The sequence below is a fragment of the Pinus tabuliformis genome, chromosome 4_1, assembly GCF_031772625.1.
Source record: "Pinus tabuliformis cultivar Carrire ecotype Pingquan chromosome 4_1, CPIR1, whole genome shotgun sequence".
Taxonomy (NCBI): Eukaryota; Viridiplantae; Streptophyta; class Pinopsida; order Pinales; family Pinaceae; genus Pinus; species Pinus tabuliformis.
Window position 1 is genome coordinate 502,737,757 of NC_142303.1, and position 144,179 is coordinate 502,881,935.

Below are 144,179 nucleotides of genomic sequence, written 5' to 3' on the forward strand. Positions count from 1 at the left end.
CTAAACTCTTGTAGCATATCTTGTATCTCCTCAGGAAAATCAGTAATCTCAGTGTGGATTAACACTGCTCTTGGCCTTCGCACAATTGCAAACTTTATTTCATCATCTCCAATCTACTGTAGGAACTCTTTTCCTCCTAACAATAACGCTTTTGTTCCATTGTTTTCTGTTGTATCCTCCTCTTTCATGGGTACCAGCATATGCTTGATCCCATCTTTCGCAAACTTATAATAGTTTGTCTTCCCATCGTGGACTACTTTCCTGTCATACTGCCATGGTCTACCCAGCAGTATATGGCACACATCCATCAGCATAATATCACAAGCTACCTTATCCTTATACCTACCAATATGAAACTCCACTTCTCATTGCTCATCAACCAACAGTTGATGTCCTTTTTGTAACCAAGACACTCGTTATGGGGTTGGGTGCTTCAATCTTTTTAAACCCAGTTTCTCTACCATTTCAGTGGCTACCAGGTTGTCAGTGCTTCCGCTATCAATAATCAATTTACAGCATTTCCCATGTGATTTACACACAATTCGGAATAGTGCTTTCCGTTGTGTCTGGTCAGCTAATTCTTTAGCTAGTTTCAACAATACCTTGTTCAACACCAAGGCCTCTCCTGTCTCAGGCATGTTCTCCACTTCTTGAGGTGGTGCCTCAGCTTCCTCCGGTTGAGCAACATATGCTCCTCTTTGTCCTGCTTGATCACTTTCAGGACATTCAAAAAATCGGTGTCCTCACTTGTGACACTTGTAACACTGATAGGCATTTCCTCTGTCTCTGTCATTACCTCTTCCTCACTGGTAAGGCCTTCCTCCTCTAGTGTTACCTTCTTTATCAGTTGGTCCTGCAGTTTTTGAACTGCTGCCTTCTTCATTGTTGTTGGCAGTTCTGCCTCTGCCAAAAGACTGTCCTCTTCCTCGGCCAGATCCACATCCTCTTCTAGCATTCTACTTCCTAGTGATCTTCTCTTCTGCTTTTAAAGCACTTTGATAGGATTCCTCTATGGACTTGGGGGAGAGAATACTAATCTCATTCAGTATCTCCATTCATAATCCGTTCACAAACATCGTTGTCTTTTCTGGGGTATCTTCGACATAACCCGCTCACAAATTCGATTTGTAGAATTCTTCTGTAGATTCCTTCATAGTCATTGCCCTTTGTTTCGGTTTTTGTACCTGTCTATATAGAGCAATCTAATAGTATTTGGGTAAAAACTTACTTTTCATCTTGGCGATCACCCTGTTCCATTTTTTAATTGGTGGCTTATTTGACCTTCTCCTTTTTGCCTGCACACTGTCCCACCATAGTGCTGCATGTCCCTTTAGTTTGGTGGCTGCAAACCTGACCTTCTTATCCTCACTAATTTCTTCACATTCGAAGTATTTATCCAACTCGCTAATCCAGTCCAACAATACTTCTGTAGATAAACTGCCATCATAGTTCGAAAGCTCTGGCTTCGGTTTGCTACTTGCTAACAAAATAGACCTCAATAATTTTATCTCTGTCCCTTCCTCATCAGATCCATCCATCGTCGCTACAACTTCTTCTTCACTTTCGTCACCACCTTTTGGATCCCTACGCCTCCCTGCTTCTACTGCTGCCAATCTGGCACTTAGGATCCTGATTTCTTCGTGCAATCCTTCGTCGGCTACTCTCTGAATAGCTCTACCTCGACCTCTTCTTCCTACTTCCATATTTTTTCTTCCTTAAGGAAAGAACTTGCTCTGATACCAAAATTTGGTGACAATCCCCAAGACGCCGAGGTGGCAAGCCTATGTGGCGGTTGGCCTGCGTTCAACTTTTCCCGTGCTCGTATTTGCTTGGCGTTTTAGGTAAGGTTTTAATGGGCAATTAATTCTCCTTCATCCCAAGGTGGTATCGGTTTGTGTGACACTGCTCTATGGCGTGGTCTGTTGTGGTTGAGTTGGTTATGTTTCTGCCGTTTTGGTTCTGCTCCCCTGCGTTCTTACTTGGTTCATTCCGCAAGGAAAGGATGGTGCTCTGCCTCTCGCTGTCTTCTTGGTCCTTCTTCGGTTTTGGTCCTCTGTCATTTGTTAACTGTGTGATGGTGTTTCGTTGGATCTGGTGGTTGCTTCTTGCATGGTTTTTCAAGCAGGTTTTAGGCTCTGTGGTCATCCTGGGTATGCCTTAGCTTCTCTGTATTTGTTCATGGATATTTTATTTTACCAGGTTGACGGCACTGTTTTTAACTGTTTCAGTGGTTGCATTGTTTTACCAGGCCCTCTGCCCAACTCTCCCGGCAATGACTTGACGGCTTCTACTCGAGGTAATTCCTCTGCTCTAGTTTCAATTCTCTGTTTCCTTTTACTTTCGCTGACAGCTTTGCTCCTTGTGAGAAGACGGTGGTCTTGTGGCTCTGTGGTCGTGGTTTATGCTCTGTTGGGTCTCGGTATTTGCTAGCCCTCTGGCTGTTAGTTGCGCTCTGTTGTGTCTCGGCTTTCCTTGGCTCTGGCGCTGTTGGCTATGCTTTGTTAGTCTCAGTTTTGTGGCTCGTCTATGGAGCCCGGCCTCCTCTTCAGGTATCCGCTATGGGTATTCATCCTACCCTCTCTCTATCTTTATCATGGCTTTATGGTTATGAGGCCTCACTGATTCTCTGTTTGTCTGTGCAGGTACTCGGCCCTTGTCACAGTGGTTGCAAGGGTTTGGTCTTTGGGGAAAATGCTGGGATCTTTGTCCTTCTGGTCTAGCTTTATGCAAACCAGATAGGGTCCTTCCTGTTTTCGCTATGTGGTCATATATATTTTGTTGGTAGCAGTTAGGTTATGCCTTTGTCTGTTCTCGATCTTAGTTGGTCTATCGATAGGTGGCCTCCTATGCACCGTGTCCTCTGTTGTAACTTTTGTTTATGAATTTGGGAAAAAGTTTATGTATCACGTCTCTGGTTGTTGGTAATGCTTTGGTCTCTGCTCAGTTTGGTTTGTTCTGGGTTGTGTGGAACCCTTCTTGGCTTGTGTCGATTGTATGAGGACTGTTATGGATGGTTTTTGAAAGCCTTGTGCCTCGGACCTGCATGGGGTTACAGAATGCTATCTTTTTGTGCTACTGTGGACTTTGACAAATGTTTATACACACACACACACACACATATATATATTGTAAATTTTCACTGTTAAATCAATAGCATGCTTTTGTGAAATACCTGGATGGTTTCTTCTGTTGTGTTTGGCTCCTTCAGTTTGATGCTCAATTTGATTAACAGTCATTCAATTCTTTCATTAATTTCTATGCACAGTACATAATTCTTGTCATTTATGGAAAACAATAATAGATACCTGTAAGCTTCAATTTACTTTTTAAAAATATATTTTAGAGCTATGCTCTCTGATCTCTTTTTTTCTGGATGGCAGCAACCCCACCTTTGTCTTTGGGTTGCCTATTTAAGTTATTGGTAGCCTCTGTTGAGGAACTACCTTCAGTTACAATGTAGTTACATTCCAGTTTCTGGCAGTTTGTTTCCTAACTTATTTAAAACTAATTTCTAATCTAGCTACTATTCAAATTAAAGGAAAACATTGGCCGTGAAAGCCTTCTTTTAAACATAAACTAAAAGTGAATTTAATTTTAACAGCTTGTCCAGCTATCGCCTTCCTAATTGGATGCTCCTGCATGAGTACTTATCATTACCAACAGTCACATAATGGTTAGTCAAATAATGGTTGAAACAATGTTCAAAAGTTTGCAAAACAATTCATTTCTATTACCAACATTCACATAATGGTCGGAAAAACATTTTTCTTCGAGCAACGATGCCTTGCCATGCCTTTTCTTGTTTACAATATGGTGCAATGGAGAGCCCAATAATTGGTTTATAAAATGCATTGTATGGAGAGCCAAACAATTTTTTTTTTATATGGGTTTTTAATATAGAGAGCCCAACGATTGTATGGAGATGTAGCTTATGAATAGAGTATTGTATCAGTATCATTATGAATCATTCATTCAGTGACTGGAGTGACTGGAGCAGTGTTATATTACATTATTGGAGTAGCTTTATATTATTATATTGGAGCAGTTTTATTATATTATTGGAGAGAACCTTGCAGAGAGTGTTATTTCTCATCCTTAATACTACATTTATTTATATTAAATATATGGAGTCGCAATGTTAATTTTCCAGCATATATTCATTATAATTGCAACATACCTTTTCCAACATACATTCATTATAATTGCAACATTTGAATGGACTTTCTTGTGAGGCAGCGTTATTCTTTTTAATGAATGAAGTAGCGAAAGCATATTTAATGTGTGAAGCAGTGATAGAATATCTAATGTTTGAGGCAGTGTTCACATATTTAAGGAGGAAACATTAGCATAATGGTTGGCGCACATTTAATGTTATCTTCTTTCAACAACGTTATCTTTGCGTACATGGTTATATTCCTTCTGGAGAAGCGTTAAAATTCCTTTGGAAGCAGTGGTGACAAATGATTTATGTAGTGTTGATTGATGAAGAACAACTATTTAATTGAATTTCCTAAAAGTTCATCATGGCTTTGCCTATTATTTTATTGGAGCAGCCCATTATTTTTTATTGGAGCAGTGTATTATTTTATTGGAGCAACATATTATTTTTTATTGGAGCAACCTTCCTTATCGCGTACAACAACATTATGCTTTGGTTATACTTGGAGCAACATATTATTTGAGAGCGTTGCCATGTTATTTGAGAGCTACAATTTTTTGGAGAGTGTTACATGTTGTTCAGAGAGCGTTAATTCTTATATAGAGCTTTCAATAATATTGTTTGCAGCTTTCAAAACAATATGGAGAGCATTCAATAATATTGTTTGCAACGGTCAAAACAATATGGAAAGCAATTATTATAGGGAGTACTCAATAATATTGTTTGAAACGTTCAATTATTATGGAGAGCATTCAATAATATTGTATGCAGTGTATGACATCACTCAAGACAAATATTGTCGGTGAAACATATGCAGTGTTGACAATGTTGTGATGTTAATGCCATTAATACATAGTATATATTCAAGCAATTAATATATATGTGCTCTCAATTCCAACTTTAAAGAGATAATATATTTCCAATATTCAAATTGTGTCCAACTTTAAAGAGCTAATACTTTGCCAGCGTTAAAGAGCAAATATATGTGCTCTCAACTCCAACATTAAAGAGCTAATATATTTCCAACATTAGATTCATTGCGAGTGTTAAAGAGCTATTACATTGCTCTCAATTCCAGTGTTAAGGAGCTAATACATTGCCAGCGTTTAAGAACTAATACATTGTTCTCAATTCCAGCATTAAAGAGCTAACATTATTTATTATGGTGGACAGCATTCATTGCATTCATAGGATTATTGTGTTGGAAAGTAGCATTGGAGAGTGTTTATTATTCTTTATTGTGTTGCAGAGCAGCCTTGGAAATTGTTCATATGAGAGTGTTTAATATGAGAGCAGCCTTGGGGAACTTGACCATGGTAAATGGAAAATGCATTAAACAATTCAATGAATCAAATTTCTTCGAGCTTCTGCCATTCGATATTAGAAAGATAAAATATTTAAGTTTCATGCATGACAATTCCAAGGAGAATGTGATTTTCAGTTCATACAAGATCCCTTCAAAATTGAAAGTGTTCAAAATTTGTAAAGGGAATGGATGCAAGGTGGAGAAACTTACATTACTACCGAAAGAATTAGGGAGTTTTAAAACAATAAAGAAGATAATTTTTTTTTATATGACATTACATGCCTTCTTGAGATTTTAGGTAAGTTGTATGCTTTAGAGAGATTAAGCCTACAATGTTGTGGAGACCTAAAGGAGTTGCAACCCCTTGACATTGATGTCAAAGGGGGAGGTAAGCATAAGGATGGAGACTAATTTATCAATTCTCAAGGCAAAAGGGGGAGGATCAACTTGTTTTTCCATTAATGCAAAAGGGGGAGATTGATTACATTATTATTATTGATGGTAAAGGAGTAGCGCAAGGGCGGGGAAAACAAAGAAGCAACAAAGGAATAGGAGCATTAAGGTATGGTGCAGGGATATTTGACAACAAAAGATGAAGGTGACAACAAAGGAGAAGCAACAAGCATGTATGGTTATGATCAAGACAAAGCACCAACTTATGCTTGATGACACCAGAACAAATGAGCAACAAATACCTAGATGGCTTGGCAAAACATTGATGCTCGCATGTGTTGTGTATAAGGCAGATTTGAAGACTAGTTTGTTGGAGAAAATTGTTGTGATGTAAAGGAAAGACTCCATGACATCAAAGGCAAGGAAAAACTCCATGACAACAAAGGTAGGACTCCATGAGAGACAAGGAAAGGCAAAGATGTGATGCTTTAAAGGAAAATGTTGTTATTGATCATGAGGAATGAATGTCCAATTATATAATCATATGGTATTCCTATAACTTTACTTGATGTTGTCATTATGTTGAAGCATTTAATAATTACATGAGGATGAAAAATTATATTCTTATGGTGCATTTATTTTTGTTTTCTAATATACAAAATATGAATAGTTTGGAAACAAATGAGTGAAAGACAAAGAGTCAAGCCTATTCACTTCATATTATTATGTGGGATACAAACAACCAGAAAATTATCTTTATAAAATATGTGATTTTGGAAAACAAGAGGAGGTTAGAGGTTTGGAGAATGTGTGAGAGTTGATTGAGGTGTTATGCATTAGTTACTTGGCACATATGAAGTTTATGTGAAGCAAATTTGAAGGGAAGAAGAGGCAGAAATGAAGATGGAGATATGAAAAATTTATGACCAAGTAAACCAGCACATTGTTGTTTCTTGTTTGTATTAGGGGATTGTAGTCTCCTTTCAAATTGTGGCTTGATAAATAACCATTTGGAGCTAGTTGAGGTAGGAGCCTCTTGTGGGTTGTAGCCTGTAGAAAATATATGGGAGTTGGAGCTTCCTTGCATGTTATAGTTTGCATAAAAATTGAGGTAGCATCCTCTTGTAGGTTGGGGCCTACAAAAAATTGGATGTAATGAATAGGAGCTTGCATTTGTATCACACAAATAATAAAATCGTGGTTTTCTCCCTTTATGGGTTTCCACTTATATCTGGTGTCAATATGTGTTGTTATTATGTGTTAATGTGATGTTGGTTTGCTAATTACTTGTTGTTCACATATTCAATATGTTGGTCATTATTTGTTAAGTTGCTCATGTAATGTTGAGTTAATGAGATTAATAAAAAAAATTAAACGTCCATGAATGAACTAAATTGATTCACCCCTCTTTAAAATTTAGATATGTTAAACTCATTTAACTATTAACCACATAAAAAAAAATCTTTTAATAACTTTTTATTTAACTCCCTATCATAATCATCCCATCCTTTCTTAATTATATTATTAATAAATAAATTAATAAATTGTGTATATATTGATATAGATATTATTTTTTACAACAAATTAACATTATCTTCAAAATTTAGATTTGTTAAACACTCTTAACCATTAACCACATAAAAATTACTAATTAAAAAAATTCTTATTATTTGTGTGTAAGTTAAATTAAATATATTATTCAACTTTTACCGATTATCCTTAGACTTAATCTATCTCTCTAACCTTGATATTATAATAAATAAATATTCTATTTATATTCATATAAATTGAAAATCAATATAAAAATCCAATTTTAGATCATTACATCTTTAACCTTATTAAGTCTTTATTTTTCCTTTACTTTAATACAAAAAATTATTCCTTATCTTTTATTCATTCACAATTTATTTTATTATTTTTTCATCTTTGTGACCGCTATTCTTATCTTTGTTCTCTTATTACTTATAGTGCCAATTAGCTCTCATGCTTACCATACATGACTTTTTTGGTCCCTAATGGCGTGTCTACCCAAAACATCGGACAAGAAAACTACTACACGATAATAATTATTATTATCATTTTTGACCATTGAGATTCATCCTCACTTTAGCATGGAGATTGTTAATCTATCAATAAGCTTTGCTATAATACGATGGGCTAATACCGTGTCTTATATGACATTTTTTTTTAATTAATGAATTTCATTAAAAGGGAAAAAAAGACTATCTAATTTGGAAATAAATATCAAGATTTAATTGTCCTCAATGAGCAACTCAATCGAGTCAATACTAGCAAGACCAAAATAATTATTTTCTCTAATAAAAGGAAGCAAAGCCAACATACTTTCTTCTTTGAAGGCAACGTTCTTGAAGAAATAAATTAGTACAAGTACCTCTAGATTGATTTCAACAACACACTTAATTGAGAGGACTACAGAAAGAAGAGAATTTTAGGAGGGTTGAGAGCATTATATGCTCTTCAAAACAGATGTAGAGAGATAGAGTTATGGGATTGAAAAACAATTGAAGTGCTTTTTGGACTCCTAGTTTGTCCAATGATGCTATATGGGTGTGAATTGTGGGCTAGCGGCACCCCCGTCTCAAAATGGAAACAAATTAAGAAAATCCAAAAAATGCTTGATCATGAGCAAGTCCAAAATAAAAATTTTGGTACCATATGAGATAATGTTGAGTGAAATAGGAATAACTCCCATCAAAGCAATTGCTATGGTGCGGCTCATAAGATATCTAAAATGGAAGATCATTTGATGAGCCGCACCATAGCAATTGCTTTGATGGGAGTTGCTCCTGTTTCACTGAATCACATCATATTTCTATGGTGCGACTCATCATATTTAACGCAATTGCATGGACACTAAGATGGAAGATTTGAAGATAGATTTGAATAAGTTGCTACAAGAAATTATTACTAATGGTGAAAGGGTAGTAGAGTAACCTCGTGATGAGAACAAAATAAATGTTAATCATGATTTCATATACTTTAATGTTGGATTGAAGACCCACACATGTTCCAAAGATTGATATGAGGAAGTTTGACGGCAAGGATCCCGTAACATGGATACTACAGATAGAGCAATATTTCGATATCCATAATGTGCAAAACACACAAAAGGTACGCAACAACTTTATATTTGGAACCAAATCAGTTTGTATGGTATCGATGGATTTTCTCTTGTAAACAAATTGTCACTTGGACAATTTTTACAAAATAAATAATAGCACATTATGAGGATACAAAAAGAAACACTTTTTGTAGCCAATTGATAAACCTCAAACAGAAGGTTTCAATGATAGAGCATATTTACGACTTCAAAAAATTGAATATAAGGATAAAAGATAATCCATAGGAGCATAGGATTGATGTGTTCATAGGGACTTTAAAGAATAACATCCAACATGAGGTTCACCTTTGGGAACCTGACTCATTGGAGAAAGAATTCTGGTTGGCAAGAAAAATGGAAAGCAAAATTATGGAAACAAGGAAGCCTACCCCTCACAACTATAAGGATGGCAGTGTTGTTTTCCCTAGCCTTCCACAACCTACAAGGTTGACACCCCAAAAATTGGAAGAAAAAATAGCAAAAGGGCTTTGTTACATTTGTGACAGAAAATACACTAAATGTCATATGTGTGCTAAGAATGAATTATTTTAAATAAATTGTGAAGAGGAGGAAGAAGATGATCAAGAAACATCAAAAGAAGAGGATATACACCAGGAACCAACCCAAAAGAAACAAGAAATGAATCCGATCATATCTTGTAAAGCACTAGCAAAAATTACCACTTCCCAAACTCTCAATATAGAGGGACATATCAAGAAGAAAAAGGTTCAAGAAGTTAAAGATCACATCGAGCATCAAGAAATGAATCTGGCCATTTCTTGTAATGCATTGGCAGGAATTACCACTCCTCAAACTCTCAAGATAGAAAGACATATCAAGAAGAAAAAGGTTCAAGCAATGAAATATCACATCGAGCATCAACAACAAGTTCTCAAACTCCTAAAGGATAACCTCACTTTGGCGTAGAATAGAATTAAACAACATGTAGATCAACTTTGCAGCGAAAGAAGTTTTGATGTAGGTGACTAGATATTTCTACGACTATAACCATACAAACAAATGTCCCTCAAGTAAGCTAAGGAGGATAATAAATTAGCGGCAAAGTATTATGGTCCATACAAGGTGTTACAAAAGATGGGTACTATGGCATACAAATTGGAGCTTCTTGCATCTTCCCGAGTGCACCCAGTTTTCCATGTTTCATGCTTAAAGAAGGTTATAGGTGAGAAGCTCATAGTTCAAACAATATTGTCGGAACTTGATGAGGAAGGAAAAATCATATTGGAACCTGAAACAATCACAGAAACAAGAACCTGATAGCTACGGCATCGATCAATTTCAGAGTATCTCATCAAGTGGAAGAATTTACCCGCTGAAGATTCCACATGGGAGGATGATAATTTTATACAGAAGCATCCAGAACTACTCACGCATTGAGGACAACACTTTTTGAAGGAGAGGGGCATGTTAGGTCCCTATACTACTAGTGTAACCCCTTATTATTATTAGTGCAACCCCATTATTATATTGTTGTGCCTATGTAGTCCCCATATTGTTATTATTGTGCCCCATAGAAGCTCACTATTGTTATTGTTGTGCCCTTACATTATTATTGTTATGTCGGCTCTGATTATATTATGACCCCTTAGACTCCTATATATACATATATATATATATAAAGGAGGTCTTGTCATTTGTATCATCCAAGAATTGTTCATTTGTGTAATGTAAAGGAGGTTGACCCCTCAAAGAGACTGATTTTTAAGTTGTTGATCTATCTTTTCTATATTTTTGTGAGTTGGTTTCATAACAATGGGAGTACGTAGATGGCCTAATGTTACTTCAATGAAGACATGAGTGAAAAAAAGAAAACATGGATGAAAGAAAACTACACATGGGTGCAAAAATAAAATATCTACCTCAAGGCATGTCCCACAAGTAGCAAGGAGCTAAATAATTTTGTTATGGAGAAGTTTCATAAAAGGGTATGGAGAAAAGAATTGGGTAGAAAGAAGAAGTACTACATTGAGGAATTCAACCCTATGTGTGATCTACAACAAAAAGAGTTCATTGGAGCTAGCATTTCGTGGAGGGCAAAGGTTCTTATTGCTCAATTAATGACCAACTCGCATCAACTTCAGTGTGAAACAAGATGGTGGAAAAGGCCGAAAGAAGCTTGGGAAGAATGGGTGTGTACATTTTGCACGTCTAGTGCAGTGGAATCGAAAAATCATTTCATTTTCGAATGTGACACATTCAAAGACATCAAAGAAAGTTATGGGAATATGTTAGCATCAGGTTGGTCCAGCTCGTCATCAATTTGAATAAGAAAATGATTGAATTGCAAAAGGTGGAAAATAGGGAACTAATGGTCTGATAGTCTATTTTTAGTCTCATGAACCTTAAAATATCATTTCATTGGTGATTGAAGTATTGTGAAATCTATGAAAATTCAAAGATCAAAGGTTCAATTACTCTTGATTATGACTTGGTTTGACACCTAGAGATTTATTATATTAGTAATAATATTTTATAGTATTCTATGGAAGTTAATCCCTATAGTCCAACTAATAATTATGGATAATTAAATTAAAAATCTGAAAAATAAAGTTATAATTTAGTTATTTTTCATAATTTGTTTTTTAATTTCAACATTGACAATAATATTTATTTTTCAATACTATTGAAAAAAATATATTTTTCAAATATTTGATTGAACCATATCTTGAACCTTTCTAAAATACAATGACATGTGGATAATTGCCTCAATTTTTTTTTCATAATGTTTGGATGCAGTTGCAATATTTATGCCATGATTTTTAAATATTTGTGCAATGATTTTTCATTTTTAATTTTCATAGAAAACATATTTACCATTAGTTACTACCCACCATAATTTAAACAATTATTTGCATACAAAATGGATAGGAACAAGATGTAAATAAATATAAAGTTATTGTCCACTACTATTTATGTGTTCGTGAATATCAGTGGGCCACCTACTCCACTAGCTCAAAGTATAATGCTCCATCTTGGTATTTTTTCTTCTACTCCACTAGCTCAAAGTATAATGCTTCATCTTGGCATTTTTTCTACAAATTTTCAGGTACTAAACTTCAGGGGTGATTTTGAGGCCCTAAATGATGTTTTTTTTGTGGCTAGTTTATTCGAAAAATTTCAAGCACAAGCCTTTTGGCATTTCATCTCCTAGGCTTGGATTTTTAGATGTTTAGGATTTCCTCATTACTTATGTTAAAAAAACCCTTTATGCCTCATTGTAACTGAGTTTGGCTAAAGCATGTAGCCATCACATATCTTTTTAAAGATAAAGCTACCACCTAGTTTGTTTCACTCTGAGTTTTTACAAATTTTCCCTTTTTGTTAAGTTCATAGATCTAGATCACTTCAACACTTTAATAAGTAAGAATAAAAATCTAAATGTATAAACTTACTAGTGGTTAGTGCCCATCAAAATTAATGCAATTTCTTACTCTTTAATAAGCAATTAATTTTTCATATATCAATTTGCACTTTTTCTAAAATCATAATTTGTAACTTGAATTGCATGGATTAACTTTTCTTACAACACTTATTAATTAAACTAAAACTCTAAAAACTCTACTGCAAAATAAACACACTTATCAACCTCATAATAATTCAAAAATTTTAAATCACCCAAATCCAAAAAAAAAGAAAGGAAGCAATCAATCAATAAAACAAAATTGTACCCTAAACAATTGTCCACATCCGTCACCAGCCATCCATGCACAGACGATCGAGTTCGTGGTGTTCAAAACGTACAGTTAAAAGAGTGAGATTCATTCCCCTTGGACGCAATTACGGCTGCCCGCCATCCGAAACAAACACAGCATTTCCAAGCCCTCTTCACCTGGTGACTGCTGTTTCTTCTCAGTCCATTCATCGAGAATCTATGTCAACAAACTGCCTCCCTCCATTAATGTGTCGTAGTCGAACAGCACCGTGGTTTCCAGCCTCATCCGCCCAAAGATCAGTTACGCCATGAACGTCAACAGAAAGCGAGTTGCTACTGAGGAGGTCAAGTTTGAGAGAAACTGCTCGAGGGCACTCATAGATGTCCAACACAATCAAGATGAAGCTCGGACTTTCCAGAAAGCGATGCCATCTTTTGGAGGAAAGCTTAGAGCCCAACCTGTAAGTCCATTCATGCGATTTATTCAATAATTTCTAAAACCCTTTGCTAAAGAGTTAGATCTCCTTCTTCAACCCTCTTGATTTGTTTTTGTAATGTCTCGGAAAACATTCTGCACTGTGCAATGGCCTATTAATACAATGTACAGTTCACTTTGAATTGTTTAAGATTTGAAAATATATATATCCCAATTTTTCTTTTAGTGCTACACTACTTTGTGATTACCATCCTTACACTGTTGTTCCGTAGAGATTCTCTTGCAGGAAATAGAGGGTAGGGTAAGTCACTGGCAATAAGGCATGAAACGTCATTTTGGGAAATCAGTAATATCGCCCACCTTCCCCTTCGATAAGCCAAACCCAACGAATTTAGGCCAGTCTTTAACCCGGAAGAAATGGGCCGGACTAAGAAAACCAACATGCAAATCCCTTAGGAATGTGATTATGCTACTTCCTTTTTTTCAGCAGAAAAAAAACAGAGCTTCTTCATATTAAAAAAAAAAAAGTTACATATGAGAATAAAGAGACCAAACAAAAAAACACCTCTGCGAACAAAGTCAAAAGATGCCAAAAGTCTTTACAGAGCAAATACAAAGTGGCTACACTGCATATAACATTCGAAAATTCAGCCTACTGAAAGCCAAAATCATGAGAAAAACCAGAGGAACAGACATCTAGTAATCAGAACTCAAAAGAGCCCTCTTGTGAGATGGATCCATCAATCAGAAGTACGAAAAACATTCTGCCAAAAAAAAAGGGAAACCCCTCTTTTAGACAGAACATCCGCTTCCATATTCTGCTCCCGATAGATATGGAGAAAAGAAATGTCGCAGAAAGAAGAACGAAGCATGAAAATACGATCCATCCAATGGAATAACAAAGGAACCTAGAGGGCATTCTGCCCCTACATCCATGCATCCACTCAATGATAGACAACAAATCACCAACCACCTTCAAGGAGTCAATAGCCAGCCAGACAGTGCTTTGGAGTAACCCCCACAATGCCACTACCTCTGCCTGACAACTTGAACCAACTCCACCATTCCAAAAGAAATGGTAAGTCCTGTTGGGGAAAATTTTAATGATTTCCCCACAACCACAGTCCCCAGCAATAGAGGCCCCATCAAAATAGCCTATTGGGAAAAAAGATCCCAAGTCCTGGAGCTGGACTGAGCACTAAGAAGGTTTAGGGAACCAAGGGCCGATCTCAAGGAAATAACCGACAACCTTGACACTGACGGAATGATAATCTGGAACCCGATCCTCAAAGATGAATGCATTTCAGGATCTCCATATCCCCCAAAATACATATAAGGGAAGAGCATGAAAGGGCCTATGACAGGAAGGCCAATACATTAAGCAGTCGAAAATGGAGGACCAATCCCCGACAAACCAGATATTTAACAAATTTGCCACGTGAACCCAAATGGCCTTCGCAAAAGAGCATTCAATAAAAAGGTGGAAAGCATCTTTTGGAGTAGAGTGAGAGAGATGACACCAGCCTCGACCTCACAATCCCCTTTTCATAAGATTCTCCCAAGTCAAAATCTTGATGTGAAGGGTACTTAATCTTTAAAGGCGCATCCCATTTCCACATGGGAATAGTCAACAAATCGAAGGGTCCAAGGGTGGGATTATGCTACTTCCTACCTAAATGGGAAACCAGAAAGAAAATTAGGAATTAGAATGGAGGAAGGGTGATAAAGGAAAAATCATGGATTTTCATCCCAAACAGGCTAAGGGCAAAGTAACATAAATGAAATAAACAAAACTTACAATTACAGTCCTATGGTGAAACTTCCTACTCTGAATAAGCAAACTAGGAGGTTGGGCCAGCATAAGGGTGATTGTCTTGAAACACATTGGATTAGGACTCCTCTTCTAAGGAGGAAGACACTCATATTTCCATCCCTCCCAACTGCAAGCACATTGCAGGGAAGAAAAGCCCATTCAAATCAGTTGTCACATCCAAAACTCCTTTGATGGCTTTGGATGTCACTGCATAGAGCAATTTGATAGGCTCCAAAGTGATACATTGGAACTGCTGAAAGGATCAAACATAAGTAAAGATGACTACTCGACTCTAGACCAACTCATGAAAGGGAGAAGGGAGCAACACAAAGCATTTGGGTGTGATCATTTAAATTGAATAGTTATTCCATACTTACAAGAACGTTATAGCCAGTATTGAAACTTGACATTGGCCTCACCCTTGAGAGGGAAAATCAACACCATAGCTAGCTTTGAAAATTGACATTGGCGTACCCAAGAGTAACATTTATCAAAATTGAAAAGTCCTTCCATGCTAGAATAATATTATAATCAATATTGAAGTTTAATATTTATTTTATTGTGAAGAAAAATTATTTTAATAGTTAAGAGCATGTGTTTTTTTTCAAAAGAAAATCTACAAAAGTAGAATATGTATGCTTTCATAGACTTTAGCAGTCAAGTTCTTTTGCAGATGTGGATCCCTTATTCCACCAAAAGAAAATCTTATACACCAATTTGATGTCTAAAACCTTAAAATTATATATATATATTATAAAAACACATTATATTGAAAGACATGCCTATTTTGAAATAGAGCTTCCATAATTTTAATTTAATTATCTATAATTGTTAAGTGGATGGTAGAGATTTAATCTCCATAGAATATTCTTAGTACTATACACAAATGAAAGGCTTAGATTTTTTCCAAAGTAGTTATGTCCTTTTTTGCCATGTTAATTAAATTCATTAATTCAAAAAATGTGTGTCATATGAAATAAGTTATGAGTTTTTGGGCTGGTGGTATTGATAAATCATCTTATTGGCCCATAGTATTGTAACAAAGTATATCTATAGATTAATAATGTTCATGATAAAGTAGGGATGAATCTCCATGATCAATAATCTTGTTACATATTTTTTTAAATGCATATATATTTTAATTTATATGTTAATTATTTTTATGATTAATAACAAGTATTGTTGTTTTAAATAAAGTGATGATTTAGTTAATTACCTGTATAGGTTCATCTTAATCCTTTAACACTCACCTAGAGGGATCAAATCTTTTGAGGTGCAAATCACTTTTACAATACAAAACTTGAAAACATGTTAAGTATTGGGATACTTGAAAATATTCCTTTGGGCACTTGAATTGTGTAATCTACAAAACTTAATCTTGTAATTCCAACAAATATTAACTAGATTTTAGACAAAATTAACCTAAAAAAATACTTGAAAATGAACTAAAATATAAAATAATAAAATTGAAATATTTTAATCATAATAATCTCTTTTCCAATTATTTTATATGATATATTTATAGATTTTTTAACTAAATATAATAAGTTGAAATTAAAATCTTTTATTTAACCTTTAACCAAAAAATATTAACTAGATTTTAAATAGAATTAACCCAAAAAAATACTTGAAAAAAAGATAAAAATATAAAATAATAAAATTAAAATGTTTTAGTCATAATTAACTTTTTCAATTGTTTTATAGGGTATATTCATGGATTTTTTTAATGATATATAGTCATCGCAACAACAATCTGGTCTTGTCTTTTGCAAAATAAATATATATATATAGTTTGCAACATTCACATTTTTGGCCAATGCGAAATCTGGTCTTGTCTTTTGCAATATATATTGCAACATTCACATTTTTAGCCAATGCGAAATTATAGGTACATGAGTACATTGCACTGAAAACTTTATGAAAACCATAGAGGCCAGTTGTGGTGAGACTAACCTGACAAAGAGATCATTAATGGAGTGCTCCTATAATCGGCATCATTAATGGAGTGCTCCCATACTTGGGTTGATTCTGCCTTCACCTATATTATAGTTGATTGAAAACCATAGCTTAGCCACAGATTGATGGGAAGAAGAAGACTGTGCCATATTGAATTGGGGTGGAATCATTAATGGTGTAGATAAAGGTGTCAATGTCTTTGGCACTAGGGTAGGGTACACGTTCTTTTCTAATCAAATTAATTTTTGGAAAAAATATATATATATTTTGGAATTTTATGTTTTTAAATAAGTTACATTACAAAAAGAATGCTATAAAAAAAACTATGGATTGTGAAAATCTCAATTAGTAATTTGATTGATTCAAAATATTTTACATAACATTATAACATCTTTTCTAGAATAAGTTCGAGCAGACTTCTCAACCTAACAAGTTAATAATATCCATGGTAAAGTGGGGTGAAAATCCATAATTAAGGATCTTGTTATATCGTAAGTTTCTTCTAAGTATAGGTTTTTATGTGCTTATTAATTAAATTTAAATATGGTTGCATAATCATTATTTTAATTTATATGATATAATGAATCTTAATTTATAGCTAGCTAGTATTTATATGTTATATATTTGAATGTGATATATATTTTATGATTCTTTTTATTTAAAAAATTGTTTATAATTTTATTAATAAAACAAAATTACAATGTAATAAATTGAATTTTATTATTTGTATTACTTTTAACTTATATTTTTAACTTTTTATTATTACTTTGAAACAACATTTAAATGTTTAAACTTATTTTCTTAAACTATAGCATCTTTCTTTTATCGGAAGCTATATCATTTTTTTGGTAAGCTTGATGTTCATTATTCATGTCCCCGCTATGGGGAGGGTAGCATAGGATTCGAACCTAAGATCTCCGGTTAGGTGAGACTTCATTCCACAGATCTCCGGTTAAGTGAGACTTCATTCCACAGCCATCGCCACTTGAGCTACCCCAAACGGACTAATTTTTTTTAAATTACTCATATAATAATAAATAAATAAAACAAAAACATAGCCGATATTAAAATATAGAATAACAATTTTGATTATATTATATTTTTTTCATAAATATGAAAAAAATCGTTATAAATTAGTAAAACAAAAAGAAATATTAACAAACTAAGTGATTTGAAAAAAGAAAGAGAATGATTTTTATTTTTCATTTCTACAATTAGATACCTAATTTCTATAGGTATCCTTTCGTAGATACCTATCCAAATGTCTTTGCTAGATACCTATTTAAACATGGTCACTGCGATTAGTTAGAAATTCCATAAGTTATCTTTGTAATATATATCTCCATCCAAAACTAGTAAAGCTCTCACTATGATTGGTTAGAAATTCCATAAGTAATCTTTGTAATATATAGTTTCATTTAAAATTAGTGAAGCCCATATGAATCGATATTGTTTTCACTAAATTATTGAGCTTGATAGAGATGATTGTGTGACTTTAATATCAATCACAGTGCTCAATGCTTTAAAATTGAATGTGTATTTTAGAAATATGGAGTATGCATCATCTTGAACGTCTTGATGGTTTACATTTTTTTCCTTAGTTTAATTCCATAAACATAATTTAGGTCTTCATTACATCCCTTATCTATAGAAAGATTGAATAGTGATTTGTGGTAATACTCTTAGTTGTTGGTTTGCAACAAAGGACATTTTGTGAAATGAAGAATGCACTAAACAAGTGTAAACAACGACCTTGCAAATTGAAATAATGGGTGTTAAACGTAATATTAGCACATGTATTTCACATGTTAGTGATTTAAATGAGATCTGTTTAAGTTGGTAGATAAAGTTAGTGATTTTACATGTAATAAATTTATCAATTTTCTAACCATTATGTTTACATAAAATTAGATAATATTCTTAGAACATTAAAAACTTCATTATCACAAATATAAGTGCTATATTTATAGTGTGATTTAGTAGATTATATGATTAACATTCCACAGACACCAAAGTATGTCAAAATTAATTGAATACTAACACAAAAAAAATTACAAATAACGAATGTACAACATTGCCATTGATTTACAAATACTAAACTATTATTATGCAGCTCCAGAAAATTGTAATCCATTATATTCCATGAGATTACTTATTTGACTCTCTTAGGCATTGTTGCACTTTTTATACACATCAATAGAATTAAAAGGAAAAAGAATGGAACAAAAAATTTACAAATAACAAATGTACAATCAATACTTAAACTATTATTGATATAACTTTAGAAAATTGTAATCTATTATATTTCATGAGATTACATATTTGGTTTTCTTTAGGGATTGTTGTATTTTTTATACACATCATTAGAATTAAGAGGAGAGAGAATGTAATGTTTTAGAAATGTTTTTATAAAATATTATAGTAAATTAATAGTAACTTATTAATTTGAATTCTTAGTAATGATTTTAGAAATTTATAATAGGTGGATTGTTTACCCAAAATATTGGATAGATTATAAATTTGATTCATAGTTCTTTCTAGAAATCTTCTCACAATGAATAATTGTGGATATTTTCACTCTCTCAACTCATAGGGAAGTTTCTTCATTGCTCTAATAGGGTTCTTAGTGCATGAATTAGTGTTAATGCCTAAGTTGTTTCTACCTCTTCTATGTTAAGTTCTATATAAGCTCCATGTTAACCTAAAACCCCTTATTAATCCTTAAATTTGTGTAATTACATTTCTTTTAATGTATAGTTATGTAGCATATAACTTTTCATGGTCTCATTTTATTATAATTGTACCATTTCTCTCTCTCTCTCTCTCTCTCTCTCTCTCTCACTCTCTCTCTCTCACACACACACACACACACACATATATACACACACACATGTGCACACATACACACACACACACACACACACACAGAAGACCTAGTCTTAACATCATAGGATCTTGTCTTGTACATTTTATTCATTGTAAATGAAGGTTTCCCCCTCAAAGTGGATTGTAATTATTAGTTTCTTATCATTTCTAATGTGAAAGGTTCATAGCATTTGCTATCAGAACATATAATCCTAGGGTTTTGCTACTTCCAATGATTCCTCATTGCATTTTTGCTATCACTTTCTTTCATGTGATGCTTCAAATGGTGAAATTTTGAGCATATTGAGGAGAGATATCAGGAAACATCTTGTTAAATTTTCATAATGTGTTTTTTTATACTTTCAGAGATATACGTTATGGAAGTTAGGGTTTATGATCATTCCTAAAATCCATTTTAGATGAGGTATTTCAGCATTTTCATTATAATCATTTTTCTATGATGTTTCCAACTATGAAATTTGGAGCATATTGAGAAAATTTCACAAGGTACATTTGGTAAAATTTTAGATTCTACTTCACTATAATTTCTAAAATACCTTCTGGAAGTTGCGGTTTATGAGTGGTCTTGAAATCAATTTCAAACAAGTGATCTTAGCACTTTTACTATAATTTGGAATTGTGGGTACACTCCAAACTATGAAAATTTCAAAGATATGAGGAAACTTAATGATATACTTCAGGTGAAATTTCATAGCCATATTTGAAGAATTGGAAAAGTGGCATCTCATACAAGTTTTCTCTTGGGAAGAGGCCAAAACTCAACAAGTTTTGGGAAAGTTCCATAACTTTTACCTGAAACATCAAATTTGCGTCACATTTATGGAAATGTAGAAAAGACACATAAAAGGATTATAGACAAAAATTTCAAAAAAAGAAGGGCTCAAAACTCAAAGATATATCAAAAAAAGGGTTTTCTATGTAGATATTCTCCAAATTAAGGTTTTAAAGGTATGTAATTTACAAGTGAGATGAATTTTGATGGGAAAAATCCATTTTTTTCTGTGACTGAAAATTGTAATGAGGAGTGGTACAATTATTATGTTCCAAGATTCCTCCAAAAAAAGTTGCTACACTAATTATACCTCCTAAAGGCTCATTCAAGACCCATGAAGAAAGTGAATACTTACAATTTAGGTTCTCCCAATTAGAGAAGAATGTTTATGAAATGCATGGTTGTATGTGGAAATCTCTCAAGAAAACCTTAAAATAGAAATGAAGGATGAAATGAAAAAGAAAAAGGAGGAAAATATGGAAGAAATTAAAAAAAAAACCTATCAAGACAAAAATACATAAATTTGTCAAGGAATAAATAAAAAAAATCCATGAATTTCATGGAAAAGCTTCCCTTGGAGAGGCTTCCTAAAAGGCATATTGGGATCCAAGTAAAATCAAGACAATAACAAGAAAAATTGTATTGGAATTCAATAACATATGGGAATTGTTTTATCACAATTGGAGAGCACATATATTGAAGCATAGAACCATGACTATGATTTTTTCCTCCAAGTTCCTCATCATCAGGGCTTCAAGTTGGCACCAACAAACTACTACATTCCAAAGATAAATATGAGGAAGTTTAATGATAATTATCCTATGACATGGATATTCGAAATGGAGCAATAGTTTGATCTACACCAAGTGGTAGCCTTAGAAAAGGTAAATATGGAGCCATGTTTTTAAAACAAGATCAATAGGTATGGTATCAATGGATTTTTGAAATGAAAAATGATTGTGTTATATCTTGGTCCATTTTTACATAGGAATCGTTAGCAAATTATAGGGATATCAAGAGAAATATGTTTTTTAGTCAATTAGTAAATATTTGAAAAAAAGTCTAGTTATAGAGAACATTCAATAATTCCAAAAGTTGAGTCTCGGGGTAAATAACATTTTAGAGGATAATTTTCTAGACCCATTTATGGGAACTTCAAATGAAAGAATCTAACATGAGGTGCATCTCTTTGAACCTAAATATCTAGAGCATGCCTTCAATCTGGCATGGAAGTTGAAGTAAAAATATGGCCACTAGAAAATCAATCACTAATACTTATAGAGAAAATCATGCTCCCTTTTTTAAACGAACAAGGCTAACACCTTAGTAAATGGATCAAAGAAGAGAAAATGGATTATGTTTCAACTATGATAGAAAATATAGTAAGGGACATAAATGTGGTGAAGAGAACTTATTCTACATAGACTATGAATATTGAGAAGATAAATAATTGGAACTATCACAATATTAAGAGCTAGAAGAGACTGATCCAACAATATCTTGTCATGCATTGGTTGATATCAGTACTCCACAAACCCTCGAGATAAAAGGATACATAAAAAATAAAAAATTAACAATGTTGAATTGATTCAGGTAGTACCCATTACTTCATCAATTACAAATTGTAAAAACTTCTTAACTTGTTTATATATACAATGTTATAATTTCAAGCATTGATTGCAAATGGAGGTACCATAAATTGTAGGGAAGTTCCATAGTATTAAGCTGAATATGGGGGAGTATTTATTGGATGGCACCGTGATTGGAATCCAAATGAGTGGTGTTTATGGTGTATTAGGGTCTAATGGTTACAATCTTTAGCAATAGCAACATTAAATTTTCAATATCTTTTCATAATATTTTCCTCAGAAGGAAAGGAAATTGAACTTAGATATACGCATGGGGAACCTTGTAAAGTGATAAGCTCTAATAGAATTACAAAATTACTAAAAATAATGTTATGTTGTAATCACACAATTGTTTTCATTATATGTTGAGACATCTATATCCTTTGCTCCAGTGGATCTCTGAAAAATTATAAACCATCGTTCCTAGGAATTTACAGATATGTCTAAGGGTCTTCCACTTACTTGAGATCATGACCATGCTATGCATTTACAACCTAGAAGTAGAAAACCTAACATTAGGCCTTATAGGAATCCATATGCATGAAAGAGTGAGATTGATCATGTAGTTCGATAAATTTTAGAGGTTGGCTTCATTCCAACTAGCCAAAGTGCTTTCTTTTCACTATCAGTGATGGTTATAACAGAGGATGTTTCATGGCATGTGTGTCCATATTATATACAACTCAAAAAAATGACAATAAAAGTAAAGTCTTCTATTTATACAAAATGCATGAAGCAATTTTCTTTACTAAGTTGAATCTCCATTGTTTCTATCATCAAATTAGAATGAGCCAAGAAGAAATTCCTAAAGTAGCATTTAGAACATGTGAAGTTCATTATAATTTTTTTATTATGTCATTTGGACTTACAAATGCACCTTCAATATTTCAAAGCTTGATTAATTCTATTTTCAAAACCACCATTAAAAAATGTGTTATTATATTTTGATGACATATTGATCTACAAAAAATCTTGGGAAGACCATGTACAACATGTTGACAAGGTCTTAACACTATTGGAAGAGAAAAAAAACTATATGAAAATCCTTCCAAGTTAAAAAATAAATAAAATAAAATAAAATAATTAACTAATTAATTAATTAATGAAATAAAAGATAATAGTAAATAAAGTGTGTCAAAGTGGATAATAACAAAATCAAAGCTATGAGGGAATGGTTAATCCCTAATACCTTGGAAAAAAACTGAAAGGATTCTTAGGATTGACAAGATATTACCACAATTGTTCCAAGATTTATGGACAAATATTAGCACCTCTAACAAAATTATTGAAGATGGATTCATTTTCTTGGACTAAAGAAGCAACCAAATATTTTGAGAAAATTAAAGATGCTATGTGTACAACTCTCATCGTAGCGAGACATGACTTCGAAAAAACCTTCATTGTGGAGTGTGGTACCTCAAGATGTGGCATTGGTTTAACTTTGATGCAAGAAGGAAGGCCCCTTGACTTTTAATGTAGAAAACTTAAAAGAAAGAACTTACTCAAACTCATAATGAGAACAAATGTTGGCCATATTACATGCATTTAAGAAATGGCGTTCGAAGTAACTTCAAAATTAAAATAGATCATGATAGTTTGAGGTAATTCTTGGGAGAAATAATATATTTAGAAGAGAAATAAGAATGGGTTACATATATGTTGGGTTATGACTTTGAAATTATCTGTAAAATGTAGAAACAAAATATTGTGGTAGATGTACTCTCAAGGAAAGAGGAAGACACAAACAATTTACTATTAGCTATTTATATTCCATGATTTGACTAGGCAGAAGAAGCAAGGATAGATTTGAAGCAATATTATAAGGTACACAAGATAATTCGAAAACTACAGGAGGATCTCGATACAATAGAAAAACTCACGTGGAAAAAATATTTGTTGTGGTATAAATATTGCTTATACTTATCTAAGAATTTTCAACTCAAAAAAAAGGTCCTTTTGGAATTACACATTTCTCGTGTAGGAGAACATTTAAGGTTCTTGAAGACATACCATAAGACCAAGAAATATTTTTTGGGGAGGGTCTTAAAGCATGTGTGCAAATGTTTTTTGGCTAAATGTGTAGTATTCCAACAAAACAAGGGAGATACAATGAAGACCGAAAGATCCTACAACCATTAGCTATACGAAGTCAAGATTGGGAAGAAGATTTAATGGATTTTATTATAGGTTTACCCAAATATGAAGGGAAGAGTGTCACTATGGTAGTGGTAGATCGAATGACAAGGTATGTCCATTTCAGTCTCTTTATGATGATTTTAAAGCAACTACAATGGTATAAATATTCATGGAAATAGTCCAAAAGCTATATCGAATACCATATATTATCGTAAGTGATAGAGATTCAATTTTCATTGGAAATTTTAGAATAAATTATCTTCTTTTTTGGGTACACAATTTTCTTATAGATCATCTAGATGTCCTCAATTTGATGGGAAAATTGAGATTGTGAATAAATGTTTAAAAGGGTATCTACATTGTTTTGCAACTATTAAACACACATAACGGGTCAAATGGTTTGTCTTAACAGAATGGTAGTAGAACACATCCTTCCATACTACATAAAAAATGTCACCATTTATGGAACTTTATGGATATCATCTTCAATCCATCACATCGGCCTTGGAAGGTACTATAAAGTCTCAAATAGTAGACAACCACATATTGCACCAAAAATAAGTTCTCAAACTATTGAAGAACAATTTGCTTATAACAAAAAATAGGATTAAACAACAACCAAGTTAGTATTACAGTGAAAGAGAATTTGAAGTTGGGCATTAAGTATTTGTGAGACTACAACCATATAAGCATATGCACTTTAAGAAACAAAAGGAGGACAATAAATTATCATCGAGGTATTATCTACCCTATAAGGTTTCTCTTAGCATCAAGGTATTATGTCCCCTATAAGGTGTTAGATAGGATTGGTTGTATGGATTACAAATTGGAATTTCCTCCATATTCACATGTTCATCTACTATTCCATGTTTCTTTCTTAAAGAAGTTAATATGTGACAATATCCCAATCCAAACCATTTTACAAGAGATTAACGAAGAATGTAAACTAATACTAGAACTAGAAACAATCCTATAAACAAGGATTGACTAGTTGAGAATTGAGCAATTAGTGCATACCTCATCAAATGGAAGAGGTGACATGGAAAGATTCGTTTTTCATGGAGGAACGCTTATAGATAATCAAAGGTTGAGGAAACAACTTGTTTAAAGGAAAGGAACATGTTAAGCCCTATATAATCACAATTTTAACCCTAAAACCCATTAGTAAGTCCTAGATATTGAGTTATTACATTTATATTGTTATGTTTTCATGTGGGATAAAACCTTTCATGGTCACATTTTATTATAATTGTACCCTTTGTCTCATATGTGTGTGTGTACACACACACGCACGTACATACATACACACATTAATGATACCTAGTCTTAGCATCATAAAATCTTGTCTAGTACATTGCATTCATTGTAAAATGAGGTTTCCACTCAAAGTGGACTGTAATTATTGCTTGCTTATCATCTCTAAGGAGCAAGGTTCATAACATTCTATGTCCCCTTCAATTATTTTGACTAATTCAACCTTTGGAGGCACCTAGGAATTGTTGGAAATATAATTAGTTTCAGTCTTCATAATTGCTGGTGTACTCGTTTCAATATATATATATATATATATATATATATATATATATATATATATATATATATATATATATATATATATATATATATATATATATTATTGTAAAGTGTGGATTTCATTCTCTTTATTGATGGTCTTCTAGGTAAAATCATGTTATTCATGCTTCTAGGGTTTGTTAGGTCATAGGATTTATTGTTACGAGTCAAGACAGTCCACATCATGTTTATAAGACCCTTTCAGGAAAAATATATCTTGTAAAAGAATTTATTTTGAGTCTAGAAGTCCTGGAAACCTTCAAAGTACAAGCCGGCCCTAGAAGCTTCAAGTCATCCTAAAGGAGGGAATTCTACCCCTTAGAAAGGCTATATGAAGGAGTAGTTTGACTTCATTTCAGATTCACTCATCATCAAGTTTGATCTCAAGATAAAAATTTTGATCTAAGGCTAGAAGAGACAAGGAAGGTGTAGCGAAGGTCTAGAAAGAAGAAAACTTGTTTTCAGGCTCTATCTCTCTCACATGTACAAAATTCTAGGGTTTCTGCAACTACAAAGAGCGTTGAAACTATAAGTCTGAATTGTAGTAGATTGAAGTGCAGGATCTAGTTGTTGGAAGAAGGAATACTCTTCCTTGATTTCGTTGACCTTAGGAGGAGTTTTCTTGCTCTAAAAAGGATCTCTTAAAGAAGTTGAATTAGAGTTTTTGCAACAACTATAGGGCCAAAGTTGTAGGTCGAATTTGCTTGATGAAATTGCAGGTTGAAGTTGTATGGTCGAAGTTGCCGCTGGAAGTTGATTGATGTAGGATTGAGTTGTGATATTAGAAGGGATGACTTGGTACATGGAAGTGGCCTTAGTCTAGGTTTTTGGTCTTTATCTCTCATTTGAAGCAGATTTGATAAGAAGAGAGGATTTTTTCTTATTTTTCTCCTTGGAGGGGTTTTTCTCTGGCTTGGAGCCGTGTCCACTGTCTTTATTATTGTTTCTCTTGACATTTGTTTGATGAAGAATATATAATAAATAAACACAAGAATAATAATAAAGTTCACAAACAAGTATTAAGGTTGAGGAAAATTGGATTTAATAGCTACCAGTTTGCATTTTCCAACATGGTAACAGAGCTAAGGTGAAAAACAAGGGAGTTGGAAGGATCATCTTGTGGACACAAGGAGGGTTTTCTAAGGGGAAAAGGAAGACCTATTGATCTAGAAGAAGGGTCTCATCAGAAGAAAAGCTTGAAGAAAACTACAATAATATTGTTGTTCTCTCTTAAGCAAAGGATCTAGTTGAAGACTCATTGAAAGACCACCATGAAGGAAGCATCGAAGGATTTTGGGATCATTACTTTTGGAAGCCATTGAAGTCTCTTTGAAGATCTTGAAAGCCTCAAGATAGTTGAGACATCATTAAAAAGGGAAGACTCTTAATCATCAAGTAAGTATCATATTATTACTCTATGTTTGAATCTAAAGGTCATATGGGTTCTTTTTGCAAGGAAAGAAATAAGCTCATTGGCTCATCAAATTTCCTAGTATGGAAGAAAATGATTGACCTGGCACTTACCAAATATGAAGTAATAGAATATGCTACTAGTGAAATTACTTAACCAAGCAAAGTCGAAACTCAAGAAATAAGTACAAGAAATGGGAATTAAGGGCACAAAGGATCATTGTTGTATCCATTAAGGATCTGCTTGTTCCATTTGTCGCAATTTTGAAAACTTCTAAGGCTATGTATGACAAGCTAGTGAATTTGTACTTTATAAGTACATTAGGATAGAAGATGTATTTTAGGAACAAGATATATAGAATTAAGAAATCAAAGGATGAGGCTATGGATTCCTTTCTAATGAAGATATCTCAAATAAGAGATCACTTGTAGGGGCTTGGGGAGACAATTTCTGATTCAAATATGACCATCTCTATACTAAATGCATTGCTACTGAAATGGAGCAGCTTTGCAACAAGCATATACTCTAAGAAAGGCTCAACTCTTCTTGATGAGTTGTGGGCTCTGTTACCCACCATCTTTTGGTGATATCCATATGGGGGAATTGTTATCCTAGATGGTCCTCAATCGATAGCCAAAAACCCATTGCAACCACCAAATAGCTCGATGTGCCACTATCTCTACCATTTGAGCCAACCATATGCTCCCTCGCTCATCTATTATGATCGTATGTTTGAAGGTGGGCCTTCCAACCCCGAAGGTATGGGTTTTCATTATGTAGTAGGATATTTTTGTTTACTTATCATGGATACTTTGGGCATAGATTAGTGGGGGGATTCGAAATAAAGAATGAGCTTGGTTTGTACTCTTGTCTCCTTTATCCAATTTGGTGGTTAACCTTGTATCCTAGTTTTGTGGGATCTCCTTTATTGGCTATTAGCTTTAGGGATTGCACTACATGGGAAATCTCAATTTTGGTTGTGTGGTCCTACTTCCCGACACCACATACATCACTTCTCTCTTCTCATTACAACCCTTTTCACACATTTCCCATCCAAGTCCACATTCATCCATTGGGTCCATAAGGAGTTAGCCTCCCCCTCCCCTTGTCCACACTTTGGTTCGGCCCTACAACAATGCTCCAAAGGTTGATGCAACTAAAAATAAAGTAAAAAAGCATAATTTGGCCACTCTCAACAAGAAATGTACCATAAAATTCAAAAGATGGTAAAGACATACAAATTTAGCATGTGGGAAAAATCCAACATGAGCTCTACGCCCATCATTATTGCCATCACCCTAGTTCCTAGGGCCTCCTATATTGGCCCCCTTACATCATTAACGAACCCATGATTGTCCCAACCCCTGGTGGGTGATGAAATACCCCACCTAAGGGGTATTCACTACTATATCTTACACATTATGCTCTCATCCCCTAGAGCCCCAAGCAGTTATAAAAGAAAAATCAATAAAATGAAAAAGGCATATGAAGAAGGGTGGAAAAAAAGGGTCGAGGTTACTCATGTACCACGATTTCTCCCTCCTACATTCATACACCAAAGTGTGGGATTCCCCTATCATATCTACCCTTGTACTGTGGCATGTGGCTTGGAACCTTCCCGTAATGTCCCACTATATTTCTTCATTATATCACATGCCACCTACCATTTGATGGATGTACCATGGACATGTCACTCCCTTAGAGGTTGAACCCACCTAATAGGGTCCTTAGGTTAACCTTATTCTTGAAATTGGAGACACTGGAACATTGTAAATCACATAGTAGTTGTTGGGTGCAACCCAACTTGTCCCAAGTTTTGGTGAATCTCCACATTTTATGGAGCGGAGTGCGCCGTACCACGAAGCTATGTACCGCGCGATGTTTTAAGGGCTGTAGGGTGGGTTGAAGTCCCTTATTTTTGTAATTTGTTTGGGAAATATTTGATTCTTTTTAGGAGGACCATGGTATTTGGATGTACCCGTTGATGTAATTAGTATATATAGGAGAAATGATGTAAGTCGAAGTCATGAATAAGATAGTAATGATACAAGCATAAGGAAATATCTCTGTAATATGTTTTGGGTATTGAAGGAAAGGCTCCGCAACTAAGTGCGTGGAGATTTAAAGTCTACATTTGAGTGCACATACACCTATAGCTGGTTGCGCAGGTCGAGGAATTGTACGTTGTTTCAAGGAATTAATATAAGAATTGCAGTTTTGATGGATATAACTTATGTATGATTATTATATCTTTTTCTTTCTATTCAGTATCTTGGATATTTTACTTATGCACGGTATTGTTTATGGTTTTTAATGGCATGACCCAGGTTCAAATTTTACTGTGCAACAACAAAACCCTCAATTACTGACCCTCTCACCAATGATCTGCAAGCAGATTGCAGTCTCACCCAAAGTGATTATGGGAGGATGCAGAACTAGGTTTCTGAAACCTTGATGGATGATGTGGTGTGGTATTTATATGTTCTTTTATCCTTAACATACATAGATTACTTCGTATGGTCAGATTATCTACTTAACCATGCCATTAACAACCATAAACAATACTACGTAGAAGTAAAATATAACCAAAATATTGAACAGAAAGCAAAAGATACATTATAATCATACAAAAGTTATGTCCATAAAAACTGCACTTCTTATATTAATTCCTTTAAACAACGTGCAATTCCTCGATTTGTGCACCCAGTTGCAGGTGTCTGCGCACTCAACTACAGACTTTAGGTCTCCGCGTACTCAGCTGTAGAGCCTTTCCTTCACGACCCAAACACGGATTATAGAGATATTTCATTATGCTCATATCATTACTACCTTATTCATGACTTTGACTTACATCTTTTCTCCTATATATACTAATTACATCAACAGGTACAAGTTATGAAAACCCAAGTTGTCGCAACACTGCAACAACACAAGTTGTGTTCCAATTTGGAGAAATGAACTTTTGGTATGACCCAAGTTCAATATCTGTGACACATCATTGATGAGCAGGGTGTGCATGTGGACCTAGCCAAGATACAAGTCATTCAAGATTGGCCAGCCCCAACCACTCTAATAGAGCTCCACAACTTTTTGGGTCTTGCCAACTTGTATTGCAGGTTCGTGATGGGATTCTCTCATATCACTTGGCCTTTGAGTCAACTCACCAAGGGAGGAGCGAAAGAAAAGTTCTTTTGGTTTGAATCCCAACAGAAGGAATTTTTCTAGTTGAAGCATCACCTCTGCTTTGCACTATTGCTCACATTACCAGACCTGTAGCAACCATTTGAGATTGAGACAGATGCCTCTGACTATGCTATTGGTGCAGTTCTTACTCAATAGGGGCATCCCTGGAATATCACAATGAGACACTTTCGGGCACAATCTGAAAGTATCCCACCTATGACAAAGAGATGTATTCCATTGTGCATTCGTGTTGACAATGGAAGCATTCATTCTAGGAAAGGAAACGGTCATCCATATAGACCACCAACCCCTATAGTTCATATAGACACAGGGGAAGTTGCAGAACGATCGCCATTAGAAATAGTCTACATACATGCAACAATTCCATTTGAACATTAAGTAGAAGAAGGGAAGCACCGACAATGTTGCAGATTGCCTCAGCCGAATGTCGGTCATGGCACTGACCAATGTGCTTGACTCTTATGGGCACAAGATTGTGGGGTGGCCACATCTTTACAAGAGAAATCTAGAATTTGGCAACACATACCAAACACTCTTGGAGGTCAACATTCCACCGTTCCTTGGTCTACACTCAGTTTTCAATGTAGACCACCTTTGGCCATAATTTCCACCATTGTTGGACACATTCGACATTGCAGAACAACTCACACCAACATAGTTAAACCCAAACTGCATCAAATAGGCCGCAACTGATTAGATCATGGACATGCAAATCAACAATGCTCACCAGTAGAAGATCCAACTTTATCAGGATGTCAAAGCTGGCCAACTCCTGTACCAAGGCAAGCGGCTCACCAGGGATCAAGTTCAGCAGAAGTTTCCCCATCTCATGGAGGCACTCAACACAATGGGGACCGTTGCTTCCTAAGGGGGGAGGACAGATCCAAGTGGATATTAGTGGCCACCCATCTATTCCACTTGGACCCCTATAGAAATTCCCACTGTAGATCAACAGATTATGCAATATACTAAAACACAATACAAGATCTACTTCTACAACACTTTGCGGAAGCTTAATCGAATTGAGAAAGATCAAGAGAACACATATAACTGAGAATGAGAAATCAATCACACATAACACAGAAGAAATAACCAGGGGAAAGCCTCACCCTAAAACCCCAATCTTTGTATTATCATACAAGTGGAAATCGTGTTCAAGTTACAAAAAGAATCAGCTCTCAAGCTATCATGCTCTCTCTGTAATCAAACAATACAGCTCACAGACTAAATATACATTGTATATGTCCTCCTCAAGCCCTCCAAGCCTCCTATTTCCTTGCACAATTTTTCTTGGGGTCTAATGATGTCACATGTGTGAATTGGCCTCATCACACTCACTAAACCTGAAAAAGTAACTGCGCAATCCTCAAGGAAAGAATTCCTTCTACATGCAACGAATATTCACAATGGAATATTCTAGCAACTGATAGTACACTGCCCCTCCGTCTGATCTCAATTGGGTCTCTATCTAAACTGACATGCATGAGTTATTTATGAGAGAATACTTAGTTATCTGAAGTGCAGTAGTTACATGCATGAAAGCATTAACTAACTAAACTTACATTAATTCAACAAATTGTTTGAATTAATCTAACTGGACTTCACTCAGTTAACTAAGTCAACTATTTACAACTCATCCTTATCTCTTTAACTGATGGATAAATTTCTCAATTAATGGAGAAACTATTGCATGTCCCCACATAGACTTCAAGTTTGATTTTCCTTAACTAATTAACTCAAGATGAATTAATTAATTATTTTACAAACTGTTGCTAAGATCAAATTCGAATTTTACTTCACTATTTTAGTTTAGGGACTGACTAAAATAGGAAGGTGTCCTGAAATGCTATTTATAGAATGCTATTTTTAGCACTTCCATTTTTCCATCCATTGTTGCTAAGATCAACACTAACTAAATTGCTATTTATAGAAGTGTTATTTTTAACATTTATTTTTGCTATTTTCAACACTCCCTCTCAACAAAAAAGGGATTATCAGTAACCCCAATCCTGTCTCTGTGGAAGTCAAATTTGCATCCTGACAATGCCTTAGTCAAAATATCTGCATCCTGTTCCTCAGTCAAAACATACAGAAGCAACATGATACTCTTGACCACACAGTCTTGAAGATGGTGATATCGGATATCTATGTGCTTGGACCTATCATGAAAAACTAGATTCTCTGAGATTTTGATACAACTCTGGATATCGCAGTATATCACTGTAGGATCCATCATCTGACCAAACAATCCCACTAGAATCTTCCGCATCCAAATGGCCTCACATGCAACCTGACTAGCAGCCATGTATTCAACCTCTGCTGAGCTAAGTGCAACTAATCTCTGTTTCCTATTGTACCAGGAAACTGCAGCTAAACCAAGGTTGAAGATTCCTCCAGAAGTGCACTTCTGGTTTGATGGACTCCCTGCCCAATCTTCATCTCTGAAGCCCTGAAGCTTTACTCCCTTTGTTCATATGTACTACAATCTGAACTGAGATGTGCCTCTGAGGTATCTCAGCACATGCTTCACTGCCTTCCAAAACAGCTTGGTAGGCTGAACCATAGCTTGACTCAGCTAGTTCACTGCAAAGCATAAGTCGAGTCGTGTGTTCACCAGATACATAAGTGAACCCACCAGCTACCGATAAACAATAGCAACTACTACCTCACCTGAAGTAGCATCCTCCTCCCTCCAGTTCCTAGCTAGAGGAGTCTGCGTGGGCTTGCACTTCTCCATGTGAAAGTGCTTGAGTATCTCATTGACATACTTGCCTTGAGACACAAATACTTCCCCATCTTTCTGCCACACCTCCATGCCTAGAAAGTAGTGCATAAGGCCCATGTCCTTCATCTTGAACTCTCTTGCAAGGTCCTCCTTGTAAGACTATTTCAGCTGATCATCACCCATCAAAATCATATCATCGAAATAAAGAAAAATGATCAATGCTTTACCTTCTACCATGATGTGGTAAAGTTTCGCATCTGCTTCACTCTTGGTGAAGCCCAAACTAGTGAAATAGCTGTCAATCCTGGTGCACCAAGCACAGGGTGCTTGTTTCAACCCATACAGAGCCCACTTGAGTTTGCACACATGTGTCTCACAATCGAAGGTCTCGAAACCTTCTGGCTACTCAATGTACACCTCCTCCTCAATCTTCCCATTGAGGAATGTTGTCTTCACATCCATCTGGTGGATCTTCCACCCCATCTGAGCTGATAGTGCCAATATCGATCTAATCAAAGTACCTTGCTACAGGAGCAAAATTCTCATCATAGTCAATCCCCTTGACCTGTGAGGAACCCTGGGAAACAAGCCTTGCCTTATGTTTCTCAACATTTCCATCACTTGTCTGCTTTACCTTGTAAAGCCATTTGGAACTCACCAATGACTTACCCTGAGGCCTTGGGACAACATTCCACACACTGTTCTGAATGATAGAGTTGTACTCCTCTACCATTGCATCAACCCAAACTAGTTGTTGCACTGCCTCCTCGAATGAAGAAGGTTCGGTATCTACACACTCCCCAACCAGGGCCATGTACCTAGTGTACCACTCGGGTGACCTCCTCTGTCTGTGCTGAGAAGATGGTTGTCCCACATTCTCCCACGCATCCAGCATCAACCTGTCATCTTCCCTTGAGCGTTTCCACCCATCTCTGGAAGTATCAGCATGAGTGGATGTCTCCACTCCTGAATCCTCTGCATGCGGCTGCTCCGCATCAATCTAAGGCTCCTCATCCTTAGGAACTGAAATTTCCTCATCTTCATGCAACTTGAGCTCCCTCTCAAGTGATAAGTGCATGGCTTTCTGCTCGTCGAACTTCAGATCCCTACGTACCACAGTCCTCTAAGAGGAAGGCAGGTACACCCGATAGTTGTGAGGTGTATCCGTGTACCCCACAAGTATTCCCAACTCAACTGTTAGGTCTAGCTTCTTCCTAGCATCTTTGGTCACATGACAATAAACTGATGATCCAAAGATTCAGAAGTGACTTACATGAGGTTGCTTCCCAGAATAGGCCTCCATAGGTGTCTTCATCCCCAATATATGGTGCAGCTTCTGTTCTGCAAGTATACTATTGTTTCGCATGCCTCAGCCCACAAATGCAGTGGTAGGCTTTGATCATGCAACATCACTCGAGCTACTCCCACAATCGATCTATTCTTCCTTTCGGCCACCCCATTCTACTGTGGGTTATGGGGTGCCATCAATTCTCATTTAATACCTTCTATAGCACAGAAGTCTTTAAACTGTTGGGAGACATACTCCCCACCATTGTCGCTACGCAAGGCTTTTATTTTCTTCCCATATTCTTTCTCTGCCAAGGCTTTAAACTCACGAAACCTCAAGAAGGTCTGATCCTTCTTTTGCATAAAGTATATCCAACATCTACAAGAAAAATCATCAATAAAAATAACATAGTATCTTTGTTTAGCGGTGGAGGCTGTAAAGAAAGGTCCACAAACATCTGAGTAAACTCGCTCCAAGATTGCTCCAACTCTACTATCTCGATCTAGAAAGGAAGATTTCACATACTTACCCAAGGTACAACCTTTGCATGTAGTCATTTTCTCAAGTTTTCCCTTGGGTAATCTGATAGAAATCTGCTGCATGATCTTTAGGGCTCCATGGTGTAAGTGGCCCAATCTTCTAAGCCATAGCTCACCAACATCTTGGCTCTGCACCATCTCAGCCTTGGAACTCAAAGCAGCATATTCGTCTACCTCCATCTTGTAGATATTCTTGACTTGAATCCCTATTCGCTTTGTCTATCCAATACCGATATGCCTTAGGAATACCTTTCCTTTGCTAAAGACTACATCATAGCCTTTATCTTCTAGCATAGCGACAGACACAAGATTCTTCTTCAGGCTTGGTACATACTTTACATCAGTCAGGGTGAGGGGAGCTCCATTATCCCTCTAAAACACAACCGTACCTTCACTTGAAACACAGTACTTTCCATCATCTCCCATCTCGATCCACATCTGGAGATCCTTCTCCTCCAAGGTACTAAAAAGATACTTGTCACCTGACATGTGGAATGAAGCTCCACTATCCAGGTATCACACACATCCCACCATGGATGAAACCATGCCTGCTATAAGCAAGAAATCCAGCTCAAACTGTGAGGCGAGTGCCTCACCATCAGATCCCTTCGAGCAACCCTTCTTGGATTTCTTTTGTGGCCAATTCGTAGCATAATGGCCCACTCCATGACAATGAAAGCATCGCACTTTCGATTTGTCAATCTTCTTCCCACCATGGGAAGAACCGGATTTGGAATGGGATGCTTTCCCTTTCCCTTTCCTCGCCTTACTCTCTAAGGCTAGATTTTCCTCATCATCTTGCTTCGATGAGGATCCATCTCTGGTGCTTCTTCTTATTTCTTCCTACATCAGATCCGACCAAAGTTGTTCTCAATCTGGCAGTTTTTCTCTTCCATTAAACGAGTCCTAGTAGCTATGCTAGCTCTTAGGAAGACCGAGGAGTGCAAGACTCACCATGTCATCATCAGCGATAGTGATCCCTACACTTCCAAGCTCATCCCGGCAAGTGGTGAGCTTGTTCAGATATGTAAAGATCGTGTCACCCTTTTCACACTTGATCTTATGAAGCTTGTCTTTTAACGCTAGCTTCCTCTGATCTTTGTTGTTCTGATATAAATCTTTCAATGTTTTCCACATTGAAAACAATGTCTCCTTCCCATGGAGGCTCGAGACAATGTGGTCTCGAACTCCCTCTAGGAGGATTCTCCTTGCTCTAGCCACACATTTCTTCCATTCTGCCAATTCATTAGCATCGGTCGGCTTGGTGACTTCTTGATCAATGAAGTCCTTTAGACCGTTATCCCCTAATATTGCCTCCATTCGATTCTTCCAGGCTATATAATTCGAGTTGCCATCAAGGGCGTACTCGAGTCTTAAACCATTGAATGCCATCGGTGAAATTGAGATGTGATAAGAACTCAATTTTTATATTCAGGAACCACAAACTTCGAACTTCTCTTTCTTGTATATTGTTCTTTGCCTTGATCACCTTTGCTCCGATACCATGTAGAAATTCCCACCGTAGATCAAAAGATTATACAATATACTAAAACACAATACAAGATCTACTTCTACAACACTTTGCGGAAGCTTAATCGAATTGAGCAAGATCAAGAGAACACATATAACTGAGAATGAGAAATCAATCACACGTAACATAGAAGAAATAACCCTGGGAAAGCCTCAGACTAAAACCCCAATCTTTGTATTATCATACAAATGGAAATCTTGTTCAAGTTACAAAAAGAATTAGCTCTGAAGCTATCCTGCTCTCTCTACAATCAAACAATACAGCTCACAGACTGAATAGACATTGTATATGTCCTCCGCAAGCCCTCTAAGCCTCCTATTTCCTTTTGCAATTTTTCTTGGGGTCCAATGATGTCACATGTGTGAATTGGCCTCATCACACTCACTAAACCTGAAGAAGTAACTGCGCAATCCTCAAGGAAAGAGTTCCTTCTGCATGCAAGGAATATTCACAATGGAATATTCTAGCAACTAATAGTGCACTGCCCCTCCATCTGATCTCAATCGGGTCTCTGTCTGAACTGACATTCATGAGTTATTTATGAGAGAATACTCAGTTATCTGAAGTGTAGTAGTTACATGCATGCAAGCATTAACTAACTGAACTTACATTAATTCAACAAACTGTTTGAATTAATCTAACTGGACTTCACTCAGTTAACTAAGTCAACTAATTACAACTCAATATTACAACTCATCCTTATCTCTTTAACTAATGGATAATTCCTCAATTAACGGAGAAACTGTTGCATGTCCCCACATAGACTTCAAGTTTGATTTTCCCTAACTAATTAACTCGAGATGAATTAATTAATTATTTTACAAACTACTGCTAAGATCAAATTCAAATTTTACTTCACTATTTTAGTTTAGGGACTGACTAAAATAGGAAGGTATCTCGAAATGATATTTATAGAATGCTTTTTTTAGCACTTCCATTTTTCCATCCATTGTTGCTAAGATCACTACTGGCTGAACTGCTATTTATAACAATGTTATTTTTAGCAATTCTATTTTTAGCATTTCTTGTTGCTATTCTATTGGTGGCCACCCGTCTATTCCACTTGGACCCCCACTGTTATTTCCTTTTAGTTTCCTTAATTGTAGCACAACTTACTATTTTTGGCATTTTTTTGGGTCCTAAACTTCCGGAGCCATTATGAGGGACTAAAAGACATTTTTAGGGAAATAGAGAAACCAGAAAAGACCCAAATAGGTTCACCAACTTGTTTTCGGCCTCCTCTTCGAGATATTCGAAATGAGGTATTACGATAACCAAATTGAGATTGTATGCCAAAGTTACGACCCCAGGAAGTTGATCTACCAATTTACCCAAATAGGGCCCGCAATTTTGGCACTTCATCTCTTAGGGTTTGGTTTTTGGATATTTAGGGTTTTCCATTGTTATAGACATTTTTGTGCCTTACAGCATTGAGCATGAAATGTCCATAATCTAAGGGATCCAAAGTCCCTAAACATGTTGTTCCTACCCCTAGAGGAACAAGGCTAACAAACCACATCAATTCACAGAAGTTCTCCACCAAAAACTGCTCAAAACAAGTCAATTCAGGATCATTTCAATGGCTACACTAGCTGTTTGCGCTGAATGTCAAAGCCAACACTAGCTACCTGCGTTGAATGTCAAATGGAACACTAGCTACCTGCGCTGAACGAGAGTGGACATGTGGCAGGCTCATTTCTCAAGGTGTCAAAACCCAGGAAGCTTCCAAAATGACACTTGCCTCAGGGAATTCGACTGGTGATGAGTAAGAGGTTCCAAATCTCCAAGTGGAAGCAAGAACCTCCAAGTGGACTCAAGAACTGACAGAGGGAGAGGACACTAGTTAGATCTCAAGCTGACTCATCCTCTCTCCAAACATCTATATATGGATCTCTCCTCCATGAGATCTAGAGGCTGGAATTTTGTTATTGCAAAGAATTGTTGTTGGTTTGAGATTGGAATCATTGGGTGCTTAATGCTTTGAAGGGGGTGAAGATAGGAATTCCATTTGTTGGGAAGGAGATGCTGGATTGGAGCCCTCTGGGTTGTATCTCTTCCTGAACCTTGTTATTCATCAATAAAGCTATCTTGGTTTCTCCTATATGCTGATATATTTCTGATGTGTGAATGCATTAGTATGTTTAGTTTATTTCTAATCCTAAACTAGTTATGAATGTGAATATCTGTCTTTGTGTAGAGTTCTTCTCTTGTCGCAAGTAGCTGTTCTCTTGTCGCAAGTAGCTGTTCTCTTGTGATCTTGCAGGAAGTTGAAGCTGGATAAGCAAGAAGGCAAGTAGCTGTGAACTCCCAAAGAGAAGAGAGACCGGATCGAGGGACAAATGGAAGACACCGGTAAGTCTATTGATCTCTCTTCTTTCACATTTCATAAAGGAAGAAACCAGAATAGCTGTACTCGTTTGTTGCTAAGGCACTGTCACACCTTAGGTGGATAGGATCGTCCTGCATAGGCATTTTTCCCCACAACAAATTGGCGACTCCACTGGGGAGATTTGTTTAGTCATTTTATTTGTGTTTCTATCATTTTTTATTTCATAGACTTGACAGCAACAATCGAACTGCATCTGCTTTTCCCGGATGCAAAGTAGACAGTTGCTGCCTTGATCCAATCACTGGACTTTTCTATGATCTGAACAATGGACTCACAAATGATTTGATGATCCTTTGTGATAGATCTTAGTACCCCTCAAAGCATCCCTTTGATTACACCTTGCTTGTTGCTTTTATTTGGCCTGAAACAGTGAATTAAATAGCAATCTGTGACCCAGAACCTGTTGGAAACGAGAGTTTTTCCTTCAGCGCAAACCCAGTGAAGGGATTCTGCATTTCAACTCAGGTCCCGTGAAGGCTACCTGCGCTGAATTTCAAAACCCCTGTGTTGAGGTTGCGCTGAACCAGTTTGGCCTTATGCAGCTGGGGTTCTCTGTTCTGTTTTTCCTTTTTTTGATCTCTGATTTTTGCAGCCTGTAACCAGCATAGGTACCAGTCTGATAACTCCTTTTCTCTGCTTAGATTCCGCCTCCTTTTGTACAAAAAGACTGTGAGTGTTTTTATGTGTTTGTGGCGTCATTTACAGTTTTCCTTTGCATGAGTGAAATAGTCATCCTGTAGCCCTTGATTCAGATCTGTTGATTGTGATCTTAGAAGAGAGTTCATTGGCTATTTGCAGATTGATTATACATTTACTCTTGCTTATTGGTTTGAGTTTGTCTCTTTTAAGTGTCGAAACAAGTATTCATTTCGAAAATCGTTAAGTGTTGTAATCTCTTCTATCTTCTCTGATTTCGAAAAAGTAAACTTGTTTGTATTGATCATTTAAAAGCAAATTCAAAGTTGTACAAAAAGCTTTCTTTGTAGGCATCAATACTAAGAAAGCGGAAAACAAACACCTGCATTGTGCATTTGCATTTGATAGTTTGCATGTTGGATTTAGGAAAAGTGCATTAGAGTGTGCTGATTGCTCTTTGAGAAAAGATGGTGTCTTTCTTTTCCCTTAGTAGCTAGGATTTTCAAAGTTGAAAATATATAAAGCTTGCTTATCATCTTTAGACTGCATTTAGGAATTTGTATCATACATCTCGTGGTGAACCTTGAAAGGCAAACTTTAAAAAGATCAACCTAAAATAAATTGAATGAACTTAACAACGCTTTGCAACATAACGCACAACATAGAGGTCTAGGCTAGAGACGTGTTCCGGCGTCGTTAAGCCTGGTGACTGTCGATCTCGTGGAAGGTGGGCGATTCCTCCTGAGGGACGATAGCGCCAGTACGGATTGTGCTCCCACGTACCGTCGCGCATATATTGGGAGACCCCTATAGGCATAAAACCTTTATCCTTAGGAAGCTGTGTCGGCCGCCCTACTGATCGCAATGCACTGAACACAGCATTCAGGAAGATTGACCGCCCGTACCCTAAAAAGTATTCTGTGGTTTTGCGAAAAGTTTGGCACACCCTCTGCCTAGAACTCAAGAGCAGTTCCTTTTGGCCTTTTTCAGACTCTATAACGGAAAAAGTCCATCCGAGCATTTGTCACTTCGGGCTCGTTAAAACATCGAAGGAGACTAGAGTCATCTTTAGCTTTTTCTCGACTCTTTAAAACTGAAAAAGAAAGTTGTGTCTAAGCGTCGTTAAAAATTTATTTTAAACGGAACAATCACCCTTTATTCCTGCGTTGATCTTTAGGTTGAAAAAATGGAGCACACCAACCAAGGAATTCCCCTTGGTGGAAATCCTAGTCCCTTCTCCTCTTGGGGAGATGTTGGTGCACCCCATATGGCCACATTGTCGCTTCCAGGACTGACAATTGGCCTCCCAGTCTGGCTCTTTTCAACCAATGTCGTTCAGAACTCCACCATTCCTGAACAGTCGAGTCAACAGTTAGACCAGACCAGAGTTGCCAACCAGCATTCTACTTCATCTAACTCTTCCTCTCCTCCTTCCTCTTCGCTTGACGGAACTGGTAAAACAAAAAACCAAGTTCCTAAGGAGAAGAAGGAAAAGAAGAAGAGAGAGAAGAAGAAGAAGGAGCCAAAGGCGACTGGGGGAAAACAAGTGTCGTCTGACAAAAATCCACACACAGCACTGACCATGCCTAAATCGCCATGTGTCATATGCAAGAGAGACCATTTCCATAGAGATTGTCCCTGCATCCCTCGGATACTAAAGGACTGATCTCCCCATTTGCACAATTCAGTAGCATCAACCTCTGATAGCCATGTTGACTGCTCACCGTCAACTAGTGAAAGTGAAGCCACAGGACAGAGAGGGAAAGCTAGATTTCCCTGCAAACTGTGTGAAGTCGACCACGCCATTCACCGTTGTCCCTTCTTAGACAAGGCTAAAATAGTTCTGGAAGATCGCCCGATTTTACGAGCGCAACTTCCTCCTGGATATCAAAAACTCTTGCGAAGTCCTTCACTAGTTGAAAACCCGGCTGACCCGCCCAGGTGGTCTGCCGAAGCACCTATCATTGAAGATGAACCGTCTGGATCCATGCCTTACGAAAGTCAAAAGGTTGAGACGGCAGTTGACCCGGTTTTGCCTTCAAAGGCTCTATCTTCGAATGATACCATCACAGAGGAGAATAAAGACGACACCGTCCAAATTCTCTTCATCAACACTGACTCTAATGAACAAGGGGGCAATGCCCCCATTCCTTTATCGCGGGAAGGAAGTTTGTCAGAGCGATATTCGGCCGTTTATTCGGTCCCACCACCAAGCAACCTGGTTGTGTCCTTCGACTGGAACCAACTAGGCAGACCCCGGTTGCCAGCAAGCATACCATTCAGAATTATCGTTCAAATATACATAATGGTAATGGCTGGCACTATCGTTGATGAGGGGGCATCTGTGAGTATCCTTTCCTCTATTGCTTGGAAAGCGCTTGGTTCGCCGGCGCTTTTGCCTGAAATGAGAAATCTATCGGGCTTTGATAAAGGAACCAGTCGACCTTTAGGGATCCTCCCCAATGTGCCTATAACATTGAAAGGGAAGACCGTTCAAATGAACGTGATGGTCGTTCAAGGACCCTTGGATTATAACCTACTCCTTGGACGAGACTATATATATTGCATGGGAGCTATAGTCTCCTCACTCTTTAGAGTAATGTGTTTTCCGCATGAAGGAAGAGTGGTCAAGCTCGTGGACCAACTTTCATTTCCCGGATCACGCATCGCAAATAGTCATGTACCATCCCTAAATGGTCTATTCACGCAAGAAGTGTCTCAACCCACGGTCTGTCCTCCTGATGAGCGCGAGTAATCCGGGAGGATATGACTGGAACCCAGGGGGCATGCATCCTGGTCTGCTTCGGCAGGGAAACTTTGGGTATAGAGTAGGTTTCCGCGGGAGAATATGACTAGTCCGTACCCCGTCCGTGGTTGGAAGAGGGGTTGTTCTAGAATAAGATTCTTTTGTCAAAGTTATGTGAGAGGGCGGGTCTCGTCACTCACCTTTGTTTATTTCGGTAGACATTGCCGAGGAAGTGTTTTGTTTGAAAGATTAACGAGACAATCTTTGGGTAACCTGAAAGAGGTAAGCCTCTCTCTTTAAAACAATTGTTTTGGAGGAAGAGAAGTAGAGGTAACCTTGAAATCGTACTTTATACCTGGGGGCATGCAAACCTTTTGGAATGCAAGCAAAGAGCGGTTATTTATCTGTTTTTTGGGTTAGCCGTTTCCTAACTTGCATAAAGAAAGGATGCGGGGCAAAGCTTTGTGAGATCAAGCTCCATAAAAAATAGAATCTCAATGAGACACTCTTATCATATGACTAGGTAATCGAGCAGTTTTAGCACAAATTTCATGCTCGTTAAAAAATAAACGCAAGATCCGAGCAGTTTTAGCACATAGTTCATGCTCGTTAAAAAATAAACATAAGATCGAGCAAATGTTTCCACCCGCGTTTAAGCTCGTTAAAAAATGAACTATCCCAGTAAATAACCATTGCGAATGTAATATCATCAGCCATTAAAGCCTTGGTCGTGTTTGCACCGTCACCTCCACTTTTCCATTGGCCGATCGATCACCTCCATATGATTGTTTACCCATTTTGAGGAACAGCTGCGAAGAGTGATTTCACCTAGCCATCCTTGTGACACTGCCGTGATTGGAAAATTCCAACATGTACCTGGAATCAGCTGCTAACCCTGTTTATCACTCGTTCCTCAAAAGATGAGTCTTCTTTAAGCTCTTTTCATCTGACTCGTAAAATATGAAAAGATTGCCGAGTTTTGGCCTTCCAGCTCGTTAAAGCGACCGGAAGAGCTATCCCTCCTCTAGATTTTAATCTTTTTGGACCTGAGGGATTATTGCACAAAAAGATCGAGCGCTTGTTTTATTCGGCTCGTTAAAACTATCGAAAACTCATCCCTTCTGTATTGTTTTATACTTTTTCGGACTTAAGGGATTAGATGACGAAAAAGGACTTTTGGAGTTAACTTTATGTACATTTTCAGACTCTATAAAAATGAAAAGGACCGAGTTATCTTTGTCATTAGACTCGTTAAAATCATTAAATAGCGACAAAATTGTCTTTAGACAAGAACGAGTTTCACTATCGCTAGGCTCGTTAAAACATAGCAATGGGCTTGCCCGAAGGGCAGGTTATAGAACAAGCATATGTTATCCTCCTCAAGCTTGACAAAAATAAAGAGGTACTGGTCAGCAATGACTGGGGAAAAATTGGGAGAAACTAAAGAAAACTTTGATGGTAGCAAGTCGCTCTTGAACATGACACTTTTCCTCCGTACCACAATCGGGTTGGGTTGTTTCATTCACCGGTCACATCACCATGGTCTCGCCATACCATCCATATTTGGGGTAATGCTACTGATCCATCGTATCAGTGTCGCCATATGTTCAAGAGAAGTCGTTCAGAAGATTCAACCGTGTCCCATCCACTGCCATACATTATCCTTCATCCTTTCATGACCGCCACCCTGAATCATATGTCACAGATCGTTTTCACCTCCATAAAAATCATTAGCTCCGTTCCGTGTCACTGATGTGGGATTCATTAAGGCCCTCCTTTGACGGATCGCTTCTTGTCGACATCAGCTCATTATCCAAGAAGTTGATCTAGGAACAACCCCTTCAGTACTTTGAATCTTGCATGCCACAATGGCAAGTTTCTCACTTCCGGCGACAGGTATACATCAATGACCTTCGACCGAAAGATTTTGCGTGGTGTTCGACGCCAAGTCCTTTATTCACACCACGTGAATTGTACTGTAGTACCTTGAGGGTCATTATCATTATCGGTGATTCCTCTCGCGCTTGTTAACGGTTTACATCATTGACCGGTAATCAAGCGATGTCTTTCCGTGTTCGACTTCAGAACATTTCTCACATGGATCGACTTGTACTTAGAGTGAAGATCGAACGAGTTTGAAGACCCCGGATCTAGTTTCATCCATCCGCGCTGCGATATATATTCAGGAAAGATAAAGACATTGACATGTACATCATTGCAGCAGATAATCATCCTACTCAAAGGATGATAATTTCATCAAAATTATCAGTCTACCATCAGACGATTGTCTGTTCTATGTACAGAAAAATGAATTTATAAAGCTGAGCATGGGAATTCCCGCCTCAGCTAGATCATGAAGGCGGTATGAAAAATAATGTATTGTATTATATCTTATTACAGGTCTCCTCTCATCATTGGATGAACTTCGGATCCCCCTGATAAAGCATTTCGCCTGATAAACAGCCTCATACTTTAGGGGGCAACTGTTATAGACATTTTTGTGTCTTACAGCATTGAGCATGAAATGTCCATAATCTAAGGGATCCAAAGTCCCTAAACATGTTGTTCCTACCCCTAGAGGAACAAGGCTAACAAACCACAGCAATTCACAGAAGTTCTCCACCAGAAACTGCTCAAAACAAGTCAATTCAGGATCATTTCAGTGGCTACACTAGTTGTTTGCGATGAATGTCAAAGCCAACACTGACTACCTACGTTGAATGTCAAATGGAACACTGGCTACCTGCGCTGAACGAGAGTGGACATGTGGCAGGCTCATTTCTCAAGGTGTCAAAACCCAGGAAGCTTCCAAAATGACACTTGCCTCAGGGAATTCGACTGGTGATGAGTAAGAGGTTCCAAATCTCCAAGTGGAAGCAAGAACCTCCAAGTGGACTCAAGAACTGACAGAGGGAGAGGACACTAGTCAGATCTCAAGCTGACTCATCCTCTCTCCAAACATCTATATATGGATCTCTCCTCCATGAGATCTAGAGGCTGGAATTTTGTTATTGCAAAGAATTGTTGTTGGTTTGAGATTGTAATCATTGGGTGCTTAATGCTTTGAAGGGGGTGAAGATAGGAATTCCATTTGCTGGGAAGGATATGCTGGATTGGAGCCCTCTAGGTTGTATCTCTTCCTGAACCTTGTTATTCATCAATAAAGCTATCTTGGTTTCTCCTATATGCTGATATATTTCTGATGTGTGAATGCATTAGTATGTTTAGTTTATTTCTAATCCTAAACTAGTTATGAATGTGAATATCTGTCTTTGTGTAGAGTTCTTCTCTTGTCGCAAGTAGCTGTTCTCTTGTGATCTTGCAGGAAGTTGAAGCTGGATAAGCAAGAAGGCAAGTAGCTGTGAACTCCCAAAGAGAAGAGAGACCGGATTGAGGGACAAATGGAAGACACCGGTAAGTCTATTGATCTCTCTTCTTTCACATTTCATAAAGGAAGAAACCAGAATAGCTGTACTCGTTTGTTGCTAAGGCACTGTCACACCTTAGGTGGATAGGATCGTCCTGCATAGGCATTTTTCCCCACAACATCCATTATTCTGAATAATAAATAGGCCTTTCAGCCTCATTATAACACAATCTAGAGGCATGTAGCTGCCACATCTCTTCTTAGAGATAAGCTACCATGGCCCAAACTAGTTTATTTCCATTTCCGTATGTAAGCATATTTCAATTCTTTGATATTAATGAAATGAAGTTTTATTTCTATTGCATCTTTGTGTTTATGTGTATATCTATATTTTTTTGCATTCCTTCATAAGTATGGATCAATAACTCCATAAATCTCAGGGATGACCACATTCCTATGAACTTCCCCACTAAATCCCTTTCTTTAAAAAGGCCAAGCTAGTTCCTTGAAACCCTGATGGAAGGGCCACTGATGGGATGATATTTGCCTTCTTCATGATTTTTTTCTATTCTTCGTTATATCTAGGTTTTTTGGAAAGTGAAGCTACAAGGGCCTGGAAGGCCCCAACTTCATTTTGTAGAGAGGAGACAACCCTATCATGAGAAACCATCTCAAGAACAGATCTAGGGTTTCATCCCCACGGTGACAATGACCTTAATCCCATCTTTCCCTAAACCCAAATCAACCGTGAATAGGTCAGTGATCCGCAGGTAGAGAGGATATATTCAATTGTAATGAAAAATTCTGCAATCATGGATCCTAGATAAATTTTTCAAATGTGAACCTCCATGAGATCCAATCAATGACAACTTCTATTGTTATAGATCCTAGTTGACTACAAAAACCTCACCTAACTCCTACAACAAAATTACCTCAGCGACAACTCTCTACGATGATAGATTCCACAATGGCTAGGTAAACCCTAGCTACCCGAGGCAGTACACAACAGAGTGATTCTCCATTTACCAATGATGAACGATTACTGAAGCATGAAGGACCAGTTGAATATTATAAATCCAATAATTAGTAAGTTTTTGAGTTCATAATATATGCCTTTCAAAGTACAAAATGAACTAAGAACGATGCATAGGGAATCCCATAATAGATGGAAATATATATAGACATTGGGGAAAGACATAGGAAAAGTCATGAAATATCTCCAAGTCTGGAAATTGGAGTAGCAATAGGTTGAGTTATAGTTCAACTAAGTTGAAAATTAGAAAGTTACACATGAAGAAATTCATGTAGAAGTTATTACTATCACCACATATTCCTAGTAAGAAATGGAGTTTGAACTAAAATGATACTCAAAAAATGGCGATAAAATTACCCTTTTTATGCCCCACCCTACAAAAAATGAAGTCTAAAAGAAACCTTGTCTTCTTTATGGAAATTTCTCTAATTGTTCTACTTAAATTGGTAAGATATGCTCTTCTCCACCTCAAATAGGCCATTTTGAGAGTCATTATCTATATATTTGGCCCATGCAATGGTATCTATCTTAACCATTTGGAAGTTATTACTAAATTGTAGCATAATATTTCATTGTTGGTCTCAATTTTGTATGTAGCTTTTCTGTTGATGAACATTTTTTTCCAAGTTTTCATTTATTATAACCTTTTCCATTCTATAAATAATTGTTTTAGATATTCACTTTAATTGTTACATAGCCATGTGAATATGCATCCAACCAAAAACTACACATTTTTAATCTTGGATATTTCTTATCCCCATTGAATTTTGTTAGTCTCATTTATGTCACAAGAAAATGCATATTGATGTTGATATGTGTTAGTGTGTTTGTTGATAATTCTACAATTTGGTCTTATCTATGTTTTGTTAAAAAATTTACCTTTCTTTCTTATTTATAAGAAATGTAGTCTTGATGTTATAAGTCTTTATTTTGGTTCATTTGGTTCCTTAAATATGTGTATGCTCTTATTTTAGTTGACCTACTTTGAATTTATGAATTTGAGATATTGTTATGTTGCAATGATATTCTATAATTTTTGCAAGTGTTATCATCCTTTACATTATCATTTGGGCATTTTGTTGACTTTTATGTCAAATGACTACATGTTCAATTATTGGATATGCCCATACCATAAAGTGGAAAAAGAATCAGAAGATGGTGCACAAGGTGGATCTCCTTAGGCTATCATTTAACCTTAGCCAAATGTATGTGAAAGGAAACTCAATTTTATAGGCACTCAACCTAAATTTCAGTGGGCATCCTAGAAAGTATTAGAAAAATATGCCTTGAATTTCCATGGAATTGGAGAAAATATAGAGCAGGGCTTCCCTTAGTAAAATGTAGATGCTTGGAAAGCCTAAAGCATTAAGGGTTTGGGGATTGGAAAACATCCAATATTTTGAAAAGTCCCCATTTGTAAAGAGTCTTTGGAGACATATCAAAACTAAACTTATATGACAATAAGTATTTGAAGAAAAATACATCCAACTCCTTTAAATTGAAGATTAAATTCATTCAAGAACCAAATCTATAGCAAGGGTATCCATTATTTGGGAATCCTTAATTTTAACTCTCTACCTCATTGGCCATTGGCTTGCATGGAAGGTGAGGAACCATCTAAAAGTAGAAAATGGGATTATCCATGTATAGGAAACAATTTGGAACATATATTATCTTATGAGTTAGTGAAAATCCTTATATTCGAAGGGATAGTTTCTTTGGTTAATGAATAAGCAGTTGATATGAACACTTTATAAAATCATGGATGGAAGAAAGCAAGGGACTTAGAATTAGAAGGTAATTTGGAAAATCAATGAGAAATCATGGTTAATCGAATTTTGATTTTCGCACCCAGGTCTAGATATAAAGAAATGTTCATGACATATGCTAATGAAGAATTCTTGTGATGGAATCTAGTCTAGAAGCATAAAGTTGATATGAAGTTTAGGCTTTTCTTTTTGTTAGCTATGAGAAATAAATCCCGAACCTATGACATTCTATGAGAAAGAGCTTGGTCTATACAAAGGTATTTCTTTCCCTATAAATCTAACAGGGTAACTATATAGCATATTCTTATGGGTCTTTCTTTCTTTGAAGATGTGGATAGAATCTCTAAAGGAAATCTAGGATGCATAATCTCTAGTTGATGAATAAAAAGTGTATGGATGAACCATTCACAGTAAATCACATTTCTCTTCCTATGGAATTGTATTGAACACTCTAGCTTATTAGGAACCAATTCTTCTTGAGAATGTGTCTTACTCACCCTTGGAAAGTTTTCTATAAAATAGAAACCATGAATAACGATAGGAATATTAGAGATTGATCAGTTAAGAGCATGAGGCTTCTTTGATGAGACTAATCAAGAAAGTTTGAGACCTAGTGGTGAAGTAGGTACCTTTTGGATCAATTTCCTAAACAATAAATCTCTCATGCATACCTTATTTATATTTCTCTTCTAAATTAAACGTGAATGGTTTATAGAATTAAAAAATAATAAATATTTGTATTATGTGCTCTATAGTGGAAACATATTGAAGTAATGTAATATATATATATATATATATATATATATATATATATATATATATATATATATATATATATATATTATTTAATGTTTTAGTTATATGGAAATAGTTGATGTTCAAGAATGGAATCATATGTTGGTTTGTTCATCTAATCTATGAGTTGTCTATCCAACTTTTGAAAAATTTACAGCAAATTTAGGATACCAAGCACTGACAAGTTGAAGCCTCTTTTAGTGGTGAAATTTGTTTGTGGTGGAAATATACTTGGAAACAAAATGGTCTAGTAAAATGTTAGCTAGCCTTACAGATGGCTCTCAACAATAAATTAATTACATGGGACAATGGAATGAAAAGGATATGGATTGGACCTAGCAGGTGTTTTCTTTGCAGAATGAAGGAGGAGTCCATATATCACTTATTTATTACATGCTCTTTCTTTGTTCAAGTATTGTATTTAGAAAAATCCAATTTTACTCCTTCTGTTTCTTTTTGGGATAAGAATACTCTAAGTGGCTATGTGCTAGGTTGGGTCTCAAACCAATCTGTTAGTGAGTTCCCAATTTTCCCTGCTTCTTATGTTCATTTTTTCTAGTGGGCCCAGAACTTAGCTATTTTCCAAGACAAAGTCATGGCAACAGAGGTTGTTATGAGGATTATTGATTCCACTTACAAAGCATTTAGAACTTAAAAAACAAAATAAAAGGAAAAGAAATAGAATCTTAATCATGCCAAACATAGATCGAGAAATCCAATGGGGATTCTTTGATGGTGCCAACCAAGGACACCCCTCCATTAATGGAGTTGGGGCATTTTTTTTTTAAACAGAACACATACTTTGTATTCAAAATCTAGATTTCATGGCCAAAATCGTTTTACATCATATCAACAAAACTTGCTTCAAACTTAGCATATGCTTCCATGTCCCAGTACAACCTTGAAGTTATTTTCTTTCTCATGCTAGCCTTATATACTATTAGAAAACAGTGAAATATACCATAAAGCTGGAAATATAGTCCTAATATCAAAATACATTGACAAATCATAAATAAACATTATCCAAGGTTGGACCTCGCTAACAATATCGCCTTGGCTGCTTGGTATTGCACCAGAGTTGCAAACTCCTCCATCGCTCTGAAGTTGAGCCCAACCTCCTTCGGCAATCCTAAAATTAACTCCTTAACCTTAACGAATGTTTTTTTACTAACCAACTCCGAGTTGGCAGTGAAGAGGATTGTCTCCATCTTCACTATTTTTCGCTCCAAGGACGCCTCCACAACCTCAAATTTCACATCAATTCTCTTAGCATTGCGGCCCAATCCTTCTCCAGTAGTTTCACTTGATGGGTGATGAGATCAAGTCTCCCCATAATCAACTTGAACTAGAATTCGACAACCCTCTTCCATCATGCTAGGTCCTCCTTGGGAGGGTTCCCACCGTGACCTCCGGACACACTCATGTCTCTATTCTACCAACTCTCACTACTATCACCACTTCTCACCAATAATTTAATTGCGAACATCACAAAAAAGAGTGGTGGTTCCTTATATAGAAGACATTCTTCTATCATTCCAAACTCCACTGCACATGCCATTATCCCATGGATATCCTCGAGTTCTTACCCCATTAAATACTCGTTCTGTCCCAAGGATCTGGAAAACCAAATTCTCTGGAAATTTGCAACAGAAATCATCCTCGCCATTAATTCTCACTTATTGTTCATAGTCCTGAACATTCTTTGAGATGATGGGATATTCACATCCTCCAAACACCAATTTGGCGATCTCTTGTCCTTGAGATCCGGGAGGGCGCCATACATCATATTCGATCTCCACCTATTTTACCTTCTGAGATCGCTCCTATGCATCGTCCTGCCAACTTCGGGAGCCACGTCGATAGTAATTATGGATCTAACCATCATTAATTTACAAAATGGGAAGGTGGTTTCCGATTCTCCCATCTAGCTCATATCTCCCAATTCCCAAAATAACCCCATGATTTTCCATTTCGTCGGCAGCCTTGTTCAACTTTGGAGCATTTTTATACAAAAATAAACATCATTATATGCATATCAAATACTTCACTGGTATAGGATCATACAACAAAGAATATCTTACATAACTCTGGACACTAATATGTGTTGCAAATTTCAAGTATATAAAAAACTTCAAATATGTGGAGACTCAAATCTAGTGGTCGATTGGGTCTATGATTGTATTCACATTATTGTGTACTCTCTTGATCATATTTTACATAAGATAAAAGATGAAATGAGTTCACTGGAATGGTTCACATGCAAACATATCTATAGGGAACTCAATATGAAGGTCGACCAACTATCCAAAAAAGTTGTGCAGTCATCTAGGAAATCTGTATATGTATGAATTTATAGATGGCCACGAGACAATGGCCATGGAGTTTCAAATCTAGAGAATTAGACTTATATGGTTTATTTTGTTGTTGTTTTTCATATACTTATTTTCTATTTAGTTTTGAGATCCATTTTCTTGGACAAACTCTATGAATATACCTTATCAGGTCCTAGCAATGTGTTTTTTCTATTGAAAATACAAAGTTTTTTTGGGAAAAAGAAAAATAGTTGACTTTTTTTGTAATTAGGTATTTCATCCTCTCACTTATAAGTAAGAGTAAGATATTCTTCAAGATTTTAGGTCTCAAAATAAGAAATTTTAAAGTGTTGTAATAATATACTCCATAAAATATTTCACATATTATTTGTGAAAAATGAATTTAAATAGAGAAAATAATAATCATTTCTCCCAACTATTCAAAATAAAAACATAATTGATTATATATTAATTTATAATTACCTTTAAAAAAAATTATACTAATAATTACATAATTACACTTATAAGAAAACTATTTTGTTGGATATGGAACCTAATTATCTTTCTAATTTAGAGGTCTTGCTTAAGTCATGTTTGGATCCCAATCCTCGACGGGGGCTGTCGGGCGGATTTTGCCCCCCATATTACTGCCTAGGGGGTCCAAGGGGGAGAAACTACTTGTTTGGATCCCCCACCTTGGCGGGGATTCGGGGGAAACACCCCCGAAGCTAAATATAGATGAAAAATTGCCTTGTAAAAATTGTAATTACATAGTCAATCTAGGTAATTCTTTAGGCGGATGATCTAACACTATAAGTTATGTTAATTTAGGTTTTTTTTCCCTATAATGCAACCCTCAGTTTATATGAGGGAATTGAATTGCAGTTGTGTATTATTATTCTAAACGAGAAAGGGAGAGGAGATTATGTGAGATCGAAGGGGAAATTACAGTGGATTTGATGTAGGTTGTATCTCGTCATTTTGTTGGATAATATAAAAGGAAGGATTAACTGTTTCACCGTGGACATAACCCAAATTGGGTGAACCACATATATATGTGCCTCTCTTGTTCTCTGCATTTTTGTATTTATGTTTCCGTAATATTTTGTGTATTTGTTTCTTCATTAATTAATTTCTTATAACTGGTATCAAAGCCAAATGTGTATTTGGTTGATAAACTCACAGGAGAGAAGGGTTCCTAGTTCGAGTGGGAGCAATGGAAGAAGATGGTAGGTTTAGGGTCGAGAAATTTAATGACAAAAACTACCATTTGTGGAAGATGCAGATGGAATATTATATGTATGAGAAAGGTGTTCCTACCATTGAGCATAAAATCAAAGAAACCAACAAGTATGATGGGAACAGAATGGGAGATTCTAGACAGAAAGGCACTAGGAACAATATGACTATGTATAGCATTGTTAGTGACATTCAACATTTCAAAAGAAACAACAGCAGAAGGTTTAATGATGGCATGGGTGAAACCATATGAAAAATCCCTGGCCTCAAATAAGGTATTTCTTATGAAGCATCTATTTAATATGAAAATGTCAGAAGGTGGATTTTTTGTTGATCATCTAAATTAATTTAGCACGGTTACCAGCCAGTTAAGTTCTGTAGGGGTAAATTTTGATGATGAAGTTAGGGATCTGTTATTTCTATACTCATTGCCAAAAGTTGGAATGGTCTAGTTATGGCTATTAGTAACTCTGTCTCTGGATCTAGTACTTTAAAGTTTGATGATGTTGTTGTTGTCATCCTTAACGAGGAAATGCGGCGAAAAATCTCCAGTGAGACGTCAGGTAGTGCTTAGATTGCAAAGACTAGGGAAAGAAAAAAGGAAAGACAAACAAGCTCAGGAAATCACAGTAATTCAAGAAAAGGCAGATTCAAATCCATATTAGGGATAGTGTGCTAGAAATGTGGGAAGAAATGACACTTGAAGAAAGACTGTAAATCTCATCAGGGAAAAGAAGGAGATGGACAACAAGAGAAAAATCATGAAGTGAATGTGATAGGTGATGTGTTGTAATATGATTTGATTCTTTCATTAGATAATATTATTGATGACTGGGTTGTAGATTCAGGGGCCTCATTCCATGCCACACCTGATAGGAAACATTTTCATGACTATGTTCAAGGATATTTTGGACAGGTCCGTTTAGTTGATGATAAACCTTGTAAAATTGTTGGAATGGGAAAGGTTTTTATAAAGAAACAAAATGGAAACCAATTGATATTGAAAGAGGTAAGGCATGTTTCATATTTGATGAAAAATCTAATTTCAACACAGAAGTTAGGAGGTGAAGGTTGGGTAACTACTAATACAAACAAAACCTGGAAGGTCACAAAAGGAGCCCTAGTAATAGAAAAAGAAGAAAAGGTTGCCACATTGTATTTATGCAATAGTATTTCTAATTCTATTAATTCTTTAACCTCCATAGGAACATATACATCACTCTGAGTGAGAAGAGGATGCAGATTCTTCACTCAAGAAATTTGTTGCCAAGTTTGAAGCATGTTGATTTTAGATTTCTATGAAAATTGTGTTTATGGAAATTAAAAGAGAGTCAAATTTATAAGAGTTGGGAAGAAACAAAAGAGAAAAAAATTGGAGCTTGTGCATATATATGTATGGGGACCTTCTTAGGTATCATCTCTATGCCTCTCGCTATTATGTTACTTTTATTGATGATGCAACTAGGAAAAATTGTCTTTATTTTATTTGAAATAAATTTGATGTATTTGATACTTTCAAGAAATCAAAATCTTTGGTTGAGAATGAGATAGGAAAGAAGTTGAAGTGTCTCAGATTAGTAAATGGAGGTAAATACTACAACAAATAGTTTGATAACTACTATTTAGAGCATGGAATTCGGGAGATAAGACAGTTCCAAGAACACCACAGGAAAATGGTGTGTTAGAAAGGATGAACAAGACAATCATGGATTGTACAAGGTGCATGAAGTTATACGCAGGATTTCCCTTACCATTTTGGGCAGATGTTGTAGATATTGTTTTTCATCTAATAAAGAAAGGGCCTTCAAGTTCCTTGGATGGTGGTATTTTAGAGGAGGCATGGATAGGTAGAAAGGTAAACTAGTCATTTTTAAAGACTTTCAGTTGTGAAGCCTTTGTCCACATCAATAAAGAAAATAGAATAAATCTTGAGGAAAAATCAAATGAATGTAACTTTATTGGATATGGTGTAAATGGTTTTGAATATTGCTTATATGATTATGAAAATCACAAAATCATTTGGAGCAGAGATGTTATATTCAATGAAAATGTATTGTATAAGGATCAAATTTAGGGAAAAAAAAAGGAAAAAGAAAACAAAGAATATGCAGTGCTTGATGAGATCACATAAAATGTAAAGGTGCCTGAAAATCATAATGATTAGCAGCAACAACAACAACAACAAGCACCTCAAACCCCTGAAAGTGGTATTAGAAGATATACCAGGATAAGTAAACCCCCTGAACGCTATTCTCCTTCATTATATTATGTATTGTTGATTGATTTTGGTGAAACGAAAAGATATGAAGAAACAATGCAGGTAGAAATAAGGAATAAGTGGGAGCAAGCCATGCAAGAAGATATAGACTCCTTGATGCAAAACCGTACTTGAGACTTAGTGAAGTTGTTTGTTGGTAAAACAACGTTGTAGAATAAATGGGTATACAGGTTGAAGGAAGAAGATGGAGGTAAACAAAGTTATAAGGCTAGACTTGTGATGAAGGTTTTTGCACAAAAGAAAGGTATAGACTTTGAAGAAATTTTTTCTCCTATTGTTAAAATGACTTCAATCAGAACTATTTTAAGTCTGGTGGCAGCAAAAGATTTGTATCTTGAGTGGTTTGATGTAAAGACAACCTTTCTCCATGGGGATTTGGAGGAAAAAATATATATGCACCAACCACAAGGGTATGAGGTCAAAGGGAAGGAAAAAATAGTGTGCAAATTGAAGAAGAGCTTGTATCGCTTAAAGTAGGCTCCAAGGCAGTGGTATCTAAAATTTGACAGGTTTATGTCTGAACAAGGTTATACTAAATGACACTCTGGCCATTGTGTTTATTTTAAAAGGGAAAATGATGGAAACTATATTATATTGCTATTGTATGTAGATGACATGCTTGTTGTAGGTTCTAACATGCAGGAAATAAATGTGCTCAAAGGAAAATTGGCAAATTCATTTGCAATGAAGGATTTGGGTGTTGCAAAACAAATCCTTGGTATGAGAATAACTAGAGACAGGAAAAATCGCAAATTAACATTGTCTCAAAGTGAGTACATAGAAAAGGTGTTGGAAAGATTTAATATGCAGAATGAAAAACCAGTTAGTACACCTTTGGCTAGCCATTTCAAACTAAGTAAGGATATGTGTCCTAAGACCTAGGAAGAAATGGATTATATGTGTAAAGTTCCATACACATCAGTTGTTGGAAGCTTAATGTATGTAATGGTTTGAACAAGACCTGGTATTGCACGTGTAGTGGGAGTTGTAAGCAGGTATATGAAAAATCTAGGAAAAGAGCATTGGATGGTAGTGAAGTGTGGAAGATAATATTTTTCACATAGTTTCAAAAACCAAAAAATATATGCTAGAATCAAGGCTCCCTGGGACATTTTTAAGCTGAGAATTTCCAGAAGTGAAACGCAGAAAGGCAAACATAGGAGACTAAATTACAATTAAGAGTAATTATCTGAATCTATGTGTTATGCAACCAGTTCATATAAAAGATAGATCAATATCTTAAAACTTATCCTCTTCGAGGGGAAACCTCCTTTACATTACATAAATGAACAATTCTTGGATGATACAAATGACAAGACCTCATTTGTATATATAGGAGTATAAGGGGTCACAATATAATCAGAGCCTACATAACAATAATAATGTAATGAAACAACAATAACAATAGTGGGCTTTTATGGAGCACAACAATAACAATATGGGGGCTACATGGGCACAACAATAACAATAAGGGGGATACACTAGTATCATAGGGACCTACCATGCCCCTCTCCTTCAAAAAAATGTTGTCCTCAACATTTGAGTAGTTTTGGATGCTTCTGTATAAAAGTGTCATCCTCCCATGTGGAATCTTCAACAGGTAAGTTCTTCCACTTAATGAGATACTCTGAAATTGATTGCTTTCGTAGTTGTCGGGTTTTTGTTTTTGTTACTGTTTAGGCTCAAATATGAATTTTCTTTCTTCATGAAGTTCTAGCAACACTGTTTGAACTAGAAGCTTGTCACTGATAACCTTCTTTAAGTGTAAAACATGGAAAACTCGATGTACTCGGGAAGATGCAAGCAGCTCCAATTTGTATGCCATAGCACCAATATTTTGCAATACCTTGTAAAGACCATAGTACTTGGGTGATAACCTATTATTCTTCTTAGCGTGTTTAAGAGACATTTGTTTGTATGGTTGTAGCCGTAAGAATACCCAGTCACCTACATCAAAATTTCTTTCATTGTGATGTTGATTTTCCTATTGTAATATTCTATTCTGTGCCAAAGTGAGGTTATCCTTTGAGAGTTGGAGAATTTGTTGTTGATGCTCGATTTGATCTTTCACTACTTGAACCTTAGAATTTTCTCTTAAATATGATGTGATGGATGGTGGATGATATCTTTAAAGTGTCATAAATGGGGTCATTTCTACTGCAGTATGGAAGGAAGTGTTATACCACCATTCAGCTAGAGGTAACCACTTGACCCATTGTGTTTGTATATCAGATATAAAGCAACAAAGATATCATTCCAAACATTTATTCACTATCTCAGTTTTCCCATCATATTAAGGATGATAAGATGAGCTATGAGCTAATTGAGTACCAAGACAAGAAAACAATTTCGTCCAAAAAATTCCAGTAAAAATGGGATCTTTGTCACTTACAATAATATTTGGGTTTCCATGAAGCTTTTGAATTGTTTCCATCAATGTAGTAGCAACTATACTAGATTTAAAAGGATGATATAATGCACAAAAGTGTGCACACTTGGTAAGTCTATCAACTACCACCATGATGACGCTCTTTCGTTCATAATTGGGTAAACCTATGATAAAACCCATTGAGACCTCCTCCCAACATTGAATTGGAATGGCTAAAGGTTGTAATAGACCTGGGGTCTTATTTATCTTAACTCTATTTTGTTGGAAAACCAAACATTCATCCACAAACTTTTGAATATCAGATTTAAGGACATCCCAAAAAATCCTTCTTTACCCTATGGTAAGTTTTTAAAAATCCTGAGTTCCCTCCTAAAGGAGATGTGTTCAATTCCAAAAGAATCTTTTGTTTGATTTGGGAATTATTACAAACATATAAGTGATTTTCGTACAATAATGAATCATTTTTCTAGCTAAATGTATCAGATGTACTAGGATCTTGTTGCAACTTTTGAATGAGTTATCACACCTCCTCATCTTTCTTCCATTCATCCCTTGCTTTGGTTACCCACTCAGGTTAGATACTAGAAATGGCACAAAGAAATGCTTCCACATCTTCATCCTTTCTTGAGAGTGCATTTGCTACAACATTTTTCTTCCCTTTTTGTAGATGATTTTAAAGTCATAACCCAACATCTTTGTCACACATTTTTTCTACTCTTCTAAAGATAATTTTTGTTCCAAAAATTATTTAATACTGTTATGATCTTTTTTTACCTTGAAGTGTCTTCCCACTAGGTAAGGTCACCATTGCTTTAGTGCATGTAGTATTGCCAACATTTCCTTCTCATAAATAGATTTGTGTAAATAATTTCCTTTGATTGGATAACTTTCAAAAGCAATGGGTCTTCTTTTTTGCATTAAAACAACACAAATTCCATTTCTTGAGGTATCACATTCCACAATAAAGGTTTTTGTGAAGTCTGGTGCAACTAAGACCGGTGCGTCGCACATTGCTTCTTTAAGATGTTCAAAGGCCTAAGTTGCTTCTAGAGTCTAAGAAAATGCATATTTCTTCAGTAATGATGTTAGAAGTGTCGCTATTATCCCATAATTCTTAACAATCTTGCGATAATACCCTGTCAAGCCGAAAAATCCTCGAATATTCTTTATGGTTGTTGGGATTTTCTATTCCTTAACGCATTCAATTTTGTTAGGATCTACCTTAACACCTTCATGAGATACAATATGACCCAAATAATCCATCTCTTGTACTCTACATTATGGGATTTTTGAGATCTAAAATGGGCCTCCTATGAAAAATGTACAGCCAAAATAAACTTTATAAGAACTAATAGGATTCAAGATGATGATGTCAACCATGGGGGATGATTCACCATTTTTGGAGTAAAAAAATACAAATATTAAAAGTTAATAAAATAATAAAACTACTTTTTCAACACCTATTTTCATCTTATTTCCCTAATTTTTTACTCAAATTTCGAGCAGGAATACTCGTTGGATGCAAAATTTAATTCCTCATCCAAGGAGTACCCATGTTTCATATTTCAATGGACCCTACTACATGAAAAATGAGAAATACATGAAAAAACGTGATTGTAATCACGTTTTTCATGTATTTCTCATTTTTCATGTAGGGGGGTCCATCGAAAGTATATAACATGGGTACTCCTTGGATGAAGAATCAAATTCTAAATCCAACAAGTGTTTCCACTTGAAATTTGAGTAAACCCATACATAGATAAGTTGAAAATACGAATTGAAATAATAGTTTTGTCTTTTTTCCCTCTAAAATTTGATGATGTAATCTAATCTTATTTTATTATTTCCACTATCATTTTATAATTTATTTAGGAGATCCATTTTATACCTCAAAAATTCCCTAATGAATGAAAATTTGAAGGTTTTTGAATATAATTGTTTCTCCTCCAATAGTTGGAGCACCTTGTCAACATGTTGAATATGATCCTTCCAAGACTTGTTGTAGATTAGTATATCATCAAAAAATACTAACACAAATTTTCTAAGGAAGGGTTTGAAAATGGAATTCACTAAACCTTGAAATGTGTAAGGTGCATTAGTAAGGCCAAAAGTTATGACCAAAAATTCATAATGATCCGCATGAGTTCTAAATGCTATTTTCTAAATGTCTTCAATCTTCATTCTAATTTGATAATATCGTGAACAAAGATCCATCTTGGTGAAGTAAATTTCTCCATGTAATTCATCCAACAATTCATTAATGACAGGAATGGAAAATTAATCTTTAATAGTGATCTTGTTGAGCTCCCTATAACAGAAACATGCGCCATGATCTATCATTCTTGTGCACCAATACTACTGGAGCAGAGAAAGAACTTTGATTAGGTTGAATTATACCCACCTCTAGCATTTCTAAAACCATACATTCAATTTCACTCTTTCGAGCATAACGATATATGTAAGGCCTGATTTTTGGAGCAACACTTCCTGGAATCAAATGAATAGCATGATCATGATCACGAATAGGTGGGAGGCCTTTGGGAGTCTCAAACACCTTGGAATGACTGTCCAAGACTTTTTGGAGATCTAGACAAAAAGATGATTTCAATGTTTGAACCTCTAGTGAGCATAATTGTGCAATTACTCCCCATTGTTCTTTATTCAGAAGCTTTTTCATGCCATTAGAGTTTATTATCTTTCCTGGTTTCCCTGTGATACCCCTTAATTCAACTTCCCTCCCTTCCAAAAAAAAAAATCAAAAAAGGTTCTTGAAAATTGAAACTTATCGTCCCAAATATTTTGAACCATTGGCTCCTAGTACAAATCAACACCACCCATTGGAATGGAAAGCACTTATTCAATACATATTCCCCCATGGTTATCTTGATATTATGGCACTTTTTTGAGCAATTTATAGTTCCTCCATTTGCAACCATCACTTGACACTCTGGTGTTGGATATAAGAAGCACTTCAATTCCTTGGCTATCTTACAATGAATAAAATTATGGGTACTATCTGAATTAATCAACACTATTAACTTTTTATTATTGATATATCCTTCTATATTAAGAGTTTGAGGAGTGGTAATTTCTGCCAATGCATTACAAGGTATGGTCAGATTCATTTATTCTTTCTCTGGAGTTGGTTCCTGGTGTATATCCTCCTATTTTGATGTTTCGTGTTCCTTTTCTTCCTCCTCTTCACAATCTATGCAGAATAATTTCTTCTCGGCACACTTATGACCTTTAGTGTATTTTCTATTACAACTGTAACAAAACCCTTTTGCTCTTTTTTCCTTCAATTATTGTGGTGTCAACCTTGTAGGTTGTGGAAGACTAGGAGAAACGACACTTTCATATTTATAATTGTCAGTCGTAGACTTCCTTGTTTCCATAATTTTGCTTGCAACTTTTCTTGCCACCCTAAATGTCTTCTCTAATGAATCAGGTTCCTAAATGCAAACCTCATGTTGGATGTTATATTTTAAATTCCCTATCAAGACATCAATCATATGCTCCTTTGGAATATCAATTACCCTAATATTCAACTTTTAGAAGTCTTTAATGTGCTTCTCCATTGAACCCTTTTGTTTGAGATTTATTAGTTGGCTAGAGAAGGTGTTGCTCTTTGTATCTTCATAATCTGCTATCATTTCCTCCATAAAAATTGACCAGGTGACAATTGTTTTACAAGAACAAATCCATCTATACCGTACAAATTGATTGGGTTCTAAATATAAAGATGCAATATGTAACTTTTGTGAGGATTGCACATCCTATTGATCAAAATATTGCTCCATTTATAGTATCCATGTTACTGGATCCTTGTCATCAAAATTCCTGATATATATCTTTGGAATGTGGTGGTTCTTAAACCCCACATTGGAGTCTCTAAAACATAATTCATATTCCTTTTCCCCATCATGATTTTCATGGATTACCTTGTCACCATTGTGAAGCCTTTCTTGCAACAACTTTTTCAACCCTTCCAACTTGACATTCATCGCATCCATGTCTACTTTAAAAACCTCCATGTTTAATTTTATACCATCTGTGTCCCCTTTTAAGCCATTGAAGTCCCCTTTAGTTCATCTTTGGTTTTTCTTTTTGAGAGCGAAATTTGTTGCACTTGGTCCCGTAATTTTGATATATCATCCTGTAATTCTTCCTCTTCATGTGTCATAGTAGAGCTTTCTGAGGGCTTAATGGGTGTAGAATTATTTTGTTTGGGAGACATTTTAGAACCAAATGCTGATATATATGCTTCAATATTCATTTTAAATCACTTCAAACTGATTTCTAAAACAAAAGTTATGCAAAATTAAAAATACACACCTTTTTCTCACTTTTTAGGAGCTTGATATTGCACCCGCTGTATCTCTGTAATTTTGGGTCTCCAAGGTCTTAAATTTCACCTTGTGGTATCCCTTCAAGTCTTATTTCCAACCCCACAAGTTAGATTGATATTGGATTCTTCAAGAAAGAGATATGACCAATCTCCCACAATGACCTGATTATCGACTAGTTCAGTAGAGAGAACTTATGCAGTGTGTCACATGTCATTGTTTCAACCTTCAACCCTAGAAATGATACACGAAAAACTATTGTCCATGTAATTTTAGCCACTTTTTACGAAATTCAAATCCGATGCTCAAAGAGAAATTTATGATGATGTTCCGTAGGTCACTTGTTTGAGATTTAATTATGGATCCTGCAAAAACCCTAACTTCCTCAGATCATATCTATGAAATTATAGAAAACCAGAATCTGAAATTCGTACACGAATTTCACCAAGATTTCCTCTCCACGGGGTCAAACTTCGGCTTCTAAAGCCTCACAAATATATATATATATATATATATATATATATATATATATATATATATATATATATATATATATATATATATTGAAAAATCCAAGATGACTTGTTTGAAGAAGCGAAACCCTAGAATCCAAAGCTTTGATACCAAATTTTATGCAACCAATGCATAGAAAAGATAGATCAATGACTTAAAAATTATCCTTTTCAGGGGGGAGCCTCATTTACATTACATAAATGAACAATTCTTGAATGATACAAATGACAAGACCTCCTTTGTATATATAAGAGTCTAAGTGGTCATAATATAATCAGAGCCTACATAACAATAATAATGTAAGGGCACAACAATAACAATAAAGGGGCTACACTAGCAATAACAATAATGGGACTACACTAGTATTATAGGGACCTAACATTATGGATTCAATAGGAATGGGTTCCTTTTTGCTACCTGAAGAGAAACCTGGTTCAAGAGGGATGCCTATGTATTTCTCGATATTGCCCAACATGTGTTCCAAAGCTATAATTTTTCACTCCATGTAATCCAAAGGGAGGATAATGTCCTCCCTTCTTTCATTTATGTCCACCAAGACACAACAAAGTAGGAATTTGAGATGCCAATATAGGTTCAGTGTATACATGTATTGGTTATAATGCCCTCGAATCTGACATCATGAACCCAATCTACTATTTTTGCTAATATTTTAGTGTTTGTGAGGGTATGTTACTGGTGTGTCAACTCTTGTTCAACTTGAGAAATTTCCTCTTGGATGGGTTGAGGAGTGATCTCTCTAAACTATGTAGCAGAGCTTTCAACCCTCAATTGAGCTTGTGTGCCCCCTCATTCTTAATAATATGCCACCCCATGATGAACCCAAATGCTCTAACGTGACATACTAGCTATCCTAAATGAGATTCAAGCCTAATGGAAGACAGGGGTTATCCGAGACCAGGGCAAAACCTTGACAAAATGATGAACCTTTGAGAAATGTGGTCCTCGAGGAGAGCCCTTTCCATTGAAAGAAGCCAAATATTCTTTTCTTGAAACAAAAATCTAGAAGCCTTGAGATGGGGGAGAGACTCTCTTTCAGAAGAGGACATGTTTCACTCACCTTTACCTGAAATAACAACTAGCACCAAACCAATAATTATAAGGAATTTAAAAATTTGCACAGAAAGAGTGGAATCAAACTTGAATTGTTTGCATCTTGTATGCTTTACCAGGCATGGAAAGCTTGCAGGTATTGAGTCTGACTGAACAGGTTTTTTCTGGACCTCAACCAAGGCACAAGAAAGACTTGCAAAAGTCTGCTTTCGAGATTAGAGGCTAAGGGATGAGGGAAAACAACATCGACTTGCTTGCTTTTCCAATGAGACCCCCCAAGTAGGCACCAAAGCAGAATTAAGCCCAAAATAACAACCTATTAAACTACATGAGAGGCATATTCAAAATCCACATGAAATGAATAAATAGAACACTCCTAACACAAGCAAATTGTTAAAGTCTCATCCCCATGTGAATGTTATGAAGTTTCAGTCTAAGCAGAGAGCCACCGGGCTAGTAATGCAAATTAAATTGTCTGAGTCGTGAGCTATAATTGCATTCCTTCTCCACTTGACAATCATTAAATGCCTCCTTAATGAGCCACAACTGAGTGACAAACATGTTGGGAGAATAAATTGCCTCAAGGGATGTGATATCCTCCCTTATTGTACAAGAATCCATCAAACAATGATTCCAAATGTTGAACCAATATGTCGTGTTAATTGCAACACAATGGTATGGATGGCTCCCCCGTGCCCTTTGCATGCTTTCACCTGAGCCATTATGGGGATATGTTGCCACATCCCACTGGCATGTGGCCTGGTGGGATGGTGACAGCCCATCCACACCCTCTCTTGATCTAAGCACCCCATTCAAGGGAAGTTTCAAATTTGAGTTGAATTTAAGTCTCCTCATAAGACTACCCAATGGTTAAGTTACCCATTCACCATAATTAAAAAACTAAAATAAAAAAAGTTTAAGTTGAATTTAAACTTTGCAAGATGTTTTTTCATGGTGCTTAATTTATTATGTATTCCAAAATACAATTTAAATAACAAAATATTACAATCTCTAAAAACTTATATAGTTATAATTTGGTAAAAAATCCAAACTTATAAAACAATCACATTATACCCATTTTAAATATAAAATTTCCAATATTAAATTATAATCCCAATTTTACCTGGAAAAAAAATATTTTAAATAAATATATAATATTTTGTCATGTGTGAAAATTATGTCCTTAAAAATGATGAGTTTATCCCTGCATGCATATACATACCATGAACGCCAAGAATATATATATATATATAAAGAGATAATGAGTTTATCAATGCATGCATACAGGTACCATGTACGCCAAAACCATCAAGGTCTTGGTGTGGCGTGGAGTCACGACGTTCAGCTAGTGAGATTCATCCACATTGGACGCCATTACTGCTGTCCATCAGTTTGAGTAAAACACAGAATTTACAGGGGGTTCAATGAATGTGGTTGCCTTTCTGTTCAGGGGCTTTGCTTTTGGTAATAACGACCATCAGAACAGGATCAGAATTTACCGGCGTTCAATGAATGTGGTTGCCTTTCTGTTCAGGTGCTTTGCTTTTGGTAATAATCACCATCAAAGCACAAGATTAAAATAGCGTTCATTGAATGTGGATGCCTTTCTGTTAAGGTGCTTTGTTTTGGTAGTAATGACCATTACCAAATCAATAGGATGCTTTACAGGATAGTATTTTGTTATATTCCATTTTGCTCTTATCATGCAAAGTACAGTGAGAATGATGAATCTATATTTTTTATTAAATGGTAAAGAATAGAATTTAAAATGGTAATAAAATAATTCGGAAGGTTTTAATAATAAAAATAATAATTTAAATATTAAAAATAATAATTTAAATATTAAAAATAATAATTTAAAATTTGATTAAGTAAGATATTAAATTGATGTATGATATGTTTTGTTTATGAAATAAGGAATTTTTTATGTAATAATTTGATTCAAATATTATATATAATAATAGTTCACTGGGTTTGGGTTAAGTTGAATGGTTTTGATTATTAATATTGGATTGATATAAAAAACTCAATTAATTTGTTTATTGTGGGTGGTTGTTTTAGACTTAAGAGTACATGGTTTGTCTCTACAACTTACAAAGACTTTTTTTTCTCATGTCTATCCATTATTTTGATATAAAAATAAACTAACTTAGATCTATCTTAATTCTAGTTCTATCAAGTGGCAGACAAGATGCAAACTTCTTTTATGAGTGTAAAACTTGAAGAAAGGTTTGTAAATTTGATCCCTCTCGAGAGGATGATAGATCCGGACTTAAGATGGATCTACACTGGTTTAATTATTAATTTTAAGTGTCTCTTGGCCCAAAAATGAAATAAAATTATATATATATATATATATATATATATATATATATATATATATGGATTGCTAAATGAGAGATGGATTTTGGGCATATGGTATTGATGAGCCATGGTATATTATGGTTAATAATATCCATGGTAAAGTGGGGTGAGTATCCATGGCTAAAAATCTTGTTAATTGTAAGTATTATTTTGATTGTGAAATAGGAGATGTTTTTTGGCCATGTGGTATTCATGGGGGATGTTTTTTGGGCATGTTGTATTGATGAGCCATGGTATTGGCTCATGGTATTGTAACAAAGTCTATTTACAAGTTAATAATATCTATAACAAAGTGGATGTGAATATTCATGGTTAAACATATTGTTATATTGTAAATTTATGTGCATGATGAGCATGATCATGAGGGGCAACATGAAAAATAAAGTATGCAAGATAAGCCATTTCTAGAGAGTCGGTCAAAGGTTCAAGTTGGAGCTATGATAGTTGAGCATCCACTGCACACAAATACAAAGGCATTCAACAGGGCACCAAAATTGTCAGTACAGGACTTTCAGGAAAAGATCATGCATTTCAAGATAGATCTTACGATGTTGAAGTAAGGAATTTGGATAGTCTTAACTGTAGGGAAAATTTTAAGGATGGAAATTTATTTTAGAGTCTAGAAACCTTGGCAAATCCCACTAGTCCATAATATGAAATGTATAAAATGTTTGGAGATAATTTTGTAAAAATATTCAAACTTATAATATTTTATATAGTATATATATAATTTTTTGGCGATTTTTAGGGTAAAATAATTTCATTCTATAAAATTTGGGCGAATCATTTTTACAAAAAAATGGAAATTAGCAAATCTTTTTTTTGGAAAAAGTATAGAAAATTAGCCCATGGGCAAATATTAGCCCCTAAAATTTTCCCTGAGCCTGAGACACCGTCTTACAGGAGAATAGAAAAATTGAGGAGTTCATAGGGGTATGTGTAGAATCAACGGCCAAGTTGTCTCAAGTCCCTCACAAGGCAACAAGAGGAGTACAATTGGGAGTTCCAGAGTAGTCCTCTACCGAAGTACATAGATAAGGCTTGCAACACTACCAACCCGACTTTATACATTGGGGAGAGCAAGGCAGAGTTCTCCAAATGGATCATGTTGGGTGACTGAGTGGAGCAGCATGAGTTGAGTATCAAGCAACATCAGCATAGTAGACTTATTCCATGTGCAGACATTCATGCATTAGATCCTTCCCATGGGATGGATTGGCGAGAGATTATGAGTTGGAACTCTATTGATGGGATGATTACTATGAAGATACCCTTAGCCAAGGGATTATTGCAGCTTGGACCCTTAGGCACGGACAATGATGGGGGTTTGAGATAGTATCATAGCCCATAGATCCCAGGCTTTATGTCACATTGGGATCCAGGTGAATCTATTGACGGCGGGATTGGCTCGGGGATTGTTTGGGATCCAGGTATCAAAGGCTCCATTCAGGATCATTTAGCATGGAGGCATGGAATAACACACTGGTTTGTAAGGGATCGTGGTATGCTTATACAAATGTTTTTGTTGTGGATAGAAGTGGATTGCTTGAGGACAAACAATCTTTGGGTAGTAGGATTTGTAATATCCTATATTCTTGATATGGTCAAAATTGACAAATCTACTCATGGTATTTACCATGCTACTTTCCCATGGGATCTGCTCATTATATTTATCTTCTTTTTTCGAGGGAAAATAATACAATAAGGTTTATAGAGAGTCCAACAAGCCTATTAAAGGGAATAGCAGCTAGGCATTTGGATCATCGTGAGTTGTCTATCTATTTTGTCTTTGTTGAGAACTTGGCAAGGCCAATTCCGGTTTGATCCAAGGGACCAAAACCCATGGTTGTAATTATCTGGTGGATCCATCCAGGGTCCACGATTGTGCCTCGGTGTCTTTGTTTTCTCATTTGATGAGAAATCGGGCATGCCATTGTAGGGGTCCACGATTGTGCTTCGGTGTCTTTGTTTTCTCATTTGATGAGAAATCGTGCATGCCATTGTAGGGGTCCACGATTGTGCTTCGGTGTCTTTGTTTTCTCATTTGATGAGAAATCGTCCATGCCATTGTAGGGATTTTGATATTATTGTAGGACATGCACTATTTTCTTCCATTAATAATATAAATAAAAAGTTGCATTTTGAGATCCCATTTGTGTTCTTTTTTCTTGCTTAAATCTTTTGATTTAGAACACTAAAGTGTGCTAGATCTATTAAAATTTTTGCCTTTTGGAATTTTACACTATTCAAGACCTTGTTGACTATAAAAAAAAAAAAATCCAAATTATTATAATAAAAAATTTATAATAAAAAAAAATAAACCATACAAATTCTTACAAATTCCAATACATGTAGTTTGAGTTTTTTTAAAACAATACGCAAACCTTTAGCAATATTCCTTGCATGTCTTTTGGAATTTTTTGAAAAATGATACCAAAACCTTTAACAATAAGATTCCCTGGTAAAAAAACTAACTATCAAAATTACTTCCAAATCTTTTTGAAGGGTACAATTTTCCTCTGGTTAACCTCTGCCCTTTCAAATATCCCTGTGATCATTATCGTGGACTCCACTGCCACCACAACAACTCAAGGATGACCATAACATGATACATCATATTAAGATCCCTGCTATATTTTTTGTGGTCTCCAGTGCTGTGACATGATTCATCACATTACCATGGGGAATCCATGAATAATGCATTATATGAAGAAGCCCCTTCCCTTCCACAGCTCATTGAAAATTCAGGCTGAGAGGAGAAGCCGGCCTATAAAACCAGAGCTCTGGAAGTCAGCGAGTTACAGCTCATCCGAGGATACAGAATATTGGGAAGGTTATCATATTCCTACTGAATTTTTATTGTTGTCTGAGTTGAATTCCATTTTTCTCTGTACATGTGGGCACATTCTGGGGGCATTAGTTATTTCAATTTGTTTTTCTTCAATTGTCAGTAGCTACAAGTTTGCTGCTCAGACTTCAGGGAACTTGTGAATTTAAAGTAGAAATTTCTCACTTAGGTTTCGTTGATTTACTGGGCATCTTAGGTTTAAGGCAGGACAGATCTTTGACCCACATTCCTGCAGTTCAAAACGGTCTATTGAGGAAAATAATTCTCAGCTATATGTATCATATTGTTCTCTGCAACTTTGTTCAGCAAAATAATTCTTAGCTATATGTATCATATTGTTCTCTGCAACTTTTTTCCTGTGGGTATTAGTGCCCCTGCTGAAATTTATTTTTTGATAAATCAGAAAACAGTTTCAACATTCGAGTTCCTCTCTGGTTGGAATTTTAAATGTTGTGTCGCTGTGTACACAGATTATCAAGGATGGTGCTGTGGGTTTTCGGCTACGGTTCCTTAGTGTGGAATCCAGGTTTTAACGCTTGTGAAAAAATCGTTGGCTATATTAAGGATTACCGAAGAGTTTTTGATTTAGGTTGGTTTTTTCATTAAGGGGAAAAAAATGAGAAGTTAGTTAATAGAGCATTATTGTTACTTTTAATTTGTGGATTTTGTTTCAAACTGTTTAGTTGTTAAAATCTGCTATTAATATAAATTAAGATGAGTTAGTAGGGGTGTTTATTGTCAGAAGTTTCAGCAATAGCACTGTGTAATATGTGTGTTGTGTCTAATATTTTTGATGGTAACTTCATTTATCATCAGGGGACCAAAGAGAGTCTTATGAGTAAAGGAGTGCTGGACAGCTCACTAATAGGAGAAAATGAATAATGTATTTTTGAATTAATGGTCAAAATTTTATAAACAATAAATAATCTTTGACCAATACAAATAATAATTAAACTAAGATTTATTAATTATGAAGAATTAAAAAATTGATAGAGATTAGAAATGAAATAATTGAAATAGGAATTAGATTTTAATTTTGAAAATTTAACAAAAACAGATTAGAAATGACATAAGTGACTGTAATAAGATGTGTTTATTTAGAAATAGGGTTTTTAGAATTTCAATTTAATTATCAATAATTAGGCTTTCCATAGAATATTTTAGAATATTTATAATAATATACACAAATCAAAGGTTGAAATTTGTCTCCAAAGTAATTATGTTTTTTTTGTTCTTTTAATTAAATTGATTAATAAAAAAATTATCATATAAACAAGTGTCATATGAAGTGGATTACCATTGTTTGGGTATATGGTATTGATAAGTCATGGTATTGGCCTATAATATTATAACAAAGCCTATTTACAAATTTAAAATATCTATAATAAAATGCGATAAATTTCCATAGTTAAAAATCTTGTTTTTAATGTATATATGTTTAACTTTTATAGGTTTAATTTAATTAGTTTTATAATTTTTTTTATTTAGTAAAATTAGAAATATAATAAAGTGTTTTAATATTTCATATAAACTGATATCAATCTGTGTTTACAAGGACTCATCTAATTATTTTATAATATTTTTCCTTATTAATTTTAACTGTACTGGAAACTACCATAGTTACTTTTCTTATATTAAATTTTATGTTCATTGCATATTAGATTTATTCAACCAGTCCCATATTGGTTAGATATTAAAATCTACGAAGGCTAATTAAAGCTCAATGGTTTTTTCTCCTGCTGCTGTTTGTAGCTTGTATTGAGCACCGTGGGACTGCAGAGTTTCCAGCTCGAATATGCACATTGAAAGCACAGGAAGGAGCCATTTGTGTAAGTAGAATGAGGCTGGTTTCATACATATATAGTAAGTTCATTTGTTGTTATTAATGTTAGTGAAGGTTTCGCTTATTTACAATAAATTTTATTTTATGTAAAAATATATCATCCATGAATTTAATGTAACCATTTTCTGCTAGATTTTTCTCTCTTTTGTTTGGTTTTATTTGTCTTATGAATTATTCACTGTTTTTTCTGCATGTACTCACAGTGATTTGGTGTTGATTTGTTAGTGGGGTAGAGCGTACTGTGTGAAAGGAGGACCAGAGAAGGAAAATTCAGCTATGAAGGTGAGGTGAACTCAGAGGTTCACTGTTCTTTTCAGTATAATTTTGTTTCCCAAATTATGAGAAAAAGGCTGATGAGTTTGAACTGAATTATGTGTTATTCAGTATCTGGAAAGGAGAGAATGCGAGTATGATCTCAAGGCCTCTGTAGATTTTTACACAGTAAGATGCTATGCTATACAATATTTGTGGATGATTTTATTGGATAAATATGGAAGCACTTCATCTATTTTTGATACAAGTAGAAAACTAAATGCCTAATTTTTTAAAAATTATTATTGTAGGAGGAAGGAGACTCTGCAACCCCATTTCTCACTGCAGTCATAGTGTAAGTTCCCAACAGATGTGATGCTATAGCCCTAATTTCTCTCAGCTTAGCTTCATATATTTTACATTTCCATTTTAGACAAAACGATGACACTTATATGTTTTCTTGTTGCTTGCAGATTCACATCAACCCCAAACAAAAACATAAACAAGTACTATTTAGGCCCAGCTTCATTGGAAGAAATGGCAAGGTATATTAAGTTTGTCTAATTTATAATGTAAATTATATTTGTTTTTAGTTTTTATATTTGTTTTTAGTTTTTAATTTATAAAGTGTAAATTAATTGGTTTGTTAAGTTTGTTTCATTTATAATGTAAATTATATTTATTTTTCGTTTTTAATTTATAAAGTGTAGATTAATTGATTTATGTGAATATTATTTTGTATTATATCTCATCATGTTAAAAACAAGATTCACAATCTTAGCGACAACATCTTATAACAACCCAACATTTCATTATTCAAGATTGCCCGTACCCAAAATTAACATATAAATGGACATCATACTGTCTGCAGGGAAATTTTAAAAGCAGTTGGTCCATGTGGAAATAACTGTGACTATCTTTTCAAGTTGGAAGAAACCATGCTCAGCATTGGTGAGTATATTTGAACTCTATTTTCATAGAATACTGATCCTTCATACATCTATATCTTCAATGCAACCTTTCTCTATGGTTGGAGTGGAATTCATAGCTGAACTTATTATTGTAATGTCACAGGCCATGCAGACGATGAGGTGAACAAGCTTGCTAATGAAGTGAGGAGAATTCTTGGAGTGGGGCATAAAGTTTTCCATCGATCAGCATTGTGACTCTGAATAACTTTGGCATTGCACAATTTCCCCAAGAATGAACAGGTTCAATACAAAGTCATCAAACTAATTTCTCCCACAATTTACAACTTCAACTAAAGATACATCAAATTTCCATGTCACAGAACACAGCAGAACGTAATCCTTTTCTAAGCGACCATGTTTGGCACACAGCGAATCATAAGGAATCCTTTTTCTACTTTTATGAAGTTATATACTTTGAATCATAATTTATCAAGTGGATAAAGTTGTATCCTTTGAATCATAATTTACCAGGGTGGATCAAAAAAACTTATTTTGCACATAGTGAATCGTAGCTTACAAGGAGTACATTTTTATTGTTTTGCGAAATGAAAAGGAAAAGTAAATTGAAAGCAATTTTTTTTTGAAGTTTAACCATAATAAAAATAATAAATAAATTTTAAATTAGATATTAGATTAGTGTATAAAATTTTTATTTGTTTTATCGTATAAGAAATCTCTTTTATGATAATTTAATGATTTCATCAATAAAGTCGAGAATTTAAATTTATAATAATAAAAAAAACACGTATTTTTAATTTATTTAAAAAATGAATAAATATATATATATAATTGATTATATAAAAATTTATATTAATTAATTTTTTTGTAAAGTGAAAAGAGAGTATTTGATAGATTTTTGGATAAGATGGATCTAGACTGGTTATTATATATACTCATACTATATCTATGCTGGATCCATTTCTCATTCTCTCTCCTTTCTCTCTCTTCCCTCCTACTTTACTATCTCCCTCCCTTTCTCCTTCTCTCTCAAGTCCTCTCTGTCTGCCTTCCTCTCTCCCCCTTCTCTCGCACCTCCCTCATCTTCTTCCCTCCTCTCCTCTCTCCATATCTCTCCATCTCTCTCTGGTCACTCCCTCTACCTTTATCTCTATATGTCTATGTTCTTCCCTCCCTCCGTCTCTCCTCTCCTTCCACTTGGCTCTTTCTTCATTCCTCTCTCTCCTTCTCTTACACCTCCCCATCACTCCTCCCCATCACTCCTCTCTACCCTCCAACTATGTCACTATCTTCCTACCACGCTCTCCGCCCCCTACCCCCTCTCTCCCTCCTCCATCTCTCTCTCCATCCATATGATGGAGAATTTTTACTTTATGTAATCAATGCTATATGTAATGTCTTAAATATTTTACATTTTCATTTTTATTGTGAAATGAGTTATGGTTTTAAGTTTTTATGTGCTTATTATGGAATCATTATTAGTCCCTAGAAGGAATCTAACAATTGATTTGCCTATTCAACATTATTAGTTTAGCATTGACCAATGCAAATTATAATGCTTAACTTTGAAAAATAAATATTTATTTTTCAATTTATTAAAAAAAATTCAAACATTTGATTGGACCATAATTTGAAGATTTTATTGTAGCCTTTGCACAATATAATGCCATGTGGATAATTGCATTTCATATTTATGTCATAATTTATGGATATGGTTGCAATATTCATGCATGATTTTTAGATATTTGCGTAGTGCTTTTTTATTCTAAGGTTGCAAACCATCCAAAAATAAATTATACTCAAGTAAATAACATATCTACCATCAATTACTTCCCACCATAATTTAAGCAAGTCTTTGCATAAAAAATGGATAGAAATAAGATGTAAAAAATATACTTACAAGAATTACTTCCCACCAAAATTTATGCAAGTTCTTCTACTTGACCAAGCAATTTACTTATCCACTTCACATTTCAATTTATTAGGTACTGCCATTATTTATGTTTTCTTCAGTACTTACGTAGAAGTAAAATTGTAAATGTGTAGATTTACTACAAAAATTTATGCGAGTTCTTCTACTTGACTAGGCAATCTACTTATCCCCTTCACATTTTAATTATTTATGTTTTCTTCGTATGTAAAAGTAAAATTGTAAATGTATAGGTTCACTACCAAAAATTATGCAGGTTCTTCTACTTGACCAAGCAATTTACTTATCCACTTCACATTTCAATTTATTAGGTACTACCAATGCAAGACTATAAAACGATTGGGCTATCAACCACTATTAATTTAACATTGACCAATATAATTTACAATTATTCATGCAAATTTTTTGAGAGCATTATTTCTAACTTAAATTACAAAAATTAAACTACACTATAAAACAAAATTACAATATAATAAATTAAATTTATTGTTTTTATTACATTTAACTTTTTATTATTAATTGAGTCTTTACAATATAATATCTTCACTCTAATCCATTATGCATTAATGTTTACCTTTTATTAACTAATTAATATATATATATATATATATATATTAAACATTAAAAATAATATTTAAAGATTACTGCAATCATCTTTAACCATAGCCACATAATGGTCAATCTATAACCGTAGCCATTGAACAATCATTTTGGTTCTTACTTAGTTTTAGCCGTTGCTTTATACTATGATGCCTATGTTTTTTCCTCTCCGAAAAACCACTTTAATTAGTGGTTCTTAAACTTATCAAGACTCGTTATGGTGGTCTTAAGTCGGGTGGTTTTTCTTTATTCTCTCTCTCGCTTTATCGCGTGCAGATATTTTCAAAAAATTATGAATTTTGTGAAGTATTGAGTATAGGTGTAACTATTATTTTAACCAAAGTTATGTCAAATTTGAAATATAATTTCCATTAAAATTAAAGAAAAATAAATTTGTTTATAAATAATAATAAAATTTAGGAAAGATAAAAATGAAACAATATTCAATTTAAATTGCAAATTAAATGAAAAGATAGCTTATTAAAAATAGTTGTATTGGTATACATTTGAATTCAAAATTAACTTAACAAATTCATTTGGCTCAACCAATTGTAGTTGTATTTGCATAAATTTGAATTTAAAATTAACTCATCAAATTCATTTTGCTCAATCAATTTCAGAATCTTTACACTTTACATTTTAGAATAGCTTGGTCATTATGACCTCACATTTTACTTAATCAAATCACCATCTTATATAATACTTCGTCATTATGACCTCACACTTTACTTAATCAAATTACACCATCTTATATAATATTGTCAATGACTTGGAAATAACATTTGCATTTGTATATATGTAGATTTGATTTGTTGGTTGGTTGAGTTGTTGAAGCAATCTCTTTTTTAGATAATAGAGGAATAACCTGTTTATAGAGAAATCTCCTTATTTTGAATTTGTTGGATTTCATAAGCACTATATATGTGGGATGTAATTTGGTTTTGAATGAGAAAATACGAATTATTTTGTGTGTGATCTGTGTACCATGGCTTCTCTTTAAATTTCTTTGTTGGTATCAAAGCCTGTTCTGGCTTAATTCCCTCATGGGAAGGCCAAGATGATGTGGGAGGCATGAGAGCTAATCCTTTGTACATATGTAGAATTAGAATAACATTGTGTTTGTTTTTTGTTGCGTGTATGACTGTGTGTGGGGTTTGTTAAAGAGTATTGTTGCGTGTTAAGAAGCCACCTACAACAAGCTTACTCTGACTGCATAACATCTTCATGGGATCCCAACATTCGCTTCGTCCAGCTCTTTCATGTGGAAATCGAAGAAGAATAGGCACCGAACATGAAGGTGGAAACTCTGGTCGAGCTTGGCATACGTCTGGAGGAAGAACTTGTTTAACCCTAGTGTATGGTGCTTTGTCACAACAGCTCATGTTGAAGGGTGTGAAGGAATTGCTATGACCTTAAGCCTGAAGTCGACGACAGTTGAGTGAAACAAATCACTGAGAGGAGATTAGATGGAGGTGTATTTGAATGCAAAAGAGCTTGCATTGAATGTCATGCAATCACATCTCTAAGCATGCATTGAGAGTCACTATTGTGTTGATGGAGATGCAAGGCCCTTTCTTATTGGTTGGAACTGTAATGTTGTATTTTATTAGCGCAAGCTATTGTAATTGTGGAAGACAAGCCACGTGTGGAGGAGAAGCAGGTCGTCGATCTTTTCAATCTCATGGAAGAGTCAAGCCTAGCCATTGCTTGTTTGAAGAGCTCATTGAAGCGAATTGTCCTTCCTTGTTGAAGTATGTCAAGCATCATTTTTGTATCTACAAATCTTGTCATTTATGAATCAAGCAGGAGGAGAATGGTGCTCGTGGAAATCCATAGTCGAGGTGAAATGAAATATGTTTTAAATTTAATTTAGAGTTTTTATTTTAGACATATTGATTCTGGTCAACTCAATAGGTTAGTTCAAGTTTGTTAGAATTTACCACTCTAACAATTGGCTTCCGAAGAAGAGAAACTCCAAGATAAGGTGAACCAAGATGAAACATTAAGACACTTATATATGAACAATCGTTGGCTTGTGCTAGGGAGCAATGAGGAAACTTGTTTATGCTCAGATGATAGAGGCCCTATTTTCATGATTATTGGTCTTGCGAGATTTTTCAGTTTCTTTGTTAAGTAGTTTTTCATTATGTCTGTAAAAAGTACAAAACCAATTATTGAACAATGTTGCACAATTCAAATTAGTGGTTCTTGACACTCGGAAACCCTCAAACACATAACTAGTTTGATTATGTTTATATAATGTTACAGTTTGTTGTTCTTGGTACTCAAAAACCTTTTAATAACAACTATAAGTTATAGTATGAGATCCTTGTGTATTAGACATGTCAAGTTGTATGATGAAGTTTTGAACACATTCAGTACCCAAATCGCCTTCCTAGCAATTGAGGAATAGTCGAAAGAAAAATATCTGACAAATGGTGGTAGGTCCATAGAGTGGTTCATTACTTAACAGCTTTAATTGTGGAAGCCCCGACGAGCCGAGTCTATCAATATTATTGATCACACAAGTTCATAAACGATGGTCAGAGACAATTGTACCTTGAATGAGTCAAGTGGGAAGCTCAAATATTGTGGTGGAGAAAGAGCATTGCCCATGACATTTCAGAGTGGGTAGAAGTGTCAGTGAAGACCATATCAGACAAATGCTACTTATTTGTGAAATGTAATTTTTGATTCATGTAATGTTAATTTTGTAATTCAATTGTTAATGGAGGGACTTGGAAATAACACTTACATTAGTATATATGTATATTTGGTTTGTTGGTTGGTTGAGTTGTTGAGATATTTTCTCAACAAGCAATCTCCTTGTTTAGAATCTATTGGATCTCATAAGCACTATATATGTGGAATGCAATTCGGTTTTGAATGAGAAGATATGAATTATTTTGTGTGTGATCTATGTACCATGCCTGCTCTTTCAATTTCTTTGTCAATGATGGTATGTAAATGACATACGGTGTGTTATCACAAAATCTAACCCTGACAGGTTGTTGATCAAGTAGACTCTGAGTAACTCTTTCAAACCAATCTTTTGGTTGAGGCTTAGCCTCCTCAACCCGAGAGGGCTCTCTCAATAGGTTTAAGATTTTTGATTAATGATTAGATGGCTAACTCTAGGAACAAAATGGATAAATGTATAATTGTTTGACTGGTTGAATCAAAGATTAGCAAACATCTATTGGGCTATGGAGTCAAGATAGTATTCAACAAAACAACATGATCAGCAAAACATGGAAGTCAAGGAACTTAGAGTTTAGGTTTATAAATGGAATAGTAACATAGTGAATCAACACAGTTTACAAACATGTGAAGGAATTTAGAGCATTTTCCAATGAATTCTAAGTATCACAAGCTCATACCACTGCAAATAAGTAATTGAAAAAAGGTCATAAGAACATCAAACAAATAAACTCCTTGTGAATCTTGAGTAGTCAAACTGATCTTTGTATTATGTTTGAAAAAACACAGTTTCTTACAATAACACAACTTTCTTTTGCTAATGAAATTACCAACCCCGAGGAATTCGATTCTCAAGCTTTATATAGAGTTTTACAACCTTGGATACTATGATCCATCTTTAGAGGAATTCGAATTCCTAACTTTGACACCTATCTATTCATAAAACAAACTACTTAATTACAACTTGACAGCTAGCTGTCTTTAAGAGTCCTAATACAAATAGGAGTGAAACTCCTAAAACATGATTTTAACAACCTTATCTATGACTTCAATACATTCTTTAATCAGCTGCCAACCCATGTCTTCGAGCTTGATGATGTCCACAGTGCTGTTACAAAACCTGTTGAATCATGACCTAACTGTCCTAAAAACTAGGAGACAGAGTTCCTCCTTTTAAGGCCCTTAATCTTTTATGCTTATCTTCGAGCAGTCTGGTGTATATGTGGCATGCATTAATAATCCATTAAATAATTCTTTGAACTTTGCTTTCTACACCACTGCCATCTGAAACTTCATATATGATCCCATGTCTACCAGCAACTTCAAAATTTGAAATTAATCAGACCTTACCTCTGAAAAGCATCTATAAGTGCTAAATGATCATCTTCAGCAGTTTCGTAGCGCACTACGAAACTGTTGTGTATGTTCTTTTTTCAACATGGCCTTCAAAAATCTGTATTTTGGGAGTTTTTCAAAATTCCATGAAGACTGATATGATCAACCAAAAATCAAAACCACTTACCCTCATAAGATGTTCTTCTTCACAGCTGTCCTTCCTTTTATATGCCAAAACTCTTTTTATGTGCCAAAACTATTTTAAGATATATCCTTCACTGCCCTTTTTCATCACCCTGTTTCATTATTGTTGTAGACCCTTTTCCAGATTTGGTTAACTGTATTTCTAGGTCTTCAATTTGTCTCTTCAATCTCCTATTAGTAGCTCTCAGCTGAGCATTAATCCTCCTTACAAATCTGGCTTCTTTGATTGCAGGAACAGTCCAGGTAAAGTACTGAGTTTCACTGTTTACTATTTCTGGTTTGGAAACTTTTTCAGCTTCCCAGAGAGCCTTCATCCTTTTGAAATCTGTCCTTTCAGCAACATGCCCTCTTGCTCTCACTCTTAGTCTAGCAATTTCATTATTAGCAGCTTTTAACCTTTCTTCCATTACCTCATAACTGGCTTTTTCTGTTTGAGTGGTAGGAACTATGTTTTTATCCCCTTCAAGTCTTGGAGATGGAAAATCTATCAATTCTTCTTGAACAGCGGAGGCTTCTTCTGTTCTTATCAACTCAATATTGGACTCCTGCATCTTCTTGGATTGCCTGGTTAAAGGTTTTCTGGGTTTGAAAACAAATGTTGTAACATCATCCTCAAATTCCAATTTCTTGGAGGGTTTCATTTTCTTCAACTTTCCTTGATCAAATTTTATCACGTCTGCGTGTACCAAAGGGGATTCTGCAATATTGATGGCTTTTAAAATATCATTTAAATCACCCTTCAAGCTTGAACCTTCTCCCGAGATCACTGTTTTACCTTTCTCCTTTGCAATTTGACTTCTAGTCAATCTCCTTTGAATTGGTTTGTTGGTTGATTGTTCTTGTGTCATTCCTTTAACCTCAGATATCTTTTCCTTTGTAGATTTAGGAGTTTCAAGAATGACTACTGGTGTTTTTCTTACTTGCTCTTTCACCTGCTTCCTAGGTTTCAACTTAACATACCTTTTTGCCTTGGACATTACAAACTTGCTGGTTTCTGTTGATGGAGTTCCTTTAACCCTAGGGCTAATGTCTACACCTTGTTTTTCTACTCCAAAGTCACATAAAAACAAAAATGAAGACCATTCTTTGTTGATCCTTTTGAGTTCATGTAGAACTATCAATTTAATTAGACCATGATGAAACAGGGAAGTTTCACATCCTTGAGATTTCAATTGTACTTTATCTGCCATCTTAGCTACACTTCGAAATAAGAAGTAAGGCAAATCTAAAGAAATCATACCAGTAAAATGTAACAGAAGTTTAAAATGATATGAATAAACCTTTTGATATCTGCCTTCACAAGTAAAATAACATTGAATGTTGAAGAGCAAGTTGGCATAGCTGTCCTTGATGTAGTCTCTAGGAACTGCCTTGGTTAAGTCAGTTTCTACAAACTTTGGCTTTAGAAACACCTTACATGGTTCCATGTCAAATCTGAACCATGTATCTTGTCCCCTAGGAATTTATGTCACCAAAGCTATGACCTCTAGAGAAATTTGCAAGTTCAGCATTCCGACCTTTGTGCTTGAGCCAGTGAAATGTAGTGCAAACTCCTTTGTCACCTGAGTATGTCCTCCCTGCAATTTCTTACAAAACTTCCAGCATCCTGCTTTCTTGAAGGCTTCTACAACTGATTTTTCTCTAACTAAGACCTTGGTACTTTCAGGTTCTGTCCTTAAACAATGACCAGAACTATTACGTTTCTTCTCCTCTGTTATCTTTCCTTTTGAATTCCTGAAACAAAACCGGCCTCGCTTGAAATTCTGTTGATCAGCCTTGCTTGCCAATGGTGGTCAACCTCGTCTGAATTATGGATGAGGAAGACCTTGGTGAAAAATTACCAAAGCTTATTGTTCGAAAACAATTCTGTTTGAGGGTTTGCATGCAAACTAAAATGATGAGACTAGCCAGCCCTTTCGAATTTGAAATTATCTTTCATAATGAGCCCTAAATTCGAAATGATGAGTTTGGATGGCAGCATGCTTAAGGACTGACTCCTAGCTGACACCTAATAATGAAAATTTTAACGGAATATTAACGGATTGATGTTTAACAAGACTATTCTACGAATCGATGCTTTCGTAGCATGCAAGGAAAAGCGCTATGAAAAGAGCAGTGTTTTCGTAGCACAAAACAAACATTTTACACTATCTGCGCTATGAAAACGTGGTTTTAGGGCTAATTCCAAAAATTTTCAAAATGGCTTAAGCTATGAGTTTCTAAAAAGAATGTAAGACTCATGAAACATGGAAAAAATATGTTAGACTTTATTTGGATATGAAAAATGAAACCTTTGAGACTCCTAACCTATCACCTACCCATTTAAACATAGGGTGACTTGACACTTATCTAAGACCATGACTAGGAACAATGTAAACCCCTATTTGGTGATAACATGGTGGGTATTTGGATATAAGGGAAAGTTAGTGGATTCTTAAACCTTTTTCCCTAAACAAGGGGAAATTTTGGGTAATTTGATTTAAAATTAAGATGGTGGAAGAAGAAAGTTGTTTTAAATTTATTTATTAAATTTGAAAATAAAATATTTATAAAAACAATTATTTTAAATTTATTTTAATTATTTTGTATTTATGTTTATATAATTAAAGTATAGAATTGTAAATTTTTTATATTTATAAGTAGGAATAATATATTTGTTAATATTTAAGGTAGTTTAACAATAAGGCTTGAAGTTATTGCAATAATATATTTGATATGAGTTTAAAATGTCATATGTGGGAATTGAATCTCAAAAAATAAATGCAATTGAAAAAGTCTTGACAATGTTTATCCATATGAGCAAAAGCATTCTACACCACTATCACTCTATTGTAGGAATTGAACTTGGGTGAAAATAATAACAATCATTTCTCTTACACACAAAAATAAACCCAATTGAAAAAATAAAAAAATTATACATATGAGTGGAGAATATTTTATACCACTACCACTATGTATATCATGCATTTATTATAAAATCACACATAGTTGAAAACACTTTGTCGATCGGTTTAATTTCTTAAAGTATTTGACGTTAAATTATCAAACAGGATGTTCGTAAACTTCCAGATACTACACTGTATGCACATCGGTCAAATTATTGATGGACTTCTACCCTATCACTTGTTGATAACATGGCAAACAAAACCAACTAAAAGTAAACTCGTAGGGAACTTGTTCTCTGGACAATAAACTTAAGAAACATGGTTGGAGGGATTTTATGAGATAGTCTTATTACACAAAATAACTATTGCATTCATATCTCATTCAAGTGACCTTGAAGTAAGCCTCGGATTTAGGTTCACTATGAGGGTAAAAGCCACAAGAAAAGGTAGGAAAAGGGAAATGATTGATCTAGATTGGATCATTATATTATTTTCCATCTATCTCAATGCCTTCAGAATGGAAAAAGTGGAGGCAACACTTCACAGGACCCATTTTACCAATGAGACCCAATTTAGAAAATTGGTGTCTAAAACCTTTCAAGAGATGTTTGAGGCATTAAATGACATTTTTTTGGGTAAAACTTTGTTGCGTTAGTGCCGCAATTTTTTTTGCTATTCTACACACATAAACCTTTCCAATGGAGAAATAATTACTTTAATTGGAGTCTATATGAAAAAGTTATGCCACTAAAAATTTGGCCTTCCTATTTTGACCACCATTTAAGAGGATGCCATGTTAACCCCCATTATTAATGGAAAAGGGCTAGTCGTGTGATCATGATGAAGAAGGCTCTAGAAGAGCCAATATTGTCATTCTAGTTAAGATTTAAAAAGGTCAAACCTAACCACTAGTAGGCTATCAATTTGTGTTATAATTGAGCACAAGGGCTTCACTTAATGAATCTCTGACATATCACGTGCATTCATGGCATACTAAACAATACCATTCATTTGACTACATATTGGAAAATACCACTAAAAAACACATTATTTAACCCCTTACCAATATGAACCAAATACACCTTCCCAATTTAAAAAACCCATACTTTCACTAGATATTGTAGGTATCCATTTTTTCAATAACATTTTTTATACCCCTTTATATTTTTTCATTAACTTTGAGCTCCATTTTTAATACCTTCCAATATAAAAACCCTTTACTACCTATTATATGCTTAATATATTATGTCATTTTTTCCTCAATATATATCCCCCAATATGAACACATGTGGTATGGTATTGCTCCCCTAGTGAAGCCCCTTGTAACCAAGCCACTAGGAAGAAGACGGGTTCCATTCTTTTCGAGTGCATTTTCTTGCATGGACAAGCAAAGTAGTTGGGAGGGATAGGGATAGAGCACACAGAAAAGATTTGTGCACTATAGTAGCCCACAATCCACAAACCTTACTTATGTGTACTTGTAGCCTTTTTCTATTCGTAGAAAGAGAGAATAACGACCTCACCTTCCAGTTGGGTTTTCTCGCAAAAGGTTTTCCTAGTATATATCTTGTGTCAATTATGGTTTGTGAGTTCTTGTTTTAGTATTCTTTTTTTTGCATGTTTATAATTTGCATGTATATGAAATAAACAATAATTAACAAATATGAAAACCTAAGGAGAAATAAACCCTCATAATGTAGTTTTTTAATTTTCTAATATATTTTAGTAAATTCGTTGGGACGAACTATCTAGTGGAATATCCACATCATTTTGCAGATCATATTGGTATCAGAAGAAGGCTTCTTTGAGTATATTGTGGATATTTGCAGGGGAGTTAGATCGGCTAAGCCAAAATTCATAAAACCATAGTCATTGTTGATGAATCTATGAATAACCCTCCTGATCCTGCAGAGGGGAGGTGTTTGCGGAAAGAAGTAAAAGTTGCATATATAAAATGTAATGTGAATCTCCTTGGTTTCCCCGAATAATAAGCTTGAGCCATTTGGATAAGATGGAGGTTCTAATATAGAGTTCCAATTAGAGGGGAGATCAAGAGATCAAGAAGAAACTGAGAAGGAGGTGAAGAAAGAATCCAAAAATGATCAATGTAGCTTGAGTGTCATGAACCATTCACATTTGTTGGAAACTAGATCACTACTGAGGGGGGCGGTGAATCAATAGTGTGAGCACTTATACAATTTTTCTCCAATTATTTAATCTTTAACATGCATAAACTGAAACACATAATTAGATATTAGTGCATCACAAATAAACATGCAACCATAAAATCAATCAACACATAAACACAAGTGTTTCTGGTGGAAAACCCATCTCGGGAAAAAAACCACCCTGTTGTTGTTGCACTGCTCAATTCTTTCATTAATAGTCAAGCAAATTATACATGGATCAACTCACTCCCATGAGCCTTGAAGACTTGCTTCTTTCACAATATGTTGGCACTATCAAGCAGGAAATTGTTTGTCTCACAAATCTACGGACTGCCATCTGTTGAAAGCCACCACAATCAATGATCCTCACCTGGTTTCTCCTGAACTAAACATTTGACTCTATAGGCTCCAATTTCCTGATCGCCACCATGCCCAATGAACCTTGCCCAATTTCGATCGAACTATCCAACCACCATTAGATGGAGAAATCTCTTCCATCTACTAAATTCTCCAACTCACTGTATACTTAAAGCCTTCATGTCTTCACTACTTCCAAGCGAGCCTCCTTTAATCTATTTTCAAACTGGACACTGAAAACTTGCTCAACTTGAGCATTGCAGCAACATAACATCAAATCTATAATAAATTTGCAACTCTAGCTTCCATCAAAACCTCCATACAAAATCTCCACACAAACAGCAAAGAAATCTCCTCAATCACTTCTCCAAACCACACATCAACAACTTGCTCACTGCATAATGTTATGGCTAAAACATACTTCAGCTCATTGTTGCTATTGTTGCAAACTACTTTAGAAATTTTGCACTAGAAAATCATACAACTTGTAGGCTCTTCTCCAAGCTCTCACACACACCACTCAACTAGACAAATAATCAACTCGAAATGAGCTTCCTCCAATATGTAGATGAACTCAAGTGCTCAACTCAATAATTACTCAGAACTATTGAGCTCAACAATCATGTTCACATGCTTGATTCGGACCGGATTTTAGCTCATTGACCCAATCAAACATTAACTCCACTAGCCCTTTTGATCTTTTCAACTTTGATCACTTACTAGAGGTCCCACAAACTTTTCCGACCATAAACCAAAAATTTCTAATTAAGGAAGTTGTCACAAGCTAAAAATTAGCTCAACAACACGAGGAATGTGGAGCTAAACTTGAAAAATTCCCTGTACGCTCCCATAACACATTGTGCATGCGTCTAAGGCTTTGGACGCTCCCTTGATCTAGTCATGCATGCATCTAGAGACTTCGAGATGCTCCCAAAGCCTTTTGTGCATGCGTCCAGGCAAAGAACCTTCCTTTTCTCTCAACCTAGACCGGATTTTAAAAAAAAATTCAACAGGTAGCTAATTTGGTCTGTTCTGCACAAAACCCATATCTTGGAATTTTTATATTCATCTTCATTTTCCCAGAAAATCGAAGCTAAAACTTCCACTTATATCCAAACACCGTACTCAACAATTGGGCCTAAAACTCAAGTAAAACATTTGTTCTTTAGTCCAGAACCTCTGCCACCTGATCCATCATCTTCCTCTGCTCTTGTACACTCCTCCAAGCCTCTGCAATAGGTTTGAAACTGATGAATAAGAAAGTAACAACTCTATGACATGCTAGACCTATTCTACCAACTTTAGGACCAAGACCAACACCTCCAGCTCCTCAAGAAGAAACCTCATCAACTCTAACACCTGCAACATCATCTCCAACATCTTTAGTAGCATCACCAACTCCTGCAACATCAAAAACATGCCATACAACTTCCTCCAATACTGGTGGAAGCACCTTCAAAACAAGTAGCCACAATTAAACACATATAGCAGCAATCTAATGTCTCCAACACATGTAGAGACATATGTAGCATCTAGAGTAGCAATCCATCATCCTACAACAACATCTCCAACCACAACATGTGGATCCATCTCCAAGTCAACAACCACAACTCATTACAACTACTAGGTCTAGTCATAAGTATGTTGACATCAATTCCAACTAAACAAGACCATCACCAAACATGCATCACCATACACATGATAAGAAACACAAAGAGCTTGTTGACATCAATGGCAACACTACAATGCCAACAACATTCCCTATTCAAAATGGAAGCAAAGATTGATATCAAGTCATATCAAGGTGAACTTGAGGCTCTAAAACTAAATCACTTGTTGCAACAAGTATGCTAGGTATGTGTTATATTCCTTCCACGACTAGTCCCATGCGTGGACCCAAGGATGGTGTACGGACCCACCCATGGTTTTCACACATGGTTTTGGGAATGATGGTTTTTTTCCCATGGTATTGTAGATCTGATCAAGGGAACTACGATTATGTTATAATCTAGTGTTAATGGATTGGGGTTTATGAATGCTTCACCATGTATATAAAGGATTGTAACATTGAAAGGAATAGAATGAAAAATCAATTTGGTTTTCCTGGTTTGGGTTCTAGGAGAAAATATGTGTATATTTTATGTTCTCGCCATTGTTTGTTTTTCTACTTTAAGAATTTGTTTGTAGGTAATTTTTTTACAAGGTTAAACTGTACAAATTATAAGATTATTTCATTTTTCATCATACAGAGGAAGAACATAGTATTTCATTTGTGCAGTCAAAAATAGAGGGTTGTTCCTTGATTTGGTAGGAAATCCACACACAGACCTTAAGGTTAGAGATAGATTCTCTAGTGACTAAGTAAGAGGACTTTAAACCCTCATAAAGTCACAATTTTACCCTATCAAGTATGTAGAGGACTAGTGGATTTGGTGGCACTACTTAAGGTAAAAGTAGGGGCAGAGTGTATCGAAGGACATGATGCATCCAACCTTGGGATACTCTTGGTCCCCCCCCCCATAGGGTTATAGTATCCTTGCAATCCCCTTTAGTCTCATTTCTCATTCACATTCATCTCCACAGGAATAAGTTTTGGCCCATAGAATTATCATGGTTTTCGTGCAAGGGTATCAGGGCTATCAGGGCCCGATGAAGTCTTCACAACTTAGGCCAAGGACCGATAGCGACATGTTGAGGGATTTAATCTAGGGTGTGAGCTATGATGGTCCTTAGTGCACCACCAAACAGTTGGTTGTTGGCACTTGGCAGGTCTTCCTCTATCAATTGCTAACTATCTGACTTCGTCTTTCAATGGACTTCATTACTCAAAGGAATCAAGCCTCCTCTACTATGCTTCCAACATTGTCTTAGATTGACCTCTGGAGTTCAATTGACAAGATAAAACACTCTTATTCAAACCTCTTTACCTTTCGTCGAGAATTTACATGCACAATGCAGAGCGCTTGATTTAGCATCAATGCTCTCCCTTTAAGGAAAAATTTTAGAAATCATTTTTCAATTCAACTCCCCTATTCAATACACCTTGTTAAGCTTTGATCTAACAACACAATGCAAAGGCATTTAACTAATGACAATACACATTGTTTTCAGACCTCCAAAGGCATTTAAACCCTTCTACAAGGATTTATGTGTGTTTTTTTCATGTAATCGAGTATGGAATCAGATGATTGAATGGCCTGGTCCCTTGTCTTCCTACAATGTTCTACTATCTCTACCACCAACTATCTTCATCCTCCTTCTCTACATTTTTTCTTTGGTCTCTTACTTGAAACATGTATCAATATTTTATAGGTCACTATATTCTTTGTTGTATCTACCACTAACTATCCTTGGTTCTTTGACTCATTATGATATTCTCCTCCACAATTAGTCTCTTCAATTCCCTTTTTTGGATGCAAATCTCCCATAACATAAACACTTTATTTACCTCTCAATCAAAAGTGAATACTAGGCTATGATGACACTTGATGCAACCATCCTTGGGCTACTCTCGATCCCCCCTAGGGTTACAATATCCCTACAATTCCCTTTAGTCCCATTTTCACTCAAATTTGGCTCCACAAGGATTCATTTTGTCCCATAGAATTATCAAGGCTTTCATGCAGGGATATCAGGGCTATTGGGGCCCAATGGTGGAAGTCTTCACGACTTAGGCCAAGGATCGATAGTGATGTGCCAATGGATGTTGTTGAGGGAGTTGGCTCCAATGAGTTCAATGGTCATTAGTGCACCACATAACACATAGTTATTGGCACTTTGTGGGTCTTCCTCTACTTATCACTAACTATCTGACTTGGTATCTAAATGAAATTTTTTCCTTAAAGGAATCGAGTCTCCTCTGCTACACTTCTAGTGTTGTCTCAGATCAACATCCAAAGTTCGACTGACAAGGTAAAACACTTTTATTGAAACTCCTTTACCTTTCAGTGGGAATTTACATGCACAATGAAATGGGCTTGATTTTGCATCGAAGCTCTCCATTTAATGTAGCCTTTCAACAAGCCTTCCTCTCGATTCAATACACTTGTCACACTTTAATCCAATAATGAAATGCAGAGGCATTTGACTATCATGGCTACCTTTGTCAGTGGTTTGCAAGATTTCTTTTGATTGCTCTCATAGGAGAATCTTAGTTCCTCGTACTTTTTCTTCAGTGAAGTTATTTATGCGCTTTCTCCCTCCTTTGGGGCACTCTTTCCATGCTCATGACCGACAAATCTTACACAAAATTTGTTAGTTTTAAAAACATGAGGATTTCTAGCCTCTTTTGGTGTCTCCATCATCAATTCCTCCTACAATGTATCGATCTCCCTTTTATTTCCTTTATGAGATAGTGTTGCCTCATCTCCCATTATAATATTTTTTAGATTTTGTTCTTTTTAAAGGCTTTGAAAAGGAACTCCTTCATTTCCCTCTATCATTATGATAGTTATAGATGATTTTCCACCTTCATCATTCCTGTGACCTACAACCATACACAAAATATCAATTTTAAAATAATAAGGATTCCTAGCCTCACTTGATGTCTCTTCTTTCAAACTCCCATTCTTCACACAATCCATGAGACTCTTAATCAACCTTTTTCAATAATATATAATATCTTCTTATCCCATGAATCCTCCTTCCTCTGGTTCACGATAGTGAACACTCTCTTATTTACACTCATACTTAGTTATCATGAATTCTCCATCCCTTAATTGAGAGCTTAGCATGTGCCTCATCTTCTTTCTCAACTTCTTGGCATACATCCTTTTAACAAGGCGCTTAATTTTTTTTTCTAGATCCCATCCATATCTTTGATCTTCATTCTCCATTTCTTGTAGAGCATATTCACCATACTGAGTCTTTCTTTTAACTCAATGATTTCTCTTTCAAATTCCTCATCACTTATCTTGTTGTGAATTCTCTCTAAACCCTTAACACAACTATTTTTAGTCATCTCCTTCTCCATGAGCTCTTCCATGCTCACTATGAGTTGCAAAGAATCCTTCACAAGACACCTCACCAAGTTTCTCTCCTTTAGACATGGTATTTTGGTATCACAGGTTCTCTCCTATGGAAACCCTTGAGATTCCTCTGCTCTTCTAGCTTTTTCACTCTCCTCACCTCTCTTGAGAACTCCTCCTGTCTCTTAAGTCATCTTGAGGACTTCCTCTGTCCTCTTCACTTTCCAACCGCGGCTGAAATAACTTCTATGTTACAAAGGTTCTCTCTCACAACCTTCTTCTATATGATACTACCTGCAAGTAACAATTTCTTTTTCTAGATTAGAATAAAACTCAAAGACCATATTACCTACCAAGTCTCATAAACATTGAGATCTCCACAATATATTGCATTCTTCGTTTCAATGTGCTTGGACTGTCAATCCTCTAGTTTTACTTCTTTACTGGATTTAAATCTATTCAATCTACTCCAAATCCTCTAGCTTTGGAAGTTTCGATCCCTTGTATACTCGTAATGTTCTGTTATCTCTACCACCAACTATCCTTGTCCTTTTTATCTATGTTCTTGCTCTCATCTCTTGCTTGAAATATCTCTTGATCTTTTATGCCACTAAATTATTTATTATCTATACCACCAACTATCCTTGGTTCTTTGACTCATTGTGATCTTCTCCTCCATGAGTAGCCTCTTCAATTTCCTTTTCTGGCTACATATCTCCGATAACACAAACACTTTATTTACCTCTTGATCACAAGTGAAATACTAGGCTCTGATACCACTTGACGCAACTAGCCTTCGGCCACTCTAAGTCCTCCACCCTAGGGTTACAATATACCTATAATTCCCTTCAGTCCTATTTTCTCACTCAAATTTGGCTCCATAAGAATCTCTTTCGACCCATAGAATTATCGAGGCTTTTGTGTAGGAGTGGGCTATCAAGGGATGATGGTGGAATTCTTCGCAACTTACGCCACAGGCTGATAGTGATGTGTTGAGGGATGTTATTGGGGTTGTTGGCTTTGATGGCTCTAATGGTCCTTAGTGCATCATTGAACACTTGGATTTTGGAACTCTATGGGTCTTCCTCTATCAATTGCTAACTTTCTGACTTGGTCTCTGAATGGAATTTGTTCCTCAAAGGAATCGAGTGTCCCCTGCTCCACTTCAAGTGTTGTCTCATATCAACATCCATAATTTGAATGATGAGATAAAACACTCTTATTAAAAGCCCTTTACCTTTTAATGGGAATTTTCATGCACGGTGCAGAGGGATTGATTTTAAATCGATCCTCTCCCTTTAAGGTAGACTTTCAACAAGCCTTCCTCAATTCAACTCCCTAATTCAATACAACTTTTCAGGATTCGATCCAATAACACAATGTAGAGGCATTTGAATCATGGAAATACACATTATTTGCAAAGCTCCAAAAGATTTAAACCCTTCTGTGTGTATTTGAGTGCATGTGTTTCTTGCAATTGAATATGGAATTAGATGATTGTATGGCTTGATCCCTTGTCTTCCATAAATGTTTTGTTATCTCTGCTACCATCTATCTTCGTCCTTTTTCTTTGTGTTCTTGATTTGGTCTCTTTCCTGAAATATCTCTCAGTATTTTCTTCCACTAATTTCTCTATTGCCTCTGCCACCAATTGTCATTAGTTCTTTGACTCGCTTTGATATTCTCCTCCATGAGTAGCCTCTTCAATTTCCTATTCTAGCTACAAATCTCCTGTAACACAAACATTATTTACTTCTCAATGAAAATTGAATATTGGGCTTTGATAACAATTGACACAGCGAACCTTGGGTTTCTCTTGGTCCCCTCGCCAAGGGTTACAATATCCCTACAATTCCCTTCAGTCCAATTTTGTCTTTCAAATTCAGATCCATAAGAATTAATTTTGGCCCATACAATTATCATTGATTTCGTGTAGGGGTATCAGGGCTATCAGGTCCCAATGGTGGAAGCCTTCGTGACTTAGGCCAAGGATCAATAACGATGTTTCAAGGATGTTATCGATGGTTTCTACTCTAATGGGTCTGATTATCCTTAGTGCACCACTGAACACTTCGTTGTCGGCACTCTATGGGTCTTCCTCTGTTTATTGCTAACTATTTTTCTTAGTCTTTGAATGGACTTTGGTCCTTAGTTGAGCCTCCGTTGCTACACTTCCAATGTTGTCTCAAATCAACATCCAGGTTTGAATGACAAGATAAAACACTCTTATTCAAACCCATTTATCATTCAGTAAGAATGTACATGCACATTGCAAAGGTCTTGATTTGGCATCAATGCTCTCCTTTAAGGTATACTTTCTACAAGCCTTCCTCAATTCAACTCCCTGATTCAATACACCTTGTCAAGATTCAATATAACAACGCAATAGAGAGGCATTTGACTCATAACAATACACATTGTTTGTGGACCTACGAAGGAATTTAAACCCTTCTACAATAATTTGTATATCCTATAGTGATTAACTAGGAGCCATGTAGCCATCTAATTCCATACTCAATTACAGGAAACACACACACAAAAATCCTTGAAATTTTAAGGCTACCATTCGTACTTGGCACAAAGACCATCACTTCATTGCATAGGCATAGATATTCATAGAGCATTAACACATACTCTATAGGAAATCGAAACACATACACACACACACACACACACCATAAATGTAAGCCTAAACTCAATTCATTTTATTACATAGAATAATATATTGACAGGGGATATAGTCTACATTCACACTTTGCAGGGGCTCTCATGTTCCTCATTCATTTTCACTCTCCAATTTGTTTTAGTTGATCCATGTATACATACATATATCCCTTCCTACTATATAGAATATATAATAATTGAATGGTGGTTATTTGGGCATATGTCCTAATTTCTAGAAAATTGCCTAACACCTTAGCCTATCATTTGTCACTCTTACTATGTGCCACATGGCTAGGATTGTTTTCTCAACAAAATTCCCTAAAAACCTAACTAGGACACTTTTACTTACATGGAAATTTACTATTTCTAAATTTTTATACAAATTTTATTTAAGGGAATATCTCCCCTTTGGGAAAATATCATGACCCCCATAGGGTCTAGGCAAAACAATTTCCTAGGGGTTGATGCTCTTGCATCAATGCACCAAAAAATTTAGAAATATGGTCATAATGTTGGGTGCCTCCCTAAAGAACATATATGTACTCCTCAAGTATATGTGGGGTCTACAAAACCATATGTAGAAGCAAGTGATGCCATTCAAGCCCAAATCAGATGACTAGGATTGTGTATAGACACAATATTTGGAGAACATAGGATTGAAGAAAGGGAAATCAAGTGGATCAAAAAAAAGGAGCATTGGGATGCTTCTAAGGAGGGGAAGAACAAGTGGAAAAGTGGGGGAAAGATAAAAATACAGTAGCCACATCACACTAGTGCAAAGATCCTAGCAACCACTGCAATCACTATAGCATTGATAGTCATATAGAGGATAAGTGTTGGAAGTTGCATCTAGAGCTTAACCAAAAGAGAAAAGAGAAAGATAATAAGAAGATGAATATCATGGCCATTGATTCAAGCAACTAGGTTGAAATTAACTTGGACATGGGTGAGAATATCTCCTGTACATTAATGCAAAAGGAGGTGAATTTGAGTATCATTTGGCAACAGAAAGAGAAGGAAATGGCCAAACTCTTCCAAATAAAGATAAAGGTCAAGGATACAAATATTGATGCTTTGTTTGAATTAGTATAATAGGTGAATATAATTATAGAAAATTTGGTCAACAAATTAATATTGGAAATTTGTGATCATCCAAGCCCATATCCACTGGGATGGTTAAATAAGGATGCAGAGATAAAAGTAACAAAATAGTGCAAAACTATATTTTCTATTAGTGTTGGTTTTATTGACGTAGTAGAAATAGATGTAGTTCCCCTTGATGTATGTGGAGTGGTGTTCGGAAGTTCCTATATGTACACACGATATGAAATATTCATGCGGAGATCCAACCAATATCTTCTCGTCAAGGATGGAGAATCATTCACCATGAACATGCACAAAGGAAATTAAAAACTTTCACTAGTAAGTGCTAACTAAGCAATGAAATTTATCATTTCAAGAAAGAAGTGTGTTTTACTATTTTAAAGAAAAACCAAATTGTATAAGAGTCAATGAGAGAAAAGGCATCCTTGGAGGTGTGTACTAATAAACATAAACACCAATTAGAATAATTTCTACAGCCATACAAGGATGTGTTCTAGGAGCCTAAAGGGATACCACCCAAGAGGGAAATGGATCACATGATCCAACTATCGTTGGACTCCCCATTTCCAAACATTAAGTTGTACAAGAAATGCACTATAGAGTCAAGTGAGGTGCAGAAATAGTTGTACCATTTATTGTAACAAGGCGCCATTCAACCAAGTACATCACCATGTGGGTCACCCATCATCATTGTGCCAAAGAAGGATGGGACTTGGCAAATGTGTATAGATTATAGGGAATTGAATTTTTGTTTTCTCAAGAACAAGTACCCCCTGCCCAACATAGATGATCTAACAGATCATTTGTAGCAAGTGAAGTACTTCACCAAGCTAGACTTAAAGTTCATATATCACTAGGTTCAACTCATAGAAGAATATATCTAGAAAACTACCTTCAAAACCAAGCAAGGTTTGTATGAGTGGATAGTCATTCCATTTGGCCTATCCACATGCACCAACTATGTTTATCAAATTAATGAATGATATATTGTGCCCTTCTATAGATTCATTTTTTATTGTCTATTTGGATGATATACAAGGATTAATGCACATGGATAAGTTTGAGTGTGAGTGGGAGTTATTTGGAGTGCATGCATGAGTGAAATAAAGACCATTGGGACACATGTACTAATTTAGGGATGAGTTGGAACTTTTCTTGGACTTAACTACAACATATGTTTGCATGGGGAAATAATTGGGCATGTGGTCCAGTTAACTAGGTGCATGCCTTTTTATCTCCCATTTCACAACAGTTTTCCATAAGAGTATCTCCACTAGACTAAGGACATGCTTCTTTTCTCTACTTCTACTTCAATTGAAATCAATTATACTCCCTTAACCATGTGCATGGCCATCTCATCCTAGTTCACCATCAGTTAACTGAAATGCATAGAAGTTCAAGGCAGACTCTTGCATGAATAATTTGACTTCCATAATTGATAAAAGGAAAAGGTTGCTTTTATAGTTGGGTAAGATATACATTATCACTTTTCTATTCTACCCTATTGTGGATTTTGGCTTAAGGTCTAAAAACATTGAGTATCCATGGTTTTGGAGAGACATATGGGCTCCTCCTAGTCAAAAGGGTGTATTTTGATGGAAAAGATTCAGTTTTTGTGATTCTAGCAAATCGTATTTTCTACGATGCAATCATTCATCAAGATTGGAGGTCAATTTAGAGATAAAATTCAAAGGTTGGTTTCATATTTGATTTTACTTCAAAAAGTAATTTTCATAGTTGTGGTTCCTCATTTTATATGCAAATAAAATTTCATATTTTGTTGTGCCTTTGTTTCAAAAATATTGTTGTTTTTCTAGTATCTCTATTTGGGGATATTACAATGGTATCTGTGCTGCAAGACTTCACAGCGTGTTTGGGTGTTCATAACTTAGAACATAACCTAAAGAGGGACATAACCTAGAAAATTAGGAAGAAATAATGGTTGGAAAATGATCATCCATTGCCATGAAGTTAGAAGGATGCAGAGAAAATGTTCATAGAAATGTTAAAACAACTACAAATGAATAAAATTTATTTGGGCTAGATGACTCTATTGGTTTTAGTATTTGTTTTATTAGTAACCCAAAATTTAATATGAATTTGGGGTCCATCTAATTCTAGGTGCAACACTAGAAATGCTTGAGAAAGACCTTGAGAACCTACAAATAAAATCCCTACTCTAACTTGTTCATCAACACCCTTCTATGTTCTTGCAAACACTATCAAACTCCTGATCTAGTTCCTACAAATCAATCTGGAAATTTATTAGAAACAAACCCTAATTAACAATCAACTATAAATATGATCATTAACCTCTAGACTAACTGAGAAAACCAAACATAAAGATTGTCTTGAAAAACTTCAAAATTTAAGAATGAAAACCCTAGACAATCCAAGCACTTTCTATGCCATACAAAGCACTCAAATCAAGATGAATGATAAACTCTAATTTTAATCTTATATTCTTGTTCTATCACCACTCAACTTTGTGTAAAACCAAAACAGATTCAAGAATGGACTCAAATCTACCTAAGGAATTGTTAACTCAACCAGATGCATTAACTAGAAATAGTCTAATAACCTCTTGCTAGTCTAATAATCTCACAAACTTACACACATAGTCCAATAAATGTCCTACTTCAATCAAGCATAAATGTTGGAAACTCTATATTACCAATGCTCATGCAAAGAAGACACCAAAGGCAGAGTACTCTATAACCCTAGAGATGCAAATGAATAACCTACAAACAATTATTCAAAACAAGGCTACATATGTATAGTTCAAATAATTAATGTCTCCTTCTTACAATATTCCTTTCTGCAATCACTATCCATCAAACGTTATAAGTGCAGTCTTCACATAAATATAAATCACTTTTTCAAATGATTAGATATATAGGCTTTATGAATCGAATCAACAAAAATGATTAAATGTGCAAGCTTGGTTAATTGAATAACCAAAAAAATTAATTATGCAAACTCTATTTCATATCAATAAAAAATTAATCAAATAATATCATGGGGTTTTCATTTAAATCTCAACTCAAATGATTGTTCCATATCACACTTTTAATTCGTTGTAACTAGGGTTATTACTTATTAACAAGTTTCATGTCCAATGAATATGAATTAGCCACAATACTTCTCAACCCTCAACATGATTATTAACTCATTTAATGATGATTGAAGATCTTCTTATATCATTTCCAACCCATGTTACAATTAAACAAAAGGTTTCAAGTGTCTATGGTATCCCTTGGCTTAAATGTTCTTGTATTTAAATGTGCATAAGTTTATTTCTGGTTATGTGAGCTAAACTGAAAGACATTGGAAAAAAATTAAAATTATCAGCGATATTTAATGCTGATAATAATTTATTGTAATGTTGTTTTTTTTGTAAATAAAAAATATATATGGGAAATTAGTGGTTGGCTACAAATGGTTGAAAGAGAAAAAAGCACTGCAATTTAATTATGGAAAATTATTATTGTCCATCAACAAGTCCTAGGCATCTAATATGGGTGATTAGATTTAATTAAAGAATTATGATATTGGTCAATTAAATGTTTCCTAGAAGATATGCAATTGTCCTCAAGAGTGGGAAACAAGAGCTCATTAATGAGCAGAAAACTCCCTACCACATGTTGGTGAGGTGGAGGCAGTTATTGACCACCAAAAAAAGTGGTAGATGGATAATATATGTTGTTTTAATTATTTTTGTCTCATTATTCAGAGAGTAGAATAGGGAGACTAAAGAGAAGCAAGTAGAAAAAAATAGAGAAAAGAGAAAAGAATTGCATACTTGGTTGCTCGGGGGGACATTGGTTGTGTAGCAGTGTCATGGTTGGAAGGAGCCAAATATCCAACTATTAATTTTCCATAAAAGAAAAAGAAAACTTATATCAAGTCTGTATCTCTAACTTTCTATTTATTTATTTAATATGAAGAGGGAAGGACCTGGTTATATATTATATTTGGTTTATGAAGTTTGCATTGTCTTATTCTATTTATGCTTTGTATATAAACATAAATGGAAGAGAAATATCTTGTTACAAATATTTGATATTTTCTACAGAAAAAATCATTGAATCAAGGAATATCGATTATGTTGTAAAATGTTTTCTCATTATCGAAATTCATTTGTTTATTGTTTTGGCTAGAGAAATAAACTTATTCAAAAAGATTGTTTGTAGAATAAATGTTAAGTATGAGACAGATTTTGAATAGATATGTATATACTGTTATAGATACAAGAACAAATAGATTTACTTTGTAGCAGGGTTGTTTTTAGAATATTTACAAAACATAATTACAATCTAAAAGTCTAGTGTATGCGAAATACTAATATATGTGTATATAAAGGAAAACGAAAAGAATTTTTGTCTTATACATACTAAAATTTATATAAAAAACTTGAAAATAGAACTATGCATACAAGTTATTTTATATAAGTACCTTCTTAGTATACAGAGCTTTGAACTTAAAATTATATAGATATGAGTTAAATGGTAAACCATACTAGAATAAAATTGTAACATCTTTAGAAATGTTCCAGTAGAATTTTTGTTTTACAAAAGAAAAACATCATATTGTTATTGAGAAAGAACTGGTAGTAAAAACTTAAGAATTTAAAAAAGAAAGATTTAGAATTCAAAACCCTTTTGTATCCTTAGAAAATATAATAATATTTATGTAGAATAAAAAGAATCTTATTGTCCAATACTTAAACAATCCAATACAGAAATAGGCTTATAGCCTATTTCTAACATTAAAAATCTAAAAACAAGTTGTCAAAGGACAGTATATGTCATTAGAGGCATAAAGCATTTATGATATAAAGGCTCAAATCAAAAACACTCATAACTCTGGCCTTCAAGTATAGGAAAATCTCACCCGAATAGCAGATGGGATCAAGAATTTGGAACCCCAACCTATTAAAAAGAGACACAAGTCGATAAACAAGAAACACATTTACTCTTATGACATTTGTAAGATTATGCCTTCTTGAGTGAAGCTCATACCTGTAAAAATAAAATGAACGCATTCATGTGTTAGAAAAAATTGGTAAATGATGATTAAAGAAAAACACCAAGGGTGTTAAAATATTACTATAAAATTAATGGAGGAAGATAAATCACCTGAACATGTTTTGGTTAAAATTTTCTCACACCCTTCTTCCTGTACAGTAAAATTAAAATACTCACTATACTATTTTAATCAAGAATAATTAACATAAGTAGAATATTGAACGTAAAAATGAGAAGAAAATATACTAATAAGACCCTAAGGACGAGAGGAATAATAACTTGTTACAATGGGACATTAATAATAAAAAATAATTAAACTATAATTATATACTGTCTTTACTATGCTCTCACACAAAAGGGCATAAACAACTGATAATAAAAAGGCTGCATAGACCTTTATCCTGGCCGAATATACGAGTTGAAGCGTTGCGCTGCTCATGCCTTGGTGATTTCAAACACTGAGTGTGCCTTCCTCCCTCAGATACCTAGGCCTCCTGCTCCCAGGGCTTTCTACCCTATGGCTAACCTGCGATGGCCAATTTGGAGCCCCCTCCTGTGGGTGTATCAATTCCTGCCTCTATTTCTGAAACTTCAGCTCAGCTGGGAGAAAATGTGAAAGCCTTTGCCTTCCTGGTCTCCCCCCTTGGACCATCACGACCTAGGCCATCAATATCAAAGTTTGTTAAGAAGATCGATGAAATACTTGAAATAATCCTCCCTCCTTCCCTTCCTCGTCGTGCTGCTCTGTCTCTCTCTGAAAAAGGATTGGTTGGGCAGTTTACTGGACTCTAACCCTCTCCCCATTCGGTTCTCAAATGGGTGGAAAGAAACTAGGCCTCCTCTATCATGGGGAAAATATCCATCAGTTTTTTTGGAAGAGGTTACTTCACCTTCCATTTCGAAACGAAAGAGGACATAGATTTAATCTTAAGAAACAGACCATATTTCATGGATTCAAGAGGGATTTATCTCAATAGATGGACTCTGAACTTCGATCCAGAGTTAGATGTGCCAAATGCAGTGCCAATGTGGGTGAGGCTTCCCCATCTTCCTCTGCACTGCTGGGGAAATGAATCTGTTAAAGAAATAGGAAATGCAGTGGGGGAATATATCGACAAAAGTGAGTCAAAGGAAAACATGCACACCTGCGCAAGAATATGTGTGGAAGTAGACCTGGGGAAAGGAATACCGGAAGTAGTCAAGATCAAAGTTGATAACTGGGTTCACATTCAATAGTTGTATTATGAACAAATTCCATTCAAATGAAAGGTATGTCACGACTATGGTCATTTTGCTAATAGATGTGCTAAAAAACAATAATCATAAGAAATAGAAAACCAGGAACCAAAATGGAAGCAAGTCAAGAAGAAAAAGTCAGTAACCAAATTCTCTTCCCATCCTTCTTCTATCAACCTTATCCCTTCTTCAACCCTCCCTCTCCTCTCCCCCTCATCCTCTCCTCCTTTTCCTATTCCTACTAAAGATCTCCCCTCTCCCTCCTCATCTTTACCTCTTTCTTCTATCCCCCCCTCTTCGGATCTATTGGCAGCTAACCCCTTTGGCTCTCTTGGGGACTCTGATCTCCCTTCCTCCCCTCCTTCCTCCTCCTTTCCTTGCCTTCCCCTCTAATCCCTCCCCTTCCTCTCCCAACCTCTCCCATAGCCTCCTCATTCCACTTTCAACTGAATAATCACTCGAACCCTCTCCAAAGATCTCCTCTCCTCCCTCGAGCACCCTAAATGGGCAAGAAGAAAATCCAACAAAGAAATCAGAGGTGAAGTTGCGGCAAAGGAAATAGATCTGGGCACCCAACAACCACTGGACACCTTTTTTAGAAAAAATCAAGGATAAAAACACTCACCCCAACAGCGAGAAAGGTCCCTCTACCCACAACACTAAGTGATAATGAATATAGTCTCCGGCAATTGCAGAGGAATGGGAAGTATGCCAAAAATTAAGGCAATGGAAGACATAATAGCATCAGAGAAGCCTAATATTTTTATGATCCAGGAGACAAAGATAACTGAAAATGAAATTGAAACAATGACCCAAAAAATAAAAAGCTATCAAGGAACATCAATTCCAGCAATCGGAGCTTCGAGAGGAATATGTACATTATGGAAAATAGAGAATTGGGAGTTGATTAAGAAAAAAAAGAGTTGCATTGGATAAAAACAGATTTGGAAAACAAAAATTCAAAAGAGATATATTGCATTGTTAATATTTATGCCCCAAATCACTACAGGCATAAGGAAGTATGTTGGACCACCTTAAAAAATCATTTTGCAGGTCCAAAATAGAGGCATAATTTTAAGAGGAGATCTCAACTTGGTATTGAATGCAGAGGAAAAGTTTGGTGGGAAATATAATGTTGATCCATCAAGGGAAATGGTAGAATATATTATGGAAACATGCAGATTAATGGACATACCTCCTAGCAATGGGAAGTATACATGGAGCAACAAAAGAATTGGTAAAAATAATATAAAGGAAAGGTTGGACAGATTTCTAATTCAAGACAAAATAGCCACCTCCTTCAGTGAGATAAAATCCAAAATCATACATAACATAGCATCGGATCACAAACCGGTGGCACTTTCACTTGGGACGTTAGGGAACTTTGGCCCAGTACCTTTCAGATTCAGTTCCACCTAGAATGGCAGTGAAGAAGTCAAATAAGTTATTGCAGAAGTATGGGAAAATCAAATTATCGACTCCCTTAGTTATATCTGGGAATATAAACTTAAAGACCTGAGGAAAGAGCTGAAACATTGGGCAAGGAGAAAACAATTAGAAGCACAAAAAAGAAAGCTGGAAATAGTAGAAGAAATATAGAGAATTCAAGTGGAAAAAGAGGAGAAAGAGGAAATGCAGGAGAGTTTATGGCAGGAAAAACAAGCGTATTGGGAGTTGTATAGGCAAAACAGAATGGAAGAAGAAGAGTGGCGACTAAAATCCTGAAGTCTATGGCTTAAAGCAGGAGAAAAGAATACAACTTTCTTCCACAATACTGCTAGGATAAGGAGAATCCAAAATCAAATAAACAATATTAAGGATATTGAAGGCAAAGAAGTGAGAGGACAAGAGGAAATAAAGAAGGAGCCTTTTAGATATTACAAAAATTTGTTATCATCCTCAGCAGCAAATAATGAGTATGGAGAATTTCTACAGCATATCCCAAAAAAATCAATGACAGAGAAAACAATGAATTTACAAAACAAGTTGAAGAAAAGGAAGTTGTTGTTGTTATTTGGGATTTACATCTGGATAAGGCCCCAGCCCAAATGGTTTCCCTATCTCCTTCTATAAAAATAACTAGAGCATCATCAAAAAATATTTGATAAGAATGATCAGAAATGTTTTTGGGAAATACAAGATAGGAGGATTCACAAATTCCTCCTTCCTCGCTTTAGTTCCAAAAGAGTTGAATGCAAATACATTTAGCAGGTTTGGGCCGATTTCACTTTGTAACTCCTCCTACAAAATTATTACAAAGATTTTGGAAAATAGAATAAAAGCAGTTCTCTCGGAAATAATCTCAGAAAACCAAGGAGGATTTGTCCCAAAAAGACAAATCCTTGACAATATTCTAATCATTCAAGAAGCACTACACTCTAGCCTTCTGAAAAAGGAAAAAGGAATGATTATCAAGCTTGATATGGAAAATTATTTTGACAGGGTCAATCTGGGCTTCATTGTGGTTGTCCTATAGAGATTTGGATTCTCAAAAAAGGCAATAGATATAATAAAAGCTTGTATAGTGGGACCCTAGATTGCACCATTGGTCAATGGAAGACCAAGTGAATTTTTCCAAAGTTCAAGGGGGCTTCGACAAGGATTCCCCCATTCTCCTTTTCTATATATTATAATGGCAGACTCTCTGAGCCGAAACCTCAAGAAATGCAGACAAGATTGGTCTATCATAGGACTCTCAATCTCTCGGAAGTAAAAAGCATAAACCACTCTCTATTCGTAGACGACACCTTGGTCATGGGAGGGTCCTCTTGCATAATGGAAAGAAGAATCAAGAAGGTGCTTAATAGTTTTATGGAAGCCTCTAGAGGACTTCTAAATAATCAAAAATGCAGAATTTTCGGTTGGAACACTCCTCTTCGTTCTCTCCAAAAAAATTCAGAAATTCTGGAAATTCCTTTACAAGAAAAATGGAGCCATTTTCATTATATTGGCCTCCCTATCTCGAAAGAAAATCTAAAGACCGAGATATGGAATAAGTACACTAAAAAAATGAAAAAAAAAAAGTGTAGAACTAGGGAATGAATTGGCTAAACATGGCAAGAAGGGTGGTATTAATTAAGGCATTACTCACAACACTCCCAATTTATCCGTATGCAACAATACTAGCTCTGGCAAGCATACACAAACTAATCGAGCTAGTAATGAGGTGGTTCCTATGGCAAGGAGGTAAAGTAGAAACAAAGAAGCTCAGCTTGGTGAAATGGGATGAAGTAACACAACCTTATGAGAAAGGTGGACTGGCTATAAGACTTCCTGGGATAATGAATTTGGCACTGGGGCAAAAATAACATGGAGATTTATAACTGGAGAGAGCAGCTGGTGGAAGCAAATCCTGGAAGCAAAATACATGAACCATAATAGAATTATTTTATTAGACAAAGGTTCCCCAATAAGGCCCTACATCTAGGTATGGAGTCTGATTAAAAAGACCCTTTCCCTAATCAAAGAAAACTCTTCCATGATCCTTGGGAATGGTAAACTCATCAAAATTTGGAAGGACAGAATAATGGGAAATCAGCCTATAGCCTTTCAAGAAAATCTTCATGATCTGAGAAGGTGGATGAAAACAAAAGGAATCAGTACTCTGGAAGACATCTCTCTTTGGAGAGGTGGAGATTGGGAGGACTGGAGGATCCACAATCTTCCCCAAGGCCTTGTCCCTCAGTGGAGGACTCTAATCTCTCATCTTAAGGGGGCTGCACCATTGAGTCTGGACACAAAAGATACTCTCTAATGGGATCCTGATGGAGGGGATTTTTCAGTCAAATCTAGATATGCCACCTTACATCAGCAAGGAAATAGTGACTGGGAACACTGGAGGGAGGCATGGAAAATAGAAACCCTACCAAAAATCAAAGTGTTCATGTGGACACTTCTCAAAGGCAAGATTCTTACCACTGATAACTTTAAAAAGAAAGGTTATGAAGGCCCTTCACACTGTGCAATGTGTCAGATGAGTGAAGAAAACATCCAGCATCTCTTCATGGGATGTCCTTTTGCTCGTGCCTGCTGGCAAGAGCTAGTAAGACCCCTGGAGGTGAGTATTCTGCATTCACTGCCTCTGCATGCGCTTTTAACAACTTGGAAAAAAAAGTATCCATATACTTTAAAAAATAAAGAAACAATTAAAAGATATTGGTTGAGTTTGCCCTCATTTATGTGTTGGAAAATCTGGTTAGCAAGAAACCAGAGGATCTTTAAAGATCGCACTCCAAGCAACAAGACAGTTCTGGCTAAAACTTGGAGCATGACAACAGAATTCATCAATTCCAAAGGAGCTAAAGCAATAGATGTAAAACACATGCAGCATGAGGAAAGAACCTGGCTAGAATTTGCGATGAGCAAGCAACAAAAAATAAACATCAACAAATCTACTATCAACATTCAGAACTAGAAAATCAGAATTAAAAAAGAGGATTTCAAAACATGGTCAGAAAATTTAAATAGGCCCTGCTTATTGTTTGATGGAGCTTCTAAGTCTAATATAGGCAAGGCTAGAGCAGGAGGTCTCCTTTTCGATCCAGGAGGAATAAATCCCATCACTTATGAATGGGGATTAGGAGAATTATCCAACAACAGGGCAGAAGCATACAACCTCCTCTTGGGAATGGAAATATTAAGGCAGTGAGGTATGAAGAATCCAATCATAATGGGGGACTCTGCAATAATTATTCAATTGATGGTGGAGAGAAGAAGCCTCAAGAATAAGGCTCTGAGTCAAATAACAAAAAGGGTGGAAAAAAATCTTCAGTATCTTGGAGAAGTCACCTTCAATCATATCCTAAGAGAAAATAATTGTACTGTTGATATGCAGGCCAATTTTGTTGTCAATCGTCCTATGGGAGAATCCAGAATTGACAATGAGATTGCTCAAAAACCAATCCCATAGGACCTCAAGCCTCCATGTGCAGAGAATTGCACTCAAGCCAAGGACATCAAGGTGGGCAACAGTCGTTTCAGCTCGAAAAGCAAGAACTCAGAAGCACAGGAAAATCAGGAAAATCACAATGAACAGTCAACATTGTCAGACTTCATCTATCAAGTGAATAGTAGCTACTCATGCTCCCCATGAATTGCTCAAGTTATTTACCCTGAAGTGGCCTTCAACGCAGCTATATAACCTTCCCCTCCCCATGATTGCTCTCATCTTTTCACTGCTTATTCTTTTTGTTGTTTTCCTGTCCCCGGGCTTAGTTTCCTACGCCCTCCTTTATTTTCCTCCTAGTCTCAAAAGTTGTTCTCAAACTTCCTTGTAACTATCATTGTGCTCCTTTGGTGAATAAGCTTATCCACACCACCTTAGCTTGGCTACTCCCCTTCGTGCAGCTCTGGTGGTATTTGCTACTCCCCTTCGCATAGCTCTGGTGGCTTAATACCATAATCGACTCTTGGCTTATTCCATTGTTTCTAAAGAGAGTCACATTAGCCTTCGAAAATCTGTACTCATCTCATTGGCAGTTGTTGGTCTCTAATGGCATCTCTTGTGGAAGTATTAGCACCTAATCTTAGCTACTTATTGCCCCTTCTTCTCCCTGTTGGAAAGGACGCCTAGATCCCTCAGAAAAAGTGGAATGGAATCCTCTGGAAAATGTCCCAAAGTGCGAGAGTTGTGCAGTGTGTAGAGCTAACAAATACATGATCGATCAGTTAGAGAAATGGCCAAGGATTATAAATTTGAAGCAAATTCTAATAATTCCTTCCTCAAGAGACAACTAGAAGAGCAGAGAAAGGAAATTGCATCTCTAAAGCACAAATTAAGCACATGGATGATACGATCAACTATTTACCAATCAATCAGACGAGAGAAAACTCTGACTTTCAAAGCAGCAAGAACCAGCCTTCGTCTCATCAGGAACCTTCAGTCAACAAAAAATAGATGCTACATCTCCTTTCCTCTCCTCTCTGCAAAGTTCTTCCTCTAGTAATTTTTTATGTTATGTAAATGAAAATTTCCGTTGAATTAGTTCGTGTGTATTTATAAGGATAGTGCAATTGGTATTCTTAGAATCAAAAGGGGAAGGGCATGGAAGATAGGGAATGTTTTCCCTTTTTTTTTCTTCTAGGATGCCTCTCTCCATTTTTCCTTGATGTAATGGGAGCTCGCCTCCTTTTTTCTTTTTTGGAATAGAAATCTAGTAACCGACTCTATTAAAAAAGAAAAAAGGTTATAAAGACCAAAATGTTTAAACAGTAAATTAACAAACCAGTAGTACTAATAAGTCGAAACCTTTATGGTTTAAAATCCAAACTGAACCCTATCTGGGTTATGACTTGAAGTATCCAAATTCTGTAATTCGTAATTCGAAAAAACAAAGAACCCAGAGAAACCACTGAGGGTTTGCGGTCACGATTTGATACAATTGTAAAGGGAAATAGAAATGGTATATGTATTAGCACACAAGGAGACTACGAAAGCAACCAGAGCACGACCACAGTAATCCCTTTTTTAAGAAAAAAGAATGTTTCTAAGCTATGAAGACATAATAAATTAGCACTAACCCTACTGGAGAAATAAAAACAAAGAACGAATTTTCCATAATCGATATCAGGGTTGACACGACCGTGCAAATTAGAAACATTATATGGATTTCATCCCTTATTAGTCTACAATAGTATAATACCAAACCTATGTTGTCCGAATGAATTAAATAAAACTAAAGAGAAAGACCGGATTAAGACTTTTAAGAGAGCATAGATATCTTGAAAAGAATATAAAAATTTTCAAATATGTAACAAGGGTGAGCCCTTGGAAAAAAAAAAGAACTTAATAAACAAATAAAAGAGGAAAAGCTTACCTACAGGTGGTGGTTTGAAAAATCCAAGAAGTATGGAGACTCAGCTTCAAAGATTCCAAACAAACCCCAGTAGGTTAACACTTTGGATGAAGACCTTGATGAATAAGATAAATTGGAATTTAATAGAAAGAAACCCTTGATTTTGTAGGGAACCCTTATTATCCTGCAAACACTAATAAAAAGGAGAAGGCATTACTAACGTATTTAACAGTGACATTAGCCATGAAGTCAAAGTACAAATGTCGTGAAGAAAACTTAAATAGGGCTTAGAACTGTCACTAAGTTTAACACGTTGTATAAGTAATGTGTTCCACTCGACCCTCGACCTCACTTACCGCTAAGGAACACGGGGTTCCTACCTCACTTACATCTACGGAACCGTTCCTCTCTCGAATCATGGATGGAAGGAATGACGATGTGTTACATACGTTAATGAACTTTTCGATGATCCGCCAGACATAGCCCCATAACCACCAGTTATAGCCGATACCCGGTAGCCGATCATAGATGATAGACAATCATAGGCACAAGGAAGTCATAGCTGATAGCCAATCATAGCCGATCTGTGTTTTGTAAGTCAACATTTCTTAAAGAACAGATGAAGAAAAGTAATGTCGAAAGAGGTAAAGCACAAAATCCCTGGTAAGATATATCGTTGAAACCATATCCACAGAATGGCATGACTGGCAGAGAACTTCGGTGAAATGAATGTGGTGTAGTAAAAACTCAACAAAGTCATTATCATCATCCATCATATAATAAAAAAATTTCAACTACTGATGTGTGAGGTTGATACACCGAACGTGGCTTCAAGGATAGGCTCCACATGTAGGAGTAGAACTATCCAGAAGCCTTGTATTTAGTAGGTGAAATTTGATCCAAATAATACATAAGTGTAATCAATTAATACCACATTCACAAATAATGGGAGAAACGATGTCCTTGATAGGGCCAAAATCACATTAAAACAATATAGCCAATTGTGACAACATTTCAAATGAAATCATGACCTTTACAAGGTGAAAACTATTAAACTATAGAAGAATAATGTTGTGTTAGAGTATAGCATGAGTTTACAATCATATATGATGGTTAATATCTAACGCATTCACAAATTCTAAAATGGACCAAGGTAGACTTATGGCATACAACATCTTTATCATAAGATTAAGATTTACAACACGTGACATAAGATTAAGATTTACCACCACGTGTGGTAAATCTTATATGATATATGTGTATATGTTTCTTAGTTGAATATCAATCTTCTTACATATATATTTCTTAGTTGAATATATATATGTGTATATGTTTCTTAGTTGAATATCCAGAGATTGATGATCGTAAATCTTACATATATATTTCTTAGTTGAATATATATATGTGTATATGTTTCTTAGTTGAATATCGAGAGATTGATGATTGTATATATATGAGAAAGTTAAGAATAAAAACATTAGACCTTTAACCTTTATAAATAGGATTTGGGAAAAAGGTATATCATATATGTATATGTTTCTTAGTTGAATATCGAGAGATTGATGATTGTATATATATGAGAAAGCTAAGAATAAAAACATAAATCTTATATGATATATGTGTATATGTTTCTTAGTTGAATATCCAGAGATTGATGATCGTAAATCTTACATATATATTTCTTAGTTGAATATATATATGTGTATATGTTTCTTAGTTGAATATCGAGAGATTGATGATTGTATATATATGAGAAAGTTAAGAATAAAAACATTAGACCTTTAACCTTTATAAATAGGATTTGGGAAAAAGGTATATCATATATGTATATGTTTCTTAGTTGAATCTCTCGGATTTGGGAAAAAGGTATATCATATATGTATATGTTTCTTAGTTGAATATCGAGAGATTGATGATTGCATATATATGAGAAAGTTAAGAATAAAAACATTAGACCTTTAACCTTTATAAATAGGTTATAAATAGGATTTGGGAAAAAGGTAAATCTTATATGATAAATGTGTATATGTTTCTTAGTTGAATATCTAGAGATTAATGATTGTATATATATGAGAAAGTTAAGAATAAAAAAATTAGACCTTTAACCTTTATAAATAGGTTATAAATAGGATTTTGGAAAAAGGTATATCTTATATGATATATGTGTATATGTTTCTTAGTTGAATATCGAGAGATTGATGATTATATATATATGAGAAAGTTAAGAATAAAAGCATTAGACCTTTAACCTTTATAAATAGGTTATAAATAGGATTTGGGAAAAAGGTATGTCTTATATGGAAAAATTAGGAAACAAATCCTTTTTAATGCATTGAGCAAATTAAAACATAAGTAATAGAAAATAAATAATCCCTTGGTGTCTTTGGACACACACACACACACATATATGTATATATTCAAATGTTAAGGATCATATAGATGTTGAATTTTATAACATCACATGAAGTAAGTAAAAAGTATACAGCGGTATATGAAAATTTGTTCCTTGCTATTTAAAAAAAACATTATTAACGAGGGTCTTTACACAACCCAAGGATCTGTTATACTTGTACTATGACAGAGGGTTGTAGGATTTGATAGATCTGCAGCTCTTGTGTCAATAGGGACTCAAGAGTTGTAGATCTATATCTCATTTAATAACATCTCTATATCACCACTTCATCAACTCACTACATATCATCAAGAATATCGAAACCCTAAGACAAAATTTGCATCAAAGTGTTGGAAGAATAAATCACCTCTGAGCATATGACAAAGTATTATTACAACTTATGATTTTCATTCACACAATCGAATATATAATGTTTTTAAATATAGTTATCAAACTTATAACCAAAATATTCCAAATCTAAATATGAAACAAGCATAAGTTGAAGGGTTGCATAAATGTCAAAGAGAAAGCATAAATCTTACACATACAAGATCATTAGATCTGAAAAATAAACCACACTAATTAACACATTAGGATGCAAAATATACATTGCACTCAAAATATTCATAAACCACTCAAATAAATAACTGAATAAGAGATAGGTGATGAACTCGTTTGGTCAGGCCCTAACCAACCAACTTGCACCCTCTATAAGTAACTTAAATCACAAACTAAATGTATATCTCAAACACACCATGAAATAATGATAAAACTTATCATCAAGGGATTGTATTAGAATTAATCAGTCTTTGTTATATCAGAAGCTAATGTCTTAGATCCAACTAATAAAAGGGAGTGAAACCCAAATACTAAACCAGCAACATGACAATTCTATAGTACCGCTAACTAGGCACAAGGTCGTAGCTTGGTTTATATAGATTTTACAATACATATCAGGTAGTAAACAAGCCAATCAGATACAAAACAGAATAGATGGAGATCGCAATAGTTTGGTAACCAATAGAAAATTTGATGTAGTCATAGTTTAATAAAATGGATCACAGGTCTAGAGCACGAGGAACTTAAAAAGTAGTTCCTCCTTATTTGACCTAGAGCTCATTGTTGTCATGGTAGGTGTGCTTTTGACTTCAACCTAACTCCAAAAATATCTCCAATAAATGTACACAAGTTGGCGACCACTAACCCTCGTGGCATACTTCATTGACCAAGCCAATCTACACATCCCTTCATTTAGTGCGGATCTCCATACATAGTGCAGGAATTGCACAATTCTTATTAATGACTTATAAATAATCATAAATGTTGGAAAATACACATAAGTGAAGGAATTTAATTAAAAATATAGGTTTACCTTCTCACTTTTAGATAAAATACAAATTGACCACAAATCTTCATAATTCCACCAAAAATGATGTGTAAGTGCCAGTTAGAGGTTCAAAATTGGTGAAATAGAGGAACAAGGTAGGTTAACATAGGGACAAAAATAGAGCAATTTGTGGTCTTGACAGACTCAAAAACAAAAAATGGAAGAAATTTGGTGCATACGGAGGGAGTGGAAAGTAGAAAGGTTAAAAATATATTGAATATTCTTCCAATAAACCTTTAGGCTCAATAGAATCTAGAATTTTCATGCCTGCTTTTATACAAGAAGATGAACCTACAGAAGGGGAACCTATGGAGAACAATAAGGATGTTGAATATTAGCTAAGTATCAAGCTTTGAGGGGAGATTTTTCAATCAACCATATCCTTGAAGGACTACTTGGAGGTCACAAAGTGCACAAACCCAAAGCAAAAGCAATGCAACCAAGGGAAGTAGAATTATGGGTTGCATAAGAGATTGGGTTATCTATCCTTAACAATTTTTGTTGGATCATCCAAGTGTAAAACTGAGGCTTGGATTCAAATTTTCGATACTTATCTTTCCTTAAATCATGTGAAGGAGCTTGAGGCCATCAAATTTGCTACCCTTCAGCTTGAGGAAACTGCACATGAATGGTGGTATCACAATTTAGTGACACACGGACATGGTGCAATAGTGTTTTATGACCAGTTCTACATTACATTGATATATCAGTTTGAACATAAGGATTCAGAGCTAGTATGCTTCAAAGAGTTGGCTCAGTTGAGACAGGTTAGGACACTTGATGCAAATATTTTGAGTTTCGGTACTTCTCAGCAATAGTTTCTAATGTGAATGAGAAGAGATTAATTTCTTGATTCATAAAGGGCTTCTTAGAATCTCATAGGGGTTGGGTCAAATATTTTAATCCACCAACCTTGTGGGATGATATTAAGTGTTCAAGGAATATGGATTTATCTAGACCATAGGGTAGGTTTCCTAAAAAAAAATTACATAGACCCTTGTCGCAAAGTTGGTCGCAGAGGAAGGAAAAGAAGCCAAAGTATGATAGACCTACAGGTGAGATGTCTAGGCCAGGTTGTTGTGCACCTTGTGATTCGAGGGATGAGTTGAAATGAAAAATTCCTTGCTTTGACTGTCATGATCCTTGGACACCTGTACATTAGTGTAGAGGTGGAGGAAGGACCATTGGATTGAGGTCATTGACGAGCCTGGTGATGATGAGTCACAAGAGACACAGGTTCCTAATGAAATACATGAGTTGATAATGGAGAGACAGGTACAAATGAGCAGTTGGATGATTTCAAACAGATAGAAGGCGCATTTGCAACCCTCACTATCATTCCTCATTATAACTCCTTCAAAATCAAGGGCTCTATATAGGGACAATTTGTTGTGTTGATTGATAGTGGGTCTACCCACAATTTCATTGACTCATCCTATGTGAAGAAGTGATGGTTTTTAGGTGTAGAAAAGAAGTGGCCCGATGTTGCATTATGCTCATGATGTTCCACAATTGAGTATAACTTTGGGTAATTACACCCTTACTAATGAATTTTATGTGGTTGACATTGAGGATACCAATGTTGTGTTGGGTGTTTAGTGGTTGCATTCTATAAGTCCATTTGTTATGAACTTTAAGACTATGCAATTGAGTTTCACAGTAGATGGTAGGAGGGTGGTATTATGGGGCTTAACTCTAGATGCTCCTAGAGTCATTACAACTAAGAGGATGGAGAAAAAAAAATCAACATTTAGAGGCTGAGTGGGCAGTGAAGTGTTACATTTCAAAAAATTCTACCGATATGGGACAACATGGGTATCATGTGTACATGCAAGGCTTATTGGACAAGCATAGTGTGGTGTTTTTAAATATACTTCATGGCCTACCTCCATACCATAGTTTTGATCATGTTATTGAGCTTAATCCAATTGTTATAGATCCCTATCGTCATCCTAAACGATTCAAGGATGAGATTGAAAGGAGTATTTAGGAGTTGTTTGTTGTAAGACATACAACCTAGCTCTAGTCCTTTCACTTATTCAAATCCTGGAAGGATGGCACTATGAGGATGTGAATTGATTATCATGCACTAAATAAGAAGACCATCATGAACAAATACTCTATTTTTCTCAAGTTATCTATTGAAATAATTACTTAAATAATATTTCATCAAATAGAATTCACTTTTATTCACCCCAATAATAGTTAAGAAATTATAAAGAGAACAATAAACAATAATGCAAAATAGAAGACAACCATGCAGAATGAGACATAGAGATTTTTGGTCAAAGACCAGGGAAAAACCCCATAAGGGGGAAAACCTAAATCAATCTTTTTCTTAGGAGATATTCATTAAATATTCATCTTGGATAAAATATACAAGATTATAGAATAGAGAAACAAGTCTGCCAAGCCTGGATCAAGGGTCCAACCCAATAATAAAAAAATTAATCTGAAGTAGCAGTAGTAGTACAATAGATGACTCCAAATAAACTCATTCATTCCTCAATGAACTTGGTCTTCCAAATAATCATGCATACCTTACACCTCAGTCAATTTTCGATATAACTCAAGTGCCTTCTTCATATTTTCAATCAACTCCTTTGACTCTTACAACCCTTGAATCAATGCCCAAACTCTTTGTTCCTTCCTCTCTCTATCTTGAGATGACTCAAGACTATAACCTGAGTTTGAGGAGTATACTTGGCCTCGAGTAGCACAGGTTTTGTCCATCCCTACTCCCAAAAGACGCAAATTATTTTCCTATAGTAATCTTGGTGTTGGGTTGAGTTATTCTTTCCACAACTAGCCCATGTAGTGAATCGGGGGGTTAGAGGGGGGGCGGAGCTCCCCCTTTGTTGTGCCAATTGCGAAGCGAGGGAGTCACAGGGGGGTTTGAGGGGGGCAGGTAGCCCCCCTCTACGGGGTCCAGGGCAGTGCCCTGGGAAAAATATTTTTGGACCCTATATTAGGTTGGGCGGACCTACCTATGGTTTTGTGCATGATTTTCACATATGGCTTTGGACGCGATGGTTTTCAGTCCATGGTTTTGGATGTGATGGTTTTTGGTCCATGGTATTGGATGCTTCGGCATGTATAAATATGTATTGTAACATTGAAAGGAATATAATGAAAAATCAAGCTGGTAGTCCTGGTTTTGGGATTCAAGGGAAAATCTCTGTGTATATGTGTTTTATGTGTTATGCTCTCGTATTGTTTATTTTTTGTGTTTTAGAATTCATATGCAGGTAATTTCTGTATGGGGTTAAAACCTACATTTGGTTTCGGAGCTGTTTTGGCTTCAAGGGGACCCCTTTGTTGCTAAGGGGTTTCGCTCGGGCTTGTGGTAGACCCTGTTCAGTGGGAGATCTGCGGGATTGATTCTAGTGGTGAAAGAAGATGGTGAGCAGTGGAAAGATAGAGATCGAGAAATTTAATGGTCAAAGTATTGAGTTGTGGAAACTCAAGATGGAAGATCTATTGGTGGATAAAGATCAGTGGATCGCAGTAGATCAGGGTACTAAACCAACAGGAGTGTCTGATGAAGAATGGAAGAAGTTGGATCGGAAGGCAAAGAGCACAATACGATTGTGGGTCTCAGATTCAGTATTGCTGAATGTATCAGGGGAAGCTACGGCGAAGGGTTTGTGGGACAAGTTAGGGACTTTGTACCAATCTAAGTCTCTGGTGAATAAACTATTCCTACAGAAAAAGTTGTATAACCTGAGGATGAAAGATGGAGACTCAGTGACAGAACATCTAAATGTGTTTAATACTGTGGTAAGTCAGTTATCATCTATTGATATCAAAATTTCAGATGAAGATAAGTGCATTAGTTTGTTGTGTTCTCTACCAGATTCGTGGGATAGTCTGGTTATTGCAATAGGTAGCAATGCAACTGCCTTGCAGTTTGATGAAATAGTCTCATCCTTACTGATGGAAGAGATGAGACGAAAAAATATGGAGAGTCAGAATGGTGATGCCTTGTCTGTACGAGGATGGTCCCAGAACAGAAACAAAAATAAGTCATCGAGTGGGAGATCTAAATCTAGAGGGAGATCTAAATCTCTGGGAAAACCTGTAAAGGTGGTGTGCTGGAAATGTGGAAAGGAAGGGCACTACAAAAGGGACTGTAAATCTAAAGCACCTGTCAAAGGAAAGGGATCTAATGATGCTCCTTCTGTAGAGGTGAAAATCACCTCAGATGAAGGTGGGGATGTGTACTTGGCTTCTTCAAGCACACATGTAAATCAAGAGGCATGTTTGATTGACTCAAGTGCATCATTTCACTTCACTCCCCATAGAGAGTGGTTCTGCGAGTATGAGAAATACAATGGTGGTGATGTCTTCTTAGGGGATGGTAGGAAGGCTAGAATTGTTGGTTGCAGAAAAGTAAAGTTGAAGTTGCAAGGTGGAAGGGTTAGAACACTTCTGGGTGTTTTACATATTCCTGCATTGGCCAGAAATCTGATTTCTGTAAGCAAGTTGGATGATGCAGGTGTAAAAACAGTGTTTGAGAAGGATACCTACAAGATGATTCGGGGAGCACTGGTATTGATGCGGGGAGTTCGGATTGGAACTCTGTACAAGCTACAAGGTAGCACTGTTGTTGATGAGTGCAACAGTTCTGTGGTCCCTGAAAGTGGAGTAGAAAATCTAGTGGTCCTTGGAGAGAAGACCATGTTGTGGCATCAAAGGCTTGGAAATATTGGAGAGAAGGGCCTTCAAATACTTCATGGTAAAGGTATGGTAGAAGGTATGAGTAATAGCTCTCTAGATTTTGATTTCTGTGAAAATTGTGTATATGGGAAGCAGAATCGAGTGAGTTTTCCCTCTGGTGGTAAGAGGGTGAAACAGATATTAGAGCTTGTGCACAGTGATGTGTTTGGACCTGTGAAGGTTCCATCACTGGGTAATTCTGTGTACTATGTATCATTTATAGATGAATTCTCAAGGAATACATGGATATATTTCCTTAAGAAGAAATCTGAAGTCTTTGACAGGTTTAAAGAATTTAAGGCTCTGGTGGAAAACAAGACAGAGAAGAAGATAAAGGTGCTGAGGATAGATAACGGTGGAGAGTTTTGCAGTAAGGAATTTGATGAATTCTGTAAGAAGTGTGGTATAGCACGAAAAAAGACTAATCCATATACACCTCAACAAAATGGAGTTGCAGAAAGAATGAACAAGACGTTGATGGAAAGGGCAAGAAGCATGATCAATGGTGTCAGGTTAGGACAAGAATTCTGGACAAAGGCAGTGGAGATAGCATGTTACCTGGTCAACAGATCACCTTCATCAGTGCTGGAGGATAAGACTCCACAAGAGGTACGGACTGGTAAGAAACCCTCTCTTTCACATTTGAGGGTATTTGGATGTGATGCATATGTAGATGTTCCAAAGGAGAAACGAATCAAGTTAGATAGTAAATCTGAAAAGTGCATCTTTATTGGGTATGAGGATGGTTAAAGGGTTATAAGATTTGGAACCCAGTAAGAAGGAAGGTTGTGTACAACTGAGATGTGGTGTTCAGAGAGGTAAAAGATGTTATTAAACATGAAGTCCAACCAAAGGAACCTGAGAAGATAGAGTTTGAGCTTAAGGATGAAGAATCAGACTCTACAACAGAGGAGGAATCAGAAGATGAAGAACCACAAACTCCGGGTGTGAGAAGACCAGTTCGAGAAAGAAGGCAACCAGAAAGGTATAGACCATCTGCTTTCTGTTCAAATTATGCTTTATCTATTACTAACAATGATCCCAGAACTGTGAAGGAAGCAGTAGATTCAGAGGATGGCAAACTCTAGAAAGAGGCCATGGTTGATGAAATGGCATCTTTGCACAAAAAAAATGCTTGGGATCTAGTGAAGTTTCCGATTGGAAGGAAACCCATTGGCAGCAAATGGGTGTTCAACAAGAAGACAAAAGCAAAAGAAAAGGTGGAGAAATACAAAGCACGGTTGGTAGCAAAAGGTTATTCCCAGGTGCCGGGAATTGATGTTGGTGATATTTTTTCTCCTGTTGCCAAGGTAACTTCTATTAGATTACTTTTATCTGTTGCTGCTACTTTTGATTTTGAGGTAGAACAAATGGATGTGAAGACAACATTTCTTCATGAGGATCTGGAAGAGGAAATCTACATGAAGCAACCTGAAGGATTTGTGGTGAATGGTAAGAAAGAACTGGTATGCAGGTTAAAGAAGTCTTTGTATGGGTTAAAACAGTCACCAAGGATGTGGTATCTAAAATTTGATACATTTATATGGGGACTTGGCTTCACTAGAAGCAAAGCAGATCATTGTGTGTATTTTAAATTAATTGGTGACTGTGTTATTTATCTAGTCTTGTATGTGGATGATATGTTGCTAGTTGGAAATGACAAAGAAATTATCCAGGATTTGAAGACCAATTGTCCTCCAAATTCCGCATGAAAGATCTTGGTGCTACAAACTATATTTTGGGCATGGAAATTAAAAGAGATTGGGGAAAGAGGAAGCTCTGGGTAACACAAAGGAAGTATGTTGAGACAATATTGCAGAGGTTTAATATGCAGGATAGTAAACCAGTGAAGGTTCCTATTCCTGCAGGTGTAAAGTTATCTGTTGAACAGTGTCCCAAGACACAAGAAGAGGAAGAGGATATGTCCTATGTTCCATATGCAAGTGTAGTCGGTAGCCTGATGTATGCAATGGTTTGTACTAGACCAAACATTGCACATGCAGTGGGAGTATTGAGCAGGTTTATGTCAAAACCAAGGAAGGATCATTGGACAACAGTGAAGCGGGTTTTCAGGTATTTGCGTGGCACTAGTGATTTTGGTTTGTGCTACCAAGGAAGACCAGGATTGGACAAAGTTTTGGATATCCATGGATTTGTTGATGCAGATTGGGCTGGAGATCTAGATCAGAGAAGATCTACAAGTGGGCATGTGTTTAACCTATTTGGAGGTGCAGCCAGTTGGATGAGTAAAAAACAATCTATAGTGGCACTATAAACTACAGAGGCAGAATACATGGCAACCACTCATGCAAGCAAGGAAGCAGTTTGGTTGCAGAGATTGTGTTCAAGTATGGGGTTAGTACAGGGAGCTATAAGGATAGACTATGACAGCCAAAGTGCAATTTTCTTGGCAAAGAACCCTGCTTACCATTCAAAGATAAAGCACATTGATGTTCAGTATCACTTTGTGATGGATATGATAGAAGACAAAAAGGTGTTGCTGGTAAAGGTGGACACTTTGAAGAATATTTCATATGCATTGACAAAATCTGTGAGCTCTGAGAAGTTCTCTTGGTGTAGAGAAACAATGGGCGTTCTAAGGGTGGATAAATGACTAAGCTCTCTTGTGGTCCCCTGTGGAAAGAAAAAAACAAGTGGGAGAATGTTGGGTTGTGTTATTCTTTCCATGATTAGGCCACGTAGTGAATCAAGGGGTTAAAGGGGGATCAGAGCTCCCCCTTCATTGTGCCGATTGCGCAGCAGGGAGGTCACAGGGGGTTTGCAAGGGGCGGGTAGTCCCCCTCTACGGGGTCCGGGGCAGCGCCCCGGAAAAATTTTTTTGGACCCTATATTAGGTTGGGTGGACCTACCTATGGTTTTGTGCATGATTTTCACACATGGTTTTGGATGCGATGGTTTTCAGTCCATGGTATTGGATTCTTTGGCATGTATAAATATGTATTGTAACATTGAAAGGAATATAATGAAAAATCAAGCTGGTAGTCTCGGTTTTGGGATCCAGGGGAAAATCTCTGTGTATATGTGTTTTATGTGTTATGCTCTCGCATTGTTTATTTTTTGTGTTTTAGAATTTGAATGCAGGTAATTTCTGTACGAGGTTAAAACCTACACTTGGGTCTGAGGTGGTACAATCCACCTTTAGGTCGAATCTTTAGGAGACATATACTTGTTGATCTAAGACAAAATTAGCCATATCTTTAGGCTGATTTATTATAGAAAAATTCAAATTCTAGTTAGAGGTAAGCTATCCTTGGTTTCAAGTATTTACGATGGTAGACTTCCTTCCTTATTCGTTGAAGACCTTAGACTTCTTGGACACAGATAAGAGAGATAAAAAGTGTGTGATTGTATTGGTGTTTAATGAGCTCCAAGACTTCTTTATTTATACTAGACATTGGAGGAGCCAAGAGGTGCCTTATGTAGTGAGGCTAAATTGATGAAGACCCACTTATGATTTATTTTTTTTTTGCTTAGAAGAGAGGTCGATTTGATGAACATGATTGATTTCCCAACATTGATTCTGAGTCACATTATTTAATAAAAGGAATACCAAGTTGATTTGAACACATCAATAATAATAATTTTCCTTTATCCAATTTGAATTTTCTTTTGCAACAAGATAGTTTCTTCTTGGGGTAGTTGGTCTTCTCCTTGGAGAAATTCATCCCGAAGCTCCCAATTTCAACACTTCCTCTCAACTAGGGAGGAATTTCCAGTTGCACTATATGATCTCATCTTAGATGTACATGTCTCATCATAAGAAAGTTGGTAGTTTCACCATCATATTATCTCATCTCAACTAAAAAATGATGACTCGATCCATAAAAGAAGAATAATAATCCACACTAACAATAGGAGATGTTGATTTACCAGGACCAAGTCCATGGCAATCATAAATGACCTTGGTAAAGATCACACACCATATATCCATTGACTGATCCTCACCCAAATTGATCCTTAGTGATCAAGTTGTAAAACACTTGCATCAAACAAATAGGGGAGATCAATTTACCACAACCAAGTCCATGGTAGTTGTGTTCGACCTTTGTAAAGATCACACACACCTAAGTCTCCTCACCCACTGGCCAGATGGGTGGTAATCCCAACAAACTTAACCATCTCAATATGGCCCTTGGTCAATAATGACGCGAAGGTGACTTGAAGGTAGGATTATATTGGGGTATGTACTTAGACAAGTCCATGGCTCTAAGGAGTACCCTCGCACCCAAGAGCCTCACTACTCATCCCCCACCACCAAGTCCATGGCTAGTTGAAATATTGGGGGAAGAACATATGCTCAATGTTCTCAATCAGCAGTGTTCCCTCCCAAGAAGGGTTACATTCTTTTGCACTCCAAGATACTCTCTAAAGAATAAAATCTTAGCTTTGGGAAATGGCTTGGTGAGAATGTTTGCAACCTACTCATCCGTCGAGATGTGTTGGAGCCTCACTACTCCTCTTTGTACCATATCTTTGATATAATGGTACTTCATCTCGATGTGATTCAACCTGTCATAGAATATTGGATTTTTTGAAAGTTTGATCCTAATTTGATTGTCACATTATATCATGGTGGTATCTAGCACATGATAAAACAAATCTGCAAGGAGATTCCATAACCACGCTACCTCAAGGCTAGCCATACTAGCTGCAATATCCTCTGCCTTGGTTGTACTAAGAGCAATAGATCTATGCTTCCTTCACATTCAAGAAATCATGCAGATCCCAATCTAAAGCAAAACCCTAATGTGCTCTTTCTGTTAGTAACTCTCCTATCCCAATCTGTATCTATACATCTATGTAGTCTCAAATCATCACTAGAGGCATAGCTCAGTCCATGATTGATCGTCCCATGTAGATATCTCAACACATGTATTGCAGCCACCCAATGAGCATGCAAAGGTTCCACCATGAACTAGCATGAGGTGATAATAGCAAAACATATATTTGGTCTAGTGTTGACCAGAAACATCAAAGCCCCAATCAATTATCGATACATAGAAAGATTTGCTAGATATGGTCCTGCAGCTTCACCACATAACTTCTTGAATTTTGCCTCCATCAGTGTGGCCATGAATTTACAATCCAACATCCCAAATCTCTCCAAGAGTTTGAAAACATATTTTCCTTGGTTGAGGAAAATATCTCAAGGTCTCTACCACACCGCTAAGCCCAAAAAATAGTGCATCAAACCAAGATCTTTCATATCAAATTTGAAGGGAAAAACCCTCTTACATTAGATGATCATAGGCTCTGCTCCTATCATGAACAAAACATCAACATATAAAACAAAAATCAAAGGCATACCTTGGTAAAATTTGAAGTACAGGTTAGGATCGACAATATTTTTATTAAATCCAAGCTTTATTAGGTATCCATCAATCCAAAAATACCAAGCCCTAGGGGCTTGCTTCAATCCATAGAGGGATTTCTTCAACCTACGAACATGGGTTTCCCTGTCATGTTCCTCAAATCCATGAGGTTGTTCCAAGTACACTTCTTCCTATAATGTATCACGAAACCATAAAGGTCTCTTCCTAGAAGAAGGAAGATCACAAGGAGGAGGGTCTAAAGGATCCAAAGGTGACATAAGCTCTTTTGAAAGGTCAATCTCTTGCATGGATGGCTCTGCATCTATATCCATAGAATCATTTCTCCTCTTAGTGTTGGCAGGGACAAGAGAGTACCTAGATTTTCCAAGAGAAGCTTCATCAAAATTCACTGTATAAATATCCTCCGAGAGATGTCATTGGCATGGACCCACGAAGGTCAAAATGAATGAGTTGAATAATCTCATTAGATCTACTGCTACTAGAAGGGAATGGTCCATTGACATTCTTTCCGCTAGCACATCCTTGACATAATCCTTCATGTTCCACTTGAATATCTAAAATCCTTGAAACCATCATGCTCAAACCAAGAAAAGATTTTTAATGAAGGTGAGAAAAACTTTGATGTCAAATATCACATTGATTAGTGATGTCATGGACCAATGCTTGAATTGGTCATCCACAAACTTTGTATAGGCCTTAATTTTTTATGCCAAGAGTGAAGGCTTCCTTTAAGCTAGATTTCCTTGGCCACACAAGGAATTTTCCATTAATAAATGCAACTTTGAACCCTTTGTCTTCCATGGCTGAAATGGAGACAAGATTCTTCTTCAAGCTTGACACATATAACACATCTTGTAGATGAATAGTTTAAACAGAATCCAAACAAAAATAAATAGAGTTAATTCCTTTGACATGATGAGTAGACTTAACACCAAATATAATGTTAAAATTAGTCTCCCTCTCAACCAATTTTGATAGGATTTCACGATACCCAGTCAAGTGTCTAGATGCCCCACTATCCACAAGCCAACTATCAATGTTATCTGAATATGATCTTGAAAGAGTAGAAACAAGAAAATATTCATATTTAGTATTAGCAACATTATCAACACACCTTGTGTTTTCTACTTCTTTTGAGGGAAATTAGTCTCTTCAACACTTGTATGGGAAGCAAAACCTCTTCCTCTCCTTCTATTGTTGAAGTTGTTGTTGCTTCCATTGTTGTTTTTGTTTGGCCTCTGAGTTACTACTTTTTTCAGGACAGTCTCAAGCTATGTGGCCATAATTTCCACATTTATAGAATTGTACTTTGGACAAGTCCCTTCTATTATTGTTGAATGGTGTAGCATGCTTCATTGAATTCCATTTGGAAGGACTTCCTTCCCCTTTACCTTTCTTGGCATTGGCTACAAAATTTGTAGGTTCTCCTTCTTCTTGTCTCTAAATTCTTCCTCTGGAAATGATCCTAGATTATTCTTGAATGCAAGATCCCAAGATTTCATCAAATGAAGGGAGATATTTTTTGCTACTAATGCTTGTTATGATTGTCTCCAAAGACATGGCGAGTCCACCAAGAGTCATATGCACAAGCTCTTTATCATGTGTGATTTCTCCAGTAGAAAGAATTTGATCTCTTATTTGAGAGATTCTCATGAAGGAGGTTGTTATAGAATATGACTTGGACATCTTGATGTCACTGAGTTGACTCTTCAAGGAAATAATATGGCTGAGATTTTTGACCTCATGCATCCCAATCAATTTTTGATACATCTCCTTTGACTTCTTCAACTCAGATACATAAGTAATGAGATGATCTCTAAGAGAGCCAATGATTATTTTCTTCGCCTTGATCTCACCCTTCTTGTACTTGGATTTGACATTCGCGTTGGCATTCTTAGGGGATTTAGCTACCTTTTCCCTCCACATACTCCATCACAACATTATCTTCAAGGATAAGATCCAATCTAGCCCTCCATGCTGCAAAGTTGGAGGCATCATTTAACTTCTCTTCAATATTGAAGTCAGAGGAAGTCATCTTGGGCAATAAAACAAGTCACCAATCAACAAAAGAAGTGTCTCAAAGGGATGTTCTCTATTCATCAATGGTTGGTCTTCACCTCAGCTCTGATACCATGTTAATTTTTCTCAATTTCTCTGTTGTAATTACTTAAACAATATTTTATCGAATAGCATTCAATTTTATTCACCCCAATAACAATTAAGAAATTATAGAGAGAAAAATAAACAATAATGCACAATAGAAGACAACCATGTGCAATGAGACATCGAGATTTTGGATCAAAGACTAGGGAAAAAACTCACAAGGGGGAAAACTCGAATCAATCTTCTTCTTAGGAGGTATTCATTCAATGTTTAGCTGAGATACAATATACAAGAATAGAGAATAAAGAAACAAGTGTGCCACACATGGATAAAGGGTCCAAACCAATAGACAATTTATGATCTGAAGTAGCAATAGTAGTAGAGTAGATGAAAACAGCAAGAAGTTCCCTTTTCAGTTGGCAAGATGATCTCCAAACAAACTCGTTCTTTCCTCAATGAACTCGACCTTCCAAAGAATCATACATACCTTACACCTTAGTCAACTGTCAACAAAATTTGGGTGCCTTCTTTGGAACTGCATTCAACCCCTTTAACTCTTGGCCCTTGAATCAATTCCCAAACTCCTTGTTCCTTCCTCGCTCTAGATTGATATGGATTGGTCTTCTAATCCGATTTTGAGTATCCTACTCATCTTCTTGTAGCATTCATTGTGTACCTCGGCCCTGCTCCCACAAGATACAGAATTTCGGCCTATAGTAATCTCAGGTCTGAGGTGAAACAATCCTCCTTTTGGTTGAATCTTTGGGAGACATATACTTGATGATCTGAGACAAAATTATCCCTCTCCTTAGGCTGAGTTACCACAAAAAAAATTGGATGCTAGTTAGAGGTATGTTATCATTGGTTTCAAGTATTTCGGATTGTAGACTTCCTTCCTTCTTTGCTGAAGACCTTAGACTTCTTGGCCACAGATAAGAGAGATAAAAGGTGTGTGATTGTATTGGTGTTGAATGAGCTCCAAGAATTATTTATTTATACTATATGTTGGAGGAGCCAAGGGGTGCCTTATGTGGTGAGTTCGACTTGAATGAAGACCCACTTATGATTTATTTTTTTGTTTCTTACAAGACAGGTTAACTTGATGAACATGATTTCTTTCCCAACATTGATTTTGAGTCACATTATTTAATAAAATTAATACCAAGTTGATTTGATCAAATCAATAATAATAGTTGTCCTTTATCCAATTTGAATTCTCTCTTGGAACTAGATGGTTTATCCTTGGGGTAGTTGGGCTTCTCCTTGGGGAAATTCATCCTGAACCTACCAATTTCAATAACGTGGGTATCATGTGGACATACAAGGCTTGTTGGACAAATGTAGTGTGGTGTTTTTAGATCTATTTCATGGCCTACCTCCATATCATAGTTTTGAGCATGTTATTGAGCTTGTGGAGAATAAGCCAATTGTTACAGATCCCTACCATCATCCTAAATGATTCAAGGATGAGATTGAAATGACTATTTAGGAGTTTGTTGATGGCGTTGGATCCCACCAACATGCAAGGGGGTCTCCTAGATGAAAAGTCCCAATTAGACTTCGCACCATTTGGTATAGGAGCCCTTCCAGAAATAAGGCTTGGTTGCCATGATTCTTAGAGATTTTCATTGGTTGCGATGATTAGCATGAGACAGTGATTTACATGTACTTTTGCATAAACAAGTGAGTATGCCTTATGGAATGTTCAGTTGTAGAATGTATCAAGGTTCTTTCACCGAAGGAGAAATAAAAGTGATCCTTTAAGAGAAGAGTAATAGTACTAATCTAATAAAGACACATGTGCATATATATATATATATATATATATATATATATGAAAGAATTGTTGATAAACTAGCGAAATAGTTCACATAGAAGTAATGATCATTAAAACAAATACAACACACCTTCAACAAGATAAGCACCAAAGCCATTGAAATAGTTCAATTTCTTTAGTATAGATGAAAACAACATATATCACAAACATTCAAAGAATATTCTTACATCATTTACGACATACACATGAAAATGTGTTGGCTTGACGAGCTTCAAGTATTAAGCAAAAGTTCCAAGACACGTCAAAACAATGAAAACCATTAGCTCCAATAGTGGAGTGTTAGAGAAACCACTTGCTCCTCCAAAAAAACTATCTTCCTCTCTAATGCCTAGTGTGAGGAGCCAAGGTGAAAAGTCCTTTGCTTGAGATATGAGGGTGTATATATAACAAACGATGTGACACTTCATCTCCCTTGTGACCCTTGGACTACCCTTGTGATTCTTTGACTTCCATATGACCTTTTGACTCCTTCATGACTTTTCACATTCTATAGGTGACTCTTGGACTTCCACTTTACATTACATTTCTCATATATTGAAAATTACATAATCATATCCACAAATGATGTGGAAAATGATGACTCATATAACATCTTGACATGACACCTTGACAAGACATGACATGACATTGATGACATGGACTCAATGATGATGTGGCAATGTCAAACCATTCTTTCTGCTGCTATCTGTGTGTCCTTTTGAGATATGGTACATGCTCTTCTTCTTCCTCCTCTATAAGCACTGAAGGTAGGGAGTCTTCATTGTGATCTTGACCTTCAGTTATTGTCGCAATCTAGTGTCCCTTCTTTTTCTTGTTTAATGATCAACTTGACTTTCATCTTAATAGGTGTCTTTTAGTACAATCTCCTTCTATTTCTCATTCACCATCATCCTTTCATGACAAGATATAATACCTGCAACTGGAAACCACTCATGAAAAGATGACATCAGTTCAAAAAACTCCTATTCTAACATGCTTCATGAAAATCACTGATTGAGTTGGAATTGGACGCTGGACCAAGAGGCAGGTTAAGGGATTTGCAATGCACATTTCCAAAGATTAGCAGCAGAGGACAGAGGCTTGAGACTGCACAATGCACATTTCTAGAGGTTAAGAGTGGATGACTGTGCAGTTGAGGAGCTCAATGAGGAAGTATTGAGGCTTGAAGTTTCCCACTACACAACACAAGAGAGAGAGAGTCATAGGGATTCCATTGTGCAGTTCAAGGAGGAAAGCTGAAATCTTGAGGCTTGACACTGCGCAATGCGTAGAAGGAGGTTGACTGAAAGGTGAAATGCGCAGTTGTGGAGCTCAAGGAGCCAGGGTTTAGCACTAAGACTGCACAATGTGTAGTCCTTGAGGACAAGAACTGCAGATCGCATAGTTCCAAGAGGTAAGGGTTGAGCTTGAGGGTTGACATTGTGCAATGCATAGTTCCAGGAGGTTGAGTGAACTTTTTTAGAAATTGACTAAGTGCAAGATCAATGAGGTCAAAGTGAGCAAGGATAAAAATTGAACATGATCATACACTCAGGACAATCGACGACACAACATTGATCACTCGGAACAGGGAACAACATGATCCCCTCAATGCAATGACAATACAACAACTTCCTTCAAGTGTGACCCTTAAGATGCACTTTGCGATGACAATGACGACATTTGTGCGACAATGCATAAAACTTTGGGAATGTGTCTAATATATGTTTATATGATAAATAGGACTCATTGATACCAAAGTTACCCCTTCATATGAAGTACAACTTTGTTTATGTGATGTGAAACACTTCCCATGCCAAAAGATGACACTTTGGTTTTCTTCCAAAAGGGACTTGAAAACTTAGAGAATAGACATGGAATGACTCTTACTAATAATGACAACATGCAAGGTCAAAGTAGGCTCTGAAATTTGGATGTAAGCCAAAATTTCGGAGGGTGTTGTAACAACGACAATAAACTTGTTGGGTGCAGAATATATATAGTCTAGCTCATGTCCTTTCACTTATTCTATTGTCTTGGAAGGATGACACTATGAGGATGTGCATTGATTATCATGCACTAAATAAGAAGACCATCAAGAACAAGTACCCTATTTTGTGTATTGATGAGTTGATGGATGAGCTACATGGAGCAATCTATTTCTCCAAAATAGATCTTCATTTAGGATATCATCATATTCAAGTCCAAGAGCAGGATGTGCACAAAACAACTTTCAAGTGCCACTTTGGACATTTTGAGTATTTGATGATGCCCTTTGGGCTATCAAATGCTCCAGCTACTTTTTAGTCTTGCATGAACCATGTGTTCAACAAGCAGTTGCAGAAATTTGTGTTGGTTTTCTTTGATGACATCTTAGTATATAGCAAGTCATGGGAAGAGCATCTTTGACACCTTGATGAAGTGTTAAGTATATTAGCAGCTAGTTCCTTTTTGTGAAAGCTTAAGTGTGAGTTTGGCATGGACGAGCTATTATATACGTGATATGTCATTGGGGAAGGTGGTATGAAGGCACATTGGGAGAAAATTCAAGATATACATGACTAGCCACCAGAAAAGAACGTGTCACAATTGCGTGGCTTAATTAGTCTGTGCCAATACTATAAACTATTTGTAAATGAATTTTATTCATTAAATTCTCCTCTAACAGATTTGACCAAGAAGGATGGTTTTGTTTGGATGGATGAGACTCAAGGAATTATGGATCATCTTAAGAAGGTAATGAGTACTTGTCCTATTTTGGCTTTACCAGATTTCTCTAAACCTTTTGTGCTTGAGTGTGATGCATCAGGTATTGGTATTGGGGTTGTTTTGATGCAAGACAAGCATCCCATTGCTTACGAAAGTTGAAAATTGAATGAAGTTGAAAGGAGATTCTCCACATATGATAAGGAGATGTTGGCCATCATGCACACACTTGAAAAGTTTCATCAATATCTTGTGGGAAACAAGTTTACTATGAGGACTGATCATAACAACCTCAAGTATTTCATGGAGCAAAAAGGATTAAATGAGAGACAACAACAATGGGTAAGTAAGCTACAAGGGTATGACTTTGACATTGAATTCGTCAAGGGGAAGAATAATGTTGTTGTTGATGCATTATCTAAAAATCCTTTGTTTTGCTCACTTTCAGAAATTTTATCCTCTTGGAAAGATCACATACTAGCAGAATATGCCAAAAATCAACATGTGTGTGATGTTTTAGAAGGTCAAAGTGATGATGGAAGATATAAAGTGATAAATGACATCATCTATTACAAGAATAAAATCTACCTAGTGCCTGAAAGTAAGTTTAAGCACAAAATTCTAACTATTTCTCATAAGAATCATGTTAGCCACCCTGGTTATTTTAAGACATATAGTTATGTTCTTGAAAGGTTATCACATTGGAAGGGAATGAAGGATGATGTTCTCAATCATGTGACTAAATGCATAGAATGCCAACGAAACAAGGCAGAAGTTTCCTTCCCTGCAGGGATGCTACAACTACTTATTCCCAACCAAAAGTGGGAAGAAATATCAATGGATTTTATCACGGGGTTGCCTAAGGTAAATGGTAAGGATTGTATTTTTGTTGTAGTGGATAGACTTACTAAATATGCTCATTTCATGCCAATGCCTTTTGAATCTAAACCTCCACAAGTTGTTGGTCTATTTTTTGAACATGTATTCAAACTTCATGGTGTGCCTAAGAGGATTGTAAGTGATAGGGACTACATATCCATTTCTAGGATCAAAACTTGATCATAGCACTAGATATCATCTTCAAACAGATGGTCAAACTAAAATTGTTAATAAATGGCTTGAGGGCTACTTGAGGAACTATGTGTCAAGACAACAAAAAGCATGGGTAAAATGGTTACATTTGGTAGAATTTTGTTACAACACTACATATCACATGAGCATCGACATGACTCCTTTCAAAGCCTTGTATGGTTATGAAGTTTCTACATTTGTGGATTTGGTCTTTCCTAATTCTAGAGATGCAAAAGCTCGAGTGGGGCTAAAGAGAACCAAGATATCCTCAATACACTCAAAAAGAATTAAAGAACAATAGAGGAAATATGTTGATGCTATCAAATCGAGAAGTCTTTTGAGATGGGAGACATGGCATTTTTGTGTCTTCAACCTTATACTAGACAATCTTCATTAAATATCAATGAAGCATAAAAAATTAAACCCTGATTTTATTAGCCTTTCAAGGTGATCAAGAGGATTGGTGAAGTAGCATCTAAGTTGGAGCTACCTTCTACAAGCAAGATTCATAATGCAGTTCATGTATCATGCCTCAAAAAGGCTCTTGGGAAATGTGTGACTCCTTCAACAGAATTACCTCCCATGGATAAAGAAAGCATCGAGTCTCGCAGTTTGATGCTTCATGGTGGAACAATCTCGGAATATTTAAACCGCCAAAAGAAGTTATATTGGGTTATTTCAAGCTCTTCTGGGTTATCTTGAACTCCAGTGGTAAGAGTTGGAGCCCAAGTTATGATTAGCGGTCACTTCTCCCTCTTCTCAATACGCTTTGAAGTTCGAGGTTATTTGTCAAAGTGAATAGCAGGTAATAGGTGAAGCTATGGTTAATCCTTCGCATCTATGGTTAATAGGACTTACAGGAGCAACTGGTCTAGCTGCACTGAGACATCACTAAATTGCAATTAAATACAATCAATTGGTCTCTAATGTTACTTCCACAATGGAGATGCCCATTCACGATAGAACTCTCATTCGGAGTATGGAGGATGAGCTTGCCGTCTACGTCAACAGTTCCAAGAGGTGCAATTGTCCTTTTGCCAGAGCCAGTCAGGCTCTACTTCGTCATGCAACTCTATCCATCAATATGTTATTATTCTTCCAGCCTGAATAATCCAACGTGGAAGCAAGATAGGAATAGAAACCAAGAAGGCCTTGACTCCCAAGCTATTTGATTAGTATGTTTACAAAATCTTGTAAAATTTTAGAAGATTTTTGGAGAGTTTAATTTTATGACTAGGGTTGTAGCCTTTGAAGTCTGGTTTTTTTGGTGCAATTTGGCAGTTGACAAAACTTGATTGTAAAAGCTTATCAATTAGTTTTGTGTCCAATTTTGATATAAAGCTGCATCCCCAAATGCAGATTTTGTACTTGATAGAATTTCTTGTTCTGATTAAAAAAAATTGTGAATCCATATTATAGAAAAATTTTGGTGCTGCATTATGAATCACTAAATAAGTTCACCTACTATAAATCCCATTTCCAAAATGTGCACTCCATGAATGAGTATAAATAACAAAAATCTTGACAAACTTCACGGATATAAAAATTTAACAACTTTATAAATCCACCCTCTGATTCAAAGTAAACAATGTACTCCCAGATAGGTCATGATTGAGAATCTTCAACAAGGAAGAACTTGCTTTTAAAATCCATTGTTTTCCTTATTTCCATGTTGATACCATCCTGAGCTTTTTTATCATAAAATAGCACTGTGATACTCTCGCTCAGAAAACCTAGTCAATTTGGAATTTGTAAACCACCTTGTCAACTTATGCATATTCAGCACTGTTGGTAGAAAAAAATGTAACTATTTCAGAACTTAGCATTTGGCGATATATCGTTGAAGTTGTAACTAGGTTCCTCTTCCTTGTTTGGGAAATTGTGGGATCCCAGAGCTATTAGTAGTCACAACGGTGATAGATGGAAAACGTTATGAAAACCTCCAAGAATTTTCCTCACTTCATTTGCAAGCATTATCACTCCCTTGTCTGCATGGCCTGTGGCATTATAACAAATAATCAAGTGATGAATTTCACTCCAACTGCATTTAGAACATGGATGTATGAAGGGCAGGTATTTCAAAAGAAGAACTCACCAATGCTGTGCATGGCTTGTTCCAACTTGAAAACATAGTCACGGTTATTCCCACATGGACCAGCAGCTTTAGCAATTTGCCTGCATACAAGATGATGCCATAAATAAGTTGAAATGTTTTAAATAAAAGACATCTCATATTAAAAGACAACCCAACTATTTATCAAGCATGGATTCCTCTCTTGTTGAGAGTCTCAAAAAAATCTTTTAAATAAAAGAAATCTCATATTTGAAACATTGATGTTTTTTCTCACAACGCAGCTATTCATCAAATATGATTTTCTTAAGAGCATGAGAATGTGTTCTGTCAGCAAGCAGCGATATAAAAAAATCTTTTTAGATAAAAGAAATTTCATATTTCGAACATTCATGTTTTCTATCTCACAACCCAGCTATTTATCAATAAAATATATATGAATTCTTCTTTTCTTAAGAGTATAAGAGTGTGGTTTGTCAGCAAGAAGCGAGGTGATCAGACTGTATTAATTTGGAAAACCAAGTTCAAATACCTGAATGTAGATATGTGTTCTTATAAAAAAATATATGTAAATTATGTGTTTTATTTTCAATTTAAGTAATTTATATGTATTGATTACATGTATTTTTTTTAAATTATAGTGAATTGGTAACTGGCAAAAGTAATCTCGGCAAGGCAAGATGTAGTACCAAACCTTGAATCTATCACTATACCAATAACTTAGCAACAATATCCAAAATGCAAAAAATAGATTTTATCTAGACACCTCCAAGAGGCCCACTCTTTCAGCCTAATATATAAGCTCCAAAATAACCAAACCCTATAACTTAGCAGCAATACCCAAAATAGCCAAACCTTGCAAAGATAGATTTTATCCCAGACACCTCAAAGAGGCCCACTCTTTCAGCTTGATATATAACATCCAAAATAGCCAAACCCTACAAAAATAGATTCTATCAACAACATCCAAAATAACCCAAAATAACCTAACCCTGCATCGGTAGATTCTATCCCAGACACCTCAAAGACGCCCACTCTTTCAGCTTAATATATAATATACCTTGCCATTTCTTGTAATGGGGCTGGGCCTAGATAGTACTTGTTTATGCTTTCGTTTGGAGTCGATATGAATCTGCGAGAATCAACAAAATCAATAATTCACTGTCTAAAATGCACGAGCAGAATATATTAAGCATATAACCCAAAGCCAAGAGAAATTAGGGCTATGAGGTCAAATCTGCAGAGAAATTAAGGCTATGATTTGCTTGAACTCACACTAGCACTCCAGTCAGAAATGGGGTTGCGAATTCTCCTTCCTCCTGCAAGAGGAAATCCACCATTAAGATATCCACCATTGAGCATTATATGAAAAGGTGAATCACATGAACAGCTTCTACATCTTTCCAAAAACTGGTAGGCAGTTGCCATGTATATAGATCAAATCAGCTGAACAGAGCAGAGCATCTTACTATGTAAAAATCTACGGAGGCCTTAAGATCATATTCACATTCTCTCCTCTCCAGATACTGATTATCACATATTTCAGTAATAACACATCAGCGCTTTCCCAATAAATAGGCAAAGAAAAGCATGCGAAACAAAACAGGGAGCATCCCTTTCATCTCACCTCCATAGCCAATCTTTCCTTCTCTGGCCCTCCTCTCACACAGTAAGCTCTACCCCACTAAGAAGATCAACCAAAAAAAAAGTGTAAGTAGATGCAGAAAAAGCAATGGAGATGCAGAACAATACCCATCCCAAGACAAATAAAAACAGAGTTCAAACAGCCTTTACACGCATTGCCTATTGCAAAATATATAGTATTCCCAGCAATGCACATGGCTTGGAACTTCTATGGGATATATATACAGAAGATATATGTCAGTATAAGAATATCTCTGTTCTTACAGAAATCGCTCCTTCCTGTGCTTCCAATGTACAGGTCCGAGCTGGAGATTGTGGTGTCCCACGGTGGTCAGTACAAGCTGCAAAAAGCACAAGGAAGAAATGCCTTTAAACAACCATTGCAGCATTAACCCCATTTTTACCCATTGAATAATGTGATTATTCATTAGTATCAAAGAAATTCTAACCTAAATCAAAAACTCTTCGGTAGCCCTTGATGTATCCAACGAATTCTTCATCAGCCTTAAAGCCTGGATTCCACACTAAGGACCCATAGCCAAAAACCCACAGCACCATCCTGGAAAATCTGTACACACACACCGACATGAGAGCTAGAATTGTGAAATGCCATCCCAAATTTTTTAATCTATGACTGTAACGCACATCTACATACACCCAAAACAGCATATCTACATCTATACAGACTCAATACACCCAAACCAGCACATCTACAGAGTCCAAATTTAAGCACCAGTAATTCAACAATTTAGTCACAAAACCCAACATAAGCACTAATCCATAAATGAAAGAAGTTGCAGGGAGCAACACACATACAGAGGAAGATCGTTTTCTCCCAACCCTGAACTACGCAACGGGCCGAATTTAAGGGTGGCAGATTATTGGCGAATCCTACCCACCTCACACAATGGCCTTAATTCGCTCTGAAAAACTGTTAGGGCAGGGCTAAAACAACAGAACCGGGAAAATAAATGGAACCCAAGTGAGAAAAATTAAAATCTAATCGAAACTGATCAGCGCAATGCTGTTTGAGTGATAAAACCGTAACTGCAGATCTGCCAGACAAGAGAAGAAGGATAAAAAATGAAGAATGTCGACAGATTATCCCCCAATTTACAGACAGAACTGAATTCAACGCAGAGTAGTGAGGCTGAAGGAGAGAATCCAAATGGTTTGGAACTCCGAGGCCTACAAAGCTCTGCCTGGGCAGGCCGATTTCTTCTTCTCCGCTCACGCCGAGGATTGAAGTGAAATCTGCCTCCACATAAAGCCCATCGGCTGCTTCGTGTAATATATTGTTCATTGCATGCTCACCATAATCTAATGTGATAGAATCATTGAATGGTCATTACCTTATCATGAATGATAATGACTTCCATGATCATGATGGCATGAAGTTCAGGATCAAAATTTTAACGCCGTTAAAGATTGAATTGTTTGATATACAGAGCCTACTGTTATATTTAAAAGCCGTAGTTTAACTCTTTTGCGTTTTGTTTTTTAATTATGTTTCGTCAATTTTAAACTATTTTGCGTTTTGTTTTTTAAGTTATATTTTTGTCAATTTTATTTAAAATTGAGTTAATTGGTATAATTTTGAAAATTTTATTAATTTTTCCACGGGGTTTAATTTATATATTTTAAAACATAGATGTTAAATTAGGAGAAAGATAAGATATAATTATATTTATGTCCAATTAATGAATACAAAGTAGATCAAAGGGATTGGTACACTGACATAAATAGGAGAACCAAATAGTCTCTTATAAAAAATCCAATGTACGAAGTAAATCAAAAATATAATGGATGAGGTAAATCAGCATCTAACTCTAGCGCAGAGCTAATAACTCGGACCCATCTCTCCTAGCATCTAAAACTAAATAAAATTCACACTAGATAAAAAAATTCAAGGAAAAAAAACAAATCTCAAATTAAAAATAAAACGGAAAAATCTCACTAAATAAATTGAAAATAAAAATTATATGATTAAATTTTAATAAAATGAAAATTATATCACTAAATTTAATAAGTAAAACTAAATTTCAATAATTAAATCAAAATACATATTGCATACATTAAAAATGAAATATTTTATAGGTTAATATAAAGTTAAAAAGTTTGGATTTCAAGTATATGTTTTATATTACATTCAAGTGAACAATAATGGTGAACTTCCCATTGAAACCGTCGAAAAAAGGAGCAGAATTTCATTAAAAAGTTTCTATATGTAGGAAGTTGAACGACGACATTCCATTGAAGGAGAATTGTTAGCCAAAATATCCGTGATACGACGACATTCCATTGAAGGAGAACTGTTAGCCAAAATATCCGTGCTAATGGGAGAAAAATGAGAAGAAATCTAAAAAGATTCGTGAAAAAAAAATAAAGATAAAAAGAATCTAAATTGTTTTTTATTTAGTTTTAGAAAGAAAAAATATAAAGGATTTTTGTTTTTTTTATATTTAGTTTTGGAAAAATATACTTTGGTAGGTTGAAGAAGATAAAATTAGCAATTATACATGGAAAGAATAGAATATGTTTATATGTCTGTGATGTTATTGGAAAAATGTTATTTTTTTTTTATTTTTTTTATGGTCAATTTTGGTAGCTGCGTCACTATAATACCAAGATTACATCTAGTGAGGAGTCTACTCCTTGAGTCCCACACTATAGCTGGACAATATACTCAATGTGATTTGAACCCTAACCTCGTGGGTTTCACCCAACCAACCCAGCCGCCTCACCGCACATCACTGTATTCTATTGCAAAAATGTTATAGCAAAGAAAATATAACAACTTAAAAGGTGGAGGATGGAGGGAAGGAAATATGTTCAGGCTTGCAACAATCTCACACTTGTGTCGATGCCTCTTTGATAGATGTTGCTCGCTAAATCATTTTTTCCAATCATACCACTATGTCAAAATCACATATGCATGTTATATCCAAGCTATAACATACAGGGTAATGAGGAGAAACAATACCATAGGTTCTCATAGGCACTGGCACACAAAAAATGTAATTGTACTAAGGAAATGACTAAAGTCAATGTGTGTTGATAATGGGATAAAATGTAATTGTACTAAGGAAATGACTAAAGTCAATGTGCATTGATAATGGGATTAAATAAAGATCATCTTTCACTAGAGTGACCTGGTATTCTGCAATCAACATAAAGAAGGGGGTTTATTTTAGAATTTTAGCTATCTCTTTTCAAAAAAAATAAAATTAATTCAGAGTCATTTTCATGGAGCCATTAATACTATTTTTAAATTTAAGTTTAAATTATGTCTAGCAAAGATTTGTAGGAATTGCAAATGTGTTGGAATTGCAATTTTGTGTGTAGTTTACACAATCCAAGTGTCCAAGTAAAGTTTCAAGCCATTGTATCCATTTATGCATTCAAAAATACAGTTTTAAACATGAAAAGTTACACATGCCATATGCATATATAGAACCAATATAGATCCATTTTGAAGAGGATTAAATCTCTTGAGATGCATAATTTTTTTCAAGTTTTGCACTCTAAAAGTTCACATATCAATAAAATAGATCCTACACTTGAAAAATCTGTGGTTAAAATGGATCCAAACTAAAATGTTGTTCTTTAAATCTTCTACCGTTTAGTTTTTGTTTTTTTTAATAATTGTATTTATTAAATTTACATAATGTTATAAGTGAGTTAAATTATTTAAAAAAATACATTTTAAAAAACATGAAATTACAATCTAACTAAATAATAGAACATGTTTTTAAATTAAATTTATTTCTAATTAAAAATATATTTAAAACAACATAAAATCACAATTTACTGATAAGCTCCATAAGGGTATTTGGGATAAGGAGCTAGGGAGAAAGAAAAAATATTATATTGAAGAGTTTAATCTCACTCATAATCGTTAACAAAAAGCTTACATAGGGGCCAATATTACTTGAGAGCCAAAAATTTTATTGCTCAGCTAAAGACTAATTCTCATCAAGTCCTTTGTGAAACTAGGAGTTGGAAAAGGTCAAAAGAACTATAGGAGGAAAGAGTATGTATTTTTTGCTCTTTCATAAAACTAGAAATTTTTTTAAAATGCGAGGCCTTCAATTCTAGCACCGAACTCTTTACGTAATCTATTCAACTAGGGGTTTTTTGAGAAGCTGGGAATTTTTATTGTGAGGCTCACAAGAAAATGGGTCGAATACAAGAACTAGATGCACAAGCAATATGTCCCATTGGCTATCTTTAGCCTCGTGGATGTTAAAATCATTTATTTCTTTCCTTATTTCTCATCTTTCCAGAAGTACAAATCATTTATTTCTTTCCTTATTTCTCATATTTGGAGAAGTACTCATAGTTGCCTATGCACAACTCCTATGTAAGTTAATTGTAGTTAAGAAGTATTTATGTCAAGGATGACCATTCCTAAACAAAACCCAATAACCTCTCAGGTTGAACACCATTTAAAGTGGGGCTTTAGCATAATTAATTAAAGCAATTTTGTGTGGGAGTTATCTTAAGAATCCCCAAAGCCGGAATTTCCATACGAACTTGACCAAAAATTTAGATATTTTATGTTGTATAAAAAAATTGGTTAAGTTATGATCTAGTTGTAAATTGGTTGAAAAAAATCAAAATTAAGTCCATTTAATTTTTCAATTAAACATTTTATATCATTCTACCTAAAAATCCCCTAAATATCTAAAGGAAATATTTAAAAATATATAATTTAATGTAAATCTTATTATATTTATTAATATGCTAGCATCGATAATAGCGTAAAAGGCCATGCCAAAAATGGGTTGTTTAAATCAAATTTAATTTAACATGTCTGTTCCTTGTATAGGGGAAGCACTACATCATAAGTATCATGGATTTTGAACATGAAGCTCCATACCCATATCCTAAAAATAAATATATTTAATTTGTATTTATGATATATAAATAAATATTCGACTGCACATTACACGAATCGGAATCAACCTATGTAAAACCTTTGTAGCTTTCTTAGTTCCAAGATAAAGACAATTCATTATATTTTAATAAAATAAGAACCTTTTTTCTTGTAAAAAAATTTATGACTTCGGTAATTGATTTAGTCTGCTTATTTATATTTTATTTTAATGTCACATAATAATAGTGATACATATTTATTTCTTATTTCTTAGTAATTTAAATATGTGATATAATTATAAAAAGTAAGGTTATCAAGCTTTTATTAATATAAAGATTTAAATGTGATTTTTTTTAAAATAATGCTAATTAAAAGTGAATTTGATTAACTGGAAACTTTTTATAAAAAAACTTCCAAAGTAATTATATTTAAAAAAATAAATTAATTGTAATATTTTTTTTAAATGGAAATATTTAATTTAAATGAAAGTGAGTTATTTAATTGATATGATAATTTTTTCATCATTTTGAATGTCAACATTGTTAATAATTTTGTTATTATGCTTTATTTATCTTTAATAATGAGTGAGTAAACATTTTCCGTATTTTAATTTGAAACAATAAATAAACACTTCTCACTCTTGATTTGAAGAACTACCTACTAAGTATATGATATGTATTTATAGTTTGGAAAATTTTCACATTATTGAATTCTTTATTTTACATATATTTGTTTTGCATGTGGAATGGAGAAATTATAAATCTCAATTTCATATTAACAAAGTATAAATATAAAGGAGAGAAATTATATATATATATAAAACAATGATTAAGAATATGTGTTTCTCTCGTAAAATATTATAGATTCAAATTCAAAGAAGAATAAAATATATATACTTTATAAACTTTAAATAAAAAAATATTATATATCAATTTAATATTTAATTTAGGCATAATCTTAAAATTAAATTATCGTTATTAGTATTCTTTTTCAAAAACATTAAAAATAAATAAATAACAAACTTATTTTTATTTTAGATATTAAAAATTAGTTAAATATAATACTAATAAAAAATATTTTGAAACAAATGGATATATATATGTGTGTGTAAAAAATGCCAAGATTGAAAAGTACAGGTTTCATGCAAAATTGAAATACAAATTTGTTAGAAAAAAATGAAAAATTAATCCACCAAAACATTTACATATAACGAAGATTGTTTGGCATTGCATTTGTCCATTTCTTTATTTACCATATATATTTTCCTCTATTATAAATTTTAGTAAAGTCCAAGGGTTGAGATCCCCTATTATAAATTTTAATAAAGTCTGGGTTGAAATTTTTATTTAAATTCTAAAATTTAAAGTTGAAAAATATTAAAATATTAGTTTATTTTTAAACTAAATGTTTCAAGTATGGGTTAAAAAAAGTTTATTATAATTTTATTTCAAAATATTATTAGTTATAAAAAATTAATATGTAAGTTAAATATATTTACATTTAAAAAAATATGGAACAAAATTTTTAACCATAGAGATTTATCCTTACTTTGTTGTGGAGGCTCTTAATTTGTAAATAAGTTTTGTTATAGTATCATGGGCCATTACTATGGCTTATCAATACTACAGGCCCAAAAAACCATAACTCATTTCATATGACACTTGTTCATATAACATTTTTTTTAATTAATTTAATTAAAAAGATAAAAAAAACATAACTACTTTGAAAATAAATCTCAATCATTAATTTGTGTATTGAAAATTTTAAAATATTTCATAGAGGTTAAATCTCTACAGTCCACCTAATAATTATTAATAATTAAATTAGAATTCTAAAAACCCATTCCAAAATATGCACACTTATCTATATAATTAAATTTAAAATTTTTAGAATTAATGAAAATTTTATTAAAATATAATAAAATGTCTCATTGTTTAAAATATATTAATTTAATTAAATAATTATTTTATATTTAATTTAAATTAACAAATTTAAATCAAAATTTTTAAAACTAATCAAGACTCTAAAAACATTAATTTATAATATATCAAAAATTTAAATCACAATAAAACCTTATTTCTCACTCAAATTTTGATGTTATCATTTAAAAAAACAACTGCCTAAAGTATTAACTAATTTTTTTCAATTAGTTAATTGATCAATCCCTGTAAAATTTTGATGTTATCATTAAAAAAAAAAGCAACTGCCTAAAGTATTAACCCACTACCCATACAATGTCTATAAGTTCACCGAATGTTAAAACTAATAATTTTTTTCACTTAGTTAATTGATCAATCCCTAAAAAAGACTGTAAAAGCTACTCTCTTTCGATTGCCAGCGAGGCAACATCTAAGGTTTCACTTCCTTGGATTTAATAATTGATGTGCTTGGAAGGAGGGAAATCCGTTAAGATGTAGCATGATCAGCACGCATGTGCCGCGTGTCTCCTTTGCGGTAATGAAAGTTGTTTTCACGTGCCTCCTCGTTTTTACCTTGGTGGCCTTTGCGGTAATGAAAGTTGTTTTCACGTGCCTCCTCGTTTTTACCTTGGTGGAGTTCACACAGGTGGCAAACAAGGATTTCTATGACTTGAACAAGGATGCTCAGGATTTCTATGATTTCATGATCACGTGTTTCTTTTTTTTTTTTTTTTTTTTCCGAAGGTGGCAAAACCTATCAAACTCAGGTGTCAAACCAACAGTGAGGACAACCATCTCTGGCTGCTATCCGCGAATGTCGATTTGACTCATCACCGTTATCAAGGAAAACCACGCCACCTGTAATAACCCGCTGGTGGTCCGTAAGGGAGCAGGCTTTCACTCCTGCCAGATGCCTCTGGGTCTTGGGCCGTTAACCTGTTTCCTTACGTCCGAGGAAGACGAGCTCTTAGCCAAGCAGAAGCAGTTTTACGGCATACTCCAGGCCGGATTTCATGATCACGTGTTATTTATAATAGTATTTATTTTATTTTAATTAAATTTTGAATAGACATTATTTAATGGGAGATAAATAAATGTCAAACGGAGATGAAAAAGGTAGATTAATGTTGTTACCTTGGTAGAGTTCACACTAATGGAGATGACAAGAAAAAATTTTATTTCTATGACCTAAGCGATGACACGTTATTTATAATAAAACCCATTTCATTCCAATCAAATTTTGAATAGATGTTATTTAATGGGCAAAACAATGGATAAAGAGATGTCAAATTGAGATGAAAAAAGCAGACACCCATCTCATTCCAATCAAATTTTGAAGACATGTTATTTAATGGGCAAAACAAGAGACAAATAATGGGCAAAACAACGGACAAAGAGATGTCAAACTGAGATGAAAAAATTAGACACCCATCTCATTCCAATCAAATTTTGAAGAGATGTTATTTAATGGGCAAAACAAGAGACAAATAGATGTGAAACGGAGATGAAAAAGGTAGACCAATGCTTCTAAGACTCACCAATTTCAAAAAAAGACACTTTTGGTATAAAAATTTATATTTAATTTTTGAAAAATTACTTTTCCACACTTACATTATTTAAGAAAAATTCTTTAATCTATAACATCTTAAAATTAATTTACTAACACAACTACATTAGTAAATATGATTAATAACATACTCAATAATATATATTTACGAATATATATTTCGTATCATAAATTCAAATTGAAAACCAAAACCATAAAAAATTCTGTAGATTTTAACATGCTTAGATCTTACTCTTCTCAACACTAGTCACAAGCCCAAATGATGGATAATGATGGATACTAAAGAGAATAAACCCATAAAAACATTGGGCTTATTAAATTTTAATCAAGAAAGAACCGACCATTACAAAAATTATCACAACTACTTTTCAATATTTTTCTTGGCCTCACATTTCCTACATGTCATCGTGGAGCTTCCTCAATTCAATCGCAGAGATAAAATGATCATCGGACTCCATGATTTCGATGAAGAAAATGTATAGCATTGTGCGAGAACTATCCAATATTAATTAGTAAAACAATATATTCTAAAACTTTATATTCTAAACCAAAGAAAAATAAATAAACAATGAACTACAATATATTCAAATGAGGATTCTTGTCACATACCCCGGTAACCTCGCAGGTAAAAGTAGGGAGTTAGAAATTTTATACAATTACCACAAGTAATTAATCAACTCACAACCCACAAATCATCACTAACCATTAGATATAACATTCACTAATACATCAAGCCAATTGCAGTGAAAGACAATAAGATATATATCCATCTTCATAACCATTAACCATCCATGTGGTAGTGTTCTGACATAAGCTGTCTCATGAATCCCCGTATCCATTACTTGATATCCTTAACCATATTAAATAATCATGCACTAAGACATTATGCTTGTCACAACAAATAAAGAACCATCATCTTTAAGGACCATCATCATCAACGGACACATAAGGCAATCACATCATTCACACCATAGAACACAGATATACCCTGGAAACCCCGTAGGGTGAAAACCAGCGAACGTTTAATCTTCTTATTAAACGCTCGTGAGGGTTTTCACCCCTCACTCAATGGTTTATAAGGGATTCCATCCCTTAACCATTGTCTTAAAATCTTTACAATGAATTATCATTAAGTTGTCACATAGCTAGCTAAAAGCTAATACAAGTTCATGTAATCTTTTATTTACATACCGCCACATGCAACATTCCTTGTGGCATAATTGTTCTGGCAATGGACAATGCTGCAACTCAAACTTATCTGCATGGACGAATAATCCTTTTCCTGCCAATGTTAATCATTACAATCCTTGGCACCAACCGCCATCTTTTCCTGTCAATGCTGTTGACAACAATCTTGGCAACAAGATTAGCTACAATATCAATAGATCATTAAACAACCTCTACAAATGATCTTTTATCATCTGCTCATCTGCATGAGCAAGCATAACATACTAACTAACTAGTACATCTATTCAAGTAGATTCATTCACACTTGTGCATATCTCTCTCTAAGTGATCTAACCATTAGTTTACAAGTCCGTGTTTCTTTTTAAAAACAAATGACACAACGATTAAGTTTACATACTAGGAAATAAACTATTGATTTTGTGCCTTTGCACATACATTCCTTCACATAGTTATCTTTCCAGAACTATTAAAGATATCCTATATTTATGGATAAACAACAAGAAACCATAAAAAGGTGAATCTAGCCTCTTATGCTTCAAAATCAAGAAGTCATTCCTATTCATACGTAAAGTCTCATTACATCACTTCTCTCATTACTTCTGTCATCTGCGTATTCTTTAGCTCAAAAATAATCCTTAACCCAAACCATTCATGACTTGTAATCATAGGGTCCACACTACATGCTTTATAAATGAATACTACATGCTTTCTTATTGGAATCGTTTAATATATTTGGAATATCGAAGTTGGCTCCACCGACTAAATCAAGAAAATCGACTATGTCAAATGAGTACATGTTGACCAAACATTGCGAAATCTCATCAATCCGCCTAGACATAGATATGAAAACCAATATGACTTATTTATTGTAGGAGAACTTGAATTACACATTCATTTTTATTCTCTCCAGAGTTTATTTGTAGTTAACGCTAGCATATATATATGATCGACTCCACCTATATCAACCATACGGCCATTAATTGTGTAACTCATTCGCATGACCACTCTCTCATCCACTTATTTAGGAGATACGCAGCTTAATTGACTAGCACAATCGACCAAAACAATAATATCAAATAGTTGTTCTGGAAATCCATAGACCATGACTTATCTATCAATAAAATCACTGTAATAAAACCACTGTAACTGTAATGCGAGTTACCTGAGTTTGAAGTCTAAACTCTATACCATGTCCACTATGCTATCCAAAATTCCATTGTCATTGACTCTGCATATAATATCTCTTAGTTCATCCTTTCTTTGGAGCCACTCCATCAGCGATTTGTGCTCAGTAAGGGACGAATCCACACTAATATACAACAGACATATCAACCCAAGGAACCGTTCCTTGACCCTCTTCACGGCAGTCTCTTCAGCGCACGGAGCCATCGCTACTCAAAAGCTTACAAGAACTCTTGCTATCCGTTCTTGCTGTCGCTCCAGAAAGCACTGCTGCATTTTCTTGAATGTTAGCTGCTCCAGGAAGCAGCAGCATCCACGAAAACCATAACACACCCCCAGTTAAGATGGCGGAAGAAGCCATTTAGGGGAATAAAAATAGAAAAAAACACACAACTGAATAGAATGCTCCTCCCTCTTCAAACTGTTCAAAAAACAAAACCAAGAATCAGTTCCGATATCAACTACCAGCCATCCCGCCGTTGGAGAGCGCCCTTAAACCTAGCCTCGTCGCAGGAATACCCATCACACGTGGAGCTTGAGCCCCTCGTTCAGTTTCATGGAAAACAAGAATCGGTTCAACAACTGATTCGTAACTTTGTAACTTAGAATTACTTTTACTCAGGGTTAATCACGATAGGAATATTACATACTTCCCCCCTTAACAGGAACACCGTCCTCGGTGTTCATCCTTCATTGAGAACTTGAGGTTTTACTCATGGTACCACCATCGAGTCCACACCAAATAGTAATGATATAATCATAAAAATATCATTAGTTATAAGCATCAATAATCATAAGCATTCATAATTGCAAAAATATGCAACTTCTAATCGCCACCACCTGGCCCTTATTCATTCATAATAAACCATTCTCTGTGTCAACTTACCATAACTTACCATCTTATGCTTGAAAATCATGAATACTTTCATGTAAGCCTTTTAATAGTGGGTGGAAAACTCTTCATTCCTCCACGGTAAGTAATTCCTGTAATATATGACTAACAGTTTCAATCACATTAGTCACTATATTTTGAGTCAAATGTAATATGTTTGACAATCAATCAATTGCTAAATGATCACAGTACTTTTACAAGTACTTAAAGAGCACTAACACTAATCAACCAATGATAAATCACTGCCCACGTGCACACTGCATGAATTTTCATTAAAGACATCCATAATGTACTTCTAGAAGTACCAAAAGAGCACCTAGCTCTCTATCCATCAAAACTGTCAATCACTGCATCCAGCAAAAACTGTCTTAGCTCCCACTAAGAGGTTCATAAAATTAATAATACAATAAAGGAATTAAAATTTCCAATTACTCCTTATTGAACATTAAACTCATTTCCTGTTAAAAGTTCATAACACATTTCACACAACTATATGTAAAATTTATTTCTAACATAACATATAGCTGATTAGTTAATTCCTTTAGCCATGAGACCACAATGGACTAAAGAATTCCCAACCCATGGGAACTGGTTTCCATAACCAAACCGAGTCATTTTCACATCCAGACAGTTTCTTCAATAGAGACCTTACTAGGTCTAACATAGAATCCCACTGGCCAACCAGCTCAAGAACTCTAGGGAGAGGAGATCTGGGCAGACAAGTACCATCAACCCTTCCGGGCAGGTAGCTGCCATCAACCCAACTCCGGGCAGACAAGTACCATCAACCCTTCCGGGCAGGTATTGCCATCAACCCAAGCACTTGCAGGTCCTACTCGACCGCAATTACACTGGTCTCGCCAGTAAACGCAGGTCCTACTCGACCGCAATCACACTGGTCTCGCCAGTAAACGCTATCTGATCCTAACCAGACGTAGCGTACACAGGAAATTCTTTCCTCTTATGCCATCTGATCCCAACCAGACATAGCATGAATATTTTCTCTTTTGATACTCTTTCTCAAAGTAATTTACACAATGAACCATGTGAACATTATCATTAGCACAACAAACATGCATGTATATCATGCATTTACACTTAACCCCAACATGGGTCCACAACATCAAGATTGATGGGAAACATATCCATCATACACGTTGTATGCATGCAAATTTTCCAAATAACATAATTCATGCATATCATATAACATCATTCTTTCTCATTTATAATTGCATTTCACATTGCAGCAATTTATGTAATGAGTTTTCTTGTTGCCGTTAAGCTACCACTACTTAATCCCATCAGCAACGTTAGTTATAAATATACATCAGTTAACACGTATTCCATTTCCAAAAATGTTCATGCATACAATATTGTCATGTATAAAAGTATATGCAAATACTCATTAATGTATAAATGTCAACAATAGTTGAGTTAATACTCTCAGCATTCCCAATTTTGCCATAGTCTGTTGTTCCAATTCAAATCATCATTAATGGAGTATTATCTTACGTTTACTATGGCTAACTTTAGTCATGCATTGTTAGTGTAATTAAACATAATTTCTCTAACATACAAGAACATAACTCTTATGTCATAATGACTAATCTTTGGGCATACCATTGCTTATCATATAAGCCTTTCACTAGC

At 35.4% G+C, this 144,179-nt stretch overlaps 2 protein-coding genes across 6 annotated transcripts; one reads left to right on the plus strand and one right to left on the minus strand.

Annotated features, from left to right (window-relative positions):
* The first annotated feature begins 12,861 nt into the window (after positions 1–12,861).
* Positions 12,862–72,213, plus strand: LOC149176742 (gamma-glutamylcyclotransferase 2-1-like). 2 transcript variants are annotated; one of them, XM_089423170.1, is made up of 9 exons: positions 12,862–13,113; positions 69,115–69,233; positions 70,397–70,473; positions 70,713–70,769; positions 70,872–70,928; positions 71,051–71,094; positions 71,213–71,284; positions 71,611–71,690; positions 71,814–72,213. In XM_089423170.1, exons 1-9 carry the CDS (start codon positions 13,034–13,036, stop codon positions 71,903–71,905), a joined length of 678 nt encoding a protein of 225 aa, XP_089279296.1. In that variant the 5' UTR covers positions 12,862–13,033; the 3' UTR covers positions 71,906–72,213. The 2 variants fall into 2 exon arrangements, with proteins under 2 accessions (XP_089279296.1, XP_089279297.1); XM_089423171.1 differs by lacking the exon at positions 12,862–13,113 and adding an exon at positions 68,475–68,629.
* Positions 72,214–128,725: 56,512 nt separating this feature from the next.
* Positions 128,726–132,176, minus strand: LOC149176743 (gamma-glutamylcyclotransferase 2-2-like). 4 transcript variants are annotated; one of them, XM_089419965.1, is made up of 9 exons: positions 131,945–132,175; positions 131,352–131,470; positions 131,167–131,243; positions 130,886–130,942; positions 130,728–130,784; positions 130,534–130,577; positions 130,319–130,390; positions 129,283–129,362; positions 128,726–129,184 (listed from the first exon to the last, which is right to left on the minus strand). In XM_089419965.1, the coding sequence occupies exons 2-9, from the start codon at positions 131,458–131,460 to the stop codon at positions 129,093–129,095; spliced, it is 588 nt and encodes a 195-aa protein (XP_089276091.1). In that variant the 5' UTR covers positions 131,461–131,470; positions 131,945–132,175; the 3' UTR covers positions 128,726–129,092. The 4 variants fall into 4 exon arrangements, with proteins under 4 accessions (XP_089276091.1, XP_089276090.1, XP_089276092.1 ...); XM_089419964.1 differs by having other exon boundaries at positions 131,719–132,175; XM_089419967.1 differs by lacking the exon at positions 128,726–129,184 and adding an exon at positions 130,114–130,196 and having other exon boundaries at positions 129,291–129,362; positions 131,719–132,176.
* Between the last annotated feature and the right edge of the window lie 12,003 nt (positions 132,177–144,179).

Excerpts from the sequence above, each read along its gene's own strand:
- LOC149176742 (XM_089423170.1), top strand. The coding sequence starts at position 13,034 with ATGTCCAACACAATCAAGATGAAGCTCGGACTTTCCAGAAAGCGATGC. Across the intron at positions 69,234-70,396 it reads CCGAAGAGTTTTTGATTTAG|CTTGTATTGAGCACCGTGGG; the intron begins GTTGGTTTTTTC and ends TGCTGTTTGTAG. Across the intron at positions 70,929-71,050 it reads CCTCTGTAGATTTTTACACA|GAGGAAGGAGACTCTGCAAC; the intron begins GTAAGATGCTAT and ends TTATTATTGTAG.
- LOC149176743 (XM_089419965.1), bottom strand. The coding sequence starts at position 131,460 with ATGGTGCTGTGGGTTTTTGGCTATGGGTCCTTAGTGTGGAATCCAGGC. Across the intron at positions 130,785-130,885 it reads AGGAAAGATTGGCTATGGAG|TATCTGGAGAGGAGAGAATG; the intron begins GTGAGATGAAAG and ends TGTGATAATCAG. Across the intron at positions 129,363-130,318 it reads CCATTACAAGAAATGGCAAG|GCAAATTGCTAAAGCTGCTG; the intron begins GTATATTATATA and ends TCTTGTATGCAG.